This window comes from Saccostrea cucullata, unplaced genomic scaffold (assembly GCF_032062105.1).
Source record: "Saccostrea cucullata isolate Sc308-1 unplaced genomic scaffold, CSIRO_AGI_Scuc_v1 ctg311, whole genome shotgun sequence".
In the NCBI taxonomy this organism is placed as follows: Eukaryota; Metazoa; Mollusca; class Bivalvia; order Ostreida; family Ostreidae; genus Saccostrea; species Saccostrea cuccullata.
In genome coordinates, this window is record NW_026930660.1 from 6 (window position 1) to 123,478 (window position 123,473).

The following is a 123,473-nucleotide window of genomic DNA, read 5'->3' on the forward strand; positions in this document are numbered from 1 at the left end:
TAACATTATGATATGATTTTGAAGATTTTCCTCCTTAGAAAGGGAGCTATTGCTATGAGTTTTATTATCACTAGTGGAATTAAATCCCTATTCCTCTAAAATACAATTTAAATACATGTGATGAGCCATACAAACAAAGACAATGTTGTTACCTGCTTTGTCAAAAATAAATAAGTTGCATGTCTACGTTATTACATGTATATTGCAAGTTAACAAAATGTATCTTGCATGTATGGGGCAGATATATGTCACCATAGACGTCATGATTTTCCATAGAAGTTTTTATACAATGAATAAAAACAGCTATGAAATCGAGTACATGTACATCACTTGTACATTTTCGGCACCAAAAAAAAAAAAAAAAAAAAAAAATACTGGCCTGCAGGCTACATTCAGTACATTGCATGTTTTTTTGTTGTTGTTGTTGTTGTTGCTGTTGTTTGTTATTCTGCGTATTTAAAAAAAAATGAGAATCACAAAGTATTGGGTTATATTTTTCTAAAAATGAATAGTTACGACAAGGTCTGTGTTAACAATACGTGTGTCGATGAACGATAAAATATGAAACAAGAGTAGGTGCATAAGATGTTAGCTACTAGTATTATTATCGTTATATTGAATTATATAAAGAGTGTTTCTCCCAGGCTTGTAGTGCCAACCGAAGGGGTTTGAAAATCAGCAAGAAAAGGTAGAACCAAAAGAAATGTAATTCTCGTGGTAAGTTTCCTGATGAGGAGTTCCTACACAAAACCACGTGGACCATTTATGCCACCTTTTGCCTCTTAAAGGGAATAATAAATAAATCTTGGACTTGAACTTTTCTGTTATATTCCTGTTTTATAAGAAATCACCAGGTGTGAAGGTTTTGCCCCAGTGGTGGGGGGCGGGGCTTGTTGTTCGTGGCACATGAAGGCCGTCATCTAAAGTGCAAGGTAAGCATCAATATCAGCGATCCTTAAGAAAACATCCATTAAACTTTAGTTTGTTGTGTTTCTGGAACTTTTTAAGTCTTTGAAAGTAAGTTTTTTCAAATCTGAATCAGTTAAATTTCAACTGACATTTTATGATTAAGTTATCATAGTTATGAAGGGAAAACGTACATTTCTATCCATTTCCTCGTAAAAAGTGACATTATTTGTTTATTAGATACATGTATATATATTATGTACAGCTTCCCTTTCATCAAAACACCTGTTAAATATATCATATTTTGGCAATAATCAAAAAGGCTACAAAAATGGATGTAAAGATTTAATAATGATACGGGTTCACCACGCATTTTACTGTGTTCCTACATTTACTAATGACATTAATTACTCGGGATATGATCTGCTTCAATGTAAAAGGAAAGAATATTACGCGCTGATCTCTTGACAAGTGATTTTACGTTCTATGTGTAAAAATTACACATATCTTATCCACAATTTTATATTCATTATTATTATTTCAATGAAAATGGCTTCATATACCACATTGATCGTGACGAGGGGCACACGACGGGAATGACGGTCGACAGAGACCCTTCCTCATTCATGGTACCTGATCCCTTCTCTGATGTTTTATAGAGGTCCGTCTTCGCTCTGCTCTCGATCTGTATCGTCGAAGAGGACCTCTGAGTTTGACTTTTGTTCCTTATCTCCTTCTTGCATCATGCATATTAGATACAGAGAATTCTGATTTCTTGCAAGTGTGTTTAAAGCATTGTGGTTGCAGTGAATGTAAAACCTGTATGCTTATTTTGGAAGTAAAATAAAAGGACCACAATCTGATAACATCTAGTTTGATATGGTGTTCTGATGAACATATACCAATTGACTGGAGAATTAAGAATGGAAAAGAATTAAATTCTTGAGTGACAATATGCCGTCGAAATATCAAAATGTCACACTTGAAGGCCACAGCAAATATTTTCTTTTCACGTTTATATGGAATCCGGAGAGGGTCATCTATAATAACCTGACACTATATCGCATCGTACCATCGTTGTTTCGGTCGATAGTGCGATGATGCGATAATACGATTGAGCGATAGTACAATGACGTGACGGTGCGATAGCGATGGCACGATGATGCGATGCCAATGAGTCGATATTCACTATCGCTTCATCATGATATCACACCATCGTTATCGCATTGTCGCGCCATCGCATCATCGTCATCACGCTATCACACCATAGTTTTATTGTCTTCGCATTATCGAGTCATCAACCTTTACGTCGATATTGAACTGAATGGCCCTATCCGGATTCCATACGTTAAGATTTTGAATAATTCTGCTTCATATGCAATCGGATCACCTCGCCCTTTTCCGTCTCAGGCTAGATCTTTTTTTTTGAAAGGGGCGATCGAGGTGATCCGATTGCTTCATATGAATACAAAAATAGGTCTGCTAATAACGGGGCGCAATTAATACCCATTGGAATTCCCGGCAATAAATTGTTGAAAGACCTGGTATCCTAGAATCACACAGATATTTCAATGAGAAACAAAAGAATCTTTTTAATATCAACTTCAAAGTACTTGTGTACACAATCATCTGAAATGTTTTTTTAATAAAGTAATTTTGCAAAATGACCATCAATATGATAAAGCAATTTTAAGTAAATGTAAGTACAAACTTTAATAATCTACCATGGGTTAAAAAGCTTATTCAATACACAAAATAAATGTATTTTCAGAATAATTATAAAAAATATTAGGCTATATATGAGTATTTTTTGTATTGCACTTTTGTTGACACGTTTACATGTAAAACATGGGTCATGCCGTCATACTTTTATTTTATTTTATTTTATTTTATTTTATTTTATTTTATTTTATTTTATTTTATTTTATTTTATTTTATTTCTTTATTTTTTATTTTTTTTTATTTTTTTTTTTATTTTATTTTATTTAGCCTTCTCTCACAAAGTAACATTTTTGTTCATAATTTATAGTGCTCTTTCATGCTCTCTCTTGCGTTTAGAATTAGTGCGTTTTATCAATCATCCTTCTATGCGTGAGATTGACATTGACTTTTTATTACACGAGTACGCAGAAAAAAACAAAAATTGAAAAAACCCGACAAAGGATTACACGTCCTTGTGCCGAGCAGGTAAACAAGAGAAAGGGTACAATTTTATCTCATACAAAAAATATGTAATTTTGTGATAATTTTTATGTTCTGTTGACCAAGTTCCTGTCATGTGTAGGAAATCCTCACAGATTTATCCCGTCTCCCGAAATTCCTCGGTGTGTCAAATTTATGATCTCAATCCTACAGTGATAAATTTAAAAAAAAAAAGGTTGAGCGTTATGTAAGCTTTCATTTATTTTTATACAGTTTTAATCTCTGATAATTGTTCTAGGTTAATTTACCATAATACTTTACAGCTTATAAAATCAGTTTTTTGTTAGGCATTTCTTATCCGTAATATACTTTTCATATATTTCTAAGTGTGTTGAAGCACTTTTACACATACAACTCTAAAGCTGGATATTAATGTTATCTACAAAATCTTAACGAAAAAACTGACTCTGACCTGAAACTTGAAATGATATTTCCTAGAAATGACATGCCATCATTTTTTAAGAAAAATATTAATGTCTTCAAATTCAGAAAAAGGAAGATAAAATAGACTGTTTTATAACAACTGGGGGTCTGGTTCTCACAACTAAACAAACTGATAAACAGCAATTTAACATCATTTATGTATAATTTGTATATTATGATATGAAATAAGTCTGTATTAAATCATTTATTTTAGTATTTATAATCTAATCCTGACATTGAAAAAATTTCTAAGATGTACACTCTGTTTCTTATTTATTTTAAAATGGGGCAAATCTCTTTCAGAAAAGTTGGGTTACTAAAATTTTGTAGTGATTGAAATTCCTTTCTTTTACACAGCTAGGGTTTATAGACAAGCTGCCAGACTCATAAGCACTGGAAGTTATTTATGATACATGTACATGTATACATGATACATCATGTATATGATAGTACTAGAATCTCAATATGTATCAATAAATTGGGTTCCATGTTCGTTCGCCCTAAAAATTGTTCGCACGATTTTCCCTAATTTAATGTAGAATGAAATCTAAGGAATTTCTTTCCAAATTCTTGGTACATTCAAAATAAAACAGACCGTCATACGTTATACATATTGTCAGAAAATGGTCACACTAAATACCTGAGCTATCAAATCCTGACAGACCTGTTTGGAAATTCCAAAATGTTAAAATACATGTTTTCATTTTCTATCTTCCATCTTCTTATAAATCATTTTTTGAGATCAAAGGGAGATTCTTCAAAGGTAAAACCTTCGACACCCGCTGTTCATTTCTATTATGGACCTATATTTACATCCACTGAATATTTTCTTCTTTATTTCTTAAGAAAACCCATTGCGTTCATCACTGCATGAACTACATTAGGCATATCACCTGTACAGATTTCTTGATCAGTGGCCGTTCCATCAATGAAACTTGCAAAGATGTTCACTTCATTAACACAATAATTAATATCTTTAATCCTACTTAAAATGATAATTTAAACAGATATAAATATAAACAATAAAATGTCTTTCTTTGTTTGTTATTACTGGAATGAACGGTCGCAGCTATTGCAGAAAAAATTTACATAACCCGCTTACGCGGGTATGTATTTTTTCTGCAACAGCTGCTTCCGTTCATTCCAGTAATAACAAACAAAGAAAGCATTTTATTGCTTAAATGAACGTCTCAGTCCTTTAATTGTTTTCAAAACATAGCGCAATTCCTAAAAATAACACTGATGTTTCCTCCTAATTAACATTGATATTAATCATATTAATCATCTAATTAACTATAGTGCAAACACTAAGTCATTCAAAAAACATTAGAATTTAGAATCAAAAATTAATGAAGACTAAATAAACATTGTTCCTCGTATCAGAATTTGAGAAAAAATATCCCAAGTTCGTAAAGGAAATAAAGAGAAAAAAATGATTTATTTTTTTGATTCATATGAGTTTATATATACAAGTAGTGTATATATAAGTATTGGGCGAACCACATATAGGGCAAACAAGATATTGGGCGAAAAATATTTCGGGCGAATGGACTCTGCACGAACGGACTCCCGCGAACAGGTAGATTGGGCGAATGAACCCGTTACCAATAAATTGAAATAAATGGATTTATCCCTAGGATACCTATGTAAGTTGCATTTGTGTCGATCAAACAGGATAGATCGACAAACTGGCCAGATTAAGCTCAATCAGTTGGTATTTTTTAAAAGAGCTGACTGAAGATTCAGAGGGCCTGGATTAAAATCCCAACTCAGGGTTCGACACTAACGTTAGTCTGTTAGTCTCAGACTAACGAATTTTATGTCGGACTAATAAAATCTGCACCTAGTCAGTCCGATCGGACTAATTAAAATTACTGCTTGTATGAAAAATTATCTATGTTCGATTCACGACATTTTGCTGGAAAACCCCAAATGTATTGTTAGCTCTTTATGCATGGCGGGAGGTCAAAAGTCCTGATCAAAAAGACGCTTATTTGCATAGTTGAATGATAAAGATTATGGTAACTGTTTCAGTGATCATGATTTAGTAGTTTGACACGCAGGCTGCAATTGAGAAACAGAAGAAGATGTCAGACTTTTTTAAACTGGATACTGACAATGTTAAGAAGCGAAAGTTAGACGTTAGTATTGAGAAAAAAGATCGGGAGTATGAACGGACTCGCAAATCCCGTGATTTCCAGGAATCTTTGACAAAGAATCACTATAATAAAAACACTATACAACTTATATTTCAACATTTATTTTTGGCGGACTAATAACATTACCTGCGGACTAATAAAAGTTATAGGTCATTAGTCCGGCTGGACTAATGCATAAAAAAGAAAGTGTCGAACCCTGCAACTCGGCCTCTGTCATATTTTTATCCCTTCCTTTTTCACACCTATATACAAAAAAGTAAAGACATACGAAATATAATGTTTTATATTTTCATTTAATGATTTATTATTTTTTGGTTTAGAGTGACATATACAGGTCCAATTGTCCAATAAGCAGTATGTTTGAATAATTAGTTTGGAACATTGCTCTGTGTTATATCACTATAAAAAAAATTATTCACTTAATATGCAGAAAGTAAATTGTAAGATCCTAAATGCCAACTGAGGCAAGCACTGTGGCTTGATGTCACAGCTGTTTGTTAAACTGCTTTATAGATATTAGTGATTAGAACATTTAGTACACATGCGTGGTCATGTAATCATGTACTTTCTTACTTGAGAAAGAACGGAAGCTAGACAAAGGTTCACAGGGATATGATGTTATTCTACTAAGGAAAAAAATCAAATCATTCTCATGCTTATAGTGATCTCAGCTTGCCTGTATCTATGATGAGGGATTTAATAGCTTGTATGTGGCATACAGTAACATTTAATATGTATTTTTTGAATGACTTTTTAATTCCTTTGATGACTTATTTCAGGTTGTTCGTTATGAGGGGGCATCTGCTGTTCACGTTGATCCTGACTATATTCTTCCCATCAGCTGGGCAGACAAAGGAAGTGTGTGTGTCCAATCAAACGATGCGATTCGTGAACCACATTCTTGGCATCAATGGAAACGGTTCTAAAATCTCCAGACAGAAGTTCAAAGACAAATTTCAGGACTTCACTGGACAGCAGGATTTTTATGATGTTTGTCAAAACTCGACAGACAAATTATGTACAGTGAAAAAGGTAAGATTGCTCATAGACAAAGTACTGCAAAAAAAACACAGGATTTATATATATGGATTATATTGTATTGTAACTGTATTATAAACAAATAATGTTCTGTAAAATTAACCCCTTAAGATTGCTTTCTTTTCTGACCAATCATCATGTTCATTTGTCAAAATCCCTAAAAAATTTTGAAGGAAGTTGTAAAATCATTAAATAAATATCAAACTCATAAAAATACATGCAGATGTAAAATCATATACATGTATATTATACCAAATGGATTGACTGATGAAATGTTTATCATACACTGTAGCTTATGCTTATTATGTTCCCCAAACGAAGTTGGGGAACATATTGTTTTTACTCTGTTTCTTATTATTAGGGTCTTCCGTCTCCAACGGAAGACCCTTCTATTATTCTATTGTTTCTTCTTCACTTTTATTCTTTTTTTTTTCTTTACAATTTTTGTGCAGAAGATTTCTCGAAGATGGCTCGATCGATTTTGTTTAAATTTTTAGAAATTATGTGCTTCTATCTGAAGTTTGTACCCCCGACTCAATTTTGAAAAAAATCACTTCCGGTCGGAAGTTATCGCCCTTTCAGTGATTTTTAGAGGGTCTCCTTGTCCGTGAGTAAGCTCAAAAACGACATTAGCTAGAAAGCTGAAATTTTCAGCGATGATAGAAGACACATTGCTGAATTGCACATTGGATTTAAATTTTTTCAGAAAGTTCAAATATGGAAGCTCGGTAGGGGTCAAAATCTAGGACACGAATCATGAGTGAATTTTCCAGACATTTTGTGTCATATCTTTTAAAGTATAATTATTTTGTTAAGACATACTGAACAACATTTGTGTGGAATGCTAAGATCTTTAATATGACACCAAGAAAAAAGTGCTGATTCAGCACATTAAGGACAAAAAGGGGCCAAAAGAATTTATTCAATAACTGTTTAGCAATCGGTTTTTTGTTATACATTACTGAAGCAAAAATGTTTATTTCAACAATCTACAACTGTAAATTTTGATTTTAATGTCGTATATTACATGATTAGGGGCCAAAAGGGGCCAGAATGCTAAATCTTTGACGCTTCATATCTCGAAATTGAGAAATATTTTGACAAGTAATGTTGAACAAAAGATGTTCAAAATCATGTTCTGAACAATATGCAACCTTTCATTTTTCGCTAAACGTCCCCATTAGGGAGTTGAAGGGTTGGCCCCTAAATATTTCTTTTGCGAATAACTCGAAAACGAAAAAGAATCTCTGAATAGTTGTTGAACAAAAAGTGTTTAAAATCCTAAGAGCTTTAAGATGAAATCCAGAAAAAGGGGCTGGGCACTCAAATTAGGGGCCAAAAGGGGCTAAAAGTCTTTTTTCGATAACTCTTTTACAGTCAATATTTTGTTATATATTACTGAAGCAAAAATGTTTATCTCAACAATCTACAACTGTAGATTATGATTTTAATGTCGTATATTACATAATAAAGGGCCGAAAGGGGCCAGAATGCTAAAACTTTGACGCTTTATATCTCGAAAGTGAGAAATATTTTGATAAGTTATATTGAACAAAAGATGTTCAAAATCATGTTCTGAACAATATGCAACCTTTCAATTTTCGCTAAACATCCCATTTGGGGAGTTGAAGGGTTGGCCCCTAAATATTTCTTTTGCGAATAACTCGAAAAGGAAAAAGAATCTCTGAATAGTTGTTGAACAAAAAGTGTTCAAAATCCTAAGAGCTTTAAGGGGAAATCCAGAAGAAGGGGCTTGGCACTCGAATTAGGGGCCAAGAGAGGCCAAAAGTCCTCAATCGATAACTCTTTAGCAGTTAATATTTTGCAATACATTTCTAAAGCAAAGACGTTTATCTTAACCATTTACAACTATATATCATGATTTTTTTGTCGTATGGTACGTAATTAGGGGCCAAAAGGGGCCAGAATGCTAAATTTTCGATGCTTTATATATCGAAAATGAGAAATAAATTGATAAGTAATATTGAACAGAAGATGTGCAAAATCATGTTCTGAACAATATGAAACCTTTTATTTTTCGCTAAACGTCCCTATTAAGGAGTTGAAAGGCTAGCCCCTCAATATTTTTATGCAAATAACTCAAAAACGAAAAAGAATCTCTGAACAGTTGTTGAACAAAAAGTCATCAAAATCATGAGAGCTTTCAGATGATATGAAGAAAAAAGCGCTGATCCCTAATGTTTGGGGCCGTGAGGGGCCAAAACTCGATTTTTTAAAAGTCTTTAATTTTCAATGTCTTTTTACAGATTATGGAAAATCATTATTTTAGAATGAAAATCTCAATCAAAATCTTATCTCATCTTATCAAGAATCGGACGGAAGACCCACTCGTTGCTCGCAACGAGATCGTATCTAGTTAAGGTCTTCCGTCTTCACGGAAGACCTTATAGTGATTGTATTGTTTCTTCTTATTATTATTATTATTATTATTATTCTTTTTTTCACAAAATTTTGTGCACGCGATTTCTCGAAAACTATTCAGCGGTTTTCAACGAAACTTTCACAAAAAATGCGTTATTACTTGATGTTGTGCAGTCTATAATTTGTTTTGGAAAATTCGCTTCCGGTGCCAAGTTATGGACAATTTTCTGATTTTAAAATGCGATTTTGTCGCGCACTTTTTTCGAGAATGGCTAAAGATATGAACTGGAGACTCATTGGAGACAATAGCTCGTGACTTTCTGGTTTGCAGAATCACCTTTTTGTGTGTCGTCAATACTTCCGGTCGTTACGAGATGCAAATTTAAAAAACGATATTTTTCGAACTTTTTTGTTTTCCAATATTTTTCATTTATTTTTGGAATGCTAACAGTAACCCTTCTTATAATGCTTGCTATATGATTTGTTTGTAAATTGATAAATCCAAACTCCAAATATTAGCATTTAAAAATCTGAAGCGGGTCCAATATGGCGGTTGTCTCTGTCAACTCCGACATTTCGCAATAGGGGTTTACGGAGTCAGCCGAGCGTTTGCTTGAACGAAGGTAACATAAGGATAAATGAAATGTAAAGGAATACTTGGATTGTCACGTCGTATTTACGTTGCAATTCTGTGTCAAACTAAGTTCTTCTTAAACGTCTTCTATAATTGGTTTGGCTGGTTCTCAAAGTAGAAAACGAAAAGACTAAATGTGCAAATGAAATACGATACCTAATACATGTATCTTCTGATTTGCAACACGGAAAAACAGATCTTAAATCATAGTTATAAGTAATAGTTTTTCAAGAAAGAATATCAATGAATACAGTAAGTATAAAACTTGTGTCATATTAAACTAATAGAAAAGACAAAATAAGATAACTATTTTTTAAAAGATCGCTTAATGGGGTTTGTATTAAAATTATTGTCTCGAAGATCTGATTCAAGTTATTGAGCACAAATGGTATCCAATTCCCTGACCGTCGAAAGGCAAGCCATGTTTTTCGGCGAAACAGTACAACCTTTTCATGAAAATTTAACTAATCGGGAGAGTTCACTTTGGGGATAAACAGGAAATTAAAAAAGGTAAAAATCCGTAGCCGTATCACTGCTTTAGTCGTACTTGCTTACATACGATATGGAATTTGTAAAATTAAATGTGTTAAATATACTTTCTTATTCTCGAATTTAAGGCTATAAGAACATTTCTTTATTTCATTGAAGCTATCACACCTATAAGATAGAACATTCCAAAGAAAAGGCGCTAAGATTAATTCGTAGCGTTTGGCGCGAAATTATGAATAGTGACTCGCCTTTCATAATTCTAAGACAAAAGCACTGTTATACCGAGGTATATACAAGAAAATTTAGAGCAGAGGTCTCAAAAGCGTAATATTTAGCGCGTTGGATTTTTTTGCTGGATTTTCATGTTGGCGACTCAATCCCCTTTTATGTGCAATTTTTGTTTACTTTTTCAGATCGATTTAACGTTTTCTTTCCGGAATCGGACGGAAGACCTCTCGTTGCTCGCAACGAGTTTCACATCTAGTTATTATTATTTTTCTTCTTCTTCCTGGGTACTTTTTTGTCCGGGAGTGATCTTGTAAACTACACATCTGACTTAGGTAAAACCTTTTTAGGGTCAGTAGGCATGTTATGTAGATTTGCGGAACGAAGGTCATTTTGCGCGCACGTGCTTGCAAGAGCGTGCACGTGCAACACGTGAAATGACCGATTTAATTGATATAGGAGTAACTTTTTAAATTTTTGATGAAATGCTTTCAAACTTATAATATAAGAATATTTTAGTAGCACAGACAATATGACATGGTCAAAATAGCAAGATCTCACGCGCATGCACGTGCACTTCGCTCTGATTGGCTGAAACTAAAGTCTCAATATCTTTCTTGTTTTTTGACGAAATCCTTTGAAATTTTGAACATCGCCATGCATTAGGATAGCCTACAACATGATATATAGCAATTATCATGAAAACACGTGCACGCACGTGTGCTGCTTTCTGATTGGCTGAAAATTTAAATAGCTATAACTCCCTTGGTTGTCAACCAAATAGGATGGGATTTGGAACATAGATAGATATAATGGACTACTACAAGGAAGTATGGTCATCATGCACATGCATACACGCGGGTGTACGTGCGCTGCAATCTGATTGGCTAAAACTTTAAACAGCTATAACTCCCTTGGTTTTCAACCAAACGGGGTGGGATTTAGAACATAGATAGATGTAATGGACTTCTACAAGAAGGTATGGTCACCATGCACATGTATGCTTGTGCGTGCACGTGAAATGAGCAAAATCAAAAATACACTTGAATGAGCGTATTTTTTTAATACTTTTGGATTAAATACTTTAACATTCAGTATATTGAAATATGTAGATTGTGTAGACATGATGATATGGTCAGTACGCTCATGCATTCACATGCGCACGTGTGCAACGCTAAAATTTGAATGAACTTGGTACACTTCTGGGTAAACGTTGTAAAGTCTCAAGTGCATAGAGTTTGTCTTATTTAATGAAGCTTACAGGGAATATGGCACCAAAAGGGAGTTGGGGAGCGTTTGGGGAACATCTGTAACGGTCCCCGTTACAATTAGCACTAGTTTGATTACATCCTAGGTTTTTTTTATTTTATTAATCATGACAACAGAGTATTATGCATTATTTATTTACAGAGGTAGTATATATTTTGTGCTTAGATCTGTGTATGTACCATTTATGGTTTCAGATAATTTTATAAGAGAGTTTTGAAGTCATGTTATTCACCACTTTGAGATTATTCATAATATTTAACATTGGGCTAGATAATGATATCATGTACCAGTATTACATAAGCTGCAATAATGTAGCCCTCCCTGATTTTTTTAATCTGATATTTTCTGGAGCCTCTCAGAAAAGGGGGAAGAGGGTTACATTATTGCAGTTAGTATTTCATGTACATGTATTACAAATGCATTATATGTATAAACATCTATCAACATTTTTGTATCAGTGCCTGTCATTGGATGACATCCTGCGTCTCCATGGATACAAGAGTGGGACTGACATATCTCACAAGGGATTGGTGGAAATTTCACCAGCACTGTTACACAATCACCGCACATGTCAGCAAAATGGTGGAAGTTATCACAAGAGTTCAGAGGGCAAAGGTCGCAAAACGCCCTCGGCAACAGCAGGTAACTGGAAAGTATCATTGGAATACCTGTAGCAAGCACCTGGTGTATATCTTAATGTAAGCAATTAACCCTACTCCTACAAGTAAGAGCCTCGGTTAATGTCCCTACGCTCCATATATATTACGATATGTGGCGCCAAATCAAAAATATCTCGCCGTGAACCTCTAGCATGCTGGAGTACAATTAACCTCACAACAGCCTGCCTAGTTTTGTTTAAATTTTTAATTATTCAGAATTTTCATTAACCTTAGTAACCTACAGTTGATGGTACTCAAAGAAAACCCTACTTTTCTACTTTGGATTACTTTTCCACATCATTTTTATTGATCTCCCAGAACTTAATATTATGTTTGTTCTCCAGGGAGTTATGGGAGATTTATGCTGTTACATACTCCAAGACCATTCACCTTTCAACGTTTGTTGAACTTGACCTTTTTCCTTTGACATTGACTTCATTTTTCTTAAATTTATGAAGAGAAACTATTCATACATGCCAACTTTTGAAAATTCCCATGGGGGATTTAGCGCGTGACAACAATTTTCAAAGCTTTAAATTCGCGACATTTTGTCGTGAAATTAAATGATTATGAAATGATCTTTTTTTAAATTTATAATATGGATATCACTTATCAATACAACTTTTAAGGATTAATTTAACACAAAAAATATTGTTTTTCTTTCCAAAATTGAAATATTTTGGCTAAAATAGGTGCCTTTCTCACTAAGGAAGGGGTACATGTATTTAGTTACATATGTAAACAGCATTTTTTGTCTACCAGGACACATAATTTAGTGAAAAATTGAAAATTGTACAACTTTTAAATCATCTTTTTCAAAGGCTAAAAAATATATGAGGTTTTGATAGTGTAAAGTCCTGTTTCTGGAAAAATTTTTGAGATTTTTTATTTATATTTCAATTAATTAGAAATTCTAATAAGATATTAAATTTACAGAAATGTATACCACCTATCCAAAAGAGAATTATTTTTGTTACAGTCATGAAATTTGACAGGCTTGATGGTGCCATGTGGGTATTTCCAAGTCATGCATATACCTAACATACAATATTACTTTTTGGAGAAGGGAGGGAAAAGAAATTCTAATTGACATACACTTGATTGTTTCATCTTAATTTTTTCATAATATTTTTCATTATAAGTATATAAAATCAGCAGCTATGCTTTGTAGTTTTCTTAATTTTCGTTTTCAAAAAACGATCTCTTTGGGTTCTGATTTTATGGTATCGTTAGTATTTTATTGTCTTTAATTTATGTTTTTAATAAAAATGACTAACAATTATCACATTAATCTATGTGTTTCACCTTGCATATCCCTTAAGGTGGCTCATTACATCCACAGTTTATTTTAGATTTCAATAGAGCACCACTTATAATGTAGATGTCAAATATCCAGATGGGGTCATTGATATCATAAATATTTTTTATAGAATTTTTTAGTTTTTGTCTAATTTTAATGAAATGTTTCATTTCAAGTTTATCATTAACAGAATTTCAGAACTTTCAGTGTCAAAAGATGGGCATGTTCTTAAGACAAGTACACACAGTGAAAATACCTCATAATTCCTAATAATAATTTCATTAGAAAAAATAGTTTTTTCATAAAAAACAATTAATGTCATTATCTTTTTAATCTATGCTTAAAACATTAAGAAAATGAGTTCTGAAGAGACAAGGAATGTATTTCGATGAATAACATGTGTCAAATTGAATGAAGAATGTTTAAACGAAATGAAAAATCCAATTTAAAAAATATTTGGTATAAAAAGTCCACTTTCAAGAGTTATCTCTCCTAATTACCCAAGACTCAAAACACTGAGGAACGTTTGACATTGCATCTAAAATTCAGAAGAAAGCTTTAAATTACCAGTGTATACATTTAAATCAATAAAGCAAATATATACATGAACACCAACACAGTAAATAGTGCAAGTAAATATTTTTTTTTAATTTCAACAAGGCTGTAGATTTTAACTCGAATTTCCTCCATACAAACATGTCATTGATTGATAGAGCTCACTGCATGCATCGCTATGAAATTGACATTACTTGTTTGGCGAAGATTTGACTGTTGTTTTCTTTTGTTTCTGCTTAGAAACAATTCTTCTTGGTTTATCCATAACGTTACTTTGTTTTCACTGTTTATAACACCGCATGTTTCATCTATTTTTAAAGCATTTTAAAGGTCAGGGTCATATAATAGAGGTAGCTGTACATTTCGTCCCCAGAGGAAACCGGTCAACACAATGGAGGTGTATTTTTTTGTGTAGTACGTCATCAAAAAGTGGTGTAATGAGCCTCCTTAAAACTGACAAGATAATCCCCTAATTGCCCCAAGCTATAAGCTACTTGTACCTGGACAACTGCGTGCGTTCAAGCGTGAAGTGATTTCCTGTGGCTATTAAATTAACACCTGGTTAAATAAACAATGAATGTTATCTGTGTGCGTTGAATAAACAAGTTTTGACATATCATCCCAATTGTCAAAATTCAGTGGTAGGGAAATTTTTAAAATCAAAAATTTTGGTGATTTTTTTTTCAAATCGGGAAATTAGGGCAATTTTTCTTTCCCGATCGGGAGAGCGGGATGAAAGGGTAAAATCGGGAGGATCCCGCCTAAATCGGGAAAGTTGGCATGTATGACTATTTAAGATATTTTTCTCAGTTTCATTTGCTGAAACAGATTTGTTGAGAGCTAGCAATTCCATTTCATCATATTTCGACTTTGACATTAATTTTCCTTTTCTCTTGATATCATTTTTTCTGAAAGTTAGGCCTTATGTTTTGCTAATCAAGTTTCAAAGAAACTATTTAACATATTTTTATTATAAAAACTTCATATGCTGATGCTTTTTGAGGAGAGCTTTTCAACTTGACTAACATTTTTGACCTTGACCCCAGTTTTGTCAAATTTGTCCCAGATCATTTTCAATATGTTCTTTGACCATGTTAACAAAGAAACTTTTGAATTTTTAAGCTTGTGCAATCATGCATTATTTTTTAAACATTTATCAGCTAGCTGTGTTGACAGTTCAATTTAATTTATTTTATCTCAACCATCCGTATCCCATTTGACTTCAGAATTTGTTTTTCTTGTTGCATTAATTACAAATGAACCCAGGGTGGGGCATTCTTGGGAACACTTCTAGTATACCGGTCCCCATAAATATGGAAATATTTCTTGTTTTTTCAATAATTATTATTGATTTTGTATTATGAAAATTGTTTATCAAAAAGCAGAGTACAAGAAATGTGTCATGTTCCCATGATCAATTTATTGACGAGGTCAAATCAAAAAATAATTCGATGCAGGAATAATTGTTCATTTGTTTTGATCTACTTGTCTTCTCTGTAAGTATAAATCTTCAGGATCTGTTGCGCTCTGCTTGGTGAATTTCCACACAAGGTTTATACATGTTGCATTAGGCCATGTTTAAAATAAATGTTTGTTTGCACTCTCCCAACTCAGAATGAAAAAAATTGACTGATAGGTAGGTGAGAATTTTCTTTAAAATTTTTTAATTCTATATTTTTATTTCTTGTTTTCAGAATGCATATAAAATAATTGCATCCTTGAGGATAAAAAAAAGTTTTGAGCCGGGTCAATTTCAGTCAGTGGGCTTGGAGGGGGGAACCAAACAATTTTTTAAAGTTGGCCTTAGGTAAAAACTCGAGCAGCAGTGACAGGTGTTGTATGGACATGATTTTATGATGGAGTAGATGTAGGTCACAAGTACATATGTCCCTGGTCAGATTAAAAGATCACTCCAAGAACAACAACCACGTAAAAAACCTCCCGGTCAACCGCGAAGTCAGGACATTAATTCCAGACCTTGTGACATTCAGAGTTTTTTGTTCAGTTGTTAACCTAAATTTTCTCAGGAACTGTTTGAAAGGTGCATCCTTCCATGTTAGCTTCCGTCTAGAAATTTGATGGGTTTCATACATCTATTTCCACTTTTTAAAAAAACATTTCCATTTAAGAAAACAAAACATTTTTCCTTCAGTTCCAACATGCCAGTTTTTATTATTACCGTATAATCCCTTTTTTAACCATCCCGGGCGCTTACAAAATTGCGAAAAGGGGGCGGTTATTTTGGTATTCTTTTTGTAATATTTAATATCATATTCTAACTTCAAAAAGTATTTTGAAAAAAAATTCAAAGAATCTCCAAAATAATGTCTAACTTTACTTTAAACGAAGATAATACACCCAAAGTATGCTAAATGAATAATTTTCCATGCACCAAGAAATTGGATAATAAACAAGTTTCATTTTCAATTCCTTCAAATCTTTGCAGACTTTTGATACGATTCTAGTCTCTCTAGATAATTTTAATCACTGTACAGGGGGCCCTTATTTCCTGACAATTGAAAAATACCTAAGGGGGCACTTATAGGGGCAGCTAGGGGCGGTTAATAGGGATTATACGGTAATATAATTAACATTTAAGGAAAATAACATGTCATCTTAGGTTTACTTGTATGTTATTCATTTTCTTGAAGTGATTAAAACACAGATTAAAAATGAAAATAAAATATAATAAATAGATTTAAGGAAATTAAACGGTAATTAAATCAACTTAACATTTTTTCAGCTGAAAATATGAACTTTTTTAGTATTATCTGTAGGGATGTCAACGAATATTCGAATATTCGAATATTCATTCGATGAGTTGATATTCGAATATAAATTTATGCTTCGAATATTCGGATTTTAAGTATACAAGCATCAAAAAGAAGAAAAAAAATCTGGCAAAAACTGAAGCTTTATCAGAAATTGAGTCAAATTCGTATCATTGACCAACAATAAGATTTTATTTAAAGCAAAATTAAAAGAACTCCTCTTGGATTACCTTAAAGGTGTGAAGAGTGTGTTTATTAAAATAATATAGATTATTCATTTGATCTTTTAATTAGAGGTATAACAGTGTCCAGTACTTAGAATTAGTTCGTATTGTTGAAAGGACACATTTTTAATAACACACATTGATCCCTTGTTTATGTATACATCATTTAAAATCATTATTAGGAAATTAATTAGCTAAAGGTAATTTGCTTTTAATGTTTCTCCATTAGATAATTGTTCTGTGTGGTATATATCTGTGGGGTTATCAGTGTACACTTTGGTAAGACGATTAATTAATCTGGAGCTTATTAAAAGAATCTTTTGAATTTTCAGGGGAAATTTTTTTTTATTATATTTTGGATGTAACCTCTTATATTCTGTAAAATATTTTAAGAATATAATTATGGTGCATTTACAAAACTGTACATGAAATTTTATTCCAAAATAATGACATAAAATGTATATTGCTTGACAAAAGAGTGAAGATATATACATATTATAATGCAAGATGTATTTATTTAATTATCGAATATTCGAATATATTCGAATACTACTACCGAATATTCGAATATCAATTATTGACAATTTTGACATCCCTAATTATCTGATTTTATCTTTAATCCAAATTTTACATCAAATTTAAGTGAAGCTGGAAAACCATCAGTGATTTAGAGATTATCAAACAATATGTAATCAAAATTACACTGATTCTTTGTATCCTCAAACAAAAATAGTACGTTAATATCATCAGTCATTTTGAAAATGCCCTGTAATGAATAACAACATGAAAAAAAATCATTTAATTGCATTGGTTATAGTTTTTAAAATTAATTTATTAAGAATAATTAGAAATCCTTGATACTTGGTTTGTACAAACAGTTGAAAAAGTGAGCACCATAGTATATGGATAGGTCCTGAGGATGAATTTCAAGTACAGTAATAAAACAGTCATGTTTATAATGAAGTGCTAGGAACGGGCGATTTTGCTCTGTTTTAAGCACAATTTGTAATATCTGTTTAGTTTATAATAAATTGATGTCGCAGGGATTAAAAATCTGTTTGTTGTAAGCAGCAATGTGTGATAAGCGTGTTGGCTATAAACAGTGTTTTTCTGTGCATGTACATCTCATTTGATTCGATACACAAGAGCTTGCTCTACGTATGAACAATTTCTAAAATGAGGTAAATTATTGACAAGGAAGTTGATGAAACAAGAATATCAGCAGTCTCGTTTAAGTTCTATGGTCTATACAATGACCCTGTCAGCAAATACAATTTATCATTGAGTCAAATGCTGACGGATGTTTTTCATACTAATTGTTTGTCCATCATTTATACACTGAATTGACGACAGATTTTTTCTTTATTTCCTGATCATGACAAGGAGCACACGGCAGGTGTGACCGCGGTCAGCAGGGGATGCTCATTCCAATCTCTATGGCACCTGATCCCACCTCTGATGTTTTGGAGGTCCGTGTTTGCTCTGCTCCTAATTTGTATTGTTTTATGAACTTTGATATTAAATACTGTTCGTTATCTCCATATCCTTCTTTAAAAAAAATTGTTTACTTGCCTTTTACTGACTTAGGATAAAAAAAAAAAGGTTAGGTACTGTAGGTAGGGAGAAACTGTTTTTAAAATATTTTGAAATCTTTCTTTCGCTCGATCTTTTTTTTTGTCAGTTGGTCGAGAGGGTAAACAAACAATTTTTTTGAAAGATGATACGATTTTTACCTAGTGGTAATAGATTAAAGAAAAAATGGTTTGGGTGTAATATACATTAAAATTACGGAACAAAAACCATTTTATTTTCCAGCTTGGGGGTTTGGATTTCTGTTTGTGACCATCATCAACATCTGTTCCCTGGCGGGGGCCGTGGTGCTGCCATTCATGAAGAGGAAGTTTTATGTGAAGATCCTGATTTTTATGGTCGCTTTGGCCGTGGGTAGTCTGGCTGGCAGTGGAATGCTGGTCCTCATCCCAGAGGTAAGGTTTACATGCTGGTCCCCACCCCAGAGGAAAGGTTCTAATGTCTGTATATTCTTTTATCAGATGTTTGCCCGGCCCGATTCTTATATTGGTCAATTCAAAGGTTTTCTACTTGTTCATGTCTTGGCCATTACCCATTCAGTGAACTCTGGAGAAAATCATTTTAACCTAGTTATTCGTTTGGGGGGGTATATAGGAATCACCTTGTCCGTCTGCCTGTCTGTCCGTCTGTCTAGCTGTCCGTCTGTCTGTCTGTCCGTCTGTCTGTGCAATCGTGTTCGGTCCATATCTTTCTTACAGAGGGACATTAGAATCTACTACTCCACACAAAGATTGCCCATGACCTAAGGGTGTGTCATGACCTTGACCCAAGGCCATTTGGGAAAGTTCAAGGTCACTGAGAGAAAAATTTCATAGTTCGTGTCCGGTCCGTATCTTTCTTATGGATAAACTTGGTAGGTTCTCATTTCACACAAAGATTGCCCATGACCCAAGGGTGTGTCATGACCTTGACCCAAGGTCATTTGGGGAAGTTCAAGGTCACTGGAAGAAAAAATTCATAATTCATGTCCGGTCCATATCTTTCTTATGGATAAACTTGGTAGGTTGTCATTTCACACAAAGATTGCCCATGAACCAAGGGTGTGTCATGACCTTGACCCAAGGTCATTTGGGGAAGTTCAAGGTCACTGGAAGAAAAATTTCATAATTCATGTTTAATACATATCTTTATTATGGAAAAACTTACTTCTGAAAAACCCAGCGGGGGGTATTTTGTCCCGTTTGTACAGTTCTAGTTTAAAAACTAGCTAGTACATGTACCACTAGACTAGGGTATACCTCTCCCCATCCCCCCTCACACACAATGTTATGTGCTTTATACACATATAATGATTAGAAGAGTTCGAACAGTGGCAAGAAATGACTTGTATCATTTAATGATCCAAAATTGTTCCATATTTATACGTTTTTTTTTTTAGGCATTTGGGTTCCTGCAGGACCCTGATGGTAACCATGACTACCTCTGGAAGGCAGTAACCGTGGCGGGTGGGGTGTACCTGTTCTTCCTAATTGAACGTATTCTAAAAATACTCCTAGATTTTAAAAAGGTAAGATGTTTATAAAACTTGAGAATGCAATAGGTGAGAAGCTCAGCGGAGCTCACTGTCTGACATTTTGTGGAGCAGTTCTATAGAGCAACTGTCCCACCAGAGGCTTTTGGAAACATTGTCAAAGGTTCAGTGAAGTTTTCTGAATACGGATATATACCTCTCTTATTTTTGTGTAATGTGGATCAGAAAACACTTAACAAAAACCGTATTGATGTAACAGCTTATATGTCCCCCAAAACTTCCAGTGTTGAGAAGAATGTTAGCATGTGTTACTTCCTTGTTTTGGAAAAATTGTAAATACCAGCAAGACATTTTCATTTATTAAAGCATGCATAAAAATTATTAATAATTTTGGTCATATTTTATTCTTTTAACTTTGCAGACGAATGTTATTTTTCATAAAACATCCTATTTGTTTGATTTGTAAAAGAAAGCAGTTTTTTAGTCTTGAATGAATTAATGATCAGGGCTTCTAATGATATTCTACCAAGCAACTGTTGATTACCGATAGTGATGGAACATTATTATATACTATTATGTACTCAGTACTAATGACAAAACATTACAGACGTTGTATATCAAGTTATAATGAATGTACAGAATGACAGTTAGACAACACAGGGGCATGACACACATACACGATAGTGTTTATTACAGACAACACTCTCTTATAATATAGCTCATCACAGGATCTGTTCATAAATCATAAGCATATCTCAGTTTTATGTTAAATAAAATATTATGATTCATTAATCCTAGAAATGTGTGCATAAGAAGTGTATATAAACACAGAAACAAATGTAGGGTTACATAAAAATGTTCTGAAGAACAACTGAACCAGATATGACAAAACATGCATGTATAATGAACAATTTGTTTGAACCTTGTCCCGCAGATCTTGAGTAGGGTGAAGGTGATGTCAAGAATGACATTATTAACATTTTATACTCGATACTACCGTTCACGGTTGCTCAGTCGGTAGAGCGCTAGCTCCGTGATCGGGAGGTCATGAGTTCGTATCTCGGCTGCGACTGACCTAGTCGTTAAAATGGGTAGATACTGTTCCTTCTCCATGCGCTTGGCACTTTGAAGTGAAAGTTGCGGGTCCTTCGGATGAGACCTTAAAAACCGAGGCCCCGTGTCAGCTGCAGGCGTTGGCACGATAAAGATCCCTCACTGCTCGATAGCCCTGAGTGCCGAGTAAAGGTCAAAATTTGAAGCCCTTCACCGGCATACGGTGACGTCTCCATATGAGTGAAAAATTCTCGAGAGGGACATTAAACAATACACAATCAATCAATCAATATACTCGATACTTACAGAGAACACATTCCAGTTAGGTTGATTAGCATCCTTATGTGGGTTAGATTCCAAATAGTTCAGTGTTTGAATACACTGTACTTATATGTTTAATCCTGACACACAGGTTACTGTTAACCCTTTCAACACTGTAGACCGATACATCGGTCTGATAAAATTTTGTCTTGGAACACGGTAGACCGATACATCGGTCTCAGACACTAAACTGAAAGTAAATCGTTTATTCTTAGAAATAGAAAGTGTTCTCTGCGCAAAATCTTTCGCTATGAATTATGGGTAGAATGATGTAAACATCTGTTAACAAATATGGCGGACCACATGGCGAAAACCACGAAAAAATAAGGAAAATTAGATGATTAGTAAAGAAATCGAAGAAGAAAGCAAAATGGCGGTAAACAACGAAATGTCCGATCTTTCTGGCGATGAAAGATTTAATAAAATCAGGGAATTAGACTTTATAGATGTTTCTAGACAACAAAAATATGAGTTATTAATAGCCATTCTCTGTAACCACTTAAACTTTGTTGCCACGCATGGTCACTGATTTTGATGAAACTTCACACATGCTTCGTACTTGACACCAGAAACAAATATCAAACAAAATTTGGTTGCTTAGTGTCTCGGTTGCTATGGCAACAGCCGGAAAAGTTTGAAAAATCGAGATTTTCAGCCACTTTAAATCTTGACTGTGGCTTAATAAAAACTCGAAAAAGCAAACAAACCATTCTCACAAAAACATGACACCTTGATGTCACTTATACTGTAAAGAAACTGTTTAGAATATATCTCTAAGTAAGTGGTAACCAGGGGTACATTTGGAATACATTTAAAATGCTGAAATATGCTGAAAAACACTCCGTATTCACTAATGGTAGGTGTTACATGCTCAAACTCAATCAACGACTTAAGAAAAACAATGAAAATGTTTTACCTTAAGTATATAAGTATAAGCAATATTATTCTATAAATAACTTTTATGGTTGCCATGGTAACACAGTGTAACCATGCAAAACCAGTAACTAAGATTGGGTTAATGCTACTTTCTTGAGGAAAAACATGAAAATTCAAGACTGGCAAATATGCATCCTTAGGACCTTGCAACACCAAAACCATCAGAAAAATTGGGTATAATTGCTACTTTGCAGTGTTACCATGGAAACAAAGTACTAGTGCTAAAAAGTGGATTATTTTTCGCTGCATTATGAATTAAATTGCCATATAATCAAGAAACAAATTAAAGGACTCAGCTTAAATAGTACTTATCTGTTAGAAGTGTAGTTGAATATCATATATTGATAAAATTTGATGAAGAAAACAACACTGTTGCTATGGTTACCAAGAAGGGAAAATGTTCGATTTTGTGAACTTTATATCAATATTAAACCCTGTGTGCCAACTTCTTGCATCCACTTAGAGATTGGATGATAGACAAAATTAAAAGTCAAGTTAGCTGTTAATAAATATCAATCATAAAAGTTTTGGGAATCTACATTTAAGGGTACGTATCCAAGGAAAGAAAATATTTTTCAGGTTTTTAAGCATATATTTTCTGCTTATTTCCATAGCAATGCTCTATTTAAAGAATCTAATCCGAATTTTTCAAATGGGAAAACTAGGAGCACACCAACATCTTTTAAAATTGATTATTATTGCCAATTGTTTGCTTTGCCGCAAATGTTAACTATGGGGCTCTAAACATGTTAAAAAATGCCATTTTTCGAACTTTTCCATGGTAACTATAGAACATAGCAACCAATTTTTGCCTGATTTCAGTTTAGGGTATCAATGACTTTTATCATAGAGAGTTTGGAGAAATTCTGAGACTATGCGTGCCACAGCTCCTATATAAAATTTCAAATCATTACAGAGAATGGCTCTTAACAATGTTGTGAAATCTTGTCGGAGAAAGTTGACTCGGAATCGGAATATCAAGGCTCCTAAATAGAGGATGTTTTCCACGCCCCAGACTTCTTCCGATGTCCTGACACACCCCGTTTTATTATAGGATTAAACGTTCTTTTTGAAAAATTTATCGATGTGTAAACTCTTGACATTTTACTCACAAACTAAATAAAAGTGCGAAGCACTTTTATGTTAAGTTTGTGAGTAAAATGTCAAGAGTTTACACATCGATAAATTTTTCAAAAAGAACGTTTAATTCTTATAATTCCAATATCGAATTTTTAAAAATATTTAAATTATTTCTCTTTGAGGCCTCCATATAATCCGTTATTTCTGGACGGCGTAGGAATACATTTTACCGTAAAGGAACGTAATCCAGATGAATTTCGATAGAGTTCAACTTAAATTGTCAAAACAATCGATAAATAAACTTATAACAACTAATCGAATGTTGTTTAAGTCAACAAATATCGTAATTACGAGTTTACTTCAGAATAGTTCGTCTTTGACCATGGCCATGTTGACATAAACAACAACTCCCATATTGAAAGTTGCAGACCGACGACGCCTTCAATTTGCACTTGTTTATTCAAATATTGAGGAACAATATAGAAAGTAAATATGAATTTGATGCTAATAGGGCAAGAGTTTGAGGTACGTTTCTTTTCCTTGTCAAAACGATACAGACTGAGCTTATTTTCTACGTATGAACGTTGAGACAGCGATTTTTAAAATTCACACTCGTGATCGGACAGTGACATAAACATTTTCACGGCGTCCATCAGTTAGGCAGTCTAGTATGTTGCCAGTTTTGTTTAAGCCCTAATTAAATTTAAAGTTCCTTGTATTCATTATTTAGCCAGAAATAACTGCTTTCATTGTTTATACGATAACCTAGTAGTGTCATCAAGAAAGTAGTTCTGATTGAAAGAATTTATCGATGTGTAAAAATTTTCTGGAATGTGTTCTCGTCCAATCAAAACACAGGAAATCAATAGATAAAATGAAGATTGGAATTATTTATTAATAATTATGGACTTACTTTTAAATAAATTCAGACATATTGCATATCATTTTACTCGGAAATAATTTCTCTTTTGAACGATGGTAAGAACATAACTGATTTTGAAACTTCATAGCAGCAAATTTATTAAATTATTGCATAAGATCCGTTATAAAATGTAATTATGAATTTTATTAGTGTTTTTGACTTGATAAATAATTTTGTATATATATAAAATTTATATCATTTAAAAGAGAAATGCCTCACCTTTCTAATGATGTGTCAGTTATTAAAATATTCAAAGAAATAAAGAAGTAATAGTATTTTTTGTGGCGGAAGGTGAAATGTTTAATGATGCCCAAAGTTACTCAGTGTACCAGGGGTTGGTTGATAAAAGTTACTCAGTGTTGAAAGAGTTGAGGCACTAAGACATTTTTTTTACATGAATCATATGAATCTGGAACCTTGCATTGCTGATTCCAAATTATTCAACTTCAATTATATTTGGTTTTGGGATTTACAGCATTTTTTCTTTTTTATGCACCCGGATCGATAGATCCGAGGCGTATATTGTTTTTAGTCTGGTCCTGATTTTTAAAAAGAAGGCTAGAAATAACTTCTAATGGCAAATAATTATTATTTGGTCCAGCATAGATTTTTAACCTAATTCGAGCATGCTGAATCCGAAAAAATATGCTGGCCTTCATGAAAATGGCGTTAAAGAGGTCAAAATGGTGATTCAAAATGGCAGACATCCAATTTTTCTAATTTTCTCTTCATATCGTTCAAAATGGAGAAATAATCTGTAAATATCTCACTGAGTGTAATACAACTATAAAAATGATAATAGAATGCTAACATTTTTAGTTTAACTCAGAAAATTTAGTCATTTCTACACTTAATTCGAATTTTCTCTGATTTATTTGTCTATTGTTCTATATTCTGCTTTGTTCGGGATTTTACATTTGCAAATATCCATACACTACAGATCTGTAATTTTCCTCTGCATCTCACTATTCTACAATTTAGTGATGGTGCAGCTGTAAGTTAAAAGCCAAAATGGCGATTCAAAATGGCGGATATTCACTTTTTTCCAAATTATTTCTTAATGTCGTTTACATAGGAGAAAGGATTTGTGAATATCTTACTGAGCGTAGTACAACTATGTAAAATGACAATAGAACACTTATTAAATATCACTTTAATTCGGAAAATTTAGTCGTTTAAATTTGAAATGTGTTAATAAACTCAAAATGGCGATTCAAAATGACGTCATATACACTCAAATTTCGTAAAATACCCAAACTGCATAATTATACCCCCCGCTTGAAAAGTGGGAGGGTATATAGTAATCGGTATTTCCGTCCGTCCGTCTGTACGTCCGTCCGTCTGTCCGTCCATCTGGTACGCTTTCGGGTACCCATCTCTTATCCGCAACTCCTCTCATACCACTGAAGGAAATTTAATGAAACTTTCACAGAATCTTTATTACATTGTGCACCTCCTATTTTACTTTTTGATCTGACATATATTTCTGATTTTCCAGAGCAAAACATGGACACTGCCATTATATTCATATGGGAGGCGGGGGGTATCATTTAGTGAGCTCATTGCTCACAGTACCTCTAGTTCTGAGTTGTTTTGCAGAAAATGAATTACAGTTTGTTTTTTTCTCTATGAAATAATGTTCAAATAGGCGATAAAAGTTGGAGGATATTTTTGTTAATGACTTATGATTTTTATAACACGGATTTTTGTATAACTATTTCTATTACTAGTATCAAGATAAACTTTTGACGACAATTCCGAAGACATTTTAATTATTACCTGTCTCACCATGCTTCTTCACATAAAAAGTTAATAATATCAAATAATAATTGCTGTTTAGAGGACAATGTGACAATTAACCTACCCCAAGAAAAGTATTCCCTGAGCATTAAGGCGAGTAAACATAATTGTAGTTCAAGGTTTGCTAAATCATATATCAGCTGTTAGAAATTCTTAATCTATTTTTAGTCCAGTGTAGAAGAAAAAAATAAATGTGTATGTTCATGTGGAAGTTCTAGTGCAACATAACTTAGTATGATTTTTTAAATAATGGACCACGGCTAATTTGAGGGCTAGTAATTGTTACATCATATAAATCTGAATATATCATAATATCCAAATATAAACATATCTATTGAGAATTATCAGTTTAATATACATAAACCATAAATGTTCTTGATTGTCCAGCTCTGATTCTGTGTCCCTGCATTTGTATTTTGTTATTCTCAGTCAGAAATTCAACATTATTCACAGATATTTCATGTTGTGAACGGATAATCTTCTATTGAACAGTGTATTTAAATTTTGAAATTTACAAAATCTGAAAGAGGAAAATGTTTGTGTTCAATCCCTCCTCGATTCTTGATCCAACCTTACACTATCCTAACAAAGAAGTGTGGATCAAATTGCCTTGTAAAGTTCTTGGAGTGTTCAAGAAAATTTTGTTGTTAAGAGAAGTCTTGAATATATCGAAGTCAAGAATGGCTTAACCCTTGGTACGAAAGCTTGTACGTGATAGGAATCACGAGGAATCTGCAGGCGCTCTTAAATTACATACTTGTCAACTTTTCTCACCAAAACATGCACACAATGTGATTCCAGATGATAAAGTTTGAGAATTTTCTTGCTTATAGAATGACCTTCCTACCCAAAAAGACAACAAATCTATACGTTCACAAAATAGAAAGCTACATGTCTTGAATATCAGAGATTTTTTTATACACCCGCTTGAAAAGCGGGAGGATGTAGTAATCGGTCCGTCTGCCTGTTACCCATCTCTAATCCGCAACTCCTCTCATACCACTGAATGAAATTTGATGATGCTTTCACAGAATCTTTATTACATTTTGCAATTGTGCACCTCCTATTTTACTTTTTCCCATAGCATAACATGGACACTGTCATTATATTCATATGGGAGGCGGGGGTATCATTTAATGAGCTCATTGCTCACATTACCTCTAGTTCATTTTGCATAAGGTTTTGGAAAACAAAATATTTTTTTAACATTTGAACACAAATTTGTTGTTCCTTGAGTGTTGGAAAATACCAAAATTCCGAAGACAGACTGAAAAATATAGCAAATAAAGCTGGAAAAGAAGATGTTAGGGGATAATACTAAGCTCTTATAAGTGCTAATTTCAAAAGCTATTACAAAGTGTTCGATTAAACGTACAAGAATTTCTTCAGTTACATTTGATGGTGTGCTGAGGGATGTTGAAGTAGAAGTGCGAGTTGATATTGACAGCGATTAAGGAGTGATTTTAGTTGGACGGGGGCTGGAAGGCTTTAAAACACTGTCAAATACGAGGGGGAAATTTGGAAGCCCTTAAGTCGAGTTTGTTTTAACGATTTCAAGAAAAAATGAAACTTTTCTAGTATTTTTTGTTTGTTCATATTAAATGGATTAATCAATATACTATATATAAAACTAGAGGTACTATGAGCAATGAGTTCACTAAATGATAACCCCGCCTCCCATATGAATATAATGACAGTGTCCATATTTTGCTATGGGAAACCCAAAATATGTGTCGGATCAAAAAGTAAAATAGGAGGTCGCAATGGCAATATGTAATAACGATTTTGTGAAAAGTTTCATCAAATTTCGTTCATTGGTATGAGAGGAGTTGCGGATAAGAGATGGGTACCTAAAAGCGTAACAGACGAACGGACGTCTGTTGAAGATTACTGTATACCCTCCCGCTTGTCAAACGGGGGTAGAAAAACAAACTGTAATTTATTTTCTGCAAAACGACTCAGAAATAAGCAGTTTGAGTATATATTTTACGAAATTTTAGTGTATATGACGTCATTTTGAATCGCCATTTTGAGTTTCTTAACACATTTCAAATTTAAACGACTTAATTTTCCGAATTAAAGCGATTCTATTGTCATTTTACATAGCTGTACTACGCTCAGTAAGATATTCACAAAACCTTTCTCCTATGTAAACGACATTAATTTGAAAAAAAAAATGAATATCCGCCATTTTGAATCACCATTTTGACTTTTAACTTACAGCTGCATCACCATTCAATTGTAGAATAGGGAGATGTAGAGGAAAAAATACAAATCTGCAGTGTATGGATATTTGCAAATGTAAAATCCTGAACAAAGCAGAATATAGAAACAATAGACAAATTAATCAGAGAAAATTCGAATTAAGTGTAGAAATGACTAAATTTTCTGAGTTAAACTAATAATGTTAGCATTCTTTTATCATTTTTATAGTTGTATTACACTCAGTGAGATATTTACAGATTATTTCTCCATTTTGAACGATATGAAGAGAAAATTAGAAAAATTGGATGTCCGCCATTTTGAATCGCCATTTTGACCTCTTTAACGCCATTTTCATGAAGGCCAGCATATTTTTTCGGATTCAGCATACTCGAATTAGGTCAAAAAACTATGCTGGACCAAATAATAATTATTTGCCGTTAGAAGTATTTTTTTCTATAAATCGGACCAGACTATTTTGTCTTGTCTGTTTGTCTGATTATCTGTTTGTCTGTCTGTCTGTTGTCAACTTTAACCTTCGCCATAACTTTTGAACCATGAGAGATCGAGACTTCATATTTGGTATGCATACTCCACCAGTGAAGCTCTTTCAAATGACACCAAGCTTATGACCATGTGACTTTGACTGACCTATTTGCTAAAAATAGCTTTTTATAACTTTCACCATAACTTTTGAACCATGAGAGATAGAGACTTCATATCATATTTGGTATGCTTACTTCGCTAATTAAGTTCTTGTAAATGACACCAAGGTCAATGACCTAATGACCTTGACTGTGACTTATCTGCTAAAAATATTTTTTTTGAACTTTGTTGCCGCCAGGCTCATAGTGTTTCACAAACACATCTTGTTGTTTTATTTTTTGAATTATGTGATTTTGAGTCAATATGATTGTGTATTTGTATATGGACCTATCTGTTTCTATTGTATGAGCTATTAGTAATAGCTTCTTTAGTATGCATTTTAAAATTGCTAGAATAACATCTCGCTAAAAATAAATTACCATTTTTAAGGACGCATTGCTAAATTTGCATCTCTCTAATATTTCCACTTATACTGTATTACACTGCATGTTTCTGCATGGCTTTGTGCATTTGTTCCTTGTACCTTTGTTCAATTTCAACAGAAAAGTCCGCGTAGAGCTAGCCTATATCTGGAAGCTAATGAAGACTGTGTGGAGGTTCAGGCACCGTTTATAGACCAGGTAAAATCTAGGAGTGAAACGGTTCACCGCGGTATCGGTTCACCGCGGTATTTTTTCTCGGTTTGATACACGGTACAAAATCTCTACTTTCGGTTCGGTTCCTTTTTTGGTCGGGATCGTCATTCAGTCGGGTTTGGCATAAGGTATAAACATGCTTCTCTGTATAATTATATCAAAAACGTAAATTTTTGTGGACTTAAAGTTTGTAAAATAATTTTTAATAGACAAATCAATTAAGTCTATTTATTATATCCATTCTACATATATTTTTGTTGACTAGATAAGTTAAAGATAGCATAAAACAACAGTTAAATATGTTTCCTTCTATTAAAATGTATCGTATCGAAAATAACCGAACCGAGACCATATTTTACGATACGTATCGAACCGTGAAGGAGGCGTATCGTTTCACCCCTAGTAAAATCGAGGCAGTTTTCTTGTAAAACATGTAAATAGCAGTTTTTTGAGATTATGTGAAGTTAACTATAATATGATAAAGAATACATAGACATTTAGACTCCTTTGTTGGATGAGTGCAGACTTAACAATGCAGTATGACCCAGGCCTGTTACTGTACATATATTACATTTAGCTGTGTATTTTATTTAGCGATTTTTGCAGAAAGCAGAAAATGCTAAATAAAGTTCACTGCTTAATGTGTTGTTCATCATATGTTATATCTAGCACATTCAGATAGCACTAAATCAAATTTACTTAATCTTGTTGAAAAATCAATTTTTCCCAAATATGGTTCATGCCAAATATAATACATTACAGTATTTGTTAATGTTTGTTATACCCTGGTAACTACATGTACTTTCAATAGGTCTAACTTTTTAGCTCTTCTGAGCCAAAGGCTCAAAGAGCTAATGCTATGGCCATTTGTGCGGTGTGCGTAAACTTTTTAGAATATGGGCCATAACTCAAGAACCCCTTGGCCAATCAGTACCAAATTTGTCACAGGGTATCCTTGGCCCAAGGGCTACCATTTATACTAAAATAAGGGTTGGGACCCTTAAACAAGGGGAGATAATCAGGAAAACAAAACCCAAAGTACTGGTTGCTAAAAAATCTTCTTTCTCCATAACCACCAGGCAGATTTTCACCAAACTTACATACAAGGATCAGGATATGTTGAAGATTGAAATTTGCACAGGGAATTACCCTGGGGCAAAGGGCGTGGTCTCAAGGTCACTTCAAAGTTGACCTAAATTTACAATTAATAAAAACGTGTGTGTTTTGCTTACTATAAGGACTAGGATCATCAATTCTTGTAAGTTGATGACTTCACATCATGTTAACTCAAAAGTAGGTCACGGTGACCTACTTTTTAAATTTTGCGGGGATTTGTTTTCAAATTGATTTGAAGGCATATTTTGGACACTTTAAGGCCTACGATCATCAAACTTTGTCAGTTGATGCATCTTGGGTCCTCAAACAATATCAGCTTAAAAGTAGGTCACTGTGACCTACTTTTTAGCTCACCTGAGCCGAAGGCTCAAGTGAGCTTTTCTGATCAAAATTTGTCCGTTGTCTGTCGTCGTCGTCGTCGTCGTTGTCGTCGTCGGCGTCGGCGTAAACTTTTCACATTTTCATCTTCTTCTCAAGAACCACTGGGCCAATTTCAACCAAACTTGGCACAAAGTATCCTTGGGTGAAGGGGAATCAAGTTTGTTCAAATGAAGGGCCACGCCCCCTTCCAAGGGGAGATAATTATGAATTTGTGAAAAATTTATGGCATTTTTAAAAAATCTTCTTCTCCAGAACCGCTGGGCCAGGAAAGATCAAACTCATGTGGAAGCATCCTCAGGTAGTGTAGATTCAAGTTTTTACAAATCATGACCCCCGGGGCAAAGGTGGGGCCAAAATGGCCGACCCAAGTTTTACATAGGAATATATAGGAAAAATCTTTAAAAATCTTTTTCTCCAGAACCACTGGGCCAGGAAAGGTGAAACTCATGTGGAATCATCCTCAGGTAGAGCAGATTTAAGTTTGTTCAAATCATGACCCCCGGGGCAAAGGTGGGGCCAAAATGGCTGACCCAAGTTTTACATAGGAATATGTAGGAAAAATCTTTAAAAATCTTCTTCTCCAGAACCACTGGACCAGGAAAGATGAAACTCATGTGGAAGCATCCTCAGGTAGTGTAGATTCAAGTTTGTTCAAATCATGACCCCTGGGGCAAGGGTGGTGCCAAAATGGCCGACCCTAGTTTTACATAGGAATATATAAGAAAAATCTTTATCTCAAGAACCACTAGGACAGGAAAGATGAAACTCATGTGGAATCATCCTCAGGTAGTGTAGATTCAAGTTTGTGCAAATCATGACCCCTGGGGCAAGGGTGGGGCCAAAATGGCCGACCCAAGTTTTACATAGGAATATATAGGAAAAGTCTTTAAAAATCTTCTTCTCAAGAACCACTGGGCCAGGAGAGATGAAACTCATGTGGAATCATCCTCAGGTAGTGTAGATTCAAGTTTGTTCAAATCATGACCCCTGGGGCAAGGGTGGTGCCAAAATGGCCGACCCAAGTTTTACATAGGGATATATAGGGAAACCTTTTAAAATCTTCTTTTCGAGTACTTCAAAGCTATGACTTGTGATATTTATATGGAATCATCCTCAGGTAGTGTAGATTCTAGTTTGTTCAAATGATGAACGCCTGGAGAGGGGGGGTGGAGTAAATTCAAGCCTGATGTGCTCAGGTGAGCGCTGTGGCCCCTGGGCCTCTTGTTGAACTTTATGACTTATCCTTTTAAAAACATTAAATCCCATTATTTCAGACACTGGGAGGTTTAGAATCATCAAATCTTGTATTTTGATGCATCTTGGGACCTTAAGACATATTTATGAAAAAGTAGGTCACTGTGACCTACTTTTTGAATTTTGTTTTCAAATTGTTGAAAACGCATATTTTGATTACCTTCAGACCTACGATCATCAAACTTGGTCAGTAGATGCATCTTGGGTCTCTGAAAAATGTCGACCAAAATGTAGGTCACGATGACCTACTTTCGACATTTTATGGCTATATTTAAGTATCTTAGGTATTTATTGGCTTAGAATCATCAAACTTTGTGAGTCCATGCATATTTGGTTTTCGGAGAGTGACGACCTAAAAGTAGGTCACGGTGACCTACTTTTGACATTTTATGGCTTTATTTAAGTATCTCCGGTATTTATTGGCTTAGAATCATCAAACTTTGTGAGTTGATGCATCTTGGGTTTTTGGAGAGTGACGACCAAAAAGTAGGTCATGGTGACCTACTTTTGACATTTTGTGACTATAATTAAGTATCTCTGGTACTTATTGACCTAAAATCATCAAACTTTGTCAGTTGATGCATCTTGGGTTTTTGGAGAACGTCAACCAAAAAGTAGGTCACAGTGACCTACTTTTGACATTTTATGGCTATATTTAAGTATCTCAGGCACTTATTGGCTAAGAATCATCAAACTTTGTCAGTTGAGGCATCTTGGGTTTTCAGAGAATGTCGACCAAAAAATAGGCCACAGTGACCTACTTTTGAATATCTCAGGTACGTATAAGCTTAGAATCATCCATCTTTGTCAGATTAGGCACCTTGGGTTTTCGGAGAACGTCGACCAAAAAGTAGGTCACTGTGACCTACTTTTGACATTTTATGGCTATATTTAATTATATCTGGTACTTATTGGCTCGGAATTATCAAACTTTGTCAGTTGAGGCATCTTAGGGTTTCATTGAACGTCCAACAAGAAGTAGGTCACGGTGACCTAATTTTGAATATCTCAGGTACTTATTGGCTTAGAATCATCAAATTTTGTCAATTTAGGCATTATGGGTTTTTGACTAACGTCGACCAAAAAGTAGGTCACTGAGATCTACTTTTGACATTTGATGGCTATATTTAATTATCTCTGGTACTAATTGGCTTAGAATCGTCAAACTTTGTCAGATGATGCATCTTGGGTTTTCAGAGAATGTTGACCAAAAAGTAGGTCATGGTGACCTACTTTTGAATATCTCAGGTACTTATTTAATTAGAATCATCAGTCTTTGTCAATTAATGTATCTTGAGTCCTCAGAAAATTTCAATCAAAAGGTAGGTCACTGTGACCTACTTATGGTATTTTATGATTATATTATAATATCTTATAATGTCTTTACTGGCTAAATATTATCAAACTTTGTAAGTTGATGCATTTTGGGTCTTATGATTCTAATAGAGTTGGAGGCTTCTAATAGAAGTGATAGATTGTACAATTTATCAGAAGAGCGATTTAAGGCCCTTGGGCCTCTTGTTATGAAATGAAATCATTTTTCTGGAGGCAAACCAAACCAACTATGCTTTTATTAAATGGCTATAAACGTAAATGCTTAGTAATATATGCTATCCTGCCGTTAATTTTAAAGGCTTTTATCATATATGTTAAAGAATGTTATTCACCAAGTTACATGTATCATTAAAAATGTGCATGATGAAAGGTTACAGTGCATCAAAGTCAAACTGTCTATATTCTGCATGACAATCTGTCAATCCCTGCTGTAAAATAAATGTACCAAGTTTGTCCCCTTCTGTAACCTAGCTATCCAATATGACCAGATGATGTTTGCATTGTAATTACCTGTAATTCATCAAGACTAGTGTGCATCGATCATGTTGTTTTAATCATTAACTAAAATGTTTTTAGAAAAGTTCATCTTTTTTTAATTTTAATTTTTAAAATCTACATTCTCCTAAAACTTCTGTATAATATCACCTGTTACATATTAATTTTGATTATTTGTTATAATACATAGCTGTAATTTCCCACAGGGCTATTATGGACTACCATCCATAGCTTTAAATACATTGTGCCTATATATCTGCAATCTGTTCAGAACATGCTGGTAAATAGCAATGCTTTTCAAGTATAGCAATTTCTGCATACCTTTAGCACACAATATTTTCTACTTCCTTTTTAATCAATACACAAACTGACATAAATGAAGGTCGTCCTTAAATTTGCAAATTTTGGGCGGTGTGATGGAATTTTAAATGGCAATGCTTAATGTACTTAGTATTTGAAGCAAATTATCTAAGAAAGAAATTTTTCATCTATTTTAATGCATACAAACATGGACAATGTATATCTTTCAGGAAAAATTAAAACATTAAATGACAGAAAGAAGAAGTAAATGTACAGTATTTGTTAGGTGCTAAATTAAATTGCTATAAGGTCTACTGAAAATTTGTACATTAACCTCAGCCCTAGCCTGTTATAACTGACCCCTAACCTTTAATTTTGAAATAAAGGGAAAACACTGTAGTCATGGCACAAGGCCAACAAAAGGCAACATAAATATCTGTACATCTGCACGATTGTCCTCATAGGACCTTAATTTATGTTCTTTTTAATTTATTATGTGAGCGTTAGGCTGTGATATTTCAGAACAAAGCTTCAGGTCATTGTTGTCTGGACCTGATAGGTAGAAATATTTTAATTTCTTGTGATAAATGAACTGTTTATGAGGACATCAACCTGGAAGCTGGGGTCAATGCATTTCAAGGAAAACTGTGTAAAATTGTTTGACCTGTTTCAGTTTAAAAAGCACAATTGCCAAAATGTACTTGGCTTAATCATTTGTTAGGCATTATGGAGAGAAACTTTACTAAACATTTAATTCTATTTGTTTAGATTTGTACTAAGAAAAATGAATTAGTAGGGAAAAAACTTTAATTTTCATTCAAGGAAATTTCAAAATTTAAATATTTTGCTGACTTCATAGTAGACCTTGAACATGAAACATGTAAGTCTTAATTCGATCATCCAAAGCTCAATAGAAATATTTGAAATACATGGGGATGCACAATCTATATGCATGCAGGCTTTTAAGACTACAGAGACAAGAAAATAGTGTGTGTGTTTGGGTGGGGAGGGGGGGGGGGGGGGGGGGGGGGGGGAGGTGGTTCAGTTCTAAAAGTAGTAAACGGAAGGACATGCAAGAAATTTTTTCAAACACTTCTATTAATGATATTGATTGCAGTATTTCATTAGCATCTTGTGTTATTCTGAAGAAAACTGTAATGTGTGAGCAATTAATTCAGGCTACCATGGTTACTAGAATCTTCATCTGTCCTTGATCAATCCTTAATGTCCATGCTACTCTTTTCTTTGGTCTAGAAAAATAAAGAGAACTCCAAAGATGACTCTTACTCTGTTACCAACAGAGGGAGTGTGGTGGCCAAAACGCCGACGACAGAGCGACAGAAGTGTAGCGACACGTCAACGCTCCACCCCGAGTCCCTAAAACACACCCCAGAGTCTCAACAGGCGTTAAAGGCCAGCTTCTACCAGGGCAGCCAGGATACTCTGTGTACACTGTCCAGGGAAGAGGTGAGTTTGTATGTCTGTCTAGCTGTCTGTAAGACAACTCTACTAGGGCAACCAGGATACTCTATGTACACTATCCAGAGAAAAGCTATTTTGTCTGTCTGTGTATCTGTCTGTCAACTCTCCCAGGGCAATCTGGACACTGCTTAAATTAATCTAAATGTACATCAAAGCAAGGGTATCTGGTTTTCAGTTTGTTATTTGTAATTAGTATAATAACTTAATGAAAACTGTGTACAATATCAGTGCAGCTAAAATATTGAATTTTAAATCATAGGACTTTAAAAAGGTGAAGAATGGTAATTCCTCGAGTTCCAGTGAAGATGACCCTGTCATAAATCCTCAGCAGAAATCGGAGATCCGGACGATCGCGTGGATGATCATCTTCGGAGACGCGCTTCACAACTTTCTGGACGGTCTGTCGATCGGGGCAGCCTTCACAGACAGTATCTTCGCGGGGATGAGTATATCACTGGCTGTTATATGTGAAGAACTGCCACATGAACTAGGTAAGAACTTTTTTTAATACCTCATTTTAAATACATTTAAACTATGATATCTCAAACTCGATGGGGCCAAGAAGAGTCTTCAAGTTATCCAAGGATCAAGGTACTTGTTTCGAGTTTAAATTTTCCAATTGACTTTTATAGCATATCAATAGAATTTGAGATATCAGTGTTGGAGATGCTGATATTCTACTACAGAAAGATTTTATTTCTATAAATGTACAATTCAGACTTTTGGCACAGTATAAACTTCTTTACACTTTGTAATCTTGATTCATTTAGAGCTCCTGTAGCCTTTGTTCCTATTTTCTAGGTGACTTTGCTATCCTGTTGAATTCTGGGATGTCCGTGAAGAAGGCGTTGATATATAACTTCCTGTCTGCCTGTACGTGTTACCTTGGACTGATACTGGGTACAATTCTTGGTGCTAACACCACGGCTCACACCTGGATCTTCGCCATCGCCGGGGGAATGTTCCTATACATATCATTAGTAGACATGGTATGGGTATACCCATAAGGCTGTTTAAAATTAAAACTACGTTTAACGTCACCCGCGCGCGTAGGTTTATGAGAAATTCGTCTTTGAAAAAAACAAACAATTCGGAATTCCGTATGTCCGTTCCGGTTTGGTTCTTCAATTAACGACTGAATTCTGCTTCCCGTAGTGACAGAAAATGTGCTTTGATAGCCGCAGTTAAGGCAGTTGGTGTCTTATTAATGAAAACTAGAGAATTAAAGAGTTTGGGACCATAAATGTAAGTAAAAAATAGATTATTTTATGATTATATTAATGACAAAGTCTTGTTTGTTGATTTTTTTTTGTCAGTCTTCGAATCATATGTACAGACTGACAGTGACAGACTCTCAGTTCGTGATTCTATTGGCTGAACTTTTCATTGTATTTTGGAGAGAATCGAAAAACTTTTTTTACTGAGTGGAAACTGTGTCAAAAACCAAGATTTATATACAGTGAAAAGCATCATTTAAATCTTACTAATATGTTTCATATTAAAAATATTTCTGTAAAAATCGAAAGGAACAGTAATGAGTAAAGTAATTGATTTCTTCATAATTTATGTACCTACAAATAGAGCTACAATTTTTGGGAAAGATAATATACTTGTCATAACCATTTGAGCAGGGAGAAGCTTACCGAAGATAGGGCCTTTCAAGTGAAGGAGAGTAAGGAAAGTGGTTGGGGTATTCCAAGATGTGAAGAATCCTGTCTTTTGTGTGGAATTCAAGGTATTAAAGATAATCTAACAGCTATCAGTATGGTCCAAATATTAGTATTCACACTTTCAAAACTTAATGCTAGTAGATCTAGTACTAAGAAAAAATACGACATAATTCAATTTGAGGATATTTCATGAACACTTTTAAATATTGTCATCAATAATTTTGATTGTAGATATTGATCAACTTTTCCCACAAGAAGAAGCATTTGCCTCCAGGGTACCATGGACGTGTGGCAATATAAATCCAAAGGACAACTGAGGCCTAGTTAAAAGCCACTTTCCTGCACATTCAGTCTTAGACTACATTGTTTGCTAACAATAGGACTCAAACTGATTTACATACTAAGGAAAATATTACTTAATTGTAATGTTTTTAATGTACTGAATTGGTTAATTTGAATAAATTCACAATTGTTTGAAAATTTTGTTTGTTTATTTTTTTCCTCCCTCCCTCGTAGGTTTTGAACTTTAGATGTGACGTTAAACGTAGAATTAAATTTAAACAGCCTAATCTAAACTAAAATACTGTAAATCAGCATTTATTTATAAACTTAAAATATCCATGAGTTTCATGACCTGCTTTTACTCACAAATATATCTCGATCATCACAATTAATTAGTCACCTATATGATAATCATTTGTGTGAAATGTTGCTTCTGTCATGAAAATTAATAGTTGTGGATGGATTCCAAACTGAAAAATCACAAAAAAAAATTTTGTGAATAATTCTTGGTTTTTAATATATTTTCAGAAGACAAAATGGTCCCTCGCTTATCATTTGTAAATTCTAGTGTCTAAATATGTAGTTAAAATAAAAGAAATTTGAATAAGTAGAAATTAATTGTCAAAAGTGATCTATTAAATTGATATTCAATTTCACATTCAATGAAGCTTCCAAAAACCCACTTTAATGTTCCTTGTTCGTGTTTTGAATTCCCTGTTTTTTTCCAGATGCCTGAGATGAACAGCGCAGCAGAGAACGAGGATTATAAGAAGATGTTTGGTACGCGGTGGATATTTATCGTTCAGAATGTCGGAATGTTGTGCGGGTTCGGAGTTATATTTATAATGGCTCGTTTTGGCGGAGACATCGATATACAAGGATGAATTTTGGAGGAGATATCGATATACAAGGATGAATTGTCAAGCTAAATATTCCAGGTTAAGATTGCTAGCCCCTTTGATGAGTTACTCCCCTTTGTTGTCATAGGTAACTCTCCATGTTAACATGCTGTTATTAATATGCCCACTCCTTGCAGAGCAAGGTACATAAAATGTTTTCATACCATTCATATTTTTGTTAAAGATATTAAGATAAATTCTAAATCTGCCTCTATATTAGACTGAGGTAAGAGAATTTTTGCTGAAATTTATTGTCAAAAATACTGGTTTATACATTGTCATTCTTATGATTACCTCAAAGGATCAGATGAAAATTCACTTGATACAGGCAGTTGGAACTTATGTATACTGTCTTAATATTATAAGTGCAGGACTCATATGACAAACTGTCCACAAATGTATAGAGATCTCTTCTGTGGCTATGATTATTTCCTTATAACTTAATATTCTTGCATTCACCCGAATCTTTCCATATGTGAACTTATAACAAACACAGAATTAAATGCAGCTTGACAGCTGATATGATATTTGCCTGATTAATTTCATTAAGCCATGCTTGTTCTATATTTGATAACATATTTTTTCATGCCAGTTTTGAACCAAGTTGTTAATTAATATATTTTTTTTATAAGAAGGAATAATTCCCATGTTTTTGTTATCTTAACAATGCTAGGTTTTTTTCCTGCTCAGTTTTTTGTATTCTTGGATTAGAACCTGATGTTGAAGACAGTATTTTTGCTGAAGTTTTCCTGAAGGTCTCTTTGCACTCATTAATGTTTGATAATTGTTGACATTTCAACAGACTTACTGGACTGTTTATATGTGAAACGTGGTTAAGTAAAGCATTTGGTAAGGGACTTTCTATAGGGCTTCTTCCACTTTAAAGGAATTATTCTAACAAGAGGAGAAAGAAGGCAGGACAGTTTTATAGGAATAAAAAAAAGAACCATTTGTAGTTTTCATCTCATTAACACTAGGTAGGAATTGTTTCATTCCATCATGATGTTAAGTAAACTCATAATAAACTTTCAGATGGATGAATGTGAAGCAAAGAAAATTCAGGTGAGCATATTAGATCATTAGCCTTGTGCTCTTAAATATTTTTGTTATATATCTAGTCATGTAGCTTATTTATACTCATCAATAAATTCAAGTGTTTTTTTTTTTTTTTGTTAATTAAAAAATATGATTAAAATGTAAGAAAATAGAAGATGGTGGAGAAAATCATTTTTTAATCTTGTTAAATATTTTTTGTTTTCCTTTTTTGATAAATCATTTACACCCAGTACATTTATATGGAATTTTATGATTTGTGTGGACAATCTCTTGCTGTTGATATAGAAATGTATGTTTGGATTTGTCATGGGATGTTGATGTTCGTGTTGGTAACATGAGTGTATGTAGTACATGTACTCAACATGAAATCCCACTAGAAACTCCTTCAGGACACTAGAGGGTTTCATTTGCCTGTATCTATGACAGTAGGAAACTGGGTTAGAATTATAATGAATTTATCACTTGGATGCAATGTTAAAGAAGAGTATAATTACCTATTTATTGAATTCCTTTTAAAGGATGAACAGGATATGCTATTTTTTGATACCATTTATTGTTTACGATAAATTGCTTTTGAGTAATGTCATTCATTGGAATTTTTGTTTTTGCCCATTTGTTACTGTGTGCCAGTATTTGATGCTGTATATTTATATTTTATGAATCTCGCGCTTTTGTCATTCCAAATAACCTAGCCTTAATTGAATCTTTTGTGGATTTTTCTAGGAATTTTTTCCTGATTTTCTGAACACAGATTTGAACCTAGTTCTGATCTCTCTCTATTTTATTGGTTTAAAGATAAGGTTGCTGAATACGGTGTTGTTGTTGATTACTGCTGAGCAGTCGATTGATCTAAATTCATGAAAAAAGTCGTGTCAATTCCTCAGTGGAGGTTGCTTCCTCCCAGTCTTAATCTGTTCCTGATGATATGATTCTCTGGGTGAAGAATTTGTGTGAAATTATTAAAGAATAATTTTGATGGCTTTTTGTTCAAGCAAAATTAATCATCGAAATAAAATAATTATATTCACAGTATCAGATTTTCAACTTTTTGTTCTTTTTAATGAGCAATTGAAGTTTGTATAAAACAAAGTTTAGATTTTTTAACATGTCTGCCTTGAACCATCTTTAGTATGTATTATTTTTATCAGAGAAACATAGGTACATTTTTTAAATTGTCAGTTTAAAAATTTAGTATTATTTAAATGCAATTTTTCAGGTATGATACTGTTTCGCCAATGATTTTGAAGATACACTATAAATACTCGCAGTTGTAAGGGAAAACAGAAGAAAAAAAAATAGATTTGTAAATCGCAAACTAAAGGGGTTGTTCTGTTCGTTTTTAGCATGTACCCCTTGCAGTCTCTTTTTTGTACTGGAAGATAATGAATTTTGAAATATTTTTTGTTACATGTGTATGATTGAAATATCAGGAATAAAATTTACATTTGAAATGAATTCTTGCCTGACTTTATTTGGTCTAAGGAATGCTTATTATCTGTATATTATAAGGTATTAGATATCTTTACATTAACTTTTAAATGAATGGAGTACATTTAGTGCAGATCACTGTTTTATTTCGCAAAATACGTATTTGGTATTAGCGAGACAAAGTTTTAACGAAGTGTTGTGTGGAATCCATAGAAATGAAAATTAAAAGCGGAAAGTGGAATCCCGTCTAGATCTCGAAATTACGCGGGAAAAAAGTTCTTTTTATTAAAACAGTGATTTACAAAACGTTGTGTTCGCAGATAATGGGAAAGGGGGGGGGGTTAGATTCCATTGCTGAATTTCATGTTTCGTACTCTGGACTAGGAAATTCAATTCAGTTATTACATTGGTTCTGTTTGATAGAATCAGACCATATTACTTGCTAAACTTGTGTAACAATATCATGTCTTCGCTAAATTCTACTCTTATGGAAGTCCTTGATGGCTCTGCCCACAGTTTACATTGTTTACAGGGGCTTTTAGGCATGAAATTGTCCGTTATCTGCATTGAAAATTGGGGCCTTTTTTTGTTGGGTTAACCCTCCTCCCCCAATTTCAATTAGCTCACCACTTTAATTTGCTTCCGAGACCAATACTTTTATTCGGAGCAAATCATTTTTTTCACTAGAATTTTATTTTACGTAATTGTTCGAGAATCTTTTGCAATACATAAATGATATTATAATAATAAACCTTCACATGATTATATTCAACATTTATATGAATTTGTTTGCCCCTTGCTTATGATACAGTGTAATATTATATATCAGTTGCAATAATTAAATATCGCGAAATTTTGTGATCTAAAATGATTGTCTGAATTAGTATTTAAATTGAAACGCACCAATATATTATGAATTAATTATGGTGACTAAAACTTTCACAGACTAAATAGAAAACATGGCATATAAGAAGCAAAATACGGTTGTAAACTATATTTTACAGACTGTAAACATCGTTAACATCGTTAATCTATATTTTACCTATCAAGAAAAAAATAACAATCTATTGCAAGTCTCTTACATGGCATATATGCATTTCTACGCATCTGACTTGAAAACGCGTATAGTGTGAAAAAGAATGGCACGCCAAATTCACAAAAATGAGCAAAACATAGTTTCACAGTCGATAAACTAGGTTTATCGGTTGTAAACTATAGTTTACGGACTGTTAACTATAGTTAACAACGTTAATCTATATTTTACATCTGTAAACAATAGTTAACGCGATAATCTATGTTTCACAACCGTAAACTATACTTTACACCAAAAACAATCTTTTGCGATCGCAAAACGTAGATTATCTGATAATTACAGTTTCACGATTTGTAAACTATGGTTTACAACTCTTAACTAAAGTTAACGATCGTAAATTATAGTTTACAGACGTGAATCTATGTTTATCAACAAAATCTATTGTTAACGTTTTATTACAGACAGATAAACTAAGATTAGCATTCGTAAACTATAGTTAACAACCGTTAAATATAGTTTTACAGATGAAAACCATACTAAACGAATCGTTAACTATAGTTTACGATTTGTAAACTATAGTTTACAGTCGATAAACCTGTTTTATCAATTGTGAGAATAGGTTTAGCTCATTTTTGTGAATTTGGCGTGCCATAAAAAAAGCATTCATAACTTCGTTAATACTGCCAATATCAGAATAAATCTTGCACCGTTGGAAAGAGATGATAATTACGATAAAATAATATAAGATTTTATTTCTATTGGTTTTGTCAGTTTTTTTGCTAGCTTGGGTTAAACTTTGCGCACTATTTGAGCGATTTTGCCATTATCGAAATCAATGCAGGGTAACACGTTATATGTAAAAATGCTAAATTCTGGTGATTACCTCCTAACCCCACACCATCCCACAAAAATACTTAAAATTGGTTTGTAAAAAAAAAAAAAAAAAAAACGTACAACATGCTCATAATTTTCAACACAACAATAAAATATTTTTAAATATATTTATCTAAGCAAAAAAAAAAAAGAATTAGAATGAAACTCATTTTTGGATAAATGGAAATTCCAATTAAGGTGTATTTCATTGCCATGGCAACCCCCGAAATGATATTTTTATAAGCATTTTCAGAAACTACACAATACCTGCTTTCAGAATATATATACTTTGGTATATACAAAAATTAAAGCAAATACTAAAAAATGCATCGAAATCTTATATGAATTTGTTTAGAAATGCTTAAAGTCTTTGCCATGGAAGGGGTTAAAGAGATCTCCGGTAACTTCAGGGGTTAGATCAAGTATACATAGGATATATGTCGGCACATTAATGGCTAAATATCTCGCTGCATTTCATTTCCGGAAATATGCATAGCATTTCCGACATTTTTTTATTTCGACATTTTTTTATTTCATTTCCGACATTTTTTGTTTTCATTTCCGACATAATTTTCTTTTCATTTTCGGAATTTACCTGTGCGGCAATTCAGTGGTTTCTAAGTAAAAGAAAATGGAATGTTAAAAGTATTTATACCAAAATATTAATAATAATAATAAAAAAACATCTAGATACATATATGCATACATGTAGCACAAAGTATAGCTAAAAGTGTTCAATGAGCATAAAACTTTTTCACCACATTTAATGTGCACTAAATTAAATGTTAGTCCAAGTCACTGATAGATTTACAAAATTGGATTTCAATGATTTATTTATGATTTAATCCTTTAAATTTTTCATAAATAAAGTTATCAAATCTGTTTATATATGTACTACATAATTATGTATTTGAAAAATGTGGGAAATTAAAACAAGAAATAAATGAAAAGTTGATAATTACCAAAAATTCCTGCAATGAAATACAGCCAAATATCTTGCGAATGGCGGGCGTCATCTTTTTTTTAATCTAAATTTTAATAAATTTGCAGAATTTTAATATTTTAATGCTTATACATTTAATCTAAAATAATAAAGCAATCAAATTAAAATGCCTTAACTCAATCACAAAAATAAGCGGATGCTTGTCAAAGTAACTGCTGAATTGTCAAAAAAAAATTAGTTTCAGTCTGATTGGATTTTTTTTCTGACTTCCTTTATGAATGGTTTTCTAATAAATATAATGAACGTAAATTTTACTGTTTAAAAAGTATACAATCATGTAGTTTAATCTTTCTTGAAAACAGCTGATTTTTATTTTGTTTTTTCTTTTCTTTTTTTTAAAATTTTACCTTTTAAAATATAGTGATTAATAATGGAAACTTATTCAAATGAGGTGTTATTTAAATGTTCAAAAGCGTAAATGAAATGTACATTTTTAATTATTATAATGTATACAGTGTACGTGTGTCAAGGAGGAGGCGCATTAGATAAGTTAATCTAATTATTGTTCGTATTTAAACCCTATTAAAGGTAGCAGTTGTCGTGGCCGAGTGGTTAAGGCGATAGACTAGAAATCTATTGGGGTCTCCCCGCGCAGGTTCGAATCCTGCCGACAACGTACTCTTTTTGTCTGCGCGTCTTTATGTTTAGATTTTTTTGAATCCGCAAAATAATTTTTTTACTGCATGTAAATAGGGATTTATAGAGCAAGACACCGGTAGAAACATGCATGGGAAGCAATAAAGAACAGTTTTTTTTAACAAAGGAAGGCTATTGACATATAAAATTATGCTACAGGGATTTCAACAAATTCGTTTATATCAACATTTTGTATTTTATGACCTTAATATCAACATTTTGTATTTTATGGCCGTTAAAATGATTTTGATTTGAATAATATATTTTATACCAATCGATAGAAAGACTATTCTCATTCAAAACTTAAATAATATTGCAGCTGATTAATATACGGCAGCAGTGTTTTTTTGATAGGACCTTGCCTCCTTCGTGGAATTTCCAGGAATTTTACGCTCTGTTAATGATTTTTGTTAATATCGTCACCTTTACATATCTTCATTGTTTTTTTTTTTTAATTCGGTGCATATCATTCATTAGTGGACCATGAGTTCAATTTTGTCCACTTTTTTAAAGTTAATTTTTGCATTAAAAAATGAACTCATAGTTATTGCTACAAATGTATTACACTAATCTATTTTTTTTTTTTTGGGGGGGGGTACAAAATACTATTCTTTTAACATTTTAAATATTATATAGCTATATATATTCAACAACAACAACAACCCGTCCAAATATTATGCACGCGGTTGGCTAAATAAATAAATTTAATTTTAAATAATATCCATGAAGATGGGAATATTTTATAGGAATATGAAAAGAACCATGCGTTCATATTTTTCATCTCAGGTACACTAGGTAGGAATTATAAGATTTCACCATGATGTTAAATTCATTATAAACTTTCAGATGGATTAAATGTAAAGTTGTGAAAACTCAGGTGAGCATATTAGTCACTGGCAATGTGCTTTCTTAATTTTTTTTTCATTTATCTAATCATGCAGCTTATTTGTACTGATCAATAAATAAAAGTGTATTTTTGTTAATTAAAAAAATTAAAAGTTAGAATTAGAAGATGGTGAAGAAATCGTGTTTTTCATGAATCTTGTTAGATGTTTGTTTGTTTGTTTGTTTGTTTGTTTGTTTTTGTTTTTTTTGATAAATCAATTATATCCAGTACATTTATATGAAATTGTATAATTTGTGTGGACAATGTCTTGCTGTTGATATAGAAATGTATGTTTGTATTTGTCATGGAATGTTGATGTTCATGTTGGTAACAACATGTACTCACCATGAAATCCCACTAGACACGAAATTTCTTCAGGACACCAGGGTTTTATTTGCTTGTATTTATGACAGTAGTAAATTAGGTTAAAATTATTAATTTATCACTCTGATGCAATGTTAAAGAAGGGTGTGATTATTTATTTATTAGAATTCTTTTTAAAGGATGAACAAATTATGCTATTTTTTGACACTTTTTTCTTTGCTGTTATCAGCCTTTGAGTATTGTTAATGTACTAGTACATTTTGTTTGCTATAACCTGCCTTTGAGTATTGCCATTCATTGCATTTTTTTTTTTTGCCCATTTGTTATCATGTACAAATTCTTGATGCTTTATATTATATGAATCCACGCTGTCAACCGAGGCGCAGCCGTAGATTGATTTACAAGTTTTTTCTGATTCATAGAAGGGGATTTGTAAAATTTTCTAGTACTGTTACATTTAACTACATGCAATATTTATTATATTATACTGAATGTTTTATACAAATTACATATTACAGTGAACCGTGCGTAAATAAATTCCGCGCAGTCGCTGAAATGTTTTTTGTAATACCATGTCGCAAGCAATGTTGCGCGACTGTTGCTACGCAGGAGGGCGTGGCAATATAATTGATTCAGCGGGTACTTTTTTTTTTATCAAATGTTTCTGAAATCAGATTCAAGTAATTTACATGAAAGTATAATATTATATTTTGTTTGCTATAACCTGCCTTTGAGTATTGCCATTCATTGCATTATTTTGCCCATTTGTTATCATGTACAAATTCTTGATGCTTTATATTATATGAATCTCACGCTGTTGATCAGCCTAATTGTATCATTCGTAGATTGATTTACAAGTTTTTTCCCTGATTCATAGAAGACAGATTGGTACCCAGTAGATTTGTACCTAGTACTGATTTATATTTATTTTATTAATTTAGAGACAAGGTTACTGAATTCAATGTAGTCGTTGATGACTTACTGCCGAGCGGTTGATTGATCTAATTTAATTAACAAATTCAATTCATCAGTTGATGTTGCTTCTCCTAAACTTAATCTGTTCTTTAGGATATGATTCTCTTTGTGAATAATTTATGCTGTTTTTATTAAAGAATAAGTTTGATGATCATTTTAAAAACAAAATCAATCACCGAAATACATTATAAAATAATTATATTCACAGTATCAGATTTTGGACTTTTTGTTCTTTAAAAAAAAATGAGGAATTGAAGTTTGAATAAAGCTTTGATTATTTTTAAACATTTTGAACAGAAATCTGTTATTGCATATATACACTTCAGAATATTTATTTAATATTTTTAAATTGTCAGTTCATAGATTTAGGGTAAGTCGGGGTAATTTCGACCACGGTTCAATTTCGACCACACAAACACAACACTGCATCATGATTTACGGCATTGTTGAGACAACTTTCTTCAGTTTACCCTAATATTTGAAATAATTTTAAGGTATGATACTGTTTCGCCAATGATTTTGAAGATACATAAAAAAAAATACTTGCAATTGTAAGGGAAAACAGCAAAACAAAAAAAAAGTTTTGTAAATTGCAAACTAAAAGTGTTGTTCTGTTCATTTTTAAGCATGTACCCCTTGTAGTTTCTTTTTTGTACTAGAAGGTAATGAATTTTGAAATATTTTTTGTTATGATTAAAATATCAGGAATATCTAAAATTTACATTTGAAATGAATCCTTTCCTTACTTTATTTTGTCTAAGGTATGCATATTTTCTGTACATCATAAGGTATTAAATATCTTTACATTAATTTTTAAATGAATGGAGTACATTTAGTGCAGATCACCTTTTTTTCGCAAAAAAACGTATTTGTTAAGCGAGATACAATTTCACGAATTCTGCGAAGTGTTGTGTGAAATCTATAGAAGTAATGAAAATTAAAAGCGGGAAATGGAATCAACTCGAGATCTCGAAATTACACGGAAAAAGGTATTAATAAAATAGTGATTAATAAAACATTGTCTTCGCAGATAATGCGGGGGAGGGGGAGGGGAGTTGTAGATTTTATTGCTGAATTTCATGTTTTATACTCGGACTATTAAATTTCAGAATTTTTAATTGTTTCCATTCCGTAGAATCAGACCACAGCACTTGCTTAATTTAAATATATCATTTCTTCCCTAAATTCTGCACTTATTAGAGGTATTTGACGGTTCTGCCCGTAGCTAACATCTGTTTTATTTACAGGGGCTTTAAAGCATGAAATTGTTCGTTATCTTCATCCTTTAATAGGTGTCGGAGTCTTAGACCCCCCTTTTTTTCAAAGATAAACATAATATAGGCATTGAAAATTGGGGCTATACTTTAAAATTGTTTGGTTTAGCCCACCCCCTTTTAATTAGCCCTTTTTCAATTTGCTTTCGACGCCTATGCTTTTTATTCTGAGCAAATCAGTTCTTATTCACTAGAACTTAATTTTACGTAATTATGCTAGACATCTCTTGCAATAAATAAATAAAAATCATAAATCTGTACAAGATTATATTTAAGTTTAATATGAATTGTTTTTCCCTTGCTTATGAAATACGCATGTGTCTCTTGCAATAATTAGATGTCGCGAAATTTTGTGATGTAAAATATGTTTGAATTATTCAATTTAAAAACACGGATACGCGTATATTCTGAATTACTTATAATTACCAAGAATTTTATGGACTAAATATTAAAAAAAATTAAAATACATGTACGAATAGTGATCAATACGAAAAAAAGTTACAATCTATGGAAGTCTCTTTAAACATGTAGTCCCCGTTAACTCCAGGGGTGGGTCGAGTATCCACAGGAAATATAAGCGATTTATTATCTTAATATCTGGCAAATGACGCGTCATGTCTTTTTTTTACTAGATTTTAATAAATTCGCACAATTTTAACATCTTAATGCTTACATTTTAACTAAAAGAATAAAGCAATTAAAATGCCTTTACTCAATCACCGATTCAAATGCTTGCATTGTCAAAGTATCTGTTGAATCGTAAATTTTTCTGACTTACTTATGAAAGCTTTGCAAAGAAAATTAATGTAACAAATACTTTTTAAAGCATAGTTTAATCTCTCTTGCAAGTTTTTTTTTTTCATTTAAAAAAAATATTTCTTCATTTATTTTTTGTTGTTTTGAATTTTACCTATTAAAATATAGTGATTTATCTAAATGGAACTTATTCAAATGAGATGTTATAAAAATTTAATGAGCGTAAATGAAATGAAATATTATATATATATACAGTGTACGTGTGTCAAGGAGGAGGCGCATTAGATAAGTTTTATCTAATTACAATTCGTAGTTAAACATAGCGGTTGTCGTGGCCGAGTGGTTAAGGCGATAGACTAGAAATCTATTGGGGTCTCCCCGCGCAGGTTCGAATCCTGCCGACAACGTACTTTTTTTTTATCCGCACGTCTTTGATATTTTGATATTCGAATCCCCTAATTAAAATTGGTCATTTTTACTTTGTGTAAATAGGGATTTACAGAGCAAGACCACGGTAGAAACTTGCATGGGAAGCGGTAACGAACAATTTATAAACCAATCTGAATGAAAACAGTTAATGATTCGGGAATTTCAACAACCTAGTATAATATCAGCATTTTGTAAATTTTAAGGTCGTTGAAGTAATCTTTGAATAATATAGTTCATAACAATTGCTATACGTCTTTGTTTCAATACTATATTTGACCAAGTAAAATTGCAACTACTTGATCAATATACACATTTCTTTTTTAATTTGGAGCATAGCATTTATTAGGTGGACTGTGAGTATTCTGATTTTTTTTTCGTGCAGAACAATATTGTTCTGCACGGAAAAAAAAAATCAAAATACTCACAGTCCACCTAATAAATAATATGATATTGAAATAATGAGGAAAAAGAAAGAAAAAGAATAAGAAAGTCTTGATTAAATTTTAGATATTGAACCCATAGTTATTGCTACAAATGTAGCATAGCAATCTATTTTTATAAAATAATATTCTTTTAACATATTACCATATACATGTATATATATCTTTGCAGGTCAAAACATTGTTGGTAAACTAAAAATGTACATATGTCTGTGCCCGATCCTTAAGCTGAAATTGCTTCCTACAGGCCCGTGTAAATGTCAAATCTTTCCTAATGACAGCTTAATTAAATGATACATGAATTTTAAACAAGTTTTTTTTTTCAGTCCAGGCCTTAAGGTCATAAACTGCGAACAGACTTTAGGCTTGACTTTGATTTCAATAACTTAAATCTATATCCAATGTATGTGCAAAAATATATAGGTGTGTTAAAGGTACTTGGACACAGATTTGAAGTTATTATTTTCTCTATAATATTACGACTTACAGTATATATTTTAATAGCATTTCACACAAAAATCAATTAAAAATCTTATTTCATATAAAAGATATTAAAACTTCAAATTTTTTGGAGGGTTTGATTGACACATCCCTGCACTTTCACAAATTAATTTTATTCTTAATCCTTAGGAAAAGTGGCAATCTCGTTGTGTATATATGAAAAATATTAATACTATAATCCAGAAAATTCAGAGTAGACATGTTCGAAAGCAAAACAAACACGCAGTATATTGTAAGTCCGTGCAGTTGTGGTAAGCAGACTGTGAGGATTGAACGCACCCGGTGAAATGTAAACATAAACAATAACAGAACTCGAGCCCTGTTTACAAAAACTGTGTATATAACACGAGTGTGCTCGATTTGCTAAACTCTGTACGCAACTCCTAGTTCGGAATGACGATACTTGTGAAGGAGTTTTGCTTTCTAACATTTCTACTCTGAATATAAAATTACTTTTCTGGATAAAAGTTTTAATATTTCTCATTAATACACAACAAGATTGCCACTTTTCCTAAGGATTAAGAATAAGGTTAAAATTTGTGAAAGTGCAAGGATGTGTCAATCAAACCTGCCAAAAAATTTGAAGTTTTAATAACTTTTAAATGAAATAAGATTTTTTAATTAATTTTTGTGTGAAATGCTATTAAAATATATAAGTCGTAATATTATAGAGAAAATATTGACTTCAAATCTGTGTCCAAGTACCTTTAAATATAAAAAATCATCCACATATTGTTTCTGTATCAAAATTAATTTTAAAATCACATTTATTTGATCTCATTTCTTTTAATTTTATGATCTTGTGGCCTAGTCTAAATACAGATATAGTTAGTCATATATGTTGTACAGTATAATGAATTCATGAAATACATTTCACTTCACGGAATCCCTCTGGTGAGCATTTATCTAATCATCAATTTTAAAAATGGTACGCATTAAAATTTTAAAGCTCTTTTACTTACATCAGTTGTCGTGGCCGAGTGGTTAAGGCGATAGACTAGAAATCTATTGGGGTCTCCCCGCGCAGGTTCGAATCCTGCCGACAACGAGTAGCTTTTTTTCCTTTTTCTATATCTTCCATCTATTAAGTTACATGATCTTTTGATAATCATAGAAGAAATTTAATTGTATCTGCATATTTCAAAATAATGTGATAATACCAAAACTTTATCATGAATTTTATTCTTTATTTTCAAGTATCATCCTTGAAAGTTTTCTTTACAAAAAGAATAAAAATTCTTTTTTTTTAAACCTCCAACTTCGTGCATATAAACGTATTATAGGCGAAATTGTTTGTTAAGTTTTTTTCTTTTATTTAAATTATTTGTTAACTTCATTTTTGTAGTTTTTTTTCACTCAGTGTTAGGCCAAATGAAACACTGTAAATTAATTTCTTAAATCCTTCTTAATTAAACTCCTCGAAACGATTACTTAACATTTTCTAGCAAGTTGTCGTGGCCGAGTGGTTAAAGCGATAGACTAGAAATCTGTTGGGGTCTCCCCGCGCAGGTTCGAATCCTGCTGACAACGATATGTTTTTAAATAGGTGTTAAGGGCATTTTCATGGACAGAAATGTTCAATTGAATGAATTGGTTCCTGCCGACAATATCTTTTGTCTTGATTGGAAGACTATATTAACATAATTTCCCAAATATTTTAGGCGTATTTCAAAGTAAAAATAATAATTCTCTTTGAAACTTTTATTATTTTGATATAATTGGAAAGGTATGTATGCCATCTTAACAGTTGTTTTTTTAATTTATCGTTATTATTTAATTCTAACATAACTTTTATCAGCTGCTCATATACTTGGGATCCTCCTCTTATGATACCCCTCCCGTTCAGTGAATTGATAGTTAGAAATTGTAAAATGATTTAGAATAATAACAAGCAAATTCAAAGAATTGTGGTCCCCTCTTTCGGTGTCTTTTTGGGCGAGATGTCATTTTTTATGACATTTTGTGTCTAATATGAACGCCCTATCATAAGTCATTTATTTAGAAATTATCACTGAACTCCAAGGTCAAGGTCAAAGGGTTAACGTTCTTGGTAACACCGTATCCAATGAAAAGTCTTCTCAAAAGGATTACATATGTGAAGCATGATAGCCCTAGCCCTTACCATTCAAAAGTTACGGTCAAGGTTAAAGTTTTCTCATAAGTACAAAAAATCTCCAAGGTTACAAAAAGTTTGAGTAGGTCAAACTCCAAGGTCAAGGTCCAAGGGGCAAAGTTCTTGGTATTCAATGAAAGGTCTCCTCACAAGAATTATATATATGAAGTATGAAAGCCTAGCCCTTACCATTCAAAAGTTATGGTCAAGGTTAAAGTTTTTTCATAAGTACGGAAATCTCCAAGGTCAAGGTCAAAAGGTCAAAATTGTTGGTATCCAATAAAAGGTCTTGCTACAAAGAATACATATGTGAAATATAAAAGTCCTAGTACCTACCATTCAAAAGTTATGGCCAAAGTAAAAGTTTGGAATTTTTGTGTAAAAGTGGGTCAAACTCCAAGGTCAAGGTCAAATGGTCAAATTTGGTGGTACCCAAAGAAAGGTCTTGTCACTAGGAATACACAAATGAAATATGAAAGTCATAGCTCCACTAAATCAAAAGTTATGGGCAAGGTTAAATTTTTGTGACGGACGGACAGACTGATAGACTGACGGACAGCTAGACAGACAGACTGACAGACTGACGGACAGACGTACAGACGGACAGACGAATGAGATATAATGTCCCCTCGCTTTCGCGAATGCGGGGGAAAATAATTAAGCTTTTATTGATCATTAAGACAAGAAAGATAACTCCCAGTCTCCCACTTATTTAAATGATGACTACATTATATTTCCACAGAAAGGTGTTTTGAAATTGTGTGCAATTTAATATACTGATTTCCCGCCGAAATATGGCTGAAATATTGCCGAAATATTGCCGACTCGGCGTTAAAAAACAATAATCAATCAATCAATATACTGATTTCATTTGTAAAACCAGAAGACTTTATCCGGAGTTGTCGTTCTTTTCCCCCCGTTTTTGATATATTCTCTGGATAATACGTATATAAAGTTGGCCAGAAATAGACTCTAATTTATACAGCATAGATTATTTCTCATGATTCACAGGTTCTTTTAAAAAAAAAAATTGGTAATATATAATATTTGCTAATATCAAATAATATAATAAATATGGACTCAATGCACGGTCAATATGCATTTATAAATTAATGACCCTTGATGAAAGATAAATCTCAGATACATGTAGAATATCGAAGCGCCCTGGATCGATATACTCCATGTATCTTCGGTCAATATCTATCATCCTGGGTCATTATAAATGCATACTTAGTATTGAACTTCATTTAGTCCATATTTGTATAATAAATTAATAATAATACTTTGTCTTTCATGCTATCTACTTTTCAGATGTACTTGACGTACAACTGAATTTTTAACAATTAAAAAAACACTTATAAAACATTGAAATAAATGAATTTGACTCTATTTCAATAGATAAAGCATGCACAAAAACAAATTATATTGTTCAAAAATATGAATATTTTGAGCTGTGACAATACATAACGGAGCAGTCAAGTACGATATATAGTACGGGGTGGGGAGACGGGCAGGGGGTGGGGGTGCCCCCTCCCCATTTTTCAAAGCATCCTTCTACTGTTAAAATGTTCAATAAAAGGATGGTCGCCCCTTACAATTTGTTGCAACTTAAACATGTTTAACAATTCAATTCAATTCATGTAGTTGTAAAGAACCCTCCTCCTTCCAATTACATTCCAGTGGAGTAGCCACACCAACAAGGAAAAAAAGCAATATCATAAATTAATGACAATGAGGGGTAGTTATATATGGCACAATGTGCAACAGATAATTTATATTTAATTTTATATAAGATTTAAATAAAGATTCATAATATTTTGTAAAGGAGAGGGGGGGGGGTCAATTAACATTTTCATACTAATAAACTTTATATATAACATTACGTATAATTTTGGGGAAAAGTTTGGGGAGTTGATCCTCCATAACTTTATTTTCTATTTACTACAATGTAGTAAAGGCATAATTACAATTTTTCTGCAGTGGCATTATTTGCGTTTTTGCACTTTTCATTTTAACACGAGGAAATGGGGGGGGGGGGTGTTAAGAAAATCTTGTGTTTCTTTTATAAAAACAGAACTAGCTATAACTGCCGGTACTTTGAGTATAATTCTTGCTTGTGATCATAATTCAATTTTCTTTTACATATTTTGATAACTCCCCGACATTTCGTGACCGTCCCGGGATCTCCTTTTATGGCACCTGCCGGAATTTATCGGAATGTGATAGAGATCCAACACTTGTTTACGTAGCGCCGTCTGCAGAATCTCACAGAGGAACATCTACTGTCGAAAACATCGCTTACCTGGGAGAACAATTTGTAGATCTGGGGAGAAGAGTGAGTTCTATTAATAACTCCATATTCCTCCTCGTCAATCCGACCTTGTACAGCGCCGAAAGTGAGGAGCACCCTGGTTACTTAGGGGAAGGATTCCGTGCTATAATTGTGACGGTGGTCATTGATTCAGGAAGATGACGACGATGAATGTTCAGATGAGTAAGCAGAATTTGGGGGAGCCCTGGGGGTTCCGGCTCCAGGGGGGTCAGGACTTCAGACAGCAGCTCACCATCAAAAAGGTCAGTGCTCAGATCTAAAGTACATCCCACCCCTCCTACTAGTTTCTCATGAAAGTTAAGAGTATTCCCCTCATACTATTTTGCACTTAATCGTATTATTCCCTCTGATATTTTCCCTTAAGCGTATCGGATGCAAGCTTTTAGCAATAACAATAAGTAGTCTGAGAGATTTTATAATAAGTTATAAGTAAATGTATCAATCAAAGCAATTGGAAATAATGTGTTGATTCAATTCGAGCTAGAACTAGCCAGCCTTCTGCACCACCCTCCCCAATCTGCAATGGTCCAATAATCAAGACTCGAAATTATTGATCCGCCACGCATGTACTTACTGTACTATAGCAAAATCGGCGTTGGTTGTTTTGTTGTGAAATACTTTTAGAAAGAGTATTTCTGTAGATATGTGATGAGATTGCTGACTCACCTTCTTATTAACGCTATGACACGGACCGCCTCTAATTACGACATCTGTGGGAGCCACGTGTTACAGCATCAGTACGCGTGCTGAGCGCATTCCTGACGGATTGTTCAAGGAGATTGTTCTCATTATTGTTCGAAATCAGACATATTCACTAGTTTACGACAGACTTAAATAGCTCATGGAGTATTATATCAAATCGAACACCACGCTGTACGTTTTATCGACCATTCGCAACCGAAACTTATCCAGTGTATAGATCATGTAGATGTAGATATGCGATCTTGATCTTTACAATAATTGTAATTTAGGTATCTGTCTTTATCGGGCAGTTCGCACCCACAGGGGCATCTTGTCCGCTCCGTTCTCTAATACATATTTAATGCATAATTGACATACACGAGAGTGTACTATGTGTATTAATTTGCTATGTAATAGGGAACCTGTAATGCACCTAACCCCGCCCTAGTGTACTGTTCCTTTTCACCCCTAACCACGCCCTAGTGTACTGTTCCTTTTCACCCCAGACCCCCTCGGGAACAGTGTATATGACGGATCAGTGCACTCGGAACACATGCCCGTTTGTTATCATTTGATTGATAAACTCAGTCGGCTCAAGCACTCTTCGCGTATCAATTCATCGCTGTGCATTAGATTGAAAACATTCGCAAGTTTTGTTTACACTCGAAAAAAAAGATCAAAACATTTTTTTAAAAAAATGTTACAGTAACTGTTCTTCTGGATTATTTTAATTAACGCCACCTGTCTGAATAAATGCAGAATTATTGAGTTGTTTTCGTCCAATTCTTTGTTACATTACACGTTAATTATCAATTACCACAACATATCAAGAAAATGACGTGTTCGTTCTTCCGGAGAATCTGCTAAACAGACAAAGGCTCGTTATTAACGTCTTTGTATCTAAATGAAGAAACAACTCCTCTGGAACCTGGGTCCGTGCCATTTATATTTGCTCAATGCAACTTACGTCAAATTATTATTAAGGTATCCAGCAAGTATAGAAATATCCGACTATGAAAGCTTGTCTATTAGCTTTTGTTTTATATAAACAAACCTAAGGCGTTCCAAAGCACGTCAAGTTCTGTTATATCAAGACTCCGTGCAGTATATATGATACTAGTGTTATATTGACCCTCGATCTGATTAAAGATTAATCTTGCTTCGGATCAAACGAATATATCATTCTTTTGAAAAAGAGATGCAAATTTTATCAAATTTTAACCATAATTATGGGGTATGCAGTATTATTGTTTGCATGAAAATGAAATGTGTAAAAATCGTTAATAATTTATTTGATTGATCTGAGAGATAGGACTATGTATATCGTATCTATACTCATCTGGAAAATCTCAGGTGTTTATAACAAAAAGGGCCCAGTGCAAGATCTTCCGAATGCTTTAAATTGATATAATAGATTTTTATTGTCCCTTTTTTGTGCACTCCAATCTAAAAATAAATATATAAGAAATACCACGGTTTCTTCATTGAAAAGAAATGAATTATCTTCAGTACATGCATGAACATGAATTGGATGTAATAAATCTTTAATTAAATTGTTATAACAAATACAACAATTTTTTTTATAGGAATCCTATCTGTCAAAATAAATATTTAAATTAATTATATAACGAATTCAACAAATCTGTTACAATGCATTCCAGATGTTTCAATTTCAAAAAAATATATGGTTTTATAATATCGACTTCAAATCGCTTTTAATTTACCAGTCATCCAAGTTGAGTTTGATCTACCATACCTATACTGGATTCCACAACTTCATAAAAATTCTGCAAACAAAGAAATATTCCGGATCCAGCAAATGTCTACCAAGCCTTTATCTCTACTCCTTAACAAAAAATATTAACTGTAAAGGATAAACTTCAGACGGTTTGTGATATTGCAATTTTATCAGGTACATGTAGTGTATATCAAATTTGGATCTTCCAAAACTCTGAAGAACTTTTAGAAACTTTAAATCACCGATATTTTCAAAAGTTTATTACATCAAAACTTACGATTTTCCTACGCTTTATAAAACAATTCCTCTCGATAAATGAAAATCTGGACAACCGCGTCTTCGTTAGAACTCGGAAATTTTTACATTTTGATATTAAACATCAGCAATATTGCTTCATTTAAAACCACCCTGACTGCAAACACAAGTGCTCTGAAGTCAATGTTATAATAATAATATTGATAATAATAATAATAATAATGCTTTATTTAAAGAAGGTAACCCGATTAGTACAAAGTACTAGTCTTCCCCGGGGCCTTCTACAATTCAGACGATATACATAAAATGGTACAATCAAACATATATACACAGTACATGAAAATGATAAGCTCATTTTATAACTTCATAATCGGATGTAATGTACAAATTAATGGAAATATAAGACAATAAATAAGTCAATATACAAAGTTTAAAAGACATAGTTAATAACAATAACAAGGACATCTATAATAATGAAAATTACAGACGTTGGCTGATTATAACTTTTTCCAAATTCTTTCTAAAAACAGGCAAAGATGGTGATAATTTAACATGTAATGGTAGACTATTCCATAAATGTACACCTGAATATTGAAAAGAGTTTGTAAATAGGATTGTTCGATGCTTTGGTAATCGAAGATTATAATTCAATTCTGAACGTAATGAGTAGGAATCGGAACTGTGAAAAAAAAAAGATCCTGGATATATTCTGGGCTCATACCACGAAAAGTTTTATACAATAAAATACATTTATGAAACGTAACTAACTCAAAAACATTTAACCATCCTAGTTTTTCAAACAAAGGCTTAGATGGTTGGTCAGGTGCTGCATCAAGAATAATTCTAGCAGCACGTTTTTGAAGTTTATGAATTCTCTCAATGCTAGATTTGGACGTATTACCCCAGACTGTAAGACAATAGTTTATTGAAGGCAAAATGTATGCATTATAGAAGAGTATTCTTGTACTTAATGGAAGAAATTTCTTAATTTTACGGAGCGTAAATAACTTGTATCTTAATGCTTTACAAACTGTATCAACATGAGAATTATACTGAAGAGATTGATCTATCTGAATACCTAGGAGTTTTTCAACTTCAGCGTTTTCCAAGTTTTTGTTAGAAATTTTTGCATCAAGTACTGGGTAATTTAATCTTGATCTCTTTTGTTGGGTACACATAAGCATACATTTTGATTTATCTGTGTTCAGTATCATTTGATTCTGTGAACACCAGTTTTCAATTTCACATAAATCAGAGTTTAAATGTGTTTCAATATTATGTACATTGCTGTTAGGTAAATGCAGAGATGCATCGTCTGCAAACATATCAATATTAGAGTAATTTTCACATAAAGGAAGATCATTTATATACAATAAAAAGAGGAGTGGACCTAAAATGGATCCCCGTGGCACCCCTGCTGTGATAGGTAAGATATCGGAAGAACATGCGCCAATTTTTACACTTTGGGTCCTTTCGTTTAAATAAGACTGAAACCACTTAATTGCAAGTGAATCAAAATTATAATGGCGTAATTTCTCTATTAAGATATCATGACTGACTAAATCAAATGCCTTACTAAAATCTAGAAAAGCTATGCCAATTAAATTCCCTTGGTCCATTGCATGCAACCAGTTATCGGTAAGTTTGGTTAGTGCTGTTTGGCAAGAGTGGAATTCCCTGAAACCAGACTGTGAGCTCATAATGAGGTCAAATGCTCTTGTAAATTCACGTACTTGATTTGCAATATGCTTTTCAAAAATTTTTGTTTTTGACAAAGTTGGTAAGATAGATATTGGGCGGTAGTTACTGGGATCACTTTTATTGCCCTTCTTATATATGGGGGTGACTTTAGCATGTTTCAGCTGGGAAGGGAATATGCCATTAGTAATGCTAGTATTAATGAGATGAGTTATGGGTTTAAAAATTACATTTGCAGAAAGTTTTAAGAGACGGGGACCAATGAAATCTACACCTGCTGATTTATTAATGTCAAGAGAGCGTAGCATAGTTAAGACCTCGTCCTGACGTATAGGAAGTAAGCTAAACACATTTTCATCATTGAGTTTGGACTTCGTGAATTCTTTTAATTTTTGAGAATTAAAGCTATGGTTTTGTGTTTTGGTTAAGAAATTGCCAGAAGTTCATGTGAAGTGCTCATTAAAAACATTTACGATTCGTTGTAATGATGATGGAATTATTCATCCACAACATTTAAAAAGTCTTCGGAGACCAAGGTTTCTAACAAAGTGTTGGAATTCCTATGGACACTAATTTTCCTCCTTTATTAGCTGATGTTTTTCATTTTGCTCAGAAGCAGATTTACTCAAATCCCCACTATACATTATAAGAGAGAAATTGTGAAAAAAATGTCAAATAAGCCCCGGGGTTGAATATCGGGGGGGGGGGGGGGGGGGCTGTCCACAAGTACCTGTGGATTGGTCATTGTTCGTCAGAATTTACCTATTACATTAAAAGAAATTCGATAAATAGTAATATCGATTTTTTGTTTGTTAGGTCCTAAACAGGCTTCCGTAAATAAAATATATGCTACTAATTCAAAAATTATTCTGAAGCGCTGTACAGTAAAATGCTGATAAACATAATTTAAAATCTATGAATAAAAAAACAATTTAACATAAATATGTAAGAAAAAATATCATTTAAAATCATACAAATCATTACATACATATAATAACGTATTTAGAAGCATTCTATAAAATTGAGAAGTCTTTTGAGATTTGAATATGTGCATTTTGTTTTCGTGATGTTTCAATCAATTGTTAATGAAAAGGATTTTTTAAAATTTTTAAATTCGATTGTGCTAGTTCATCATAAAATGCTAAAATTAATAATTAATAAGATTTCCCATGAATAATTTTTTGCACATTCTGGGTGGTTCAGTAGAATAAATCAAAAACCTAAAATTAAAAAAGTTAATAGACATCATAGTCCAAAAGGCAGAAAACTGACTAAGAACAGAATAATGATGTAAACTCTTGATGAATTTAGCCCACTAAAAATTACCTTCATACCCTTTTATGAGGCATTCACAATTAAATAGCAGAAATAAATAAATACGTGTATAAAAGTATAAAAACAATGAAATATTGCATTGATTTTCCTATGTTCAAAATCATCTTAACCCAGGATGCATGCTAATGCAGGAATATGTGGCATTTTTAAGAAAAAAAAATTAATCATTGATTTAGAAATATAAAACAGTCAATGGATGAGCCTTTAAGGTAGTCCGATCCTCAGGTTCATAAAATTAGCAGTTAAGTTATCAAAAATACTCATTAAAGTATCCCTGAATCCACAAAGTTATGTAAATTTATCCACAGTATTTCTTTAAAGCTAAAGATTAAAGTTAATCATATTATATAGGGAAAATTGTCAAATCTCAATATTTTTGTAGAAAAAGTGAATTGGAATATCAGCAATTCATTTTCTAATTGCAAATTGATCAACAAATATATTTTAGGTTAAAAAATGATAGGTATCCAGGCATTTAGAGAAATTGTCATGATTTTTATACTTATTTGGTATTTTATTTTTTGTCTTCTATTTCCATCATGTATTCTATAATACATATAGTGTAAAAGGCTTTTGCTATCATTGCAAGACACCACAAATCACTTCTCATTTCATATCATGCTAATAAGCATTGGTATCTAAGGCTGGATTCAAGAAAATCTTATTTCTGTAAAACTGTATTAATTTTTTCTCCTTTTATAGGGTATAAATGTAAACTTTTATAAGACCTTTTCTAAGACTTCCAAAGACCTTGAATCTTATAAAGATGAATAAAATGAAAATTGTTTCATGAAAAATTTTCATTTTCAAGCTTCATTTTGATGCATTTCAAATTAAATATTAATTTTTGGAGTTATCTTTCCTTGCTGAGGATCGGGTATCCTTAAGAGTGTATGACCTAATAATAACGTTTTCAGCGCTTCCTGTTTTCCGGTGAATTTCAATGAGGATAATTCCTCAAATTTTACCATATTAAGCATTTCCATTACTGATGAACGACAACAAAAGACAATCGTTCGTCATTTCCTCCATTTGAAATTGATACATGAACTTAGTTTTAACTAATGGTTAAAACGTTAAGTTAAGTAGAGCAAACCACAAAGAAAAAAGTACTGATTAAGGAAATTGCTCTGGCACAAAAACGTAAACTGCAACCATTTCTATTCTCGATTCAGATCGTAAATGAGCGACAGGCGATTTCTTTGTTTCCTTCATTTCTGAAACAGAACATTGTCCAGTCGATGTCATATATATACTCAGATCTCAATTCTATTTTCATACAACTGTAAGACAAACTGTTTCGGAAATTCCCCAAAACGGCGTAGACGTTGCATATGATTCTGGTTAGTTTTGTCAGCAGTAAATCAAAATAAATTATATTTTTCAAACTCGTCTTATTACCTAGAACAAATAAAAAAATTATACAGTATACAATGGAAATTATACAATGCAAAAAAATTATACAATACAAATGATTTTTTTTTTTTACAATGCGTATGGAAAAATAGAAACAAGTAATAATTTAGTTAAAATTTTAGACTACAATGAAACATATGGAGATTACAAACAGTATTCAAGAACAAAAGTCCATAAAACAATACAAAATAGGAGCAGAGCAAACACGGATTTCCAAAATATCAGAGGTGGGATCAGGTGCCATGGAGGAGTGAGCATCCCCTGCCGACCGGTCACACTCGCCGTGTGCTCTTTGTCATGATCGAGAAATAATGGGCAAGGTCATTGTACCGACCATAGAACTTACGAATTGATGACTTTAAACGAGACTGTTGATATTCTTGTTTCATCAACTTTTTGTCAGTAATTTACTTCGTTTTAGAAATTGTTCATACGTAGAGCATGCTCTTGCGTATTGAATCAACTGAGATATGTACACTCCGTATGCAGGTGATGAAGGTGTATTGCTGCATTAGCAAAGGAAGTTGACGATAGAAAAGTTAAAGTCATTACGTTTATCATAGAGCTTGGTTGTTAGATTACCATTAACGTATTTTTCAAGTGAAATATCCAAATATGAAAAAGATGTGTCAGACTCTGTGGTATCTTTCATCTCAAGGTCACCATGATATATCGTATCGACATAAGGATGGGAATATTAATTGACAATACGTCGTCAATATATCTAGAACAAGTGTTTCCTGCTTTTCACGCATAAGATTTTGCACAAACTCTGCTTCAAGTGAATACAAAACAGGTCTGCTAATAACGGGGTGCAATTGGTACCGATCGGAATTCCAATAGATTGCTGGAAGACCTGGTCTCCAAAAACAATATAGATATTATCAATCAGAAATCCCTTTGATGTCAACTTTAGAGTACTTGTGTGTACAATTAGAATGTTTTTAACAAAATGATTTTGCAAATCACCAATGACAAGGTAAGTAAATTTACGAGTTCCATTTTTATTAAAAAAGCAGCTGTCAATGATATCAAAAAGCCTGGATTCTTATTTATCGTGGGGAATGGTTGTGTATAAAGTTGAAAAGTCGAAAGTTTTTAAGCTATTGATTTTGGTAAAATCTTTTGATTTCAAATGATCCAAAAGTTCCTTGGAATTTTTATGTATCCACATCTGATTTACACCACCTCTTGAATGTATTGTTGCACAATGCTCTTGAAGTTTCTCCTTTACTACAGCAACTATTTATATCTTAGTGAGGAGTAAAGAAAGAGGCTTGGTTGAACATTTACTGGAACCCGCTATGTATCTGTTTGTAAGGATTTTTATGAAGTTTCGGAATCCAATATATAATATATATATATATATATATATATATATATATATATATATATATATATATATATATATATATATATATATATATATATATATATATATATATATATATATATTAGGGATGTCAAATCGGCCAATTTTTGATACTCGGTTACTCGGACGTTTTTCCGATCGAGTACCCGGGTACTCGGTAAAAATCAAATGAATATGAACAAGTTAATTGGTAACTGTAAAACATTGAAATAAAACCGCATGGTCCGGTGGGAGGTTTACCCGTAAATGTGTTGTAACAATTATGACCACTTTGTGCCCGACAAAATTTAATCTAACACTTTCTTTAAAGTCCAATTTACTAGTATTTATCAGATAAATACGAGAAATAAAATCATAAAGGGCTCACAGTGGTTTTGTTTTAAAAAATTATATGTTCCCTAATTGTAATGTAACTCTATCAATGCGTTTGTCGTCCAAGTGATAAGTCGTCAGAGCTACATGTACAGTATGAACTTGATCATGTTCTAACAGAGCGGATTTATGATCTTCGTACACTTGTCGATCATTGATTTCAATAAAATTACGAGACGGTATGTTGTAGTTTGGTGCAACGATGGACATAAGATTTTAAAGATTTTTAAAACATTTGCATTCAACCATTTGCATTAATTGGCACGTAATCAAACGCATCCATATCAACAATCGCACGTGCAATATCGTCTGTCTCTTTCCCCAAGAATTGACAAAATAAGCTAATTAGATCTTTAACGATGTTCAATGAAAACAGATAATTAGAGCAAACTAAACATAAGGGTAGAAGACAGCCAAAGGTGAGATCAGATTTTTTCATTTGATACAAAATCAAGGCAGATTAATTTCATGCTCAGAAAAATTTGATCTCTTTTGATGCGTACCAAAGCCATGTAGGTAGCAGGTGCTTGGTCACGGTAATTACTGTATAAACGCTGCCACAGGCGATAACGGTCATTTAGAGGTTCAGGAAACCCTATTTACTGTATGTACAAGTGCAATGAACATTTTACATTTAAAACCGATATTTTAACGCATTAATAAATAAGCTTAGAAATATTCTAAAATATACATCCGAGTAACCGAGTACCAATTTTAGTATTCGTAATATATATTAATATATATATATATATATATATATATATATATATATATATATATATATATATATATATATATATATATATATATATATATATATATATATATATTAGTTCAAAATCATTTGGTTCTTTGGGATATTAAAAATATTCAAAACTGACATGTGTATTTGAAGAATTTCTTCCTTAGAAGGGGAACTATCGATCAGTATAAGTTGGGGAATACCACTTGTAGAATTAAATTCAAGTTCTAAAATACAATTTATATAATGAACCTTACAAACAAAAACAATGTTGTTACCTGCTTTATCAGTAGAGAGCAGTACGTACTGATCATATAATCCATCTAATTCTTTTTCACTTCTGGATTATTGAACACAGAAAGATAGATGGTTTTCATATTGTCCCTCAATCGTTTTGTACCCGATTTTAACGGATCTGATACATTTAATCCATTTTGACAAAGTGTTTTCCTCTTCTTTTTCATTTCTGGCCCATCGCCTAGCGTAATCTTCAACAGAATCCTTTATATTTATGAAATTCTTACGCCAGTTGAAGGATCAGGGTTCCCTATATTTAGGACCTTTTAAAATAAGGAATCTAAGGTCCTCATTAATAGGGTGAAGAAGAACATGAACACGATGGAGGATTATGTTTCAGATACTCGATATCCAGGCCATGTAAAGTTGTTTTGTAATTAAAAAGTTTGGAAGCAATGGTCGATGTTTATTTGTAGGAAATACAAGGTGTAGTCTTTAACTTGAAATATGGTGGAATACAAGACTGGACCCTTTTGTGATAAAGAATATTACTTATATTAACCGCGTCAATTCCTTTAGTGATCAATTGACCTAATTGACCTTTTCAAGAAGATTATTTAAAAGTTTCAAAGGAACAGAGTAAAGTTTGGTGCGAATATGATGTAGACCTAACTGTTGATTTACATAAGGTAGTAAGGAATCAAAAGAGACATCGTTTTCTATAGGTCTATTGTAAGACCGATGCCCATGAATTAGTTTACGTATCTGTGTGTGGTTAAAAAGTCCCATCATATTTACATTGTTACACTGTGGACTGGAAAGATTTCCAATACTATCAACATTGTCATTACATCCATAGGAAAAGGCTGTCCTTAGTTTTCTGATTCAAAGTTCTTCTCGTTGTTTACATAAAGGTGAAGAGCTATTTGTGTGGTGATAAATCTCTTCGAGAATTCTAACTATCATAGACAAAATAGAATGATCGGGTGAATTAAAATTTTGTATAAAAGCTGCTGACCCCCATGACTTATTTGAAATCGATAACCTGATATTCTTTTATTAAGTGATCCCTTGGTTTCACCAACATAAACAAGTCCACAAAATTATTCAAATAACAGCTATACTATACTCTACAAATGAATAATTATATGATACAAATAAAATAATTTAATACAAATGAAAAAAATATACAATGCAAATTAAAAAGATCGAATGTTGCAACGCTTGAAATACCACGTAGAATACTAAAACAAAAATCAAATAGAAATTTTCTGTCAATGGACTAAAGTGGAATATGAAGATAACTAAAAAGTATAATGAAGTTCAGACGTCTACTGAAATAATTCAACCAAGATGCAGAGCAAACACGGACCCCTTAAATGATCTGATGTGGGATCAGGTGCCATGGAGGCTTAAGCAGCCCCTGTCGACCGGTGCCGTGTGCTTCTTGTCAGGATCAGACACAGGGAGAGATGCTATACATATCAGTTAAATATACTAAAATGTTCTTGTTTAGATAAATTGACAGGAATCAAAATAGATTCCACAGTTGACTATAGCGATAAAAACAACACGTCTAATCTTTATTTTTGCCATATTCTTTTATTTTATAAATGTACCAAGATTGACACATAATATAAATAGGATTACACAGTATCTTTAAGCTAACAATATATTTATAATAAGTTCATAATAAAGGACAGTAATGCGCTTATTAATAAGTGAATTGTGTAATCACCCCAGTCATACAAAAAATAGTCACTGCATGATTCCTTGATAATATTATTGTTACCTTTGGAATGATCATGATTTTATGCGCCTGGATTGATAGATCCGGGGTGTATATTGTTTTTGTCATGTCTGTCTGTCTGTCTGTTTGTCTGTTTGTTTGTTTGTTTGTTTGCCTGCAAACTTCAACATTCGCCATAACTTTTGAACCATGAAGGAAAGAGACTTAATATTTAGTATGCATACTCCACTAATCAAGCTCTTTCAAATGACACCAAGGTCAATGGCCTTGTGACCTTGACTGTGTCCTATATACTAAAAATAGCTTTTATCTGCAAACTTTAACCTTCGCCATGACTTTTAAACCATGAAAGATAGAGACTTCCTATTCAAAATGCGTACTCCACCAATTAAGCTCTTTCATATGACACCAAGGTCAATGACCTTGTGAACTTGACTGTGACCTGTATGCTAAAAATATTTTTTTCGTACTTTTGCCATAACTTTCGAACCATAGAAGATAGAGACAGCATGTTTAGTATGCAAACTCCTCTAATTAATTTCTTTCAAATGACACCAAGGTCAATGACCTTGTGACCTTGACTGTGAATTTTATGCTAAAAATAGATTTTTCGTACCTTTGCCATAACTTTCGAACCAAAAGAGATAGAGACTTCATATTTGGTATCCATACTTGACTAATCAATTTCTTTCAAATGACACCAATTTCAATGACCTTGACTGAGACATATATGCTAAAAATAGCTTTTTAAAAGAATTTTGTTGCCGCTGGGCGCATAGTGTTTCACAAACAATTTTTTTTTGGGGGGGGGGGGGGTTTATTAAAACCATTGTCATTCGTTTCTCTTTTTGTATAGTCATATCTGTTTTAACACTTCTACTTTAGGTACAACCCAACAGTCCGTGTGCCGGTCGTCTCTCTGCGGGCGACTCCGTGCTGGGTATCAATAACTACGATACAAGGCAACTTACGCATGCGCAGGCACAGAACATGATCCGACAGAGTGGAACTAACCTACAGCTCACAGTACTCAGGTAACAATCTACAGAGGACCGGACATAACTGATTAAATTACAGGCCGGACATAACTGATTAAATTACAGGATGATTTTGGATTGAATAAAATTCTATAGTGTTATTTGATCTATAAGTGCATTGTAGACAATTTTCTGATATTAGTGCTTGTTTATTTGAAGGGAGTTCGAACTTTTACCAATAGATGGTTTTCATATGACATATTTTCTTTAAGTCAGAGTTATTTCTCTTGACCGCCATTATGGTGGTCAACCGAGTAATTTGTCTTAACAGATTTAAAAGGTTGTATCAGAAATATTTGGAGAGAAATTTTATGGAATAAAAATCATGAAATATAGGAGGCTCTAACTAATGTAGTTTTAAATTAGTGTATAGAAAAACAATGCTTCCTGCCACACAACTGCCATTATGAAAAGTAAATTTACTTGAATAGAAGGAATCGAATATGAGCATGTTGACATCCAATATGGCGGCCGACGGGAAATTACTTGTTAACTTCGGGCTATTGAAAACTATCTTATCAGTTTTACCTGTATGCCGTGTAGGTAACCCTTTTGAACCCTAAACAATGAAAATCTTTATTTCAGAAACCAGAGTGGACTTGAAAGAATAGATTCCTTAAAGCCCAAAGGACCTGTGAAATTTTCTCCTTGGAGACAACAGTAAGACAGGGTGTTAAGGTGCGTGTCAGCCCCCGTGTCTGGGAGGAGGTTATGTAAGGTGTTAAACTGGTGTTGTGTACTGTGTATACCAGCGCCAAAATCGTGCCAAAAGGATTACATAGTGGTATTTAAAACATTGACTTGCCCATGCAGTCATGACGCGTTTAGTTTCATTTTCCTTTTTTGTTTGATTGATTTTCTTATTTTTCATCTGCGCAATTTTATGTATCAGTGTATAACAGGTGACAACATGATATGTTTTAAGAAAACAAAGGATTAAGAATGATTTATTTTATTAGGGAAAGAATAGGAGTTATAAGTGAGAAATGTGTTTTATAACTAACATAACTGATGCTTAAGGCTGGGTACAGGCTCAAAATTTTGTATTGCGATACACGGCAATATTTTTAAAACTCTAAATTGTGATATGTGTTTTCATTAAAATTAAAATGGTCTATATAAATATCTAAAATAAATAATTGTTGAATAAATTAAGGTTGAGCATCAAAATGCACACAGACAATAGCTTTTAGCTAACTATTTGGCACAATCGCAAATATTTTTTTAAGAATCTTTATATTTTTTTTGTAAAATGTATAGAAATCCTGAGTCCACGGGTTATCCCGGTATATCGGTGAAACAAAAGCATATCGCAATGCGCAAATTTTGACATCGGACCGCATTAAAACACCAGAATATCAGTAAAACTACCCAGCCCTACAGTGTTTGCTTACGATTTACAATGTTTGTTTATTTGTTTTGATCATATTCATGACGTCACTAGAGTTCTAGAGACACTGTCTTTAGTTATTCATGTTGGATATCACAGGCCGATTATGTGCAATATAAGAAAGGATGTTAATTTGTTCTGTAATTCATGTTTGTACATATTGATGATATTTATAGGAGAGTTTTTATTAATAAAATGACGTAAGAAAAGATGTGATCGTGATAAGGCAGAAGCTGCTTTTTGGGAAATGATGCAGTCTTTGATCCTGTGCATGATCAAAAATGCAGATTTTAGCTGCTAGCTTCATTTTTCTTCTAGGTCAAGTTAAAGTTCCTCGAGTGTCTTGCTATGTAATTATTTTTCCCCTGTCAAATTGTTCGTGCAATGTCGAGTAGACTTACAAAGACATACTAGGAATGATGATCTCAGACCGAATTCATGTAATTAGGGTGTCGATTGATGCACCGTTATTAGTAGACCTATTTTTGTATTCATATGAAGCAGATTTGTGCAAAATCTGATGCTTGAAAGAAGAAAACACTCGCTGTGGCCCTCAACTCGACATTATGATATATCTGCGACGTATTGTCAATTAACAATGGGAATTTCCATTCTTATATCGATACAATATATCCTGGTAATTTTGAGATATAAAATACCAGAGAATCTGACACATCTGTTTCTTATTTGGATATTTTACTTGAAAACGACGTTAATGGTTATCTAACAACCAAGCTCTATGATAAACATGATGATTTTAACTTTTCTATCGTCAACTTCCCATACTTATGCAGCAATATACATTCATCACCTGCATACGGAGTTTATATATCTCAGTTGATTCGATACGCAAGAGCATACTCTACGTATGAACAATTTTTAAAACGAGCTAAATTATTGACAAACAAGTTGATGAACTAGAATTTCAACAGTCTCGTTTAAAGTCATCATTTTGTAAGTTCTATGGTCGATACAATGACCTCGTCAGCAAATACAATTTGTCATTGAGTGAAATGCTAACTTACATTTTTCATACTTATTGTTAGTTAATTATTTATACACTGAATTGACAACGGATTTTTTCCGTTGATTTCCGATCATGACAAGGAGCACACGGCAGGTGTGACCGGTCGACAGGGGATGCTCCCTCCTCCATAGCACCTGATCCCACCTTTGATGGTTCAAAGGTCCGTGTTTGCTCTGCTCCTATTTTGTTTTGTTTTATGGATTTGATCTTGAATACTGTTCAATATCTCCATATGTTTCATTTAAAAAGATGTTTTAGTTTCTGATTGACAATATCAATGTGTTTTTTTTTTGCGACCAGGTCTTCCAACAAATTATATCTATTGGAATTCCCATGGTGCCAATTACGCCTTATTATTAGCAGACTTATTTTGTAGAATTTGTTCAAAGTTCTATGCGTGAAAAGAATAAAACACTTGCTGTTGCGTTCGACTCGACATTTAGATATATCGGCGACGTAATGTCAATGAACAATTGCTATTTCCATTCTTATGTCGAACCAATATATCCCGATGAGCCTGAAATTAAAGATACCACAGAGTGTGACACATCTGTTTTATGTTCGGAAATTTTACTGGAAAAAGACGTTAATGGTAAATAAACAACATAGCTTTTATCATAAATGTGATGACTTTAACTTTTCAATCGTCAACTTCCTCAACCTATGAAGCATATGATTGATTGATTGTATATTGTTTAACGTCCCTCTCGAGAATTTTTCACTCATATGGAGACGTCACCGTATGCCGGTGAAGGGCTTCAAATTTTAATCTTTACTCATCACTCAGGGCCATTGAGCAGTGAGGGATCTTTATCGTGCCAGCGCCTGCCGTTGACACGGGGCCTCGGTTTTTAAGGTCTCATCCGAAGGACCCGCAACTTTCACTTCAAAGTGCCGAGCGCATGGCGAAGGAACAGTTGCTACCCATTTTTTATCGACTTAGGTCAGTCTCTACCGACTGAGCTACCGTGAACGGTATGAAGCATATGAAACATATTCCAAAATCAGCTGCATTTAGGGTTTTTATTTCTCGGTTGATTCGATACGGAGGAGCATACTAAGCGTATGAACATTTTTTTTAACGAGGTAGGTTATTGAACATTAAGTTGATGATGCAAGACAATCAACAATCTCGTTTAAATCCATCATTTCGTACGTCCTATGGTCGATACAATGATTTGTCAGCAAAAATAATCTATCATTTAAAGAAATGCTTACTTTCGATTTTCATACTTATTGATAGCCCATTATTGACAAACTGAATTGTCGACGGATTTCCCCGCTATTTTCCGATCATGATAAGGAGCACACGGCGGGTGTGACCGGTCAACAGGGGATGCTCACGCCTCCATGGCACCTGATTCCACCAATTTCAGAGGTCCGTGTTTGCTCTTTTTCTGATTTGCATTGTTTAATGATCTTTGAGCTTTTAATTTACTAAATATTTTCTAATTCCTATGTCGGGTCGATATATTCTAGTAAACTTAAATAAAAGAAACCTTACAGTCGCCTTGACCTTTTTCACATTTAAATGTTTTCCTGATGATCACTTAACAACTAAATTGTATGAAAAATGAGATGACTTCAGGTTTTCCATCTTCATTTTTTCCTTATAATTTATGCATTAATATCTACCTTTCACAAGAGTTTATTCGCTACTCAAGCGCTTGCTCTGAGAACAATTAAATGCGAATCATGTCACTTACATTTCAACTTACTTATAAAATTTCAGAGGATTTCAACCAACTCGTTTATAATTGGTATTTCGTAAGTCCTTAAATGGTTGTTAAAATGACCTTATTAGCAACTTTAAACATCACTGGGTCGTATTTTTGGCTGATTTGTTTCATACAAATGGTCAAACGTTTGCTTTTGTACTAAATTTGTCTTCAAGTTGTTGACCAATACATAGAGATCACAGCGGGTGTGACCAATTAACAGGGGATGCTTACTCCTCCTAGGCACCTGATCCCATAACTGAAATTTCCATGAGGTCCATGTTTTATGCCCTCTTCAAATTATTGTATTGGTTTGTGGATTGTTTTAACTGATATCATTGATACTTTTTAAAAATACTCAAAAAATCTTCCCACGTCACTTTCTTGAAAAAAAAACATTTCAAATAAAATTTGTATTGAGGTAAAGTAAGACTTAAAGAATGGTAACTTCTATCAGAAGTTACATATGATGTTTCACTTTATGGATGGATAATTAGTACGGTTTTTGTCCCGTTATGTACGTTATCATAGGCATCCGTGAAAGAATTTCCTTTATATGATATATTTTGATTTTCGGTCTTTTATGTGGCTCACCATCGTATTGAACAAAACCTATTCTGTATAAAACTAAAGTGTCCCTTACAAAAAAAACCCATAGTTAACAATAGTGAACAATAGTTAACTACAGTAAATCAAGACGTCAGAGTTATCACTATAGTAAATCAAAGTTTTCAAAGTAATCACTATAGTGTCATAGTTATCACTATAGTTAATCAAAGTTTTCAAAGTTATAACTACAGTGAATCAAAGTTTTCATAGTGACCCCTATGGTAAATTAAAGTTTTCATAATTATCAGTAAATCAAAGTGTCAAAGTTGAAACTATAGTAAAACATAGTGTCAAAGTTATCACGTATAGAAAATCAAAGTTTTCAAAAAATTATTAAGGTTATCGTTATAGTTAACTATAGTAAACTATAGGTAACTTAAGTGTTTTTGTTAGGGGTATCAATGCAGTTTCCCTAAATATACCTTATGAAGAAAGACTGTTACCGTTTACGAAGAAATGTGCAAAAATCTTCCCCAAGACTTGTTTTTGTGCGTATTTTTTTATCTCGTTATTTCAACATTGGTACCCCAATACTAATTACATGTACTACTTTTGACTTTCGATTAAACAAATTATCTGAGTTTCGATGCCATGTATAATCTTATTCGCTGTCTAAGCCTTAAAATTTGCGAGCATATCATGTTAAAGAGGAGTTACAACTACGGCGCCATTTTGTAAACTATTGATGTGTATAGGCGTCGGAACCGGGGGGGGGGGGGGGGGGGGGAGGGGGTTAGCCAACACTTTCTTTTTTGCAAAGAAAAGCATAATAAAGGCATTGAAATTGGGGCCTAATCTTTTTTTTATTGCTTTAGCCCCCCTTTTAATTAGCCCCGCCAACCACTTTCAATTTGCTTCCGTACATGTAAAAGAAAAAGAATGACGTCAACGTTTCGTATTGCTCATTACGTGAGGACGATTGCATCACACATAAAGACTTTTAAACACGATGCTAATGACTATTAAAAGTACATGGTCTACTGAATTATACATATCAAATAATCAAAACAATGACCAAAACGTCACCTTATAATGACAAAATGCAAACCACATGATGACATAAGCCATGTCACATATTGACAAATGTACATCACGAGCACTAAACATAATGATAAAAAGCAAATGACATAATAATATTTAACTGATCACATAATGAAAAAAGCGCAACACACAAAGACACAAGCGCATCATATAGTACAGGTGTTTTATACTTTTTACTTGTATCTGTCCTACAATTTGAAGAGTTATAATGCTAAGCCGCAAAACATGGTTTATAACAGTGTAATTTATACACTAATCTCTAATTATTTTAGTTTTATAAGAAGGATTATCAGTCAATAAATCAGATATCCTATTCTTTGTAAACACCCATAGACACGAGAGGTTCTTCCACTGAATAAAAGAAACCACGCCCGGTCAGGCTGCACAATGTCTTATAGACCTAGAGAGAAAGTCGACAAATCGAAAGCTTATCTATTACAGGAGAAAATGGAATGGATATACGGTTAATTCATTAGCGAGTTCTATAACAGGACATAACAGCTGAAGAAGGATGGCGAAAAACGATCTACTTCACCTGATTGTGTCATTTCCGGCTCTTGTTATAAACATCATTGCGCTGGCTGTGTTAATGCGGAGCAGGAAACTTCCCTTCCAGATCCGGATCCTCGCCCTAAATCTCTGCCTAGCGGACTGTGGCTCCTGTCTCACCCTGTGTATTGACAGAAGAGTGTTCGAATTAATTTTTGGAACAAATCGCGTTAAATATTTTTTCCTTGTCTTGTTTGGTCAGTCTTCACTGGTCTTTATAACCTTGTTTAACGTTGATCGCTTCTTGGCTATAAAGTTTGCCATGCAGTACTACAGCTATCTCTCTCCAACCAAAGTCAAGTCTGCGTGCATTTTGTCGTGGGTCTTTGGTCCTCTGATAACTAGCTTTCAGTTTTGTACTCTCGTATGGTCTGATTTCTGTAGTTCCCTTAACTACACCTTGTGCACCAGAATTTCTCAGTACGGGTATTTTGCCATTTATACCTCTAACTTCATCTTGTTTGGTTACATTATCTATGGGATTAAGAGAAAAGTATGCAAAATCCAGCCCATGGACCAAGCCGACCACAAGAAAGACTTAACCTCTCAGGCAACAGGTCAGAAAACTTTTAGAAAGATTGCGGTAATAACTGGATCCTTTCTAGGACTTTACGCCCCAGGCATGACTTGGACGTTGATAAAGCCTTATGTATCCAATCTAAAAATAGCTAACTATATGAACATGAGTACCGGGATTCTTTTTACAGTGTCTACAATTCTGGATCCGATTTTTTACGTGCTGCGTTTTTCGGAGTGTCGTTTTCAGCTTTTCTTATTACGGTACATGTGTGACGCCTCTAAATATGAGGAAACTATGATGGACAGGAACCAGCATTACGCTCCGTTTACCATTGTTAATCCCACAATGCAAGAACTAAGACATAATAAAACAAGAGACTGCGTGACTCCATGATAAAGACTAACCAGAACGACAGCGAGGGCATCAGCGTGTAGTGGGATTGATTTAAAGAGTGATTTAACACCCGTAAATGGTTAAGTGCAAAACAAATTCAAGCAAAAGTTTATTTTTAAAAGCCACTTAATTGGAAAAAATTAATTAACTCATGTTTGATACTATTGATTCAAATATAAGTACAAAAAGGTGAAGGTAATGAATGTATTTTGTAAGACGTCTTGTACTTTTCAGTCTCTTTTAAGAGTCAGTATTAACTTGCATTATTGTCATCTTCAGGTATTGTCTTTTTCCTTATATAGTTGCTATGGTTCCAATCGTAATTAAGGTCTTTCGACTTCCTTCAGAAGACCTTGCTGTTTTTCTTATGTTTCCTATTATTATTATTATTCCCTTTTCATATTACACATGATTTCTCAGAAACTACTGAACCGATTTCAAAGATTTTTTCAGGAATGATGCATTGTTGTAATATCTCTAGATTGTTTTTTTTTTTTTATTTTTTGAGAAATCATTTCCGGTCACATCTTTCGACCGATTTTCTTTTTTTAAATTGTCATTTTGTCCACGCATCTTCTTGTAAACCACTCAAGATTGAATCGCAGTATTTTTCAGGGATGATAAAACATCTCTTTGAGTTATGCATGACTCTTTATATTTTGCATCCGTCACTTCCTGTCGACACAGGAAGTGATGTTTTATTTCAACATTATTTTAAAAATTCAACCGTTTTGAATAAAGGTAAAAAGAACTTATCTTCACTTTTACATTCGTCAACAAAACGCATCCATTTGAGCAACTTCCGGTGTATAATGGAAGTTGACGAAAAATTAAACTTTCTCTCTTTAATCAAAAGATGTAGAAAAAATTGGTTTAGTTTGAGTTTTTCAAAGTTTTTCTTGCCTTGTGACTTCGATGTCACTCGGGAATGAAGCCTGAATTGTCGAAAGTCGTTAAATAACGTCACTTCCGGCCAATCCCGAAGTAGTCAGAAAAGGCAAATTTTTGCGGTTTTCGACATGTTTTTGGATAATTTATGGCACTAGAAGCATCCAACCAAATTTTTTATCCCTAAAAACACAACCCGCAATTTAAAAAAAAACAGTTAAAAAGCATGTCCAAGCATAAAGCATGAGAGAGATTTTATCTCATGTTTGATACAATACCGACATGCCTTTCGACTGTGTTATATATATATATTACTTCATCACTTTCACACAAAAACTATCATGACGATGAAACAGTCCCTTACCAAACTGTTTTGTTTCCTGCTATGATCCAACTACAATCTGCATTTCATCGGCTGATTTGACTCGTTTACTTTTTTGAAAACTTCCAGCAAACATTCAATTTGTGAAATGTTTCTTCAAAACCTGATGTGACCAACAAATTGGGGTGCATTTTCTTGCCAAGTTCCTTCAAACATGATGAATTCCTGCGAATTTGCTGCTATTATTTGCAGCAATTGCTGCAATGATTGCCGCATGATCGCAGCTACATTTGTGTAGCGGCAATCATCTGCGAACAAGGTAATGTACTTCCTGCGAGTAATTTTATTTGCTGAAAACTTTCATCAGACTTGCTGCAGGTCTGTAGCAAACAAAACACATAAGTAAGGGCGATATACAAAAAAACATCCAATGCGTAATATCCATGGGAGAAGTGATTTAACACGTTATAAATCAATACAAATCTTTATAAAACATGATGTCTCATACCTTTGTTGCAGATTATACAATCTGATTATCATGTAATTTATTCATCATTCAATGACATAAGCAGATATTCAGAGAAAAATCGATGAACTACAGAAATCAGAGATAGGCTTACCAGCTTCAGTTAATAAGCCACTTGTCTTTTATAGGGTATTATTCAGCAAGTTTAAAGCTTTTAAAAAGCTTGCAATGGGGTGCCACCAAAAATATCTATATTAAGATATAATGGAAAAAATATTTTTTTCATCATGAAGAAGGGGGAAAATGATATTGTGTAATGTATATTTGTTTACTTGAACATCGTACCGGCTTATGGAGTTAGCCTCGTATAAAATACGGTGTTCTAATCCTTACACAAAGCATCATAATTTGTTACTTTTTATTCAGAACAATCAAGATCACAGCAATTTTTCGTTATTTTCTTACTTATATTTTTTTAAAAACTTTTTAATATTTTTAAAAAGTTTTTTTAATTATGTATTGAAAGATAATCTACGCCTCCTTTTTATATTAAAACAAATAGAATCCCGTTTACTTAGAACAATGAAGTATGAACTCAAACATTACTATTTAGTGAAGCCTTTTGTGATGTGAACTTTCATTAATCTGACGTTTTGGTTTTGTTTGCAATTTTGATGAATGTTCACTGGTAGCACTCCCGACATTTAAATTGGATCTTGGAAAAGATGTGTTTAAATTTATCTTGGTGTATAACATGTAAAAGAGATATTTCATTGGCTGCGACAAACAGGATGATAAGCTTTCAGGATAGGTATGTTCCAATACACTGTTTATCACCATTTCGCTCTGCAGGCCTCCATTGGCACGCATCTCATGTGTCCTGTGAAAGGAAAACCTTTATTTGAAAATATGCATTGGTACCTTGGTTTATACAGATAACTGTAAACGTATTCAAAAACGATGTAAATTATTGACAAACAAGTTGATGAAACAAGAATTTCAGCTGTCTCGTTCAAAGTCATCATTTTATAAGTTCTATGGTCGGTACAATGGCCTTATCAGCAAATACAATTTGTCATTGAGTCAAATGCTGATTAACATTTTCATACTAATTGTTAGTCCATTATCTATGCACTAAATTGACGACGGATTTTCCCATTATTTTCCCGATCATGTCAAGGAGCACAGGGCGGGTGTGACCGGTCGGCAAGGGTTGCTTACTTCACCGTGGCACCTGATCCCATCTCTGATTTTTTTGTGGTCCGTGTTTGCTCTGCTCCTATTTTGTATTGTTTTATGGAATTTTGATATAGAATAATGTTCGTTATCTCCATATGTTTCATTTGGCGTGTACGATATTTTGCGGAAATTAAATTGACAATGCGTCATCCTTATATCTAAAAATATCGAGTTGAAGACCACAGAAATTGTTTTCAATTCAAGTAAAGATTTTAAAAGAATTTTACTCATATGAATGCAAAAATAGGTCTGTTAAGAACGGTGCGTAATTGTTACCCATCAATTCCAATAGATTGTTGAAAGACCCGGTCTCCAAAAACCACATCTTTCTTTATATGAACTTTAGAGTACTTATGTGTACTTTTGCAAATGGCCAATGACACGGAAAGTAAATTTACGAGTTCCGTTTTTATTGGAAAAAAAACCCCAGCTGTCAGTGATGTCAAAAAGCCTGGACTTTATCGAGGGAAATAATTTTATATGAAGATGAAAAGTTGTAATTTTTGATGTTTTTGATTTTGGTTGAATATTCTGATGTCAAATGTTCCAAAAGTTCCTTGCAATTTTGTTGTTTCCACATCTAATTTACATCAATTTTCTCAAATATATTGTTGAACAGCACTCTTGAAGTTTTTCCTTCACTACTGTTTATATCTTTGTGAAAGAAATGTAGATAACGAACAGTATTCAATCTCAAAGTCCATAAAACAATACAAAATAGGAGCAGAGCAAACACAGACCTCCGAAACATCAGAGGTGGTATCAGCTGCCATTGAGGAGTAAGCATCCCCTGCCGACCGCTCACACCCGCCCTGTGATTCTTGTCATGATCGGGAAATAACGGGAAAATCCGTCTTCAATTTGTGTAAATAATGGACTAACAATTAGTATGGAAAACGTCAGTCAACATTTCACCCATTGATAAATTGTATTTGCTGATAAGGTCATTGTATCGACCGTAGAACTTACGAAATGATGACTTTAAACGAGCATGCTGAAATTCTTCTTTCATCAGCTTATTTGTCAATAATTTACCTCGTGGTAAAAATTGTTCATACGCAAAGCATGCTCTTGCGTATCTAATCAACTGAGATATGTAAACTCTGTATGCTGTTGATGAAGGTATATTGCTGCATAAGTAAGGGAATGTGACAATAGAAAAGATAAAGCATCACGTTTATCATAGAGCTTGGTTGTTAGTTTACCATTGACACTTTTTTCAAGTAAAATACCCAAATATGGAACAGATGTGTCAGACTCTGTGGTTTCTTTTGTCTCAAGGTCACTAGGATATATATCGACATAAGAATGGAAATTACCATTTTTAATTACCATTGTTAATTAACAGTACGCCGTCGATATGTCTAAATGTCGAGTTGAAGGCCACAACAAGTTTTTTCTTCTTTTCACGCATAAGATTTTGCACAATTTCAGCTTCATAGGAATACAAAAATAGGTCTGCTATTAATAAAATATCACCCTCTTTCCCATTTCATATGTATCAAAATAAAGTAGAGAACTAGTGCTTTTATTTCCTACATTACAAATTTTGCTTCAAATGAATACAAAAATAGGTCTAATAATGCCGGAGAGAAATTGTTAACATTGGGAATTCCAACAGTTTGTTGGAAGACCTGGTCTCCAAAAGCAACAGATATTGTCGATCAGAAAGTCAAGCATCTTTTTATGTCGACCGCAGAGTACTTGTGTATATAATCAGAATCCTTTTTAACAAAATAATTCTGCAAAGACCTATTACAAGGTAAGTAAATTTTCGAGTTCCATTTTTATTGAAGAAGCAGCTGTCAATTATTTCGAAAAACCTGGACTTTAATTATCGTGGGGAATTGTTGTGTATAAAGTTGAAAAGTCGTAAGTTTTTAAGCTGTTGTTTTTGCTGAAATCTTGTGATTTCAAATTGTCCAAAAGTTCCTTGGAATTTTTAAATATCCACATCTGATTTACACCACTTTTTGAATATACAATATGCACAGTACTCTTGATGTTTCTCCATCACTACTGTTAATATCTTAGTGAGGAGTAAAAAGAGAGGCTTGGTTGAACATTTACTGGAACCCGCTATGTATCTTTGTTTGTAAGGATTCTAAGGATTCTAATGAAGGTCCGATGGTGACGCCAAAGTCCGATGGTTCGCCAAACCACGAATACATATATATGTATGGCTCGTATGACACGCGCAATTCATTTTGAACAAACAACGTTTATGACGTCTTTGGGATATTCAAAAGAAATATTAAAAATTGCTTGCACCTTGACATATGACCACTCGGTTGATTAGGGTTAGTCCTTGCATTGTAAAACCCGACAGATTTAGGGTTAGTCCTCGCACACTAGTTGAGTGATAAGGATTAGTCTCGCATCCACTAAATATACCTAGGTTATATAGCTTATGCACACTTTTCGAGCGTTTAGGGTAGAATCTGAGAGATAAAAAGTTTTCATTTAATAATTTATTTATAGTTTTTCTTGGCATAGTGCAGCATTGATGTTTGGTGCAGTACAATTTATATCACCATCGGAGCCTTACAAACAAAGACAATGTTGTTCAATTCATTTGGGTTCTTTTGGATATTAGAAATATTAAAAACTGCTTTGCCTTAGAAAGGAAACTATGAGTATAGGTAGGATTGCCACGTGTAGAATTAAAATCAAATTCTTCTAAAATACAGTGTATATCATGAGCCTTACAAACAAAGACAATGTTGTTATCTGCTTTGCCAGCAGGGACCAGTACGTACTGATCATAAAATATATCTAATTCTTTTTTCACTTCTGGATTATTAAATACAGAAGGATAGATGGTTTTCATATTGCCCCTCAGTCTTTTAATATGCGAGTTTAACATAAATCTGATGCATTTAATCCATTCTGACAAAGTGTCAACGTCTTCTTTTTCATACCTGGCCCACCTCCTGGCGTAATCTTCAACAGATTCAATAATAATCATGAAATTCCGACGCCCGTTGAAGGATTTGGGCTCCCTATATTTAGGACGATAACGAAAAGTATTCAGCTCAGAAGTTCATTAAACAATACAAATTTTGTAGCAGAGAAAACATCAAAGGTGGAAATTTTTTTTATCTTTTCATCATTTTCATATTTAGCTATTTCATATACAAGAGACATTAATGGTCATTTTACAACAAAACGTTATGATCAATATAGATTACTTCAATTTAGAATTAGAGTGTCTTCACATGAGTGAAAAATCTTGAAAGGGACTTAAACAACATATAAACAAACAGACAACTTCAATTTTCTTCTATCATCGACTTCCCTTAATTATGTAGCATTTTATCCTGGTTACCTGCATGTATAGTTTTTTTGTTCCAGTTAATTCAATACAAAGTGCACCCAATGCATGACAAATAAATTGATCTGACACGACCTGTTATCTCTTTATAATTAGCTCTTCCCCCGATTTGTTTCGTTAAAATGGACCTTTAAGCTCCTTCAATAATCATTATCTATAAATTTCATTCAAGTTTCATTTCAACTAAAAAATACTTCAGAGTCAGACCCATCTTTAAATCTAATTTTTAAAAATGTAAGTTTCACAACAATACTATATGATAAGCATGATGAGTTCATTTTTCAGAATATGATTTCATGATTTTATGATACTATTATAAGAAATTATTATGTAAACTCCTTACCATTATATAAAATCACTACAACACAATACAATAACTTGTATTCAATAATCGCTTTATAATTTTCGCAGTTTTCAAGTTAAGTACTAATACGATATGCAGGTGTTGTTTATCACCGTTCATATTCCACGTACATCCGTCACCTGTTGAAGGTTTTGATTAACCTGAAGATCATTCCCGTACTTCTGTGAATCTCTATCATAGAATACCTGTAAGAAAAAAAAGACAAGCTTTTAATTTAATATATTTGAAGTAGAAAGTTGTAGATTTCCTAGCCTTATAGAAATAATACTTTAATCGTGTGTGCATGTTCTAAACTGTTAAAATCCTCGCATAGTGATGATGTCGCCTCGAAATATTGAACACTTTTTCTGGTTCATAAATGTGATCTCGAACAACGTGTTTGAGCTGAACTTGAGTTGGTCAACCAATTCAACCGACGAATACATTCTCACTTTTTCTAATTCAAAAACCACTCTCTATGCACGTCTTATCATTCATTTGCTTATCATTCATTTTACCTTCATCACCTACATATGGAGTTTACAAATCTCATTTGATTAGATATGCAAGAGCATGCTCTACGTATGAACAATTTCTAAAGTACGGTAAATTTACAAACAAGCTGATGAAACAAGAATATGAACAGTCTCGTTTAAAGTCATCATTTCGTAAATTCTACGGTCGATACAACGGTCTTGTCAACAAATATTATCTATCATAAAGTCAAATGCTGACTGACGTTTTTCATACACTGAATTGTCAATGAATTTTTTTCCCGAATATGACAAGGAGCACAAAGCGAATGTGACCGGTCGGCAGGGGATGCTAACTCCTCCATTGCACATGATCCCACCTCTGGGGCCCGTTTCATCAAAAATTGTACCCCCAGTCGTAGCGCTACGCCGATGATAAGTCCTGACTAGCACAAACATTTTTGTTTCATTAAAAAGCGTATCATTACGCCTGACTAAAATAGGCGAAAATTTTACGTCTGCTCATGGGTAGGCGTTAGTTCGGGCGTAAACTTTAAATTAGGCAATTTTACTGATTTTAAAATAATTTAGCGAGTTCTAAAGAAAATGTACAGTTCTAAGAAGCCTTTTAAATACAAACAATGCTTTATTTGATTATAAATACTATGAAGAGGGGGGGGGGGGCAGCTGTTACACTCGCTTAGGGGCGTAGATGATTGGAGTTAAAAAGTACTTTATATATTAATAAATATCTACTGAGAAGAAAAAATCGTTTAATTTCATAATTTTTTTAAGTTTTGACAATCCTGCATTCATACACATTGGCTTGTTTTTTCGTGTGTGTATATAAAGTATTGTAAATCGATTGTACATGTACTATACTTATAGGCCTATATTCTGTTTCATTCACTGAAAAGAGACCCATAAAAATGTTGTCTATTTTTAAAAAAAATTCCAAAAAACATATTTACTGAAAAAAGTCGGTTTCAAAAGCACAGTTTTCCTTTTTAGATCTGGTAATTTTCTACATTTGAGAAAAAAACTCATCTTGAAACCAAATAGGCATTTTTTATCATGATCGAAAAGTCTATTTCTTATTTATTCCTTGTCCACATGCGCGGATCTACAGGGGGTCGAGGAGAGGGTTCAGAACATCCCGAATTTGTAGATTAATTAACATTTACTGTTCAGAGTTAGGGAAGAAGTTAATTATTTTTCTAGGGATCTGGAACAAGTGAAGTCCCCATCTAATTTAAAACGGAAATCCGGGGATGAGGACTCATAGACAATAACAGATTTTTTTAAATGGGGAAAATATATTACTCTTATTATATCGATGTAAGACGGTGAAAAATACAGTTATGTTAAAGACATTATTTCATTTTTTGCTCAAATAAACATTGATGCAGAAGATATCTTTATTTTTTTTATGAAATTTCGTCTAAAAGAGTAAATCATTTACAATGTAGTATAATATAATCTGAGCGCATAGAAAGCACACATCAGATGAAAATATACGTATGTGTTTTTCATTTCCCGCCTTACTTTATTTTTTAATGAAATGAAACATATCGAGATAACAAACGTATTCCAGATCAAAAGTCCATTAAACAATACAAAATAGGAGCAAAGCAAACACGGACCTCCGAAACATCATAGGTGGGATCAGGTGACATGGAGGAGTGAGCATCCCCTGCTGACAGGTCACACCCGCCGTGTGCTCATTGTCATGATCGGGAAATAACGGAAAAATCCGTCGTCAATTCAGTGTATAAATAATGGACTAAGAATTAGTATGAAAAATGTCATTCAGTATTTGACTCAATCAAAAATTGTATTTGCTGACAAGGTCATTGTATCGCCCATAGAACTTACAAAATGTTGACTTTAAACGAGCATGCTGAAATTCTTGTTTAATCAACTTGTTTGTCAATAATTTACCTCTTTGTAGAAATTATTCATACGTAGAGCATGCTCTTGCATATCAAATCAACTGAGATATGTAAACTCCGTATGCAGGTGATGAAGGTATATATTGCTGCATAAGTAAGGGAAGTTGACGATAGAAAAATTAAAGTCATCACGTTTATCATAGAGCTTGCTTGTTAGATTATCATAAATGTCTTTTCAAGTGAAATATCTAAGTATGAAACAAATGTGTCAGACTTTGTGGTATCTTTTATCTTAAGCTCACCAGGATATATCGTATCGACATAAGAATGGAAATAACCGTTGTTAATTGACAATACGTCTTTGATATATTTAAATGTTGAGTTGAAGGCCACAGTATAAGTGTTTTCTTCTTGTCACGCATAAGATTTTGTACAAATTCTGCTACATATAAAATACATGGTTACTGTCTTGAAATATAAGCTATATTTGGTCTCCAAAAACCAAATACGAGGGCCGTTCAAAAATTACGCGGACTTGTTGCACAGAAGATATATTTGACGACATAATCGGGCAAAATTTTACAAATAATATAAAAGAATCTTTACTTATATGGTCTTCAAAATTTCATATCAAAATGTTGTAAATTGGTATTAATTTTGAGTGATTTTTCAGGACATACCATTAAGTCACGGCCAGCAAAATACGTCACAAGCATTATTAAATTTCAAGCTTTCAGTTATTTTCCCTTGAGTACCTGTATTTTGTTTATCCTGCAACAAAATTTTACATTTGAACGTCCAATCTATTAAACAAGCTTATATTCTTTTTTTGTTTTCCGACAGTTGTATAGCACATCTCTGCAGTTGAAACTATGACGCCTTGGCGTAAACATTGCAATATACGTGACGTCACAATGCTTTTGGAACGTGGAATACATGCACGAGGCTTTATTACGGCAGTGACCGGATAAAGCTTTGGTTTATTAGGTTACCTTTATTAGGTCAATGCAAGGGGTAGTTGCAGGATAAACATGAATTACAAAAATAGGTCTGCTAATAACGGAGCGCAATTGGTACCCATGGGAATTCTAATAGATTGTTGGAAGACCTGGTCTCCAAAAACCAAATAGATATTGTCAATCAGAAACTCAAGCATCTTTTTTATGTTGCCTTCAGAGTACTTGTGTGTACAATCAGAATGCTTTTTAACAAAATAATTATGCAAAAGACCAATGACAAGGGGAGTAAATTTCCGAGTTCCATTTTTATTGAAAAGGCAGCTGTCAATGTATAATGATACTACGGTTAAGACTGTAGATAGTACTGATTTTTTTTCTATAACTATGTGTACCTAGATTCTAGTATTGTAATTGTTTATTGAACCTTCATGCCATTTTGATAAACAATATACTATTGAATCATTTGAATTGAAGAATGTTTTAAAAGACTTTGAGAGGATTGTCTTACCTTAAAAGTAAACGTGTAAAATAATTTCAAAATGTGTACATATGTAAATTGATTGCATTTTGTATACATTATTTTTGCTTGCAAGTATGAAATAAGAGTTTTAAAATCTTATTCTGTCTCAAAATTAATTATTAGTTACCTGAATTAGTATTCATAGAATCATGAAATTTATTATCAAAGGCGAAGTCATTAAGGGTCCTCCACACCATGTGACTTGTGACGTATATAGAGAAAAAATACTTTTACTTCCGGTTTTATCTAGTTTATGCTTGGACGATTTGGCCTAACACCGTTTGTAAAAGAGTCTTACAAACGCTTAAGAGATAAATGTTTTGCAAAGAGAAAAGTTTGCAGTACACTGAGAGAGACACCCTAATCATTAACAATGAACACATGGCATGGTCACGGAGTGACCGATGGAAAAAGATGTGCAGTTTTTTTAATAAAAGAACAACAGACGTCTGGGATTATGTTACATAATAATTCGTAAACAACAGGTACCGGTATGACGAGAAACGTTTAGTTATTTATACTTTCGGGCTAATCAACCGAGTCTGTTTTGATAGTTGAAATTTTGGCACACTAATTTGTGCGTTTCAATAATACAATATCTCAGTGTGTGTTTATAAATATTGATAAAATAGTGTGCGTTTCTAGTTTTCCTCTTTTATATCTGTCCAGTTCAGTGGCAAGTAATTACTAAATATGGTATGGTGACGTATGTGGAGACTTGCCAAAGTTTTTGAGTCCCGGGCAACAGGAAAGATAGCTCCAAAAAGGAACTTTGATGCCAAAGATTTTGAAAATATTTTTCTACATCAGTACATTGAATTCTAATTCAATTTTTTGATTAATCTAATTCATTGGTGTTTCTTTTCTACAAAAGGAGGCTTTATTGATTTTTCTCGAGATGTACTTTAGAGAAAATGAGTTTTATGTACTTTTTATAAATGAAATAAATTTCTGTAAAAAAATATGTTGATCGATAAAATTAAGTTTTTATAGTTATTCTGTGAGCTTAAAAATATACGGAAGGGTAAGACAACATTTGTTGTGCGAGGTATGAAAACGCCATGGGAAAAATTTCTTGAAACTTGTGAAATAATTATTTTAAATTTTCAGTATGAATTACACTTTAATCCCTGGAGAGTTTTTAAAGGTTGATATGCTTGTTAAAAGTAATGCTCAGTAATATGAGAACATAAGCTGTGGGTGTGTGGAGGACCCTTAACCTGTATCATTTTGGGAAGGGGGGAATTAAAAAAATAGTTTAGTTTAATTCTGATTTATACATTTATGGTCCTTTTCTTCCTTTCACTTAATAGGACTTTTAATGTTAAAATGTAAAAAAAAAATGAATAAATAAAATTTTTTCTATATAAGTTACATGTCTCCTACAAGATCCTATAAATCCATGCATATTTCTTTTAAATCAGTGCAAGTATTCATTAATTTATAATTTGTTATTCTGTACTTTGACGTACTACAATACACGTATGTACACAATGGACAATGTTTATGTTTTTTCACATGCACAATGCAAGATTGTCAAAAACTTAGTCCAGCGACTAAGCGTATCATTTACTACTAAACTTACATCACTTCACTTACATCACATCACTTGATCACTTGGCGAAACGGAAATTACGCCCGAATACATTTTGGAAAAGCCCCGGAAGAATACCTAAGTAAAGGCTTAAATTTACGACATTTGATGAAACGGATCCCTGAATTTTTGGAAGCCCTTGTTTTCTCTTCTCCATTTCTCTTTTGTTTAATGGACTTCGGAGCTTGAATACTGTTTATTATCTCTCCATATATATCATTGAAAATGCTTAACACTAGATGTTGTTTTTACTTACTTCTCGTTTCTACCAACTATTTTTGAATTGAAGTCTTCCCATGCGTATTGCTCTTCTAGAACTTGGTCTCTTTAGTACTTTTTCATGTTTTCGTTTCATTTATTAGATGATCATCTAGATCGAACTGTAGAATATTTTTACCCATTGGCTACATCAGCTCTGTGTCAGAGTGTTTTTTGTGATGTTCTATGCCTTCAAGTCTCCTCTGACAGCTGCTAGCTCAACTTTCTAAGCAACCTTATTTATAGAGTATCTCATTCTTGCCTGCAGTGATGATCGACCTCCTTGTCTTGTTCTAGATATTAGTTTGAAGCTTAATTCCTTGCAATCATTTTTTTTTTGGCATACTCCTAAGCATCCTGTCATTTGTTTAAGTAACATCACATCTTTTATTCTTATTTAGTATCTTTTTGGGGGTAAGAATTTTACATACTTTTTAGGAAAATGTCTTTTACCAGCATCCTTTTCATTTGTCTACTTTTTATAGTGATACCTAGACGTTAAAGGATAAGGTATGGTAACGGCCGAATCTGACCCCTTATTTGAAGTAAAAATCAAAACACTGTTAAAATTGTGATATTTAGTAGTAGTTCTACATGTACCCATCAGGTAGAGGCAATGGCACAATTTTCTTCACGACTTAAAACAATTTTAAGAAGTTTTTGACTTCTGTTGCGTTTTCTCTATCATTTCAGGTTTTGACTTGAGTATTCACATCACTTGAAGATTTGTGACGTGGTATTCCATCTGTGTATGCTATAAGTTTGATTGTGTTTTTATCCTCGCTCGAAGATTTCCACCTTGACATTTCAATGACTTGGCTTTTCCTCATGTCATCCCATGTTTCAATTTTCGCCGAGCCATTCAACTGATGCTATAATTCATTGTGCCGCTGCTGCTTAAAACAAACTCATTTACTGTGAAATTGAATATAGTGCTTTCAGCAAATTCATGAATTGGTCTACTTTGCTTGGAAACAACAAACTCAGTTGCTGGGCAAAATTTGGACTGCTTTGAACAAATTTAATGCTTTGCTTTGCTTCATAAAATAATTTTAGTTATTAGAGCATTATCAGTTTAAAGATAGCTATAACTTTCAATCGTCTGCTTCCCTTACTTATGGAGCAATATACCTTCATCACCTGCATACGGGGTTTATATCTCTCAGTTGATCGATACGCATGAGCATGCTCTACGTATGAACAATTTCTGAAACGAGGTAACTTTTTGACCAACAAGTTGAAACAAGAATTTATTACGGCGGGATGCTCACTCCTTCATGGCACCTGGTCCATGCATCTCTGATGTTTTGGAGGTCTGTGTTTGCTCTACTCCAATTTTGTTATGTTTCATGATTTTTTTTAGCTTAAATACTATTCGTTACCTCCATATATTTCATTATAAGAAATGTTGTACTTTTCAGTTTATTTTCAGGGTTAGTATTTATTTACATTATTGTCATCTTTAGTTATTGTCTTTTTCCCTACATGGTTTCTATAGTGAAAATCGTAATTAGTCTTAAAATTTTAACATGCAGATATACATGTATATAATTTTTTTTTCATGTAGTTTGATTGGGAATATTTTTTTAATCAACGAGTTGGACTCTTTTGTCTATTTCCGAGCCTTGGCTCGTGTATAAAAACACAACTCGATAGTTAAAAGTCAAAAACATGAAAAAGTATGAAAAAAACCAATAAGAGATTTCATGGGGGAAGTGAAAAAATATGCAAAAAATTAATATAAAATTAATATATACATGTATATCCATACATTGCATGATATATCATACCTTTCTTACTGATAATTAATCTGATTATCAGCATGCATCTTATTATTCAATGTTAGATATCATAAGTGTAAACTAAATAATAAATCATGGAAAAATACCAGAGGAAATCTATATTTTATAGAAATACCAGCTGCAGTCAATTTACAACCTGTGATCTTTATACACGTGTTATGAAGCACGTGTTCAGCCCTTACAATGTTTGCACACAAAGGGTTGGCACCAAAAATATCAACATTTGACTTCATGGAAAGTATTTATTCTCGATTGTGAAAAAAACCCAAAAAAAACATTAATACTGTAACTTTAAGTATATATATATATGCTTATGTGAACTCCATGAAAATGCAAGGTAATGGAGATGGAATATGTGGAAATAACGAACAGTATTTCAGCTTGAAAGTCTTTTAAAGAATGCAAGTTTTGGAGCAGAGCAATCCCAGTCCTATTAATATCAGACTAAGGTGGGAGTAGATGCAGAGGAGGAGTGAGCATCCCCTGCCGACCGGTCACACCAACCAGAAGCTTCTTGTCATGATCGGGAAATTACGGGAAAATCCGTCCGCAATTCAGTGTGAAAATTATGTTTTTAATATTTAGTATTTAAACTTTCTGATATTCTTCCTTCATCAATTTTTCTCAATAACTTTTCTTGTTTTAGAAATCATTCATAAATTGAGCATCCTGAAGCGCATCGAATTCATTGAAAGATATAAACCCCGTATGCAGGGGATGGATTATATTCCTGCATAAGTAAGGTAAAATGTCAAACGAAAGTTAAAGTCATCACTATCAAAAATCTTGGTCGTTAAATAACCATCAACGTTTTTGTCTTATTTTGTTTAATTTCTTTTCAGTTTTTTTCTCTCTATTTTTTATTGATGGTTTTCAATATGTTTTGAAATATATTTTTGGTCTCATTTTGTTCAAATTCTTTTAATCCAGTTTATTAAAAAAAAGTCTTTTGAAACTTAAGTTGATTCGATACGCAAGAGCATCCTCTCCTTATGCACAATTTCTACAAACTACTTGATAAGACAAGAATACCATTTCGTTAGTTCTATGGTCGATACAGTGACCTTGTCAGCAAATACAATTTATCATTGAGTCAAATGCTGACTGACGTTTTTCATACTACGGTAATTGTGAGGTCATAATTTACGCACTGAATATTTAACAGATTTTTCGATATTCACCGATTTTCACAAAGGGCACATGGCGGATTTGACAGATAGCCAGGAGATGCTCACTCCTCCATAACACCTGATCCCACCTCTGATGTTTTGGAGGCTCGTGTTTGCACTGCTTCTATTTGGTATTGCTTAGTGGACATTTAAGCTTGAATACTGTTGGTAATCTTCATAGATATCTCATAAAATAAATTGCCTAATAAGAATTCTGGTAGAAAATTTGTTTAGTACAACGGACTTTGGAGGAAGTTAAGTTTAGTACAAACGAACCTTCGACATAAAGTTCTAAAAATAGCATAGGTGTGATCGGCTGCCATGGACTTGTCGACCAGTTCATACATTCTTACATTATCATGAAATTTTCTTTATTAATATTCAGTATCCATTAAGGCTTTTTCTAGGAAAATGTCCAATTATGAAACACACGTGTCAGACTCTCGTATCTTAGGGATTTTTCGAATTAAGGCACGTAGGAATGAAAATGATTTTTGTTATAAATAAGACGTCGTATGTTTTGTCACAGCAAGATCAAGAGTGAATTCATTTTCATATTATTACAGAAGGAACTCAAAATGTAACAGGGAGCATTATATTGGAATAAGAAAATATTAATGAATGGGAAAAAAAACTATACATTAATGACAAATAGTGAACCTTCGATATCTTAGTGCCAAATTATTTTTAAAAAGGATAATAGTTAATAGAGCAGGAAATGAAATTTTGTACTTTTCACCTTGAAGAATTGTTTCACAAAATATAAAAAATGAAATAAAAAACCAAATAAATGATAGTCAAAAACTAATTAAGATGGTAAAATAACGCAAAAAATAAAAAAAAATCACAAGTTCAAAATAATACACAAAAACATCGTCATTAAAAATGTTGTTGATGAGGTTCTTTGTAGCAACTATTGATTGATTTCCTAAAAGTTATATATTGATAAATTTACCATATTATCAAAAAAATATATGGAGATAACGAACACTTTAAAAGAGTAATGTAAGCATTCATTGCGACGAGCGTGGGATAGTGAAATTTTACCGAGGGGACAAGATTCATGGGCTAGGACGTGGCTGTTCAGAGTCCTAGATCGAGGATCTAGGCACCAAGGTGGAATTTCAGAGTGGGTTATCAGGGACCAATATTCATCAAGTGAGCTAGATGGGGATTAGGAACCTGGTACTCTATAAGGTGAGTTAACTGCGTGTTAGAGGGCGTTCACTATCCCTCAGGAGTTTGTAATAAATGATTATTTTTCTCGCATTATTTTATCATAAATAAGGGCCTGTCATCGCCATAAGGCTAAAAATCCATTTTTCTAATTCTTCATCTGAATAAAAATCTGAATACACCATCGAAGAAAACTAAGAAAATGTATTCATGTGAAGCAAACTTCATATGAATTTTGTACGTGAAAAGAGCGAAACACTTGCTGTGGCCTTTAACTCGACATTTAGATATATCGACGACATATTGTCAATTAAAAATGGTTGTTTCCATTCTCATGTCGATACGATATATCTCTGTGAACTTGAGATAAATGCTACTATTGGGTCTGACACATTTGTTTCATATTTGGATATTTTACTTGAAAAAGACTTTAATGGCAACCTAACAACCAAGATCTAAGATAAACACTATGACTTTAACTTTTTGATCGTCAACTTCTAATTCCCTTATACAGCAATGTACGTTCATCTCTTGCATACAGGGTTTATATCTATCGGTTGATCCGATACGCAAGAGCATGCTCTACGTACATGTATGCACAATGTCTATAAAACGAGTTTGTTTTTCGACAAACAAGTTGATGAAACAAGGATATCAACAGTCTCGTTAAAGTCATCATTTCGTGAGTTCTGTGGTCAATACAATGACCTTGTCAGTAAATACAATTTATCATTAAGTCATTTGCTGTCTGACTTTTTTATATTAATTCTTAGGTCATTACACACTGATTTGTCGACGGATTATTCCGTTATTTCCCGATCATGTCAAGAAGCACCTGGCGGGGATGCTCACTCCTCCAGTACACCTGATCCCACATTTGATGTTTTAGAGGTCCGTGTTTGCTCTGCTCCTATTTTGTATTGCTTTTTTTTAAATTTTGAACATGAATACTGTTCGTTATCTCAACATATTTCATCTTATAATTATGCAATCGTATCTTCTTTTTACTGCTACTTGTGCTTTATACACAGTAGCAGTATTTAGCATTTTGTTCAAAAAAAGTTTACAACTTAAAAGCAACATTTAAAGAAGTGCAGGCATTGATAAAAAGATTATATAAAATAGCCATGGGTATTTTCAAGGAAGTCCTTTGCCCCCTTATAAACTGGACAATTTGAAACCTTGAAACCGAGTTTCTGGCACTGCAGCTCTCCAGTCTCTCAATATATTTTATCAAAGGCTACAGTTCTGCTTCTAAAGTTGGACTCTGGAAAATTTCAGCCATTTTTGAAAACGGAAAAGTTAGAGAAAGGTCCCACACACACAAGGAAATAGGACTGCTCTTCATAACTGCAGAACTGTAGCATTATTGTTTTTTATTAATTTTCAAGTCTCTATAATCAAAGTCGAAATCATAACGCTAGTTCTCTAGCTTTGTTCTTCTGAGATTGTGCGATTTGTTTGATTGCTTTTTTAATTGATTGTTTGTTTTTGTTTTGTTTTTTTTGTCAATCGCTCCTGCCTATATCCTCATCCTAAGAAAAGAATCCCAACGGGTCCGAATGCTTGATTTCGTTCAAATCTGAGAATCATTTTTTTGAAATATTAAGATATTCTATATTAATTAATAATCGGAATACTTAATGACTGTCCGTGCCCTCTTGCCATATCAAATGTTAAATATTATTACGGGAGGGGATTAAAAAAAGTTATATCAACGTCTATTCCCTTCAAATACATGTACATGGCTCTCATTCGTATTTAAAAGAGGTCAATATTTTATTCTGGGGAAAGGGGGGGGGGTGTTCTAGAGTCTTTTTTTCGTTTTTTCTCTGAAGTTCTAGCCAACTGAAGATGACTTACAAGATCAAGATGAAAGTGGAATGCAAAGAGTTTAAAATTGAACTTAAGTATATAGCCTTCATGAATATATAATATTTCAAAGTGAATTGTTTTTAAATTTGAAATCCAATATAAACTATTCATTTTTTGATTTTTTAAATATTTTTTTCATATAATAGAATAATTTATGTTAGGAGTATATGCAATACATTTTATATATTTGATAGAGGCTTAATTTATGAAACAACTTATTCTGGACAAGGAGGTATATGTATTGGAGGTTTATTCAAGGACCTTCAAAATTGTGAAATTCATGGACCAAGGGTAAACGTGGGCTCTGGTATTTGGTGGGGCTCTAATGATCATACAGTAAAATCGTATGAATTCTTCAAAATCTTCTCTGATCCTAGGTATTAAGCAGGCCCGTAGGAAGTAATTTCAGTTTTGGGGTGTTGGAGTATTCTCAAACATTTTCAGCTAGGGAGACATAAAATCAATTACCAAAAATAAAAAAGGTACAGTTATGATAAGCAAATGTACTTCTTCAAAAATTAAGAGAACAAGAGAGACCACTGTGAAAGGGAACGCAATTATTCTAATAGTGCCGAGGCATTCTGTTTCGTTACATGTAAGTCCTAATGGTAAAAGTGACAGGTGTTTGCAAGTACCGAAAAGTACATATGCCCTCTTTCATATGTAATAGTCTAAAGACTTACTTTTTTTTACTACAATATAAAGATATAATTATGGATCGGATCAAGTATCGAGAGACGCATCGTATCGCAAGTCGTAATTATTTCCAAGCAAATATAATCACAACAAATGAACAAAACCCCATAAAAATATTTATTTTTTCCAGACACAAGCAACTACCGCCTGGTTTTAATTTTGTTATTAATCATTGATTGGCGTGGCATTAAGGTTGGATATACAAAGGAATTAATGTGATACTCGACTTATCAGATATCTGATTAGAGACCCTTTAAGATTGTGTTAATTTTCATTAACGTCTATAATATTACATAAAGGGAAAAAATGGACTTGCTGCGATACGTGATAGGGGTAGGTAAAACATGTGTTCCCTGGAAACCCTACCTAGGCAGATAATATATTGTCATAAACCGCCAGCAGAGTTTAAGCGTATTCATTGCATGAAATTCAGCCGAGGAGGATGGCGTAGATATCCGATGAATTCATTAGTGAACATTTTATTAGAGCTAAGTCACTGAAAGAGGATGACGAATAATGATTTGTTTCAGCTGGTTGTATCATTTCCAGCTCTTGTCATAAACATAATTGCTCTGGCTGTATTACTAAGGAGCAGGAAACTTCCATTCCAAATCCGGATTCTCGCCCTAAATCTCTGTCTAGCGGACTGTGGCTCCTGTTTTATAGTCTGTATAGACAGATGGGTGTTCGGGTTCCTTTTTGGCACCACTCGTATGAAATTTTTTTTTACTCTTGTGTTCGCTCAAACATCCTTGATATTCATAACTTTATTTAACCTTGATCGCTTCTTGGCTATAAAGTTTGCCATGCGGTACTACAGCTTTCTGTCTCCAACAAAGGTCAAGTCTGCGTGCATTCTGGCTTGGTTCTTTGGACCACTGATAACTAGCCTGCAATTCTGTGCCTTCATGCAGTCAAACTTCTGTAGTTCTCCGAAACACGCCATCAGTATCAGAATCGCTGAATACGTGTTCTTCGCTATTTTTACCTCCAATTTTTTTATGTTTGGTTTCATCATCCACGGAATTAAGAGGCTCATGTCCCAGATCCATCCTATGGGCAATACTGACGATATAAAAGACGTAAACATTCAGTCAACGGGACAGAAAACGTTTAAGAAGATTGCAGTTATAACTGGAACCTTTCTTGGACTTTATGCCCCAGGCATGGCGTGGACCTTGGTAAAGCCTTATGTGTCTAATTTAAAAATCATGTACTTTATCAACATAAGTACCGGGGTGCTTTTTACAGTGTCTACCATTTTGGATCCAATTTTTTACATACTGCGTTTTTCGGAGTGTCGTTTTCAGCTGTTCTTATTACGGTACATGTGTGACGCCTCTAAATATGAGGAAACTATTAAGAGGAGAAATCAGCACTATGCTACTTTTAGCATTGATTCTCCAGCAATACAAAACGAATAAAGATATAAACTAAGAAGACAACTCCGATTTGCTTTATTCAGAACTTATTAGTTGGAATTTCTGAATTAAGAGTACGGTGACTCTACAGTTTCTCATAATTTTTTTTACAGAATTTTATCGTCTGATATATATGTGTATAAAAAGAAAAATAATATGCGTAATTATTATTTAAATTAAACAGAGAAAACGAACAGTATTCAAGCTCAGAAGTCTATTTATATAATAGTGTTGCATTATGCATGTACTATGCCTAAATAGTAGGCAGGGTTTGACACATGGTGCACGAGCCGGAGGCGGGTGCATGTTAAAATACTATTTAGGTTTTTAATGAAACACTATTGTTATTATTATGCTGACTGTTGTAATTATTTAAGCGGCAATCTATTTGACTTTTTCCTGAAAATATCGGTGCTTAAACAGCGCACCTGCAAGAACTAATTCAAAATATTCATGCTAAAATTGTTTGCATGCTTAGTTATTTTGGTTTAGTATTTTCTCTAAATAAGTCAGGATTTTCTGTCCCAAAGCAACACATCTTTATTTTCTGTTTTGTTCGTAAGCCTTATTTGTTTGCAGACGTCGATATTCTCATTGATAATTCTCTTTTACATCCTTCAATCAAGCGTCATATAAAAAAGCGTTTTAATGACCCAATAAAATCAGTTCATCTAACGATCTGTATGTAATTAGTTTGAAAGTTTGTTGTACACATTAATCTAAAGTTCCTTAGAATAATATAACTGTTTTCAAATAATATTTGTCTATTTTCTCCTTCTTGTGTCAATTGTATAAATTAAGTTTATATATTAAATAAAATTAAACCAATTAATCTTTATGGCGTAATCGATAAGGCATCGGACTGACAATCTCATGGTCGTGAGTTCGATCCCCGGCATGTGCATGGAAGAATTTTATTCAGTAAATCAATGCGTGCACTATTTCGGCATAGTATGCTTACGCTATATAAAAAACTATGCGAAGAATAAGGGTATGGGTTATATAGAGACAAACTGACAGGAAGCAAAATAATAAACAATACAAATTTTGGAGCAGAACAAACAGTCAGTTTAACCTACATACACGTCTGCATTTAAAATACTCAATGGTTTTTCATGAAACATATGGAGATAACGAGCTGTATTCAAGATTAAAAGTCCATTAAACAATACAAAGTAGGAGCAGAACAAACATGGACCTCAAAAGTCATTGGAAACAACATGAGAAAAAATGGGAATCGGGCTTAGGTTGTAGTCAACTGTAGTCCAGGTAGGCATAGATTGGTGTGTAAATTGAGGGTTGAATCAAATCTTCTTCTCTGGGTATATATCTAGCTTTACTATATGCAATCTACATTGGCATGTAATGAGTGAAGAGAGCTCGAATTAATTTAATTTAAGTTTTATCTGAGGGGTAGTTTAAGGTCAAGATTTAGTAAATGTCTTTAGACTAACTTTTTGGTGCTAAATCCATTATGACGTCATAATCATTTTCAACTTTCTTTTCCACGCACTTTACCGCTCTAATAGAAAAATGTCGAAAAATAAAGTATTTTCATGGAATTCAATTTGAAATTGCATGAAATTTAGTCCCGATACCTATATTAAATTTGACATTATTTTAAAGAAGAGACCACATACATCCAAAACAAAAACCGTTTGCTGTAAGACAGTAGACAATCTGGATATATTTCCTTTGTCTGATATTGAAAAATCCCCCATATTCATGACTGCTTTTCTTAATTTTTCATTGGAAATGACAGTTTAAAATATGATTTTTCAAATTGTTGACCTACAAATTATACCCCGAAAAACCTTATTTGACCTAGCTAAAGCTGTAAAGCATCATTACTGGAATTTATTTCTTAATTTTGATTTATGTTTTCACCTTTCATTTACTAATTCTTGACCTTAAATGCAATCTTAGACTGAGTTATTCCTATATTCAATTTTTTTTATCATGATATGTATTAAGAGTGCAAAATAATTATCCATACATACTGACATCCCAATTATTGATGTTAAAACACAACTTAATTTAATGGGAAAAGGCATGTAATTTACTACGTCATCATGCAAGGTAGTTTTTGTAACATATTAGCAAATTATAAGTCAGCAGACTAAATTCTTTACAGGTTTAATTGATTTACTTTATGGAGGTTGGTGTATATTAGATACGTTACGAACCAAGAGAGTTCTCTTTTCATACTGTCTAGCAGCTTGCGAATTCAAAAACACAAATTATCTGTGTTGGTAACATACCCTTTTTTAAATTAGCGCGTAACGATTGTGATTGTTAATGGCTCGAAGTGACCGGTAATTAACTTAGGTGAATGAAATGTGTTTTCATTTTTCACCCCAAAAAAATCTTGCATATAATGAAACTCACATGATTTTGTGATTTACCTGGAAAGATGTCAGGTTAAATAATTTATACAGACTGATTACAGTCGAAAAAAACTTGCTTTTACAAAAGCTTTTTTTTCGTTAATGCATTTTTTGAAATATGTTAACATTAAACTTTTATTGTCATATTTTGTACAAACAAAATTTATATTTTTATATCTGAATCGAATCCTGAAAAAAGTAAATAAACCGCTGAGTGATCATACTCTACAAACTGTGCATATCTGAATATAAGACATGAATTATTCCAGTGGTGCGATTAGTACATAGAATTATTCCAATGATGCGATAAGTACTTAAGAATTATTCAAATGGTGTGATTAGGGGTGTATGTAGAATAGTTCAAGTGGTTGGATTAGGGGTGTACTTAGAATAATTCCAGTTGTGGGATTAGGTGTGCACGTAGAATAATTCAAGTGGTTGGACTAGGGCGTACATAGAATAATCCAAGTGATTGGATTTGGGGTGTACGTAGAATAATTCAAGTGGTTGGATTAGGGGTGTATGTAGAATAATTCAAGTGGTTGGATTAGGGGTGTACGTAGAATAATTCCAGTTGTGGGATTAGGTGTGCACGTAGAATAATTCAAATGGTTGGATTAGGGGTGTACGTAGAATAATTCAAGTGGTTGGATTAGGGGTGTACGTAGAATAATCCAAGTGATTGGATTAGGGGTGTACGTAGAATAATTCAAGTGGTTGGATTAGGGTGTATGTAGAATAATTCAAGTGGTTGGATTAGGGGTGTACGTAGAATAATCCAAGTGATTGGATTAGGGGTGTACGTAGAATAATTCAAGTAGTTGGATTAGGGGTGTATGTAGAATAATTCAAGTGGTTGGATTAGGGGTGTACGTAGAATATTTCAAGTGGTTGGATTAGGGGTGTACGTAGAATAATTCAAGTGGTTAGATTAGAGGTGTACATAGAATTATTCCAGTTGTGGGATTAGGGGTGTACGTAGAATAATTCTAGTGGTTGGATTAGGGGAGTATGTAGGGCGTATTCCCTCACTTGGAACCCTGCGTTTTACAAACGTATGGCTTCTCAACACTTTATATAAACTATCGATCCTACGATGAATGAAAGTCAAACCGTTCACATTATTGAAAGTTGCATTTTTCATAATTGAAAATTGCATTTTTAATAAACATTGAACTCGTTAAATGACGTAACTTGTTATTTAGATATATCGACGACGTATTGTCAATTAACAATTATAAGTCCATTCTTTGATGACTTCTATAGTCAACATCCCTTACTTATGCAGCAATATACCTTCATCACCTGCATACGGAGATTATATATCTCAGTTTATTCGATACACAAGAGCACACTACACGTATGGACAATTTCTAAATCGAGGAAAATTATTGACAAACAAGTTGATGAAACAAGAATATCAGTTTAAAGTCATCAATTCTTAAGTTCTATGGTCGATATAATGACCTTGTCAGCAAAATACAATTTATTATTGAGTCAAATGCTGACTGACGTTTTTCATACTAATCGTTAGTACACTGAATTGACGACGGATTTTTCCGTTATTTCCCGATCATGACAAGGAACACACGGCAGGTGTGACCGGTCAGCAGGGGATACTCACTCCTCCATGGCACCTGATCCCACCTCTGATGTTTTGAAGGTCCATTTTTGCTCTGCTCCTTTTTTTGTTTTGTTTTATGGAATTTTGATCTTGAATACTGTTCGTTATCTCCATATGTTTCATTGTAGATTTTTTATCGATCACTATTTGTTATTTTAAGATTCACCTTTTTAAATTTTTTTTTGAAATAATTGTTGAATTGTTTATAGTGATAGTGGACTCATATTTCAATTAAACAAGATCAGATTCATTCTAATTGTATCATATATTCAAACATATATTCAAACATGTAATCGATATAATATGATGGTCATATGATGATTTAATGGTCATATATTTTAGTTTTGTATCCATGTAAATCAACATTGACTTACAGGTATACTTTGTTTTTCTTTTATATCTATTACATTTTCGCGCATGAGTATGGAATCATCGTAAAACGGTAAAAGAAAATGACAGTTAACGCGATCTTATGTAGCACAGTGGTCCTTGAGTTTCGCTTGATTAATTTTTTTTTCAATTGATTACCCAATGCTGATGAATAGTCCTTGTGATACAAAAACAGTTTCTAAGACAGTTCAGTGAAATGCAATATGACGGGGAGTTTCAGGGCTTTATGATTTTAAAGCATGAAGGAGATGGCATATATGTACTTAAAATTCTCTATAAGCTGGCAACCTTTCAGACGTCATGAAATGTTTGCCTGTTTACCGAAAATTTATCGTAATTACAGTCCTTTCAGAATGAAATATAGTACAGATTGATTGTGGTTAATTTTGTAATAAAAAGTACAAACAACTTTTTCAGCCTGATTTTTTTTTGTATGATTTCCCTAAAAAATCATACAATATGAATTAGTGTCTGTACAAGAAGAATATTCAAATGGCATCTCGAATGGTTATTGGTTAACACTGAATGATATAAACATCGCGTATCTAAGGTATTTCACAGGTCTAAAAATTCTGTAAATTGTTTGTGAATAACAATGTTTTCTACATCTTGTTAGAAAAATACTCATACAATTTAGAATAGCATTAGGGAAATTAAATCTTATGATTCATTTACAAAAGCCTATCCCCTTAAATAATCTACCTATTTGCTAATTGTTTATGTCATTGATCGATTTTTACTGTAGCAGAAAACATATAAATAGTAAACAATATTTACGATAAAGTTTTTGTACATTAAATAATCAGATGTTTATTGCCAAAATAATGTTCTGTCACAGTTTTTATCTATTTTTAGGGTTAAATAATTCTAATGCCACTTATAACTACATGTATTTAAAAGTGTGATGCATCATAATTTGCAATAATTTGTATGTTCAATATGTGGTAATGTCTTAATAACGAAAATTAGACAAAATATTGGTATAACATTTAATCAAAACATCCCATCTCATCTTTAAATGAACCACATGGAGATTACAAACAGTATTCAAGATCAAAAGTCCATAAAACAATACAAATAGGAGCAAAGCAAACATGGACATCTAAAACATCAGAGGTTGGATTAAGTGCCATGGAGGAGTGAGCATCTCCTGCCGACCGGTCACACCCACCGTGCACTCCTTGCCATATCGGGAAATAAAGGATAAATCCGTCGTCAATTCGGTGTATAAAAAATGGACGAACAATTAGTATGAAAAACTTCAGTCAGCATTTGACTCAATGATATATTGCATTTCCTTACAAGATCATTGTATCGACCAAAGAACTTACGAAATGATGACTTAAAACGAGACTGCTGATATTCTTGATTCATCAACTTGATTATCAATAATTTTCCTCGTTTAAGAAATTGTTCAAACGTAGAGCATGCTCTTGCGTATCGGATCAAACGAGATATAGAAACTCCATATGCAGATGATGAAGGTATTTTGCTGAATAAGTAAGGGAAGATGACGATTGAAAAGTTAAAATTATCACGTTTATCATAAAGCTTGATTGTTAGATTACCATCAACGAACGATAATGAAGCCCGAGAGTCCACTTAAAAATGCAAACACAGACACACACGACATAAAACATGTGATAGGGTGACATGGAGGCATGAGCATGCCCTGTAGATCGGTTACACCCGCCATGTGATCCTTGTCGTGATTCGGTGAAAAACAGAAAAATTTGTCAACAATCCAGTGTGTGATTTACACATGTAAGGGCTAACAAATAGTATGAATAAACGTCAATAGTATTTGATTTAATTATAGATTGAATTTGTTGACAAGGTCATTGTATCGAACTTAGAATTTGCGACATAATGACTTTAACGAAGCTGTTGCTTTTCTTGTTTTATTACTTTCACCCCTATTAATGTGTTCGGAATCTTTTATTTTTCGGTGTTCCGCAAATTATAAATCCAAGAAGTTCAGAGAAGCCCTGGCAGTATCTCCGGCGAGACAATAGCGATATAGTGTAAATTATTCACGGAAATGTCAATAGGCAGTGACTAGCTTGTGGAGACATGGTAAACAGAAAAGTTTTGTTGTGTTTCAATTTTCACCGTGCTATAATATCTGTATATTAAATGTACTTCAATCTGTTTTGAATCTATTCAAACTTTAATTTAATTTTAACGACATACGTAATTTTCTGTATTCATACAAGGGCTGTTCAATAAATAATGTCCTCGGTGCTCGGAAAGAAGCAAAAGATGCTTCTCAATGATTTTGTCTCCATTATTTTACTTATTAATCTCTTTTAATTACAACACATGTCCGTAACCTTTTTTATCCAATTTCTGATTGATTTTAGAACTCATTTTTGGGTATGACCCTTGGTATACTGGAAAATGGCAGATCCAATTATTTCCTGGACTGGTTTCTTCCTTATCAAAGGTGTTTTTTTCAAGTTTGGAAATAGAAATAAGTCAAAAGGTCAAAGATCTGGCAAATATTGTTAATGTGAAAAAATATTAACTATCTGTGTATCCCGAAAACCCCTTTACTCTTCATGGCATGCGGGTTTGGACGCTGTCATGAAGATATATAATGCAGTGGATTCCTGATTCTGGGTCCTTCCTCTAATAAACCTTTCGATTTTTTGCAAAAAAAATTGTTTTCTAGCCTCGTCCAGAAATTAAACTGTCTACTTGAATACGAATTTGAACAGCAATACCACTAGTATTTAAGAACATTGCATATAAATCTGTCTTTGTGCTCTTGCAATTCTTTGTTCTCGCCAGACCTTCCCTGTTTTTGTTAAGTACATCTTATGGTAAATTTTGTTTTGAGGATTTTAAGCAATAGATTCAAGTTCCATTATCTGTTTGAATATCAAAAAAACGAGGATAACTCCAATTACTGATATTTTAAAATAATTGTTAAGACATTCGTACACGCTGTCGTTTTCACTCATTTTTCAAAATATAGGGTGACCTTTGAGTACTAAGCTTTTTTACCGTCAAACGTTTCTTAAAAACAGTGTGAACTACCCCCGATGTGATGTCTATCAAATTTGCTATTTGTCTTTAAGTCAATCCTACATCATCAAGTATTTTTTGTTGAAATTTGGCAAACAGTACATAAGTGTTATAATTTTTTGTTGGCAAAGACGGTACCCAATTTTTGATGCCCATTTTATAATTTTTTATCATTGAAATCCACCTGCTCCTTTGTCTATAAAACAGGTATTGATTGCTGTAAATTCACATATTTCAGTGAATATTTCTTTGGGATTTTTAACAAGTTTTACAGCAGCTTTGATAAAGTTTTTATTTTCACTCTAGTTTACCGATTCTTTTCCATTCATTTATAATGCAGTGTCTCGAATAGCCCTTGTTTCCCAGCTTCTCACAATGAAACTATGTGATGAAAAGTGGTCACATGAACTGTTATAAATTCATTAAAGATGCAATTATGAGAGAAAGCCAATTTTAATGTCATATGATATCTGTATTGTATGTCATACAGTTCAGGAAGTTATTTATTGAACAGCCCTCGTATATTAAAATTTGTTTTTGGACATACTTGCATGGGAACTGGGACTAATTTTTTGCGTCAGAGAAGCGAATAAGGTACCAAAATGGCTCTAACTGACAATTCAGCTGAATGAAAATTGCATTGTGGGGTACTACGGATTCTACAGAAATTTTACACTTGGAAAAAGTCCAATGATATCGGAACGGCCACAAAGAACTTTTTTTATGCATTTGCGTAAATGATAAGGAATTTATATATTTTTATTCTGTTATATCCACGCTCACAATTACAAACAATTCATTTGTTAAATAAATGTGAAAACATGCAAAGAGATTTACAATTGTATTCCGTTGTTGTGTCGATGAATACAATTGTCAGATGGATTCCCTGGCCAAAGTACATATGATTACGGGTATTGTTATGACAAAATAAATTCGTTGTCTTAAATGCCTAAGAGATGCTGACTGATTTTCTTACCTTTAAAGCTCTGGTGTTCTGAGCTTGACATAGACTAAATTTTTCATAATACCTAATTTCTAGTAAACAACAAATTACAAATGCCCTTGACATCTTTCCTAGTTTTTAATCTTTGAATTTTTTTTCACAGTTCGAAGTAAAATTTCAAAATGTATTTGGCGTAAACATTGCTATTTATTCAAAGACTGGTCAATTGTTCATCGTGAGATCCAAATAACAATGATCATATTTGGTAAACAAAGGTTTGTCGGTGTAGAAGAAATCTGGCGATTTTGGAAAACTTGTCACTTGTCTCAGTAGTCAGTTCCAATTTTCACCGTAATTTATCACAAAAGGAAAAATTAATTTGTAATGTACCTTGTGATTAACCCCCCCCCCCCCCCCCCACTTTTCTATTTAAAATCAAGATTTGGAAATATATTTTTCATTGAACATGTTTTAAAGGTATATCACTCGTGAAATTTGTTAAATGAAGGATTTTGGAGAAGTATATTTTGGATAATTACTCGTATAGTATTACTAAAAATCGCAGAGAAAATACAAGGTCAGTGTGTCATACTGAGCTACGGTACAATTAAGTTAACCTTTTTGCATCTAAATCTTAACTCTTTGTTTGTTTAATTACTTTAACCTTTATAATATTTTATAAGATGTAACAATAGCAATAAATAACAATAATAATAATTTTATTTTTCATAAAATAGTTTGAATAATATTTATCATTGAAGAAATCTTGCAAATTAATGTGCAAAAATTATTGTGTGACCTTTTTGCACTGAAAAAGTAGATCATGTTTTGGGTATTAAATACCAATCACCCAGTTTGGGTTTAAATCACAATAACATTAGTAAGGGTAACTTTGTGTCAATTACTTACTTCGTATTCGAAATATTGAATATTCATTGCATGCTCTTGAGCATCGAATCAACTGAGAGATATAAACTCAGTATGTGTACGTGATGAAGGTATATTGCTGTATAAATAAAGAAGCTGAATTGAAGTATTTTTGATAAACATAGAAATTTTGAATGAAAACAAGCCGGCTGTAACCAGTCCCCATAAATATGATAATAAGCCTGCAACTTGCAGTTGTATGTTAAAGAAGAATAAATGTTGTGAAATTAGAAAAGTGATTTCTTAAGTAAGATTGCCATGGACAACCGGGGCATTTAAGAATAAATACCGGTAAGTCAAATCATGTACTTCGTCAACAACGTACATCGACATTCGTGATAATATCAGATCTACCTTTATATTTCTGAAAAAAGCATTTCGTAGTAAACGTTGTAGTGGGGGTATACATGATATTCAACAAACAGAATATACCACGGTTTAATATTCAACTTTGAAAAATGACCCATATCAATATGCTATGTCACATGGGTTTGTATGCGTTTATCTGTTCGTCAAACACGAAATATGATGACTCGACAACGGCTTAACTTTGAAAGTGGTTGTTCAACATATATCTCATCACAGACATTAAATGAAATTATACGAATTATTTGAGTATGTAGATACATGGATTCTTAACACTGGGAGGTATGTATAATATGATAAAACTAGAATAAAAATTGTAATGAAAATTCTTCTTAATGTGATGACTTTGACTTTTCTATCGTCAACTTCCCTTACTTATGCAGCAATATACCTTCATCACCTGCATACGGAGTATATGTATATCTCAGCTGATTCGTTACGTAAGAGCATGCTCTACGTATGAACTATTTCTAAAACAAGGTAAATTATTGACAAGCAAGTTGATGAAAAAGGAATATCAGCAGTCTCGTTTAAAGTCATCAATTCGTAAGTTCTATGGTCTATACAATGATCTTGTTAGCAAATACAATTTATCATTGAGTCAAATGCTGACTGAAGTTTTTCATACCAATTGTTAGTCCATTATTTATACCCTGAATTGACGACGGATTTTTCCGTTATTTTTTTATCATGACAAGGAGCACACGGCGGGTGTGACCGGTCAGCAGGGGATGCTTACTCCTCCATGGCACCTGATCCCACCTCTGATGTATCGGAGGTTCATGTTTGCTCTGCTCCTATTTTGTATTCTTTTAAGGACTTTGAGATTGAATATTGTTCGTTATCTGCACATCCTTCTCTTAACCATTAGATAAAGATTATTTGGTACCATGGAGAACCTAATATACGCTGTCAACTTTTTGTCTTACTCAGGTAAATGGAACCCGTAGACAATTTGGGAACCTTTTGTAAACCACTGGTCCGCCCATGTTTAAACATGATTTATATATCTACCATCTAGACGAAAAAATATTATTGCAAATTAATACATGTCATTGTAATATTACCAGTAAAAGAATAAACAAATCACTGATTGTACAGATATCTGAAATTAAACGTCTGTTCACTAGATATGTTCTACACGTCGTCTTGATTACCTTTGAAGAAATTCCTTTATAATCCCATTTACCATTAAATTAAAATTCTTATATGCATTTTGCTTTGATTTCATTACAGACATGTATTTCCAAGGACCGTAAAAACACAGTTACTAAGACTAAACCACTAATCCATCGTTTAGAAGAATAACATATAATTTTTTTTTTTAAATAATGTACTTCCTTTGGTCAGTGTTCTGTTGGTATATTTAGGAACTAGCGATAATAAATCAAATCTATGTCTATTCTGTCATCAGATCAAATTGAAATGATAAACCTACCTTAAAGTAATTAACAGATAAAAAAAAAATCTTAAAATAATATTGGATTGTCCTACATGACATGTGGTTCTAAATTCCCATTTTCTGTCAAAACATTTGTAATAAATGAAGGTGAGTGTCGTTAATCTTCTTTAATTTGTGAAAAAAAAAACAGATGATAAAAGAGTAATTTTTTGAGAACATAAAAAAATTTGAATTGCCGTGTCTATACTGGATACCTAAACTTTATAAATATTCTTACGGTTAAAAAAAATAAATAGGAATTTTTCTGTTGCTCCTCTTTCTTTCTCTTTCTTGCAACTTCATATGAATACAAAAATGAGGTATGCAAGTATTGGGCACAATTTGTACCCATGGGAATTTAAGTAAGTCGGTGTCCCCCAAAAACTACATAATTTTTTTTAATCAAGAACTCAAGCATCTTTTAAATATCAACTTAAAAGACCTTGTTTGTGCAATCAAAATGTATTTATCAAAACATTTTGCAAAAAATCCGTGAAAAGGTAAGTAAATTCACGAATTCCATTTTTATTTAAGAAGATGCAGGGAATGGTTTCAAAATCTTTTGAAAAGGCTTACGTATACTGTTACTGATTTTTGTGAAATATTTGGAGATAACTAACAGTTTTTAAGCTTAAATATCAATTCAAACAATAGAAGTCTGGATCATAGAAAACACGGACATCTAAAACTTCAGAGTTGGGACCAGGTGCCATATGCAAGGATAAGTGACAATTTCCTGCCGAAAATCACACCCGCCGTGTGCTCCTCGTCATGATCGGGAAATAACAATAAAATCCGTGGACACGTCAGTGTATAAATAATAGACTGACGTTTAGTATGAACAGCATCAGTCAGCATTTGATTTAATGATAGATTGTAACGACAAGGCCATTGTATCGACCATAGATCTTACGAAATTATGACTTTAAACGAGACTTCTGATATTCTTCTTTCATCAACTTGTTTCTCAATAACCTATCTTGTTTTAGAAATTGTTCATTCGTAGAGAATGCTCTTATGTATCGAATCATGTGAGAGATATGAACCCTATATGCAATGTTAAGGGGTCATTGCTGCATAAATAAGGGCAGTTGACGATTGAAAAGTACGAGTCATTACTTGTAATATAAAGCTTTTTTGTTATATTATCATAAATGTCTTCTTTCTAATAAAATATCCAAATATGAAAAAGATATGTCAGACTCTCTGTTATCTTCCATTTTAAGCTCATTGGAATATACCATGTCGATATATGGATAGAATTAAATACTGTTAATTGATAGTAATTTGTCGATATATCTAAATGTCCAGTTGTAGGCCACAGCGATTTCTTTCTTTTTCTCATCTTCAGGATTTTGAAAAATTCTGCTTCGTAAGAATACTAAAATAGGTCTGCTTATCACGAGGCACAATTTATACCTATAGAAATTCCAACATATTGTAAGAGACATGTCTCCAAAAAACCAAATAGATATTGTCAATCAGAGACTCAAGTATCTTTTTTTATCGGCTTTAGAGTACGTTTGTGTACAAAAAGAATGAATTTTAACGAAATAATTTTGCAAATAAGCGATCACAGTGTTAGTAAACTGACCAGTTTCAATTTTATTGTAAAAGCAGCTGTCAATGATGTCAGAGAGCCTGGACTTTATCCTCGTGACTTCAAATTTTCTGATATAGCAATACACTGTATTCCCTATTCACCTGCAAACAGGGTTTACGTCTTTCAGTTGATTCAATACGCAAACGCATACTTCGCGTATGAACGAAACGGGAGAAGATATTGACAAACAAGTGGATAAGACAAGGACATCAAAAATCTTATTAAAAGTCATCATCTCGCACGTTTTTGGCAATACAGACCTTCTCAGTAAATACAACCTAATATTAAGTCTAATGCCCATCGACTTTTTATGCTAATTGTTAGGTATTTTTACACACTGAATTGTCTATGTACATTGTACTATTCCGTATTTTATGTATAATGCCAAGGAGCTTATACAGCGGCTAAGAACGATCGACAGGGGATGCCCACTTATCCTTGGAACCTGATCACGGCCAGGAACACGTTAAGTTCCAAGACAGTACCGTTGTCAGAAACATTTAAAGTTAAGCACTAAAAATGGCTCGTTGTCATGAAAAAACAGGTAAGGTTATGACGAAAACTGTCCGGTGTCATTACTTTAGAAGACAGGTCGTGAGCAGTTTTTCATTTTTAAAGTTAAATAATTTCAACCAATGTCTGAAATTGCAATGGGGAACAGGACTGACACCCCTTTTGGTGTTGTATGAATTTCAGCCGTTAAAATGAAGTAATAAAAGAGGAGTTTGCGTTGGCGATATTAAACCCTGGTGAAATCAAACGTGGATTTCATTCATTTTCCTTCTGAGATGTTATATTTTTTGTAAATAGAATATCATATATATACCAATTGATGCAGTCAATATCAAGACATGTTATAAGCATTTACGGGAAAAAATAAAACAAATTAAAACTGAAATATTTGAATTATTATAATTTATGTCCGTTGTCATGACAAGATACGAAAATTCAGTCCGTTGCCATCGGTCCGTTGTCGCTACTTTACTGTACGTATACACTATGAAGGAGTTCGATTTTAGTTTTTTTTTAATGCATTGATAAATTTCAAACATGCCTTCAATAAATGGATGAACTAATCAGTCATAAGAAACTAAACGTATGCTATTTTCTATATTTCATATACCGGTACATGTAATGTTCAGCTTTATATGGGCTTCAGCCTTTTTCCTTAAAAAACTAATTTCAAAGTGATGGAAGAAATATGCTCGCTAACTCTCGATTCCTGCCTACATTTTGCACTCATTTTGTTTCATACTAATGACAATTTGGCCATAAAATCGTTTTTAATACAAAGAACAGCTAAGTGGTAATTGATGAATTGTTTTGATACCAGCGCTAAATAGCGAATTATCCCTATTTCAAGCTCTTAAAAAAAGGTGGGGGGGGGGGGTTAGACGATATTCTCCATTGAAAGATCACCATATTTTGAAATAGTCTTGGATATGATTAATTGTTCCTAGTATATTTTCTTATGTTTTCGGCAAAGAAATCATAAAAATAAATGTATTAATAAAATGTAATTTTTCAGTTGTAAATCGCTTCGAAATTGGTGAAAAAATAAGCATTTAAATATCAGTCTGACATTGCAGTAAAAAATAACCAAACACAGATATGCAGTTTTGTCGATTATTTCATTTACTTGAATCATGTGAATGACATAAAGTAAAATTATAACAAACCATTAAGGGGGATCACCTGATATTAAACAAAACAAGATAAATTATGAACATAGGTGCATGAAAGCCTTTGAAAGGTACAAGTGTGATCCCCCTGAGACTGACTAGAAATTTACATGCAGTGAAAATATCAGTTTACATGTAAATATGCATAAAATATAACATAAATGAGTTAATCCTTGGAGGCGTCCAAACAATTGCACCAATCCCAGATGACAAGTTACCACTATAAGAAAAATACAAATTTTGACCAGAATGCAAAATGATATACAAAAATGAACGCATAAAAAGGATGGGTGGAGGGTTTTTTTTCCATCGCACTAATAGGGTAACAGAAATGGCGCAACAAAAACAAAGATTTTTTTTTTCGATTAAAAAATCCGTAACCATGGTAACTATTCGACGTATTAAGATTTAATAGATTTCTCATAGCGGCATAAATTGAATTATCTGTGATATTTTTTTTTTGTTTTTTGTCTATAAACATATCGATGATAATATTGTTTTTGTCGTTTTTTGTCTATAAAGTATACAAAACACAAAAAGCTTTGGTATGAATTTTTGAAAAAAAAAAAAAAGTCCATACATGTATCACCTGTAAAAAAGAATTTTTGTTTCACGGGGGGGGGGGGGGGGGGGGGGGGGGGGGGGGGGGGGGGGGGGGGGGGGGGGGGGGGGGGGGGGGGGGGGGGGTGAATTTTCCGTTTTTCGTTGATTTCTTTTGTGAAAAACAAAAGTTTTACCAAATTTTTATAGTTATCTCTCTTTGTTTTCCCAAACAAGTAATGTTTTATGAAAATTTATGTAATAATCATTAAAAAAAAAGTATTAAAAATCCTTCGAATACCGTATAACTGGAAATTTTAGCGAGACGCAAATTTAGCGATTTCTACCTAAAATATGGTGTTTTATTTTTAGCGAGAAGTAATTTTAGCGATTTTAAAATGCTAACTAAAGAAGCTATTACAAATAATACGCAATTAATTTTTAGCGATATTCAATTTTAGCGATGTCAGAACCCTCGCTAAAAATGCCAAAATTAAATCCTCGCTAAAAATTCTACTTATACGGTATGTTAACTTTTGAAAATTATAACTTGGCGGTAGGCGGAAAAACAATATGTATTCAAATATTATATTATCTGCTATTATATATATTATATTATTTTAATCATTGAGGAAATATTCAAAGATATTATGCAAACGTTAATTTAATTAAGAGCTTATATCTCAAAGTCAAAATTCCAGTCATTGGTTCATATTTCTCTTCATTTTGAATAAATTTCCTTGCCTATTCAAAAAATTCTTTTAGGAGTGAACATCCTCTGTCTACCGTTTACCCCCCCCCCTCCCCAAAAGATTCAACATTTTCTGCAATATGCTTTCTCTTACATATACATTTGATCATTTTTGTTATATACGTATTTATTGATCAGTCTGACTAAAACCAGCCCTTACTATTTCACTTCTAACAAAGTGCAATAGGGACTAGCTTTAGTCAGACTGTTTTATTGATAAACTTATATGTTAAGAAAAAGACACCGGACTAGAAAAACTTAACATGTACTGACAACGGACATTTTGCTTTTAAATTGCGATTTCTTAAAGCCTGCTATAAAGAATAGGCTGTCAGTTGCCTAACATAAGTAAAATTAAGTTTTTCTTCATTTTCCAAAATAAAAGGACCATTTTGATAAATTTTACGTAAGAAATATTAAATTTTCAGGCTGACGATCATGACTTCACACATGGGCATTTGATTGCCAACGCAAACTCCTCTTTTATTACTTCATTTTAACGGCTGAAATTCATACAACATCAAAATGGGTGTCAGTCCTCTTCCCCATTGCAATTTCAGACATTGGTTGAAATTATTTAACTCTAAAAATGAAAAACTGCTCACGACCTGTCTTCTAAAGTAATGACACCGGACAGTTTTTGTCATAACCTTACCTGTATTTTCATGACAACGAGCCATTTTTAGTGCTTAACTTTAAATGTTTCTGACAACGGTACTGTCTTGGAACTTAACGTGTTCGTGGCCGTGCTGATCCCACCTCTGATATTTTTGGAGGTCCGTGTTTGCACTGCTTCCGAATTTGCATTATGTAAATGGATTTTAAGCTTGAAAAATACTGTACGTTAACTCCATACATTTTATTCTAAATTTTGAAACTATATAAAATATTAAATACCTATATATATCTTTGAAGAATTGTCTGTCGTCAACTTCCCTTATTTATGCAGCAATATACCTTCATCACCTGCATACGGAGTTTAAAAATCTCTTATGAACTTATGAACAATTTCTAGAACGAGGTAAATTATTGACAATTAAACAAGTTTGTGAAACAAGAATACCAGCAGTCTCGTAAGTTTTATGGTCGATACAATGACCTTATCAGCAAATACAATTTAAGTCAAATGCTGACTGACGTTTTTCATACTAACTGTTAGTCCATTATTTATATACTGAATTGATTTTAACGGATTTACCCGTTATTTCCCGATCATGACAAGGAGCACACGGTGGTTGTGACCGCTCGGCAGGGGATGCTCACTCCTCCATGGCATATGATCTCACCTCTGATGTTTTGGAGGTCCGTGCTTGCTCTGCTCTTATTTTGTATTGTTTTATGAAGTTTTAATATTGAATACTGTTTGTTATCTTCTTATGTTTCATCCGATTAACATAAACACCATTAAAGATGACAAAGGTGATGATAAACACAATGCTATTCTGTGTAGAGGTCAAACAGCACTGACTCTAACATTCCAGAGATTCGAAAGAGTGTAAAAGAGAAGTTATACTTCCTCAATGCGCAGTCACATCTGCTATGAGCACAATGTATTGATGAAGAACAACGGAACATTCCGTTTTTAAATTCAGTATGAAATGGCCCAAGAATTGACACGAAATAAATCATCCCAAAATACGATCTAATAATGGATTACATTTGCAATCAAGGACATGCATGTATAACAATTTTGGAATTTATAAAATTTAAGTATCAAACACAATATTGTTTTCTGATTTTACAGCTTAGACGATACTTAATAATCGTGCAATCTACATGTATTTCTTTTTCCACTTTCGAATTCCTGAGTATAGAGGAATTGTTGGTTTCATAATATTCCTTAACGCTTAATGCTTAAATATGGAACTTATTGAAAATGACGATTATTGCATGTATGAATTCCAGCAAACAGTTTCATGAAAAATGTCATCAAGTGTAAGCGAGATTAAATTTCCTTGCATTTGATGACTTTAACTTTGCAATCGTCATCTTCCCTTACTTATGCAGCAATATACATTCATCAGCTGCAGACGGAGTTTATATTTTTCAGTTGATTCGATACCCAAGAGCAATTGTATGAACAATTTCTAAAACGAGGTAAATTATTGACAAACAAGTTGATGAAACAAGAATACCAGCAGTCTCGTGAACGTTATCATTTCGTAAGTTCTAACGTCAATACAATACCCTTTTCAGCAAATACAATTTATCATTGAGTCAAATGCTGACTGACATTTTTCATACTAATTGTTAGTCCATTATTTATACACTGAATTGATTTCAATTGATTTTGCCGCTATTTCCTGATCATGACAAGGAGCACATGGCGGTAGTAACCTGTCAACGGGGGATGCTCACTCCTTCATAGCACCTGACTTCACTTTGATGTTTTGGAGGTCTGTGTTTGCTCTACTCCTATTTTGTATTGTTTTATGGACTTATGATCTTGAATACTCTTCGTTATCTCCATATGCTTCGTAAGGCCCTTAAGTTCTTTGATTTCAAAATTTTCAGAAATCTTAACATTCTTAGAGAAACACTTATTAAAAGAGTCAGGGTATACCTTATATGGCATACATTGACTCTTTTTACAATGATAATGAGAAATTTTATTCTACCTAGAATGAAGATAGCATAGACGTACGAGTTGCCAAACGCTCAGAAACTCTATATCACCCTTTTGCTAATACAGTCCGACAATATTATATTGATTTCTTACTTATATCATAAGAAAAACATTTTTATAAAGCTACAGTGTATATTTATCATGAAATTGGTAAGTTATCTTACTGTTTCCTGTACGTAATAGGATGATTTTATTTAAAAATCTGGCTTCATTATATTTCAAAAGGCCTTATAGAGAATATTCCTTATCAGCTTAGAAATCAAATTACAAGAACCATTACAGAAACCTAGGGATTGTAATTAAAAAGGTGGATGAACTTTAGGACTTTGACAGAGATCAAGTATTTAGGAATGAGGCGACTTAATTTTGTGCCGGTAAATCTGGATTGATGTATTTACATCAAACACATCTAACTTTAATGAAATATATCATAAAATTTGAGACGAAGATTTATACCTTACCATTCGGTCCTTTATGGTTTTGTCGTCGAATGATTACCACTTATAAAAAAATCAATCAGGACTACTTCGGATGATCTTTTAATTCGAGTGTACAAACAGAAACACTGCCCTTTATCTTCACTTTTTCATTACTAAATAATTTTTTTTTTCAAGGAATGCAATTCCAGGTAAATATGTAGAAGGACTCCTCAACTTTTGTCAGCGTTATCCGAAAAAATATGTTTCTCAAATACTCTCTTAAAAACATTTTGACACAAGTAACAACTTTAATATTTCAGACTAAAAGATGCAAGCTTCACAAAATAGGACAGAATGTAGGTATGTGTTTGCATATCTATTTTACAAAACGAAAAGATATCACAGATATTTAAAAAAACAGATATTCGTTTGTACATATAGTAATTCAGACACTCGCAAAGAATGTTAACATCTTTTATTTCAGTTTTTTTTAGACAGAGGTACATGGTTTACGGATATCAAAAGAGTAGATATCTGTCGTCATATATAGTTATTCACAGACAGATACAAAGTTCATAGATATAAAAAAAAATAAAATATTTGTATAATAATTCAACAACGGAAAAAAGGTTCATTAATATCAAAACATGTAGATATATCCGTTTCCACAGTTAGTCAGACATAGGAGCAAAGTTAACAGATATCGAAGAAAGAAGATATCCGTATGTATTGCTATGTAAATGGAGACAAGTGTTTCACTTGAAATATATGGAGAAAACAATATTCAAGCTCAAATGTACATTTAAACACCCCAAATCGAGAGCAGAGCAAACCAGGGCCTCCAAATCACCAGAGGTCTTAGCATCTACTGCTGACCGGTCACACCCGCTGTGTGCTTCTTGTCAAGATTAGAAAAACGGTGCAATCCAAAGACAACAATTTGACATGAAAAACGTCAGTCAGTAATTAGATTAATAATCAGTGATACTAGCTGACAAGGTCATAGTATCGATCTAATAATTGTGAAATAGTGACTTAATGCAAGAGTGTTATCTTTTTTTTATTCAACCAGTTATTCAATGACTTGCCTCGTTTTAGAAATTCATCAAACGTAGAAATGCGCATGCGTATCGATTCCACTGATAGATAATCCCCATACGAAGGAGAAAGGGGTATATTGCTACATAAGTAAGGGACGCTGTAGCTATATATAGATCAAAATGTTAAGTCATCACGTTTATCAAAAAGCTTGTTGTTAGGTTATAATTTACGTCTTTTTCTTCTAAAATATCCAAATATAAAACAGACATACAAGATGTTTTAGACTCTGTGGTACCCTTAACTTTAAGATCACTTTTATATATTGAGTGGACTTAGTAGATGAATGGAAGTAAATATTGCTACTAATAATTAATAATACGCTGACGATAAATCGAAATGTCGAGATGAAGGCTACAGCAAGTGGGGTTTTTTTTTACGCAAGACTTGTGTGTAATTTCTTCTTTATATGAATACAAAAACAGGTCTGCTAATAATGGGGCGCAACTGGTAGACATGGGAATTCCAACAGATTGTCGGGAGATTTGATCTTCGAAAACGACATTGATAATGTCAATCAGAAACTCAAGCATCTTTTTAATAGCAACTTCAGAGTTCTTACGTGTACAATCAGTATGCTTTTAACAAAATAATTTTGCAAATGATCAATGACAAGGATAGTAAATTTACCAGTTACATTTCCTTTATTGAAAAAGCAGCTATCTATGATGTCAAAATGCTTGGATTTCCATTCATCGCGGGAATGGTTGTATGAAGTGTTGTAAGTCGTGCGTTTTGATATTATTGAAAAATGTTGTTATTTCGAACTTTCTAAAAGGTCTTTGGAGTTATCAAGTGTTTAAATCTAATAAACACAACTTCTTAAATACATGTATACAGTTGACCAGTCCTTCTGACGTTTCTCCTTCACTGCTGTAAATATTTATTGAGGAGTACATAGATAGGCTTGTTAGAAAATTTACTAGAACTTGCTATGATGTCAAAGATATCAAATGATTTAATTATCTGAAAATATTGTTATTCAGAAGAAAAACAAGGTTCATAAATGATCAAAAGAATGTAAATATCTGCCTTAATAATTATTCAGCGAGAAAGACACGGGCATCAAAGAATGTAAATCTATGGCTGAATGTCCAAAAGGATTCCAACAAATATATGTGCGTTTTGAAATTCAGAGGAAGAGATGCGCAAATGAAATCCTAAATTTCTGCTACTTAGAATGAGTTGTTAGGATATGCGAGTGTCATCATTTACGGACCTAGATTGCTTATTTCAACAGTTTGTTAAAGACTTGTGGCCCTTTCTATAAAAAAAATCTTACGACAAAGATGAAAACTTAACATCTCTGTAATTTTTGTTGAATAAGTATATTTTTTTCTTGAATATTTTTACTAACTTACAATTATAGAAACAGAAGATTTTTTGATGGCCTATTACAGCTTAGATACTAGTACTTGTTGAGAAATGGGGGAAAAATAATTTTAGTCGTAAAATTTTTGGTGAAAATAGTCATTGGTCTCCGAAAACTACATTAATGTTGTCAATAAGGAACTACGTCATCCTTTTTAAATCAACTTCAGAGTACTTGTGTGTCTAAGATCATAGTAAACTCTATCGAGGCAATTATGTTGATGCCCAATCAACATAGTAGAAAAAATTCTGACTCCATTTCTATTGAAGAATCTGTTGTCTATGATAGCAAAAAGCCTAGTTCTTAAATTTATCTTAAGAAGTTATTGTACAAAGTGTAAATTAAAAAAGGAAAGAGGTACGTTTTGATGTTACTGAGTTAAGAGAAAAAAAGCGATTCTTTATATTTTCTAAGTATATTTTGGGATAAGTGAGAATCCACATCTGATTTACACCTTGCAATTCTCAAATATGCCGAAGTTTCTTCTTTACAACAGTTAATAATTTTGTAAGGGGTACGAATAAGAGCCTATTAGAACATTTGCTTGACTATGAAATGTATATCTGTTTTTAAGGATTTTGATGAAGTTTTGGAATCCAATTTGAGTGCATAAGGGTTAACTGTTTAGATCATCTATCATATTTTCAACTTAAGGCCATTCCTAGTCGGAAACACGTTCTAAAACAAACAGTTTAATTAGGAAATAAGTCATGAAATTAACATAATTAGTATTCAATTTCTTTATAAGTTTGTCATGTATATTATTAAGAATACTTGCAATGATTACAAGTTGTGAATTACATCTTATATTAGAAATCCAATCATCATATAAAAGATTGATAAAGTTTATGTCGTGCTGTACTGACGTCACTTAACGTGGATATTTTGATATCTGATTACGAATGGTATTTAGAGGAACTTTATTTTCTTATTACGTCATACACAATAAATATCTTTTACATTCATCATGCAGATACATCAGACAACATTACCATTAGAATTTTAATACATATCTATATGAGATGTATCTGAGATCCATTTGCTCTGCTCCAATTTGTATTGTTTAATGCACTTTTGAACTTGAATATTGTTCGTTATCTCCATATATTTCTCCGTCTCTTGTTTATTTCTGTGTATTGTAGTTGACATTGAACGTTTGTATTTTAGTATTAAACTTTTATGAGAACATAATCTAATAAAGTGTCATACTCTCCTTGGTATGAAAATGGCTCCTATCATATTTAACACTTCATATACTATGTTAATTGAGAGATGATTCTATGTATAGAATATTTTTGATCCAGAAAAACAATACTAAAAGTTCGTGAGAATATATATGTACATGTATCGTCATGAATTTCAATTCTTTGTATGTAAATGAACAAGCATCTCGCAAAAAAAAAAAAAAAAAAACCTGAATGTTTCCGCTAACCAACTGACTGATCTCGTCATCATGAAGTTGGAATATTTCTTACTATAATTTCGAAAACTCTTCTTTTTTTTAAATCAGTGTTAAGAATTACTGGTAATTTGAAAATTTGAAAACAATTCAAAGTTAATTTAGGTTCCAAAGTGCTCAAGACGATGAAAAATGGGTTTAAGTCTTAATTTAATCTTTCTTTTATACATTTTCATTTTAAAGTACATGTACATGCATATATATATATATATATATATATATATATATATATATATATATATATATATATATATATATATATATATATATATATATATATATATATATATATATATACATGTACGATATTCAAATCTACTTAACATTTAGTTATGAAAAGTAAAATACCAACATTAATCAAACCCACCAAGCATTTAGTTCTGAAAAATGAAATACCAACGCAAATTTTGGTACAATATTTTTTGTATAATTGGAAGTCCATCCTGTGCGTCGTTTTTTTTTCTTTTTTTACGTCACTCGATCTCCCAATCTCATTAGGAAGAAAGGTATTGATATGTATATATCTATGGATCATTAATATGACTTTTTCCACAAAATTTACTTCATTTCTACAAAACGAGAAGACAAAAAATTCTTGTATAAGCTTCCGTCAACCGTTCTCATACTGGTAAGAAAAATTTGCCACGTCCCTTAATTGAAATTCGTTTTTTTTCGATAGCATGTGTATTATGTATATGTTTAACTCTTTATTCTTATGAAACAGAATAAAGATTATATACTGACACGCAAAAAAACGCAACACCCTACTTTAGGGTGAAATAATTATGTAAAGTAAAAAAAATTTGTATCTTAAAATTAAGGATATCTTCAATTTGGTAAATATCGGTAATTTAACGGTTGAAAGATTTTCGTACCATAACCGGAAGTCAAGTTTGAGTCTGCTTAACAGAAATCAAAAATTGCATGTTTAACAAAACATTTAGCAATATTATGGAGTTTTAAGGGTTTGTACTGTTCATCTTAAGTAATGCAGCAATATTTCAAAAAAAATCTCCTTTCGATTCCCGTAACGATGAAAATAGCTTAAGTACGCATTTCCATTGCTCTAGCTGGAAAATCTCAAAGTAAAGGTGATGGAGAGTTGATGATGCAAAAATACACTCACTACGCCTCAACGAGGTCTTACGTATTATATTCATCAAAGATAGTCCTTGGACCGGAAGTCCAAGGGTTACTACAATGCGCTAAATTAGAGAAAATTCGACTTAATCATCTGAAAAACAGGCATTTAAAAATGGCAAAGAATAATTCATTCGCTCAGATCTCGATATTGATTAACCTGTTGTATCGTAGAAATTAAGCTGCTAATGTTGTTTAGAACAGTCTTGCACGTTGTAATTGAATGGCTGGGAGGGGGTGTTTTAAAAAACATATGTTACTTAGTAAAGTTAAAAGATAAACACTTAACATTTTTATCAAATCTCTGATGTTCCGAAAAATGAGCTTAGCCTTACTGTAATCTTTTTTTAAAATCATTAGATAAAAATTTCAAACATTTGTAGAATACTGCTTGTTGCGTTTCTTTTGCGTTTCAGTATATTAAAAAAAATTTGTAAAAAAGGGTTTCATCTGATAACAGTTTCATTCAAAAGTTGATTTGCTTCCCATTGTACCATATTAAAAGAAAACTCAGCAGAGTCTGACAATCTGTTTCATACATGGATGTTTTACCGTGGTATTAGGGAAACAGATCGGTCGAAAATTAGCAACTATACTTCAGTGTAAAGATTCCAACTTTTCAATCGCTAATTTTCCTCATTTACTAGTATGTAGCAACTATATTACCTACACATGTCTTTTGTGTTTCCTAATTGATTTCATAGGGGGAAAAGCATATAAATATAAGTACGCACAAATAATTTCTCTAAAAGGCAAGCTATATATTGACAAATAAGTTGATACAACAAGAAAAGCAATAAGAAGGCTACGCAAAAATAAATAGATTAATGATATAAAAATCTCGTTTAAAATCAGTAATTCGCAAATTCTGTTTTCGATACATGTACAATAAAACATATGGAGATTACGAACAGAATCAATTAAAAGTCCATAAAACAATAATAATACATGTAATAATAATAATAATGCTTTATTTACAGAAGGTAACCCGATTAGTACAAAGTACTATTCTTCCCCGGGGCCTTCTAATTTCAAACAACATATTACATAAAATGATACAATCAAAGGTAAAACATGTAGAGTTCATTAATGCATGAATAATTAAATGTAATGTACAGGTAAATGATATATAGACTCAAAATAAAGAAGTCAATATTAATTGTTCAGGAGACATTGTTTTAAACAATAGTATTAGTAATAATCAAAGATCTTATACAAAGGACATATTCAAACATTTATTTACAGACGTTGGCTAATTATAATTTTTTCTACATTTCGTCTAAAAATAGGTAAAGTTGGTGACAATTTTACATGTAATGGCAGGTTATTCCATAAATTTACACCTGAATATTGAATAGAATTTGTAAATAGAATTGTTCGATGTTTTGGTAAACAAAGATTATAATCTAATTCTGAACGTAAGGAATAGGAATCATGGCTATGAAAAACAAAAAGGTCCTGGAGATATTCAGGGCTCATACCATAAAAAGTTTTGTACAATAAAATACACTTATGTAGTGTGACTAATTCAAACACATTTAGCCATCCCAGTTTTTCAAACAATGGTTTTGATGGTTCGTCGGGTGCTGCATCAAGAATAATTTTAGCAGCCCGTTTCTGAAGTTTATGAATTCTTTCAATGCTAGTTTTAGATGCATTGCCCCAAATTGTAAGACTGTCAATAGTTTATTGAAGGCAAAATATATGCATTATAATAAAGTTTTCTGGTATTTAATGGAAGAAATTAAAAAGAATAAAATGTCATTACATAGATAATACATAAAAATAAATTATAAGATCGATTTAATCGTTTATTACAACAATCCTTACGTGGAAAACAAGTGTGACAAATAATCTGTTGTGAAGTCACCTTTGAAAAAAATAAATTTATCGGTTTTATCTAATTATGAAGAAAACAAACCCGAGAATTTTTTTCCATTATAGAAGCCTAAGTCATTGAGTAATTTTTATATTAATAATATTTAAAGAATAAAGGAAAATCAGATATTTATTTTAAAGGAAATTTAGTAACGAAGGCTAAAATATTGTCCGTGTACAGGTATAAGTACTTTGTTGTGAAAAAAAATGCTCGGGTTCATTCTTCATGAGATATACATGTAATCGATCAATTTAATTTTTCGAAGGCGATTTCACGCGATATCAACATAAGATTATTTTTTGTGTGATAACAAAAATTATTTTTTTAACTTTTGAATTTTGATATCTTTTGAAAGAAAAAGACTTTAGGGATATTATTTGACAAAACGTGAAACAATTTATGGACAATTATTTTTTCAAGAAGAAAAACGAATATATTAGAATCGGACCAAGCGGCTTTAAGGATTTACGAACCGAATCTACATTATAATTATAATGAAGATTTTGATCAATATGGACACCTAAAAGTTTTTCAACAATAACATTTTCAAGCTTTTCTCCAGAAATTTCTGTATGAAGTTCTGGAGTATCTAACTTTGACCTCTTTTGTTGTGTACACATAAGCATAGATTTTGATTTGTTCGTGTTCAGAATCATTTGGTTCTGTAAACACCAGTTTTCAATTTCGCATAAATCATAATTCAAAAATGTTTCAATATTATGTACATTGTTATCAGATAAATGCAGAGTTGCATCATCTGCAAACATATCAATATTACAGTGATTAACACATAAAGGAAGGTCATTTATATACAATAAAAATAGCAGTGGAGCTAAAATAGATCCCTGGGGCACCCCTGCTGTGATAGGTAAGATATCAGAAGAACATGCACCAATTTTAACACTTTGGGTTCTCTCATTTAGATAAGACTGAAACCATTTAATTGTAAGTGAATCAAAGTTATAGTGCCTCAATTTCTCAATTAAGAGATCATGACTGACTAAATCGAATGCTTTACTGAAATCTAGAAATGCTATGCCAGTGAGATTCCCTTGGTCCATTGCATGCAACCAGCTATCAGTAAGTTTGGTTAGTGCCGTTTGGCAAGAATGGAATTCCCTAAAACCCCTCTGTGAACTTGTAATGAGATCAAAAGCTCTGGTGAATTCACGTAATTGATTAGCAACATGTTTTTCAAAAATTTTTGATAAAGTCGGTAAGATAGATATTGGTCTGTAGTTACTTGGATAATTTTTATCGCCCTTTTTATATATAGGGGTGACTTTAGCTTGATTAAGATGCAAAGGAAAGATGCCATTAGTAATGCTAGTATTAATTAGATGAGTTATAGGCTTAGAAAATATATCGGCAGAAAGTCTTAAGAGGCGGTGACCAATGAAATCTATACCTGCCGATTTATTAATGTCAAGTTTGCATAGCATTGAGAAGACCTCGTCTTGTCTTATAGGAAGTAAGCTAAATACATTTTCATCACTAAGTTTTGACTTTGTGAAAAAAAACATAGGAACAGAGTAAACACGGACCTACAAAACATCAGAGGTTGGATCAGGTGCCATGGAGGAGTGAGCATCCCTTGCCGACAGGTCACACCCGCCGTGTACTCCTTGTCATGATCGGGAAATACTGAGTAATGGAAAAATCTGTGTCCATTTAGAGTATAAATTATAACAATTTGTATGAAAAACGTCAGTTAGTATTTGACTCAATGATAAATTGTATTTGCTGACAAGGTCATTGTATCGACCATAGAACTTACGAAATGATGACTTTAAACGAGACTGCTGAAATTCTTGTTTCATCAACTTGCTTGTCAATGATTTACCTCGTTTTAGAAAATGTTCATACGTAGAGCATGCTATTGCATATCGAATTAACTGCGATATATAAACTCTGTATGTAGGTGATTAAGGTATATTATTATACCTTTAAAAATTTGTTCCTAAACAAATCTAGACGAAAACAAGATGTGTTTGTGAAACACTATGCGCCCGGTGGCAACAAAGTTAAAAAAAAACCATTATTTAAAGCATATAGGCCACAGTCAAGGTCACAACGTCATTGATCTTGGTGTCATTTGAAAGAAGTTGATTAGTGAAGAATGCATACCAAATATGAAGTCTCTATCTCTCATGGTTCAGAAGTTACGGTGAAGGTTAAAAAAAAGCTATTTTTAGCATATAGGACACAGTCAAGGTCACATGTGAAAGGGCTTAATTAGTGGAATATGTATGCCAAATACTGTATAGGGGGAAAATAACTCGCGATGTTAATATTCGCTATATTCACGGTGTTAATAAATCCGTGTATTAAAAAAAACAGTGAATAATTTTTTAATAATTTCCA

General features: G+C 32.9%; 3 protein-coding genes, 1 long non-coding RNA gene and 4 other non-coding genes across 10 annotated transcripts; all 8 read left to right on the forward strand.

The window, feature by feature from the left end:
• Positions 1-3,001: 3,001 nt before the first annotated feature.
• Positions 3,002-41,577, forward strand: LOC134229508 (metal cation symporter ZIP8-like). 3 transcript variants are annotated; one of them, XM_062711254.1, is made up of 10 exons: positions 3,002-3,093; positions 6,470-6,722; positions 12,186-12,369; positions 19,052-19,221; positions 20,205-20,333; positions 29,760-29,837; positions 35,988-36,200; positions 36,475-36,706; positions 37,017-37,204; positions 38,896-41,577. In XM_062711254.1, the coding sequence occupies exons 2-10, from the start codon at positions 6,480-6,482 to the stop codon at positions 39,049-39,051; spliced, it is 1,593 nt and encodes a 530-aa protein (XP_062567238.1). In that variant the 5' UTR covers positions 3,002-3,093; positions 6,470-6,479; the 3' UTR covers positions 39,052-41,577. The 3 variants fall into 3 exon arrangements, with proteins under 3 accessions (XP_062567238.1, XP_062567237.1, XP_062567239.1); XM_062711253.1 differs by having other exon boundaries at positions 3,042-3,137; XM_062711255.1 differs by lacking the exon at positions 29,760-29,837 and having other exon boundaries at positions 3,042-3,137.
• Positions 37,333-38,320, forward strand: LOC134229510 (uncharacterized). Its single transcript, XR_009984192.1, has 3 exons — positions 37,333-37,460; positions 37,847-37,950; positions 38,117-38,320. It is a non-coding gene; the product is annotated as an uncharacterized LOC134229510 (long non-coding RNA).
• A 3,416-nt stretch (positions 41,578-44,993) lies between the features above and the next one.
• Positions 44,994-45,075, forward strand: Trnas-aga (transfer RNA serine (anticodon AGA)). The gene has a single exon. It is a non-coding gene; the product is annotated as a tRNA-Ser (tRNA).
• A 4,560-nt stretch (positions 45,076-49,635) lies between these two features.
• Positions 49,636-49,717, forward strand: Trnas-aga (transfer RNA serine (anticodon AGA)). The gene has a single exon. It is a non-coding gene; the product is annotated as a tRNA-Ser (tRNA).
• A 1,929-nt stretch (positions 49,718-51,646) lies between these two features.
• Positions 51,647-51,728, forward strand: Trnas-aga (transfer RNA serine (anticodon AGA)). The gene has a single exon. It is a non-coding gene; the product is annotated as a tRNA-Ser (tRNA).
• Positions 51,729-52,128: 400 nt separating this feature from the next.
• Trnas-aga (transfer RNA serine (anticodon AGA)) lies at positions 52,129-52,210 on the forward strand. Its single transcript has one exon. It is a non-coding gene; the product is annotated as a tRNA-Ser (tRNA).
• Positions 52,211-55,054: 2,844 nt separating this feature from the next.
• Positions 55,055-69,359, forward strand: LOC134229525 (PDZ and LIM domain protein 1-like). Its single transcript, XM_062711281.1, has 3 exons — positions 55,055-55,367; positions 67,607-67,755; positions 68,344-69,359. Exons 1-3 carry the CDS (start codon positions 55,263-55,265, stop codon positions 68,420-68,422), a joined length of 333 nt encoding a protein of 110 aa, XP_062567265.1. The 5' UTR covers positions 55,055-55,262; the 3' UTR covers positions 68,423-69,359.
• Positions 69,360-74,054: 4,695 nt separating this feature from the next.
• Positions 74,055-75,005, forward strand: LOC134229506 (proteinase-activated receptor 1-like). The gene has a single exon (XM_062711251.1). The coding sequence runs from the start codon at positions 74,055-74,057 to the stop codon at positions 75,003-75,005; it is 951 nt and encodes a 316-aa protein (XP_062567235.1).
• The last annotated feature ends 48,468 nt before the right edge of the window (positions 75,006-123,473 follow it).

What these genes read in the sequence shown, in the direction of transcription:
- LOC134229506 (XM_062711251.1), top strand. Translation starts at nt 74,055, where the DNA reads ATGGCGAAAAACGATCTACTTCACCTGATTGTGTCATTTCCGGCTCTT.
- LOC134229508 (XM_062711253.1), top strand. An exon ending in AGGCACCGTTTATAGACCAG is followed by an intron (nt 29,838 to 35,987) that starts GTAAAATCTAGG and finishes TCTTTGGTCTAG; the next exon opens with AAAAATAAAGAGAACTCCAA. An exon ending in ACATATCATTAGTAGACATG is followed by an intron (nt 37,205 to 38,895) that starts GTATGGGTATAC and finishes GTTTTTTTCCAG; the next exon opens with ATGCCTGAGATGAACAGCGC.
- LOC134229525 (XM_062711281.1), top strand. Translation starts at nt 55,263, where the DNA reads ATGACGACGATGAATGTTCAGATGAGTAAGCAGAATTTGGGGGAGCCC. An exon ending in AGCAGCTCACCATCAAAAAG is followed by an intron (nt 55,368 to 67,606) that starts GTCAGTGCTCAG and finishes CTTCTACTTTAG; the next exon opens with GTACAACCCAACAGTCCGTG. An exon ending in CTACAGCTCACAGTACTCAG is followed by an intron (nt 67,756 to 68,343) that starts GTAACAATCTAC and finishes TCTTTATTTCAG; the next exon opens with AAACCAGAGTGGACTTGAAA.